The sequence below is a fragment of the Schistocerca serialis genome, chromosome 2 (genome assembly GCF_023864345.2).
Source record: "Schistocerca serialis cubense isolate TAMUIC-IGC-003099 chromosome 2, iqSchSeri2.2, whole genome shotgun sequence".
NCBI lineage: Eukaryota > Metazoa > Arthropoda > Insecta > Orthoptera > Acrididae > Schistocerca > Schistocerca serialis.
The window spans coordinates 612562111-612706289 of NC_064639.1; the positions used below are offsets into that span (position 1 = coordinate 612562111).

The 144179-nt window shown below is 43.4% G+C and overlaps 1 protein-coding gene and 1 non-coding gene across 2 annotated transcripts; one reads left to right on the forward strand and one right to left on the reverse strand.

Annotated features, from left to right (window-relative positions):
- Positions 1-22848: 22848 nt before the first annotated feature.
- Positions 22849-97907, reverse strand: LOC126456277 (uncharacterized). The gene is made up of 4 exons (XM_050092029.1): positions 97850-97907; positions 97597-97762; positions 55971-56599; positions 22849-23723 (listed from the first exon to the last, which is right to left on the reverse strand). The coding sequence occupies exons 1-4, from the start codon at positions 97905-97907 to the stop codon at positions 23104-23106; spliced, it is 1473 nt and encodes a 490-aa protein (XP_049947986.1). The 3' UTR covers positions 22849-23103.
- A 36948-nt stretch (positions 97908-134855) lies between these two features.
- On the forward strand, positions 134856-134930 carry Trnas-cga (transfer RNA serine (anticodon CGA)). Its single transcript has one exon. It is a non-coding gene; the product is annotated as a tRNA-Ser (tRNA).
- The last annotated feature ends 9249 nt before the right edge of the window (positions 134931-144179 follow it).

Consider the following 144179-nt stretch of genomic DNA (forward strand, 5'->3'; position numbering starts at 1 on the left):
GCAGCCGGTGTAGATTTTTGTTGACTCGGGCGACGACTGATCTTTTATAGATTTTTTTTATTGTCTTTCGAATCATATTGTGTACATCTTGGCAACGGATAAAGCTATCATAAAACAACGGGATGACTATTAATTACATATATTTGTCTGCCTTCTTGCAAAATTTGAACCGATTCGCAAAAGTTTGAAACATAGAAGGGGCGCGTAAAAACTCACAAAAACGCTTTTTTACACATAAAATCCGAATGAATCCATATTTTTGAAATTGAGTTTTCAGTTTTATCGTAAAAATGCATTTTTTAGTTATTTGACCCTCATTAAACTGTTCATGTAAGAACGAGTTTTATGTACTACATTTGGTTCGTATTTTAACCATCGTATCTCGACAACGATAAAGATTATTGGATAGACAAAATTTCGTTTTGACTTTATCCATTTGTCTACCTTCGTGCATAGTTTGAACCTAGTCGCACAAGTTCAAAGTACAGAAGCAGCACGCTTCAAAAAACTGCAAGAAAAACGTATTTTTTGCATGTTTTTCACGTAAAATACGAATGATGTACATACAAATCGTGCCAGTAGCTGAGCATTAATTTCAGCCCAATTAAAGTCTTTTGCAAAAGAAGTTAATCGATTCGCACAATTTGCGTGGACGCCAGCCCTGGTTCATCGTTCAGTCCTTGCTTAGTGCAGTATAGCTACAGTAAGACAGATGTTCCAAATATTCGAATGGCTATAGAAATGGCCACTGTTCCGGGCTAAACTGAACAGTTTAACCCCATGTCCCTAGCTCAAATAGACTTTTTTTGTTTATTGAAATGTTTTAAAAGAATAAAAAGCATAATTCATTTGCTCATACTGTCAAATTCGAAGTTACGCAAAAAATGTGTCCTAAAAATGAAAAAAAACATTTTTATTACGCAGCATATCCTCGCAGTTGTACTGTTAAGTCTTCCGTTATTAAGAAGAAACACAAAGGTTCTCAGCACTAGGAAGTGTAATTCAAGTGCTACTAACAAGGAGAGGTCCCCAGCGGTGCGATCGACTTTTTGAAACTATCTATGCAGTGATGTAGGTTAAGATCCCAGGAATCACAAACGCAGCCACTCGCGCTGGTAGGCCCTCGTTTGCGATGAATTGACGAAAAAAATAAAGTTCGGAATTTTGTACGGCGCTCAGTAGTGTTAAAAAGGATTCATATCTTATCAGGTGCAGTAAGTTTTATTTTTATTTTCAAAACTTTATCGAAATGACTTTTATCATCATTTTTATTCAATTAATTGATTTAAATGTAATTTTTTAATTCTATATCTTCGTACATAATTTTAATCGTAATAATAATCTCATAATATCATTTGCTCTTATTTTTCTTCCTATCATTCTTTCTCCACTTGAAATCATTGTTCATTTGTTTTTCATTAATTTTACGTATTAATTTCGATTTAATTTATTTTGTTTTATCACCCTGTTTTTCGATTCACATTACTGCGCTCATTACATCTATTGCTCATTTTGCTTTAAATTCGTTTAGTTATAAACAAACCCATCTTTCATTTAAATTTTCATCTGCGCTACTTTGTACATAGTACAATACGTATTTAGGGGTTATGTTTTACATATTTCTATGACGATTACCTTACAAAAAAATGCATATCTGGTAACTAAAAACACGTTTTTGACACCATTGCACAGTCAATATAAGTAGATTATTTCGCCTATCATGCTTTTTTAACTAATAGACCAGAATTTTCAAATAATTGAATATTATAATAGATAAATATAATGAAATCCATATTCCAAACATTCCGATTGGAAAAAGAATGATATAAAGAAAAACGAAAGAAATGAAAAAGTTTATACAGTGATTAAAATTATGTGACAAAGGAACAGAAATGAAAAATTACATTTAACCCAATTTATTGAATAAAAATAATGATCTAAGTGAATTCGATAAAGAATAAAAATAAAAAAAATTGTGCCCATGACAAGGTTCGAAACCACAACCTTCAGCATGTGAAACTGTTCTCCTATCCATTTTACCACACTATCTGGTTATACATTGAAACTTTTTGAACACTGTTAAGTGCCACACAAAATTCCGAATTCATTTTCCGTCAATTACTTGCAAACGAGGGCCCACCAGGGTGAATGGCTGGAGTGTTTGATACCTGGATTGTTAACCTACATCACCTTATAGATAGTTTTAAAAGAATCGATAGCAATAGTGGGGACCTCTTCTAGTAACCTTCTTTCCCTAAATTTCGAATCTCCGCCATAAATGACACCTGTTCCATCGTAACATGGCATGTCCACAAATAACTCTTGCGACTGATTTTCATTCGGCTATATCTTCTGCGGTGCTCTCCAAGTTAAAGAGCAACAAATGGAACAACATAATGTGAGCACCCTAGCAATGTCCCTCCCCATCACTGCTGAACCACTATTCCCAGTCTTCTGAATATAAACACATTCAGGAAATTTGTCTTTAATGTAAATTAACGGATCTGAAATTATATTTTGCAAAAATGCACTGAAGCGCCAGAGAAACTGGTACTGAAATACAAAGATACGTAAACAGGCAGAATACGGCGCTGCAGTCGGCAACGCCTGAGCGAGACAAGTGTTTCGCGCAGTTGTCAGATCGGTTACTGCTGCTGCAATGAAAGATTATCATGATTTAAGTGCCTTTGAACATGGTATTATAGTCGGCGCACGAGCAATGGGACACAGCGTCCCCGAAATAGCAACGAAGTGCGTATTTTTCCTTACTACCATTTCACGACAGTACCGAGAATATCAGTGCGTATTTTTCCTTACTACCATTTCACGACAGTACCGAGAATATCAGGAATCCGATAAACCATCAAATCTCAGACATCGGTGGGCCGGAAAAAGATCCTGCAAGAATGGGACCAACGATGACTGAAGAGAATCGTTCAACGTGACAGAAGTGGAACCCTTTCGCAAATTGCTGCATATTTCAATGCTGGGCCTTCCACAAGATTCAGCGTGCGAACCGAATCAACGAAAAATCATCGATATGGGTTTTCGGAGCCGAAGGCGCACTCGTTAACCCTTGATGACTCCGCGAAACAACACTTTACGCCTCGCCTGGGTCCGTCAACACCGACACAGGACTGCTGATGACTGGAAACATGTAGCTTGGTTAGACCAGTCTCGTTTCAAGTTGTGATGATGATAATGATGTTTGGTTTGTGGGGCGCTCTACTGCGAGGTCATCGGCGCCCGTACAAAGTCCCATTTTTTTCACAGTCCAGTTGTTTACGAATGATGATGATGAGGAGGATGATGAAATGATGAAGACAACACAAACACCCAGTCCCCGGGCAGAGAAAATCCCCAGCCCGGCCGGTAATCGAACCCGAGACCCCGTGATCCAGATGTAGCAACGTTAGCCACTAGACCAGGGGCTGCGGACTTTTCAAATTGTATCGGCCGGATGGACGTGTATGGATATGGAGACAACCTCATGAATCCATGGATCCTGCATGTCAGCAGGGGACTGTTCAAGCTGGTGGAGGCTCTGTCATGGTGTGGGGCGTGTGCAGTCGGACTGATATGGGACACTGATACGTCTAGATACGACTCTGACATGCGACACGGACATAAACATCCTGTGTGATCAACTGCATGCATTCATGTCCATTGTGTATTCCGACAGGCTTGGCCAATTCCAGCAGGACAATGCGACACCTCACACGTCCAGAATTGCTACAGAGAGGCTCCAGGAACACTCTCCTGAACTTAAACACTTCCGCTGGCCACGTAACTCCCCAGACATGAACATTATTGAGCATTATTGAGAATATCTGGGATGCCTTGCAACGTGCTGTTGAGAAGATATCTCCATCCCCCCGTACTCTTACGAATTTATGGACAACCCTGCAGGATTCATGGTGTCAGTTCCCTCCAGTACTGCTGACATTAGTCGAGTCCAGGCCACGTCGTATTGTGGCACTTCTACGCGCTCGCGGGGGCCCTACACGATATTAGAGGTAGGTGCACCAGTTTCTTTGGCTCTCTAGTGTATAACGAAGCAAAATTTGCTTCTTCGGCCTCTTTATGCGTCGTAATAATTTCGCCGTTGACAATTACCAGGAATAATTTTTCATTACTTTGTTCAGAATCCTGCTGATAGGAGAATCACTCAAAAAAAATGGTTCAAATGGCTCTGAGCACTATGGGACTTAACATCTATGGTCATCAGTCCCCTAGAACGTAGAACTACTTAAACCTAACTAACCTAAGGACAGCACACAACACCCAGTCATCACGAGGCAGAGAAAATCCCTGACCCCGCCGGGAATCGAACCCGGGAGAATCACTAGTGACGACTAAAAGCTAGGATTAGGGAAGTGTGCGGCAGGAATTCGGCCGTGGCACATTTCAGTAAATAGGTTCAACATTTAAGTTTAGTGATTTAGGGAAACTATGGAAAAGCTAAAATGAAAGGCCTGTCGAGAATACGAATGCGCGCTCCTTCCTACAGCGAAAACATCCAGCGACACCGGAGTAATCGGCTACGTAACTGTAGCAAAGTTACACAAAGATGGATTGTAACTGTTGAAAAGCAGTTGTGAGAGTTGAAAACAAATAGTCGCAGGAGGCAGAAAAAAGTCGCTCTACTTCCTGTAGCTTAAAAGTATCGCGAATTTCTTGCACAGCAAACAGTTAGTTGTAAGTGATTGGAAAAAAGTACTGATTACTACCGAGGTATGTATTCTCAGCCCGACTACTTATGCTTTATCTAGAGAGAAAAGCTCTTTGCATATCAGCACTGATTTCGAGGCATCGCTTTGTACCGTATCATTTACGAGTTTGGAGGGACGACATTCCATGGGAACAAATTAATCGATCCAAATTTTTATTCTAAGAGTGGTTTTACACACACCAGGTGCAATACCTCAGGCCAGTGGGAATGGCCAGTTTTATTTTTTATTTTTTTTATTTAATTAAATTTCCTTGCGGCGTCCGTTTGGTGGATTATCGTGAGGGATTTGACGTACTCGTGTATCGGCATCCATTAGTAGTTTGGGTGAAACTTCCCTCACCCGAGCATTGACTGACGCTCAAATAACACTGTTGTGGAGCTTCTGGGTTGGCCACACAGGGACCTTAGAAGACTAGGGCGTAAATGATAATAACGCGAGGTGCTACCGTGAGGCAGTACTAGGCAATGGAGTAGTGTAAGAATAAGGAGGCGGGACCAAACGGAATGCCCGATACTGAAGCGAAATCCAATCTGTTTTTAATTACAGCGTTGATCGACTGAGAGGCCTGCGATAATTTTCGATCGTCTTGCCTTACCTGAAGATGAAAGCTGTAAGACAATTGTCGTCAGAGCTACATCTCTAATTCAGAGAGTTAGTGTATAATAAGTATTACGTTTTCTTTCGCGTGTTGCCACTGTGGAAGGAGATAATGGAGGAAGGAACATTAGGATTTAGTGTCCTGTCGACGAAGAGGTCGTTAGAGACGGGAGCACTAGCTCAGATTGAGGAAGGGTGGGAAAGAGAATCGGCATTTACCCAGCATTTACGTGAGACGATTTACGGAAATTACGAGAAACCAAAATTTGGATGGCTGGTTGGGGATTTCAGTCATCTCTTCCCCAATATGGGTCCAGTGTCTTACCACTGCGCCACCTAGCTCGGTAAGCTCTCCGGAGATCCATCGTTGTATTTTCAGCCTAGACGCACACATCTTTTCGGCGGCAGCAGTGTATGACCAGTGACCGGATCTTGGCGTTTCTATGTATGCAATCAGATGACTGTAAGAATATCAGAGTCGTCAGCGCTGTGACTGTTGAGCAGTGGCTGGTGACACTACCTAAACAAATTCATTAGATTGGGAGTGTAGAAGGCTAATCCACGTGAGCAGATAAATGTTTTCTTTTTCAGTCGTCCCGTGATTTTACGTTGCAATGAAATGGCGCTCGACACATATCGCATGGACCACATGGGAACCGGCAGAAATGTTTCTTCTGTTCCGCGAGAAAACACAACTTGCGTGAAACTCACTTTTCAAGCAGGCCAATGGGCAGATTCCATCACCTCAGATCTCCGAAACGCTTTCATCGACTGATACACTACGAGCGTATGCATTTCTTAACATATACAATTGACTCTACAGAATTGTTAATTAATAAAGCGTGCCACCTCAAAACTTAAAGTAACGTTGAGTAAGAACTGGTGACGAGTTGTCCGCTATGCACTTGTGTCTGGGCTCAGAGGACGCAATGGAAGAGATATGACGATGCTTACTGAGCTATTCCGACAGAGACGGTTTTCGTCTGGAGGCTGTTGCATTAGTCTTTATGTTTTGTATTCTGAGATGTGGAGATCGCACGCAATACAGTTTTTCAATGTTGTAAAGATAATTTCACAGAAACAAGAGTAATTGGGCAACACACCAAATAAATCATAACTACATTATTAGTCTGTAACGAACCACTGGAGACCATGGCTCCGTTACACGAAAATACTGGGAACATATCTTTGAACTTCAAAATTTTGGAGGTGAATTTCGGCTTCTCCCTGCATATTCACAAGATATTGTAATAGTTTTCGACACTGGCTGACAACTATCGTACTCCTCCAAGTGGTTTTATGTATCACTATACGTGATTTGAATTTTCGTTTCGGATTTTTTGTAGTCGTTTAGGTACTCTTATGAGCAAAATATGACTGCTGCCGAATCATTTTCTCTTTTCACCGGCGGAGAACGAAATCAAATAAAAATCATGGATGTACACACTCTTGTTCTACGCAGTCTAGTAGTGCGAACGGAACTTCGAAAGCAGTTGTAACTCACTGAAGCAATAATCGTAAACATATTAACTACTCGGTGAAAATGAATGAAAGCGCGGGAGCATTTTGCCAGAGGTCTCCCAGTCGTTCAGAGAAAGCTGGAGTCACGAGTCACGTTTCGTGATCAGTGTGACTGTAGCGGCAAATTCGCCTGGGCCCGGAATACGGGAAAAAAGGCATTGTGTGCCAACCAGCAAGCAGTTACGCTTCACTGTGGTGGTGTTCGAACGACTTCACATGGGGTAGAGTCATTTAGAAACTGGAAGAGGGATGAAGAGCGACGGCTGTACCCCAGCAGTTTGATATTCCTCACAGCAGTGTTTCACGTGCATAGGGACCGTTCCGATGCACAGCCACTGCTGCCCGAAAGGAGAGGAAGTTGTCGGCCACGGTCAACAACAGCAGCAGGTGACCGCTACATTACGCAACAAGCAAGATGGGACCCACGTCAAACAGTGGGTGAAGTTTCAACCACATTTAACAGGACTTTAAGGTACATAGTATCACGCTCGTCATTGGCACGGCGGTTACATGACTGTGGTCCTTTTGACCAACGACCATTACGTTGTGTTCGGTTCAAACCCACATATCTGCGGCACCGTTTGCGAAGGTGTTCAGATCATAGACACTGGACCAACGAGAAGGGGGGCACATGTTCTTCTCGGATGAGAGCAGATTTATTCTCAGTAGTGATTCTGGACGTACTCTCATATGGCGAGAGGTGGGAACACGTAAAGCATCCAGAAACATTGTCAAATATGATCGTTTTGGTGGTCCAGGTGCTATGCTGTTGAATGACTGTATTGACCACGGTACTCTCACCAGTCAACGTTATTGGGACACTATACTTCTCCATGTGCGCCTATTCAGGGGCGCATTCGGTCTGTCTTCATTTTGACAATGCGCGACCGCTTCGAACAGCGCAGATGGAGCAGCTCTTAGGACGAGAGGATATTCGGGGCGATTGGCCTGGCCTGCCCCCCCCCCCCCCCCTCCACCTTATAAATCCCTTTGAGTACGATTGAGATGTGTTAAGGAGACGCATTGCAACACGTCGAACTGCACCATTGTCTATCCAGTAGTTGGGGGAATGGAACGCCATACCACAAGAATTAATTATTAACCATATGCCCAGCATGCGAGCAGGTTTCAGAGCATGCAATGCCGTCCGCGTTTGTCACACACCCTGTTAAAGCCTATGTCCAGCCTTTTGTAACGTCCAGGGGCTATCATAATTCGTGGTGACTTCCGTGTAATTACTTACTGCCTTTTAATAAAAGTGCCATTACCGCTTGTCTCATTGCGTATGTCTTTCAGTTACCTTTCGCACTGTACTGTAGCAGATCTTTCTATGTAATGGTCCACGTTTGACCGAGCTCTGTCACATCATGCAGAAGTTACGTTTGTCCTTAAGTTTTGCACACCAATGTAGTTTAGATTTAGCAACAAATGGCTCTGGTTGCACTGGTCATTAGCCAGTTTCCACTGCTTGTACTGGCGTTCTTCAAAAAGATGGTGGTATTTGACGTTTGTGTGGTGGGGCACGACGCTAGGTAGGTTGGTAATGACGTTTTTTGTGTTTGAGGGGGGAGGGGCGGATTGCATGTGGGGGAGGGGCAACTATCCTCCCCTAGCCTTCGCCGGCATGTCATTCCTGCTGATAGTGTACAATTATTGTAAAGTAACGGTTTGCGGGGACCTGAACCGCAGTCCCGAGTCTCTCTTTCGGCGACGATTACACAACGAGGCCGTGCAAGTGCGGCGGGCGCGTGTGGCCAGAGGCCGTCTAACTTAATGGGTGGCGGAGGGCCCTGCATCGACCGGCGGCTGACCAGCCGCCGCCGGCCGGGTCGCGGGTTCGGTGGCGTGAGCGGCGCGCCGGGTCGATGCGAGCCGGACCACAGTGACGTCACGCGGGACTGGACTGCGATCAATACGACGGGACCAGCCAAGGCGGCGGCAGGGCGACACAGCAGGACCTCCCACCCCCTTCCCCCTCCCTCTCCTCCCCTCCCAAGAGTCGGCTTCCGCACAAAGAATTTCCTCTTCTGCGCTCTCCACGGCGAGGGAAAAGCACATATTAGATAGGACCTTAGATGTGCCTGTCTTGTGCTTTGTCGAGTTCATCAAAGCGTTCTGCACACTTGACTTCGACTTTCCACTAACTTCCCCTCCAGGTAAGGAGTAATGGTTCACTTCGTACGTGACATCCCTCGAACAATGGGTAATATATGACCCCGCAGCGTCACAATGGAAACATGTGGAATCAGGCGTTCTCAAGAGTTAGGTATTAGATACAATATTCTTCTTATCTGAACTGCTAAGAAATGAAGAGGTCATTCGGAAAACAGGCGAGGAAGGGATACGTGGAAAACTAGAAAAAGGGAAGAGATGATAGGACATGTATTAGGACGTCAAGGAATGGTACTAGTGGGAGCCGTAGAGGGCAAAAACTGTAGGGGAAGACAGAGACTGGAATATACGCAGCGCATAATCGAGGACGTTAGATTTAATCGCCACATTGTGATGAAGAGGTAAGCTCAGGAGAGGAACTTTTGGACCGTCAAAAAAGGTTCAAAGACTGGTCTACAATAGAAGGCTGATATCAGCCTCATCTCAGAGCAAATACTACTTGCATGCTTATGATCATCAACTGCACTTACGTGCAAAACTTACACTATCTGATCAAAAGTAACGCGAAACTGAGCAGTAGATGTCACGACAGGAGGAACGACACCCGTGTGAAGAGGGACTGGGAGTATTGTGTTGCCAGCAAGGAAGCAGAATGTGTTGGTCAGGAGAGCTGTGATTTCGAATGTAACCTAGTCACTGAATATCACCTTCGCAATAAATACATCAGGGACATTTCAGTCCTTATAAAGACGTCCAAGTCCACTGTTGGTGACATGACTGTGAAATGGAAATGCGAAGGAACAACCACACCTGACCACCAGGCAGACCTCATGTACTGGAGGACAGGGTTCATCGAGCATTGCAGAGGATGGTTGCAAAACATCGCATGAAATCAGAGGAAGTGACCACTTGTGAGTTGCAAAGTGTTAACAGCAGTCCAAATAGCACAATGACTGTTCATAGGGACTTAAAAGAGTGGGGAACAGTGGTCGTGCAGCTCCTCATAAGCCACGCTCGAGGAGGTCTAAAGAGCGACGCACCTGGACAGGGGGAATGAGTGATTTGTAGTAATGAATCACGCTATACCCTATGGCAATTCGATGGAAGGATTTTGAATTTGGCGAATGCCTGGAGAAAGGTATTTGCCGTCATGTTTAGTGCGAGCAATAGAGAACGCAGTTGATGGTGTTACGGAATTGGAATTTTCCCGTGGTTAGGGTTTGGTGTCATTCTGCTTAATAAAATGCTACATTTGGAAGTATAAGAACACATTTTACAGTATTTTGTACTGCTTATAGTACAGGAACAACTCGGAGACGATGATTGTACGTATCAGCATGACAGTTCAACCACTAATGAAGCAGCATCTGTGAAGTTATGGTTGGCGGACAATAACATTCATGAACTGGACTGGCCTGCCCAAAGTACCGACCTGAACCCCCCTGGAACACATTTGGGATGAGTTAGAACGTCAGGATCGCTCTAGATCCCCGCTTCCAACATTACCTACTCTGGTTTCGTCTCTTTGGGAAAAATGGGCTGAGATTCCTCTGTAGTCATCCAGATACCCTGTTGAAAGTGTCACTAAGAGAGTTGAAACTGTCATATTGATATCCACTAATAGGTGCCCACATACTTTTCATCAGATTCTGTATTAACTTGAGTACTGCTGTAGAAACTGTCAGCACTGACCCATGTGTGTCACCAAGATCATTGTAGAGTTTACGGTTAAATCTCAATCTATCTAAAATCTAAACTCTTCTGCTTGGTATCTGAAGCTTTACTGGTCCTAAATTTTGAGGATCCCTCCTATAGTTCGTCCTGAATGAGACAAACACAAATGTCTGTGTTTATTTGTGTACATAGCTTAATCATGTACGTTATAAGAAGCAATCTGGCACGGACACCACAAGGCAGTGCACTGTAAATACCTAAAACGTAAAAAACTTTCGGGTTCGTAAATGTTTCGTCACCGATTACTAAATTTCCGTCATTTCGGCCAGCAGCACCAGCACTGCATCTAGCTACACTTGGTCCACAACTTAATGTTCTTGTAAAACCTCCATCTGATGATGAGCCTGCAGTGGTTCGAAAACATGTTCGTGGTTGAATAAATCGTAAAAAAGCGACTGGTTGCTTATTTATCACCAGATAAACACCAATTTAAATCACAGTCACAGTTCGTCATCCACAATAGATATACTGAAGATAAACTTCTCTTTCTAACATGGGACAAAAATCAGTTGGCTGATCACATGGCAGCAGCCTGCAAAAGGACATCACCTCTCCAACTAGCACAAAAATATAAAATTTTCTTTCCTCGAAAATGAACCTGAACAGTCACTTTTACCTCCAGTGGTTGACTATGGAGATGTTATCCTGCAAAGACGTTCCAAGGAAAGCTCTGAGCAGTTGGATCTTATATGGAACGCCCGTGTACAATAAGCCTATGCCGTAATTATTCTGGCTACTAGAGCCACTGCAGAGACTTTTTTTGGGGGAGGAGGGGGGGGGGGTATAATATACTACGACCGTGGGGTTTGCAATGAAACTTTTGGCTCAAAGGGGCAGGGAATACACTACAGGTTAAGGCCACGACAGACATTAGCATATAGTTTCACCTGCTTTGCCAGGTAAACTTCAGATTGCAGAATGGAACCAGGGATATGCCGATAATCATTGAAAGTCCAAGGTCAGCCTGTTCCCGCCCCGTTTTCCTTGTTTAACAACGTTTTGAAAACGATCAGAAAAACCAGATGTATCCTTTAAAAATTAGATTGTTGCTGAATACTGAAGCCATAACACCTTCACCATTGACTGTTGTTTGTGGCTGCTTCGACTGCAGTGGGAGCTGTAACTGCAAACCTTACTGGACGGTCTGCTCCACAGAAGGGCACCTTATGTGCGTCCTGTACTGACAAGCGAGACCACCACATCCCTTACTGACGTTCTGTATGCCTCCCGAGAACGGACATCACTTACGGTACATGCCACCTACGTCCCGTGCCTGGCTTCTCTGCATCCATTTGGGCATTCATTTCGCTTTTGTGAGCTTTATTCTGGAGTTTTATAACGGGCAGTTAAATGAAAATGAAATAGATGCCGAAAAGTAGGTAAAATTTATTATTTAAAAAGTAATAGCCATAAGTTAACACATTTGTACCACTGGAGGGCAAGACGGTCAATGCCTTCATGGAAAAAGACTTGTGGTTGCCTACAGAAGAATGATTTTGCCCAGACGTGGACCTCTTTGTCCGTAGCAAATCTACGGCCGCAAGTATCTTTCTTCAGTGCACAAAGAAATGCGAAATCGCATGAGGAGAGATCGGGACTGTATGGAGGATGGCAAGGGCTTTCCAACCAAAATTTTGCAGCGTAGTCGAAACATCCTTGGCAGCATGCGGCCTGCCCTCATCCTCCTTACAGTCGCGATCTCTCCCCATGCGATTTCCATATTGTTGGCACCAAAAACATTTTAACATGAAGGTATTGACCACGTCGCCTCTCAATGAGATAAATTTATTTAGAGTTTCGGAGATTATTTTTGGAATAATAAACAATTTACATATTTTTTCCATCTGTCTCGTTTCCATTTGACTACACGTTACAAACGAAAGATCCAGACAACGAAAGGTTCTGCTATTTGATCTAACGCCGCCACTCGCTGAAAGTGTTCGGAATTATAACCCAAAAAAAGTTGTTCATACCCCATACACAAATGTAGCAGCAGGAAGACGGCACACTACATTTCGGCCCAAGCGACATGAAGGTTTCCAGCATATCAAGAAGCATTTCCTTTTCTTCACTTTTCTTTACGTTGTATGGTGACTAATACGGGGTTACAAAGACACAACGGTGCTTCACTGACAATGTCTTCTTACTCTAGTAAAAAAGTGTGAGTTAATGTGGAAAACGTGAATTGAGCAGTCTCACAACGGAAGTGAACACAGACATCTCACCGAAATCGATCCACCATATTAAACCTTCGAAGATTCTAACAGTCCCTAACGCCGACGACATTTCATCATAATTATGTACATTGCTACATTCAAGACGTCTTGAAGTGGCTGTGACCATTGGCGAGTGTTGGTCGCTGTTGCGAGCGGCAACATTCGTTTCCTGGCTTTCGGAGGACGGGAGTCGTTCTCGCGCCTGGAGAGAAGTGTCCGGAGTTTGGTTAGTCTGGCGAAGGGGTAGTAGTGCCCTGGCCTGGTTCCAAGGAGAGTGTTTTCCATGGAATACGCTTTGGAAACCGAACTCCTCAAAGTGCCGGCATGCAGCAGCACTTTACAGTAGAGCTGCGAACGTTAGTAGGAAATAGCCAATATCAGCGCCTACTTGCTGCCCTGGAGACTGAACGGCCCTAAGGCCAGCATGACAGAATAACTTCGTACAGCTGGTAGCAACTCGTGAAGTCAGAAGTTGGTCGGCAGGCCTGGTCGGGTGCTGGTGGATTTTCGAGTCCTCTGGGGCGCAGGCGGTATGGTGATCTCTGCTTCGGAACTGCAGTCAGGGATCATTGCTTTTCTCTCGGCGTGGAAAATTTTGGAATGCGTTCTGAAGTGCGTTCCCATGCGTCGGGGTGGGAAGGGTGTCTGTTTTCAAGGTGGCTGTTACTGTTTAGTGAGCGTACACGGACAATTTACGAAGAGGTCGCGTGACAGAGCTTGGAACCCCTAGCTAACTGATGTGTTCACTGAACGAAATGGGCTTGACGAGGATTATTAGACGCGCATAAATTGTGTTTAGCTTCTTTGAGAATTCGAACAGTGGATTTCTGGTGTATGTCCTTATTCCAATTAACCTTCGACTGTGATCTTGTATTGTTTACAGGAGATGGTAGACCTTGTTGGTGGCGGTTGGGGTTGTTTGGGGGAGGAGACCAGACAGCGAGGTCATCGGTCTCATCGGATTAGGGAAGGACGGGGAAGGAAGTCGGCCGTGCCCTTTCAAAGGAACCATCCCGGCATTTGCCTGGAGCGATTTAGGGAAATCACGGAAAGCCTATATCAGGATGGCTGGACGCGGGATTGAACCGTCGTCCTCCCGAATGCGAGTCCAGTGTGCTAGCCACTGCGCCATCTCGCTCGGTGTTGGTGGCGGTGTAGAGCAGTGTTAATACTGACATGTAGGAAGGACGACGGACGACACCTCTAACAGCATCGAAGGTTTTTGTAGGGTATTTGGGGCGGGGAGGGGGGGGGGGGGGGCGTAGTGGCCACTCAGAGAGAAATTCAGTTTTCACCAAACCATGACAGAAGCTTACCATTTAAACGTTTTGAATCTATATTTTATAAGACATCAAACCAAATATATTAATTGAAAAAGTAATATATTGGAGCTACAGCCATTTTTCTGAAGACTTATGTAGTGCTCAATTTTCCACACCTACGCGGGTGGTACCGTGGCCAGTGCCATCGCAACAGGATCCGATGTTTCTTTGTTCCGATTTCTGGGCACGTTTTCTAGATATCTTCACGCCCTAGCAGCTGAAAGAATACCATGCGACTGCAGCACACCGTTTTGAATCTGACTTTTGTATTAGGCTAAATATAACAGAATAGAGACAGTTTTAAATACTATAACGTTATTAATTCAGAATTGTTACAAAGGGATAGAATGGCTTACATATATAAAAGGATGTAGAAGTCAGTCTGATGTTTAATATTCTGCGTGACATATGGAAGTAACTATTACTGGGGTGAACACCTTAGCCACTTTTCCCGACGAGTAGTGTGGCCACTTTTGCAGATCGGTCGCCATGTCGGCATTAGCAATGCACAGGAGAAACTATCATATTGAAATAAATAATAAGGAACTACATTTGTAGGCCGAAAGTCGTTATTTAAACACTGATATTATTCAAATTATTACTCTTCATACAAGTGAGATTGGTTCAAATGGCTCTGAGCACTATGCGACTTAACTTCTGACGTCATCAGTCGCCTAGAACTTAGAACTAATTACACCTAACTAACCTAAGGACATCACACACATCCATGCCCGAGGCAGTATTCGAACCTGCGACCGGAGCGGTCGCTCGGCTCCAGACTGTAGCGCCTAGAACCGAACGGTCACTCAGGCCGGCTACAAATGAGACCACAAGATTAATATACATGACCTATCTTACGTCCGATGTCTCAAAAACAAAATAAAAAAAATTATTAAAAATAAAGGAAAAGCTTCCTCTGTCAATCTCGACTACAACAATGACGATGAATATTAAAACTCGTTTGGCCATTTCTCGGCAAGTCGCAGGCTGTTCAGATTAAAAGATATCCAATGGCCACTTCTCCCGTCGTGACCAAATTACATTTTCCCCTACCGATCTTATTATTAATTGATAACATACATAAATTAGTACAGTGTGTTAATTAATAACAGCAACTGCATTATGAGGCACGATCACAAATGTTTACTAAATGTTTCGAAAGTCATTTTTCTTTCTTAATTGATAACATACAATGTACATTGTGTTAACTAATAACGTAATTGCATTATGAGGCACGATCGCAAATGTTTATTAAAAGTGTTGAAAGTCATTTTTTTCTTAATTGATAACATACATAAATTAGTACGTTACGTTAATTAATAACAGTATTTGCAATATAAGGCACGATCACAAATGTTTACTAAATTTCTTGAATGTTATTTTTCTTTCACTCAGTGCGTTGTATTACAAAGGTCTTAATTTGATTTCATATTACTTGCTGCAAACATGTAGCACATTTGAAGACGACCGCCTGCGTAACGCACATTCACGAATGCAGGTTTCTTCCGTTTGACAGCAGCTGACCCGTGCTATTTGCACACACTTGTGAGTTGTCAGCATTCGAAAACAAACAACAAAATATTCCCCCTCTCATTTCTATTCACCCCGACGTAAGCTCGCGGCCGAATTCACCAACGTCAATTAAAGTCAAGCTCATCTTAAAATATTAGTGTCTCTGTAAGTATTTTTGTTTGATACTGAGGAAGGAAAATACTCTCTTAACGTTTTTGGATTCTGCTATTAGCTGCTAGAAGCATATTATTATACACTGAAGCGCCAAAGAAACTGGTATAGGCATGCGTATTCAAATACAGAGAAAACTTAACGTCGCAGAAGACACCACACACAACACGGAAAATTTCAGGCTACTGATCAATACTGCAAAACTTCCTGTCCAACAACGACATTCACAACGTAGGATTGTGATGACAGACCATGGATCAACGCATGAAGACGTTACGCAAAGATAAAAAGAATAAAGTTGCACCATTGTCTGAGGTCTATAATTGGCGAAATTCTGTAATAAATAATACCGTTACGTAGAATGGCAGGGAAAATATATTTGTGGTAAGTTCTATTGGACCAAACTGCTGAGGTCATCGGTCCCTAGGCTTACATACTACTTAATCTAACTTAACCTAACTTGCACTAAAGACAACACACACAACCATGCCCAAGGGAGGACTCGAACCTCCGACGGGGGAAGCCGCGTGAGCCGTGGCGAGGCGTCTAGACCGCAAGGCTACCCCGCGCGGCTGAAAATAAATGAAAGAGCCACGGTAATGACGAAATATAGCTGAGTATGTGTGTTTGCAGATGATACTGAAACTGAGTCCAGAGGAAGGCATATATGAAAAGCTTTGACACGGTCTTGTGAACGATTCTCATTGTAACGGAAAGAATAAAAGGTATCCAGAATGATATTTTCACTCTGCAGCGGAATGTGCGCTGATATGAAACTTCCTGGCAGATTAAAACTGTGTGCCCGACCGAGTCTCGAACTCGGGACCTTTGCCTTTCGCGGGCAAGTGCTCTACCATCTGAGCTACCGAAGCACGACTCACGCGCCGTCCTCACAGCTTTACTTCTGCCAGTACCTCGTCTCCTACCTTCCAAACTTAACAGAAGGTTCGCAGGAGAGCTTCTGTTAAGTTTGGAAGGTAGGAGACGAGGTACTGGCAGAAGTAAAGCTGTGAGGACCGGGCGTGAGTCGTGCTTCGGTAGCTCAGATGGTAGAGCACTTGCCCGCGAAAGGCAAAGGTCCCGAGTTCGAGTCTCGGTCGGGCACACAGTTTTAATCTGCCAGGAAGTTTCAATAAAAAGTATATTATAATGTCCACATCTAAGTCCAGCAAACACAGTGCACTTTAATGATGTTTCACAAATATTTCAAACGGGTCAGATGTTTCAGTTATACAAGTGCCCTTTCACCTAGTGATAACAATGTCATGCAGTATAACGGAGAAAGGAAACAAGCAGAAAATAAATATTTCGGAAGCCTACAACTACTGGAGAACTCATCATTTACAAGACCAAAAACACTGAAAGCGTATTCTTCCCTTGTGTGACCAGTCGCCACATTTGTGTCGTGACACAAGCAACAAATAAAAATAAGAATAAGAGTACTAGTAATAATAATAATAATAATTATTATTATTATTTAAGAAATGAGTTTCGGTTAGAAAACAAGGGCGTGCGCAGCAGTACAGATGACCTTGACTCAGACCACCCAAAGTGAAATTCTGAGGAAACGTTTGAGACGCCTTCAAAATCAGGACAATTGTGAGATTAGTAGATGGGCTGTCGCCTTACGTTTTAACTGTGATCTCGAGAAAGTCATACACGAATAGCACTAAGACCTGCCTAATAGAAAAGTAAAAATGGAGACACAATGGATAGGAGCTATGATCTGACAACTCTAGCCTAGCTTTCACAGATGATGTTGCAATCTTCCTCGACTGCCTAGGCACAGCCACTAAACAAATCAATGAACACAAAACTCAAGCGGCCGAGACGGGCTTCCGGATATCCTTCGGGAAAACAAATTTTGTAACACCAAGTCGGCGCCTAGAGAGCCAGATGTTGATCACAAAAAAATCAGGCGGGCTGAAACGTTGAAGCAGGAAAGTAGACAAGAATTAAACATCAATGAAAAAGCAGTCTTCAGATGTAGGATGTGGCATAACAGCTGACTAGTGCTATTTGCAACACAAAATTCACGTATTTAAGGCACGCTCAGTCATTATTGTGAAGTCATTCGACCAGAGGCAGCACAATGTGTCACGTTCAGTAGGAACTGTTGGAACTAGAAGAAGACATAGGCCCCATAAGAGAGAGTGGTTAGTTAAGAAGACGCCACAGCAACGAACTGTATTTTCATGTGGAGAAAGTGCAGACACCACGCGAAAAAGGAAGAGTGCTTTCTGCGGAAACAAAACGAATGGGCATGAATAGACTGACCATGCAGATTTGTACACATTTCCTGTGGAAAAAAAACAACAAAGTGGCCTTGGTTCCGTGGGAGCTTCAGGAAGTGCGAAACACAAACGAGAATATCAGGAACGTGATTTTACCATAAAGAAACTTAGATCACGTCAGCATTTCGGAGAAAGTTGAAAACTGTCGTGATATGGTCTGAGGAAATAAGAGACTTACAGAAAATGAACTGGGAGAACTGTGTGCGAGTTAAAGTTAGAAGACTGACAACTCTGAAATAACGGCAGAAACGAAACAAGATGAATAATTTAAGAGCTATTTGAGCTAGAATCCTGCGAAATATTAATTGACTTACTAGAGAGATAGATGGATTGAGAATAAGATATGAGACTGAATTACAAACACCTGCCAACGAACATAATTATAGATACATGTATTAACTCGTAGAAAACGCATTGAATGGCACACACTGGGGTGACAACATTCATGGGATACCTCCTAATATCGTTTCGGACCTCCTTTTCCCCGGTGTAGTGCAGCAACTCGACATGGCATGGACTCAACATGTCGTTAGGAGCCCCCTGCAGAAGTATTGAGCCATGCTGCCTCTACAGCAGTCCATAATTGTGAAACTGTTGCCAGTGCAGGATTTTATGCACGATCTGACCTCTGGATTATGTTCTATAAATGTTCTGTGGGATTAATGTCGAGCGATGTGGGTGGCCAATCATTCGCTGTCATCCATTGTCCAGTACGTTTTTCAGACCAATCGCAAATATCTGTGGTCCAGTGGCGCAGTATCATTCATAAAAATTCCATTGTTGAAAAGCTGCAAATGGTCTCCAAGTAGCCGAACATAAACATTTCCAGTGTATGATGGTTCAGTTGGACCATACGACCTTGTCCATTCCATGTAAACACAGCCAACACTATTATGGTGCCATCACCAACTTGCACAGTGCCTTGTTGACAACTTGGCTCCATGGCTTCGTATGGGCTGCACCACACTCGAGCCCTAATATCAGCTCTTAGCAACTGAAATCGGGAGTCATCTATCTACCCACGGCACGATTTTCCAATTGTCTAGTGTGCAAGCGATATGGTCGCGATCACAAGAGAGGCGCTGCAGGCGATGTGCTGTGAGCAAAGGCGCTCCTGTCGATCGTCTGCTGCCACAGACCATTAACGCCAGATTTCGCCACACTCTTGTAACGGATACGTTCGTCGTACGTTCCACATTGATTTCTGCAGTTATTTCGCGTAGTGTTGCTTGTCTGTTAGCAATGATAACTCTAAGCGAACGCAGATGCTCTCGGTCGTTAAGCGGAGGCCTTTGGCCACTGTTGTCCGTTGTGAGAGGTAATATTTGAAATTTGGTATTCTCGGCACACTCTTGACACTGTGGATCTCGGAATATTGAATTTCCTAACGATTTCCGAAATGGAATGTCCCATGCATCCAGCTCCAACTACCATACCGTGTTCAAAGTGTGTTGATTCCTGTCGTGAGGCCGTAATCACGTCGGAATGCTTTTCACGTAAATCACCTGAGTACAAATGACAGCTCCGTCAATTCACCATCTCTTGTATGTGTGCGTGTTGCTATCCCTCGACTTTTGTGCTCTCAGTGTATGCCGGGAGGCCTAAGAGAATCGTGCGGTTCTAGGCGCTACAGTCTGGAACCGCGTAACCGCTACGGTCGCAGGTTCGAATCCTGCCTCGGGCATCGATGTGCGTGTTTTCCTTAAGTTAGTTAGGTTTAAGTAGTTCTAAGTTCTAGCGAACTTATGACCTCAGCAGTTGAGTCCCATAGTGCTCAGAGCCATTTGAACCTAAGAGAATAATTACAGACCGGCGGACAAGGGTGAAATGGAATGAAATTTTCATTCTACAGCGGAGTGTGCGCTGACATGAAACTTCCTGGCAGATTAAAACTTTGCCTTTCGCGGGCAAGTGCTCTAACAACTGAGCCACCCAAGCACGGCTCACGCCACGTCCTCACAGCTTAAGGGTGAAATGGCTGGATAATATGTGATGACAACCACAAAATGTACATTCGAGGATGCATTAGAAACGTAGACAAGTTGTAACTGGAGGGGGTGATACAGTATTTAAGGCACTGAGCCCGTATCTAGGAGACCCCATATATTCAACTTGAGTGAGGTTTTCTGGGGCTTCGGTAAGTAATACATGGATAATGCCAGGATGATTGCTTGGATTCGACCACTGCCGTAGTCCAGATGTCCTTCGTCCCTTGACGTGATGCTTAACTTTGGGGTTGTCTTCCTTCAACAGATACGTATGGAGAGAGGCTAAGGTCCAAAAAGGTCTGACGTGGCAAACAAGAAATTAAGTCTGCACCATGGACACCCTCTTTTATGTAATTACTAAAGAAGCCCTTATCAACATTCTGATTACTGGAGCTTACCCCTTACCCGAATATGACTACTTGACCTTTAGCTAGAAGAGCGGGTACACGTACCTAGGCAGACATTATTGCTACAGCTTGGAGAAGAATAAAAAACGGGTGTTACATCCGGATAAATACTGTCACCTGTGGTTCCATACCAAAAACAGACAAGAAAAGCGAAGCAAAACACGTATTAATCCAGAACAGAACTGTACCTGGCAAAATGATGAAATGTACTTATCACACTGTGTTTTGCACAAAGCTAAAAAGTCATACCTTAAAAATATCACCTTAAAAAAAGTATATTAGGCCAATGCTGCAACACTTCTACAACATGGCTCACAGACGTGTTGCGGGGAGTGGATATTAGAAAAATCACCAATCTGTCTCTAGCTGTGGAGTTTGGCTACTGGTGATAAGGGCAGTTTTGGACAAGTTATAGAGTTTGGCGGTGAAATGATAAAAGTTGCGAATTTCTTTTGAGACGACTGAAAATCGTAGTGCCGGCCGGTGTGGCCGTGAGGTTAAAGGCGCTTCAGTCTGGAACCGCGTGACCGCTACGGTCGCAGGTTCGAATCCTGCCTCGGGCATGGATGTGTGTGATGTCCTTAGGTTAGTTAGGTTTAATTAGTTCTAAGTTCTAGGCGACTGATGACCTCAGAAGTTAAGTCGCACAGTGCTCAGAGCCATTTGAACCATTGAAAATCGTAGTAGCAAACCGTACTTGCTTGTGTTATGTCTTGAAGACTAGTTCGCTGCACCTCTCCACGCAAGTTTATCCTGTGCAAGCCTCTTCATCTCTGCGTAACTACAGCAGCCTACATTTATTCCGCTCTGCTTCCTACAGTGAAACATACGACTCCGTGTACAATTTTTATTTTTTACCCCTACCTCCCAGACACACACACACACACTTCTCTTTTCTAAACTTACGATATCGTGATGACTCAGGATGTGCTCTATCAGCCAACTACTAAAAAGTCAAATTGTGATACAAATTTTTCTCCTAAATTCGAATCTTCAACATTTTTCTGTAGAACCACATTTTAAAAGCATCTATACTCTTTTGGCGATCTGAAGTTTTACCAGCGTATTTCAAATTTGAGCAGTTCTCGGGTAGCTGACCGGGTAGCGTCGTAATTTCTCCATAATATTTCGGCAGACGTACACGCTGCCATCTTCAGGTGGTTCCTGATCAATGCTGTGCTGTTCCTCTCGGCGCAGCAGTTCTGCTCGAAGGCTGCGATCAGGAGAGCCTTCCAACAGAACTGCAACACCTCGAGACAACATTTCGGTAAAACGGGTACAACCAGAAGCAAATAAGACACGCACTCAGACAGACTGCGCCAAGAGAACAAGAAGAAGAAACAGAAGAACACAGGTCATCTGCGTGCATTTCGTTTGTCGGAAACACAGCAAGAAAAATCGGTAGAATCCTGGGGAAACACAATGCGAAATGTGTATTCCGACCCCCTGCAAAAGCCTTGACTGTACAGGGTTCAGTGAAAGATAACCTAGGCCTTCGAAAACCAGGCGCTTATCAAATTCCCTGTCAGTGCGGAAAATCATACATTGGGGAGACAGTCCGCACTGTAGAAGAGAGGTGCCGCGAACACAAGCGCCATATCGAATTACGCCAGGTCACTAAATCAGCTGTGGCTGACAATTGTATAAAGACTGGCCATACTATGGACTATTAAAAAACAAAAATACTCTGTCAATCCTCCTACTTCTGGGACTGCATTACTAAAGAGGCCATCGAGATCCGACTACAGGACGCTCTACTTAATAAAGACAGCAGCCTTCAAGTTAGTCAGGCTTGGAACCCTGCACTCAGCCTGGAGAGAAAGATGCGGTCCCTGAGATCGAGGACCGCCCCAGACCGCGGCAGCAGGGAGACTGCTCCAGTAGCCGCCGCGCCGGCCGCACCGAAGACACCAGGAGAGGAACGGTGGAGGGGGTAACGGCTAGTATATATAGGGCGCCGAGAGGAACAGCACAGCATTCGTCAGGAACCACCTGAAGATGGCAGCGTGTACGTCTGCCGAAATATTGTGAAGAAATTACGATGCTACCCGGTCGGATACCCGAGAACTGTTCAAATATACTCTTCTTGTCTGAAATGTTTATCGTCCACGTTGATCATTAGAACATTTCAAAAGCTACGCTCTTACTTACCAGTCCTAAATTTATTGTTGACGTTGAAGGCATATGGGTATATTGAAATAACGTAAAAATAAAAACGTATTTTCTATGAAAGTAGTCACTTTATCCATAAATGGCACGCTATAAAAAAGAAATAATTACAAAAGACTGTAAACATTTACAGAAATCATAGCTACACGCTGCTGATGTGTAAAGCAAAGCACTGAAGTCCGTTACTGTAGCGTCATAACACATTGTACAAAGCGTCTAACAAAAATACATTTCTCAGTCATTAAGACAGTAGTGAGGTGAGACCCGTAGCTACGTAGGCCGCCAGACCGCTAGCGGCGGTGCGCACCGGTAGTAGAGTTCGCACAGTCACGACGAGGCGTACTCGTTGTACACGAGCTCGAGTATCTTCATGCGCAGGAGCAGCTTCCGCGAGTAGTTCATGTTCCTCATGTAGGGCAGCAGCGACTTGAAGAAGAGCAGCTCGTCGCTGTCCACGTCCTGGATCTCGCGTTCGGTGAGCGAGAGCGCCTTGGTCTCGGCCGAGGCGTCGGCGCACGCGTCGCTATCGAGGTGGTGTCGGCGGCGCGAAGAGCGCTTGTGCGGTGGCAGCATGAACGAGACGGGCGCGTGCGCGATCGTGTCGCTGAACGAGGTGCTCTCCGACAGGTCGGGGAAGTGCGGCAGCGCGGGGAACTCCGTCTTGATGTGGCGCCGCTTCGCCTCGCTCTTGAGCGTCTCCTCGTCCGCGTCGTACTGCGAGCTGTCCACCGTCGCCTGCTTACTGTCCTCGCAGAACAACTGCTGCTCCAGACTGCGCGGCCGGTACTTGCTGCCGATGGTCCGCTTCGTGAAGCTCATCAGGTGGAAGAAGGGCCAGTTGGACGTCGCCTCCGTCGTCGAGCCCTCGCCACCCGTGTGCGACACCTTAGCGAGCTCGCACCGGTAGTAGTCCTTCAGGCTCTTCCATCTCTTCTTCACCGCCGTGCCTGCAAACAGAACACACAATTAATGGCACATTCCGTGGACGTGTTAAAAACGAAACAAACATAAGGACTCTGTCCAACTCAAGTTGTACACCGAGGGAAATGCAATGACCGAACGCAACCACACATACTCCAGTATTTCGAGGCTTGTGAGATTTGATAATTCAGGTATTTGATAATTCAGATTTAATTGTATGCAAGCTTATTATCAATAAAGATAAACGCCATTTTGCAGATGATGCTGTCATTTTTATCGTCTAGTAAAGTCATCGGAAGATCAAAACAAATTGCAAAACGATTTAGAAAAGATATCTGTATTGTGCGAAAATTGGCAATTGGCCCTAAATAATGAAAAGTGTGAGAGGTCATCCATATGAGTGCTGAAAGAAATCAACTATACTTCGGTTATACAGAAGAATGCTGAAGATTGGATGGGTAGATCACATAACTAATGAAGAGGTATTGAATAGAATTGGAGAGAAGAGAAATTTGTGGCACAACTTGACTAGAAGAAGAGATCGGTTGGTAGGGCATATTCTGAGGCATCAAGGGATCACCGTTTGGTATTGGAGGCCAGCGTGGGGGGGGGGGGGGGGTTAAAAATCGTAGAGGGAGACCAAGAGATGGATACACTAAACAGATTCAGAAGGATGTAGGTTGCAGTAGGTACTGGGAGATGAAGAAGCCTGCACAGGATTGATTAGCATGGAGAGCTACATCAAACCAGTCTCTGGACTGAAGAACACACGATAAATCAGTCAAATATAGAGGCCCTAAAATCATCTAAATACCTAGGAATGATAATTACAAATAACTTAAACTGAAAACAATACACAGAAAATGTTGTGAGAAAGGCGAACCAAAGACTGCGATTTATTAGCTTGGTTCAAACGGCTCTGAGCACTATGGGACTTAACTTCTGAGGTCATCAGTCCCCTAGAACTTAGAACTATTTAAACCTAACTAACCTAAGGACATCACACACATCCATGCCCGAGGCAGGATTCGAACCTGCGACCGTAGCGGTCGCGCGTTTCAAGACTGTAGCGCCTAGAACCGCTCGGCCACCCCGGGTGGCTGCGATTTATTGGCAGGAGCCTTAGAAGATTCAACAGATCTACTAAAGAAACTGCCTACGCTACCATTGTCCGTCGTAGTGTGAAGGTGGTTCGATGAACCCTCTTCCAGTCACTTAAGTGTGATTTGCGGAGTATCCATGTAGATGTAGACCTAGATGAAGAATGATGTGAGTTCGAGTACTGAGTGTGTCTATCGTTACTGATACGCTTCACGCGGAGACCGCAGAGCAGCGTGCCCGGAGGATGTGCACATGCAGCTTACCACCATCTTTCGAATTTTGAGAAAGGTTGAACCATTGGCATGGGGGAACTTGGAGCTTCATACCAACACATTGCACGGACTGTTAGCTATAGTGCAATGACAGCAGAACGAGATGGAATCAGGACAACACTGCACCACAAGAAATCGTAGGATTGTTCTGCTGACTCCAGTGATCAGACCGCTGACAATAGCTGAAACCGGGGCAGAGATAACAGGGAGTACCACGGAAAATATTACAGGGGACTGAGTTAAGATCTCGTTGACCGCTGACACCATGTCAGAGTCAACACAGACTTACACGGTAAATAGCCAGAGTCAACTAGAACACTGTGGCATTGTGTTGTGTTCGGCGATGGGGTCAAATAGACGTCAGTGTGTCCGTGAACGAACTGGTGAAAGTTCACTGGAGGTAGTGATTTCTCGAGATGCATACAACTCCGAGAATCACGGTGTGGGGAGCTATTGTATATGACACTAGGATGGATTTGGCATTTGTTCAAGGGAGACTCAATGTTCGTCAGAATGGAACAAGAATGGTGAACCCTGTTGATCAAACGTAAATTTATAAAAAAAAATTTAAAAACTGTCTGCTATTTTCAATATATTGTCCCAAACATATTCAAAATTAAAAATTCTTTTTAGTACAAAGTAACGACAAGTTTCGCTAGCTTAACTACCATCTTCAGATCTGAGAATAGACAAACCCAAGGAAAAATTGCTGTAAGTAAACAATTAAGTAAAAATGCTTATTTTAAAAATTGATAGGAAATTAACATACCACATGTAATATTATAAATGCACTAGCAATATACAACACCGTTGCATCGTCCATAAAATTCTTATTTTATATCTTATTTTACATTTCATTATCTGCTTACGAACGTTTGCTCCTATTCTGACTATATCAGATATACTCAGTAAACCCTGTTGTCATACCCTTCGGGATCGCGTTACTATTTGGTATATTTCAGCAGGATAATGCAAACTGTGTCGAGACTATGAACGCCTTGAGCTTTGTACAGATCCTTAACTGGCCGGCCCGTACCCTGTACCTGGTGCTCACAGAGCATGTCTCGGATGCGATGGAAAAAGTATTGTTTCATACCAGCTTCTAGCCAGCAATCTTTATGCACAGACGCAGCCTGTGTTTCATACAAGACAAGAAGTTCCTCATGATGATCTTTGAAGGCTGTTGTCTTGCATGCACAACGAATACAAGAGCGTATTCGTGCCCGTGGGGTCACAGCTGGTGCTGATGGTGATGGACATCATTTCTCGATGAAATGAATGTTTAATCATTTAATACCCATCAAGTCATGAACAATTTTACATACTTCGATAAATATCTCACTTGTTGTGTATGTTGTAACACTTTCCATTTCCGTCTGTACTGTATTCATTAAAGATACAATGAGGGAAGTAAAGGATTATTTCTATCTTGGAGTTGTTTGTTTAAGTCAGGATGGTCGGACGGGGATTAGAACGGCCGTCTTCCCGAATGAGACCGGGACCTTACCTCTGTGCCATATCGCTCGATTACAAGAAATTAGTCAGGGGCTTAATGAAATTATTACAGACCCATATCTCTGACCTCAATTTGCAGTAGGATTCCATATTCCTAGATTTCCAGAAGGCTTTTCATACCGTTCCTCACAAGTGACTATTAATCAAATTGCGTGCATATGGAGTATCGTCTCACTTGTGTGACTGGATTCGCGATTTCCTCTCAGAGAGGTCACAGTTCGTAGTGACAGACGGTAAATCATCGAGTAGAACAGAAGTGATAACTGGCGTTCCGAAAGGTAGTGTCACAGGCCCTCTGCTGTTCCTGATTTAAATAAATGATCTAGGTGATAATCTGAGCAGCCCCCTTAGATTGTTTGCAGATGACGCTATAATTTACCATCTAGTAAAATCATCAGACGTTCAATTCCAATTACAAAATGATCTAGAGAGAATTTCTGTATGGTGCGAAAAGTGGCAATTAGCACTAAACAAAGAAAAGTGTGAGGTCATCCACATGGGTACTAAAAGAAATCCGATACATTTTGGGTATACGATAAATCGCACAAATCTAAGGGCTGTCAATTCGACTAAAACCTAGGAATTTCAATTACGAGCAACTTAAACTGTAAAGACCACATATATAATATTGTGGGGAAGGCGGAACAAAGACTGCGCTTTGTTGGCAGAACACTTAGAAGATGCGACAAACCCACTAAAGAGACAGCGTACATTACACTTGTCCGTCCTCTCCTGGAATATTGCTGCGCGGTATGGGATCCTTACCATGTAGGATTGACGGAGGACATCGAAAAAGAGCAAAGAAGGGCAGCTCGTTTCGTGTTATCGCGCAATAGGGGTGAGAGTGTCACTGATATAGCCGGCCGAAGTGGCCGTGCGGTTAAAGGCGCTGCAGTCTGGAACCGCAAGACCGCTACGGTCGCAGGTTCGAATCCTGCCTCGGGCATGGATGTTTGTGATGTCCTTAGGTTAGTTAGGTTTAACTAGTTCTAAGTTCTAGGGGACTAATGACCTCAGCAGTTGAGTCCCATAGTGCTCAGAGCCATTTGAACCATTTGTCACTGATATGATACGCGATTTGGGGTGGCAGTCACTGAAACAAAGGCGGTTTTCTTTGTGGCGAGATCTATTTACGAAATTTCAATCACCAACTTTCTCTTCCGAATGTGTAAATATCTTGTTGACACCCACCTACGTAGGGAGAAATGATCATCATAATAAAATAAGAGAAATCAGACCTCGAACGGAAGGATTTACGTGTTCCTTCTTCCCACGCGCCATTCAAGAGTGGAATGGTAGAAAAGTTGTATGACAATGGTTCGACGAACCCTCTGACAGGCACTTAAGTGTGAATTGCAGGGTAACCATGTCGATGTAGATGAAACTGAACGTACAATGACGGTTTGCGGATAAGGTTGAAATGCTGTATGACTGATTGTAAAACTTGGACAACATGCTCTTGAAGAGGTGGACGAATGTTGCTATGGCGGAAGTATTTCAGAATAAAAACTATCTTGGTTGCGAAATTATTTATCATCGATAACGCGTTTCACCCTTTTGTGGCAGCATCAGACTGCCTATAAAAACAAGAAACCAATCAATTAGAAACGAACAGAAGAAGGCGAAAGCCCATATAGTAAACTGGTCAGGAAAATGAACTAAAACTAATAGAAACTTATGTAAAAGTGGCTGGTTATTTAGCTCATCTGTCATAAGGCCATATAAAATGGAAAATGAAAGCAAAAATAACTTCGCAACCAATACTGTTTTTATTCTGAAAAAGTATAAAGCCTGAGACCAGAAGAAAAATAAAAAAAACTATTTTAGGAGAGCAGCTCTGTATGGATGCAAAAAAATGGGCGATGAGGAAGATGGCTACGAAACCTTTAAAAGTTTTGTTGCAGGAGATTTTTGAAGATCGGATGGTTGATCGAGTAAGGATTGCAGAAGTCCTGTAACGATTCGACGAGGAACATTGTCTAATAAAGAACTTAGTGAAACGAAGAGATAAATTGGGCAGATATGCGACGTGAGTCGTTGCTGAATGTCGAAGGGATAGTGGATGTGGCAGGCCTGGATACGAATACATAAGGCAGAGTATCGATAATCGATGCAACTGGTAGGCCGAAACGAAGAGAGTAGCTGGCAGATAGCAAGAGTGGCTGAGATGCATCAAATCAACCTTAGTGTTGACTACATAAACAATTGCAGTCTCGAAGTAACGGGAATGTCCTTAATTTTTATAAACACTTTTAAGATATCGAAATAATATTAACTTATGGAATCTTTATTTCTGTTTTTGCGGCGTTCAACATATTTTTAAAAGAGGAGTGTAATGAAACAAGGTCCGCTAGTGTTAATACAAAATATCCTACTAAAAAGGCAAAAAAGGAGCTAAATCTTCTAGTGACACTTTCCGTAGCAGAACGTAGGGAGCCAGTTCATATGGTGCACAATTTGTTAGCTCATGTTGAGAAACTAATCGTGTAATGAACTTCGTTAGGCGCAATTTGAAAAGCTACGTGGTTATAAAATCATTACGTTACCTAACTTGAGAAGCTAAATTACGTTAGTTACTAACTGTAAACAGTGAACTTAAGTGAAATACTTGCAATTATTATGTCTCGACCTAGGCTCACACAAACAGTACCATGACTGATTTCAACTTCTTAGCATGTCATCATCAGATGATCCGTTCAAACAGAAAGAAGAAGAATAGCAAAATCCTAGGAAACTGAATTCAGACTAACTTTTATTCACACCTAAACGCACTTGAACGTGTTACACAGTAAGTCGTCAGCTGAACAGGCTAGGAGAGATGCTCGAAGGTGAACATATCAGCGCTCTGATTGTTATAACGGAAGGTTGCAGTTAGCTACGGCTCAGTATGAAGTTTATAACTCTTAAACCGCACTGGGCGCGTTTTGAGCGCACTGACAATTTGTTGTTTGCATTGCACTCTCAGGTTGTGAAATCAGCTGCATTAAGAGTAATGACCTGAAGATGGTTGTTCGACAACTGAAACTGTTTATCCAACTGCTTCTTTATGTTGTCATCAAGGAAAATAAATTATACTGAATTTTTTGACTGGAAGGTTGAACAATACTCTAAAAAATTGAAAGGTGGGAAGTAACCAGTAAAACCCAGTTGTTATTCTGCTGTGCACGTTTACTAAATCAGGTGAGGCTTTGATAATACTCAGCTGACATCTATTCCTATATGCCGAAGTTGGAGCTGGCTGCAGTCAGTACATTCACACATTCACTTTATTACCACAATGTCGACGTCGCCCAATTTTTCTCCGCACTTTCTGATGCACACTTAGGAGACGAACGCCATACTCTTGATGACTACAGTAGAGTGGGCGCAGTGGTCAAACGGTAAATTGTGCGGTACCATCGCATGTAAGGGTCAAATACCACTGCTAAAAGTTCGCAGATGACGCAGCACCTCCGGCTGTCAGTAAAGAAGACTTGGACCAATCAACTGAATGCACAAACAAGGCTAATATGGCGATACTGGACTGCGGCAATCTAACGCGGAAACTGCAGAAGACAGTACTGAAAGTACAGAAAGAATTTTGTCTAGGAAGCAAAATTACATACAATTGGTGAAGGAAACACGATATCAGATGTAGAACGGTTCAGGGACAGAAAGGTATCATCAGCGAAATTGTTCTCTCTAATAAAGTATTAACATGGAACTGGAGATATGTTTCTAAAAATATACATCTGGGACACAGCACTGAGCGGATGTGCAACGCCAATCATGGCAAAACAAGAGTAGAAAGTAAATGTGATGCTAAAGAATTCTGTCAGAAATGACGGGGGGCAGATACAGTATGAACTGAAGCGGTACTAGAAGCACTGAAGGAGATAAATATGTCTACGGAACATATTTATCGAATGAAGAGACGCAAGTGGGAATCTGCTGCGGCATCCGGAAAGTTATATCCGTATCTACATACTTCTATTCAGTTCGCATTTAAAATGTCTTGGTTCATCGAACCACCTTCTATTTCTCTGCCGTCCCACTCTTTAACAGCGCACGGGAAAAATGAATATTTAAATCTTTACGTGCGCCCTCTGATTTTCTTTATTTTATTATGATGATTATATATTACTATGTAGGCAGACATCAACAAAATATTTTCGCATTCGAGGGAGAAATTTGGTGGCTAAAATTTAGTGTAAAGGTCTCGCCACAAACAAAAACGCCTGTTTTGATGACCAACCCAACTCGCGCATCATATCCGTGGCACTTTCTCACCCATCTCGCGATAACAGAAAAAGAGCTGTCTTTCTTTGAGCTTCTTCGACGTCCTGCATCAGCAAGCTATAAAGAGCTGTAGCAGAGAAAAACTGTAGCGACGAAGGAAATGGAAGGTCAGATCAAACCAGTGGAATTATCGAGAAATTTAAATGACCACGCTGGTTAGACGCTGTTCGGCTACCCTGGAGTACCAATGTGAATTTTTATCTTTTGACACGCAAGGTGCTCGTGCTTCCTTACTCTCCGCGTAGACAGCGTCCTTTACGAGTTTTACATTTAAGTCATAGTATTGCATTTTCCGACTTCAGAAGTCGATGTGTTGCTATTGCTTTGCACGAAGCATTTGACTGAAAATTAAAATTACTAAGCGATCCTCTAACGTTTCCGTCAAGCTAATGACTACACGTTCGAAGGAGTTACATTACGAGTGATTATTTATCGTTACATTCAGAATTTAATTTCTCCTCCGAAGTTGAGACTTTCGGTCTCACTTTCCACGAAATACATCCTCGAGAAAAATGGTTTCTTTTCACAACAGTCGGCGCCGGAAGTTTCGTCCCTACTGCGCGACCGGGAACTGCCAGCTGGTGTCTGCTTTTCCAGAAGAAGCAGAGGCGTGCCAAGTTCTGGGGAACCGGTCGCCATCTCAGCGACGAGGTGACCTGCACACACGCGCCGCGCTGCCGACACACACACACACACACACACACACACACACACACACACACACACACACACGCTGACGTCTGAGGCACGATTCCCCTTTCGCAGCTAGACTGGGTATCGTTAACAGATCTCACTGATGAGGAACGTGCTGAATAAGTCTGTGTCATCGATGTTGTTTCGGTTTCTCCGAATGGGTTAACGGAAAAACTTGTGAAAAAAACGTGTGAAGTTTATCCACCAGTAAATTCCAGCCGACCGGAAGGAGTAGCTTGAGAAAACTAGACGATGAGACCTGAGAGTCCAATTACAATTTGAGTAATAGGAGTCCAAAACAAAGACGAACACTCTCATTTCTGGGATATCAAGCATAATGTGTCATTCCTTGAAATTTGCCGATACTGAAATATTCGCTGATGTCTTAACCATGGTAGCTGGTCAGCGCTTCAGATTCAGAGTGCTAGGAAAAGAGATCCGAAATTCAGCATCATCGCTGGCAGTGGATGGGAGCTGCTACTATCACAGATGCGTCGTTGGAAGACTGCTAGCTCCTTGAACTGGTCTCTATAGGACAAAGTGACAAGCCAATGTGATTTTGGAAACGTGACATGTTAAATATTAGCAGTACATCTGGAAGTTAATCAACAGCGCTGATGTTGCTTCGCAGTAATATTGGGAGAAGAAACAATACCATTAGTTTAACTGTTATAAAGGTAGTGTATCTATTTGTTTCTATTAAAAAAAGATCGTGATTTCTTTTCATAATCTACACATCATACTGTGGTTTCCAGTACATTCGTATCGTGATCTACAGAGTTACGAAACCCAAAACAAACTTCGTGAGTACACGTTAACTTCGTGTGCACTAGGACAGTGCTGGCTGTGCTGATAGTAGTATTAGTAGTTTTGCTCCTTTTTTAAAATGAGTTATGAAGAGAGAAAAATCGGAACGCATTCGTACGTAAACGGAGAAGAGCCACAAAGCGGAACGCGCATTGGTATGTAAACGGAAAAAAGCGTACAATTGCAGGTCAGTAACTCAGTTGGGCAAGGAAAGGGTGGCCGTGACCTTATTGCAGGAACTATCTGCACGAGCTTTTTAGGAAAACATAGGATGGTCAGAAGAAATTATGAAGTCCACTCTTTTCGGGCAAATAAATCAGTTTTTCCACTGCGCGACCTGGTACGTATATGAAGCGGATATATCCTAGAAATGAAGCTCACAAAAGTCCATTATAACTTTTCAATAGCTCTCTGAGTGAAAAAAATTAATTCAAAAGAATACCTAGCTTTTACTATGACACAATAACCTGCCCAAATCGGGGCACGTGACTATAGGGGTCCGACATAATGCAGCGCTCGCCTACTTTTACGGACTCTTCCCGTTAAATCAAAGTTAGACAGCTGTTACTCTAATGCCACATCTTGGGATAACAAGAACGAGTTAAGAGCAGAAGACAAGTCGTGTCACGCATTAACAGAGTTCAATGATGATGGCGTCCTCTTGGGTAAAATATTCCGGAGGTAAAATAGTCCCCCATTCGGATCTCCGGGAGGGGACTACTCAAGAGGAAGTTGTTATCAGGAGAAAGAAAACTGGCGTTCTACGGATCGGAGCGTGGAATGTCAGATCCCTTAATCGGGCAGGTAGGTTAGAAAATTTAAAAAGGGAAATGGATAGGTTAAAGTTAGATATAGTGGGAATTAGTGAAGTTCGGTGGCAGGAGGAACAGGACTTCTGGTCAGATGAGTACAGGTTTATAAATACAAAATCAAATAGGGGTAATGCAGGAGTAGGTTTAATAATGAATAAAAAAAATAGGTGTACACAAACAGCATAGTGAACGCATTATTGTGGCCAAGATAGATACGAAGCCCACACCTACTACAGTAGTACAAGTTTATATGCCAACTAGCTCTGCAGATGACGAAGAAATTGATGAAATGTATGATGAGATAAAAGAAATTATTCAGGTAGTGAAGGGAGACGAAAATTTAATAATCATGGGTGACTGGAATTCATCAGTAGGAAAGGGAGAGAAGGAAAAATAGTAGGTGAATATGGATTGGGGCTAAGAAATGAAAGAGGAAGCCGCCTGGTAGAATTTTGCGCAGAGCATAACTTAATCATAGCTAATACTTGGTTTAAGAATCATAAAAGAAGGCTGTATACATGGAAGAACCCTGGAGATACTAAAAGGTATCGGATAGATTATATAATGGTAAGACAGAGATTTAGGAACCAGGTTTTAAATTGTAAGACATTTCCAGGGGCAGATGTGGACTCTGACCACAATCTATTGGTTATGAACTGTAGATTAAAACTGAAGAAACTGCAAAAAGGTGGGAATTTAAGGAGATGGGACTTGGATAAAGTGAAAGAACCAGAGGTTGTACAGAGTTTCAGGGAGAGCATAAGGGAACAATTGACAGGAATGGGGGAAAGAAATACAGTAGAAGAAGAATGGGTAGCTTTGAGGGATGAAATAGTGAAGGCAGCAGAGGATCAAATAGGTAAAAAGACGAGGGCTAGTAGAAACACTTCGGTAACAGAAGAAATATTGAATTTAATTGATGAAAGGAGAAAATATAAAAATCCAGTAAATGAAGCAGGCAAAAAGGAATACAAACGTCTAAAAAATGATATTGACAGGAAGTGCAAAATGGCTAAGCAGGGATGGCTAAAGGACAAATGTAAGGATGAAGAGGCTTATCTCACTAGGGGTAAGATAGATACTGCCTACAGGAAAATTAAAGAGGCCTTTGGAGAAAGGAGAACCACTTGCATGAATATCAAGAGCTTTGATGGAAACCCAGTTCTAAGCAAAGAAGGGAAAGCAGAAAGGTGAAAGGAGTATATAGAGGGCCTATACAAGGGCGGTGTACTTGAGGACAATATTATGAAAATGGAAGAGGATGTAGATGAAGATGAATTGGGAGATATGATATTGCGTGAAGAGTTTGACAGAGCACTGAAAGACCTGAGTCGAAACAAGGCCCCCGGAGTAGACAACATTCCATTAGAACTACTGACAACCTTGGGAGAGCCAGTCCTGACAAAACTCTACCATCTGGTGAGCAAGATGTATGAGACAGGCGAAATACCCTCAGACTTCAAGAAGAATATAAAAATCCCAATCCCAAAGAAAGCAGCTGTTGACAGATGTGAAAATTACCGACCTATCAGTTTAATAAGTCACAGCTGCAAAATACTTATGCGAATTATTTACAGACGAATGGAAAAACTGATAGAAGCCGACCTTGGGGAAGATCAGTTTGGATTCCGTAGAAATATAGGAACACGTGAGGCAATAGTGACCCTACGACTTATCTTAGAAGCTAGATTAAGAAAAGGCAGACCTACGTTTCTAGCATTTGTAGACTTAGAGAAAGCTTTTGACAATGTTGATTGGAATACTCTCTTTCAAATTCTGAAGATGGCAGGGATAAAATACAGAGAGCGAAAGGCTACTTACAATTTGCACAGAAAGCAGATGGCAGTTATAAGAGTCGAGGGGTATGAAAGGGAAGCAGTGGTTGGGAAGGGAGTGAGACAGGGTTGTAGCCTATCCCCGATGTTATTCAATCTGTATATTGAGCAAGCAATAAAGGAAACAAAAGAAAAATTCGGAGTAAGTATTAAAATCCATGGAGAAGAAATAAAAACTTTGAGGTTCGCCGATGACATTGTAATTCTGTCAGAGACAGCAAAGGACTTGGAAGAGCAGTTGAACGGAATGGACAGTGTCTTGAAAGGAGGGTATAAGATGAACATCAACAAAAGCAAAACGAGGATAATGGAATGTAGTCGAATTAAGTCGGGTGATGCTGAGGGAATTAGATTAGGAAATGAGACACTTAAAGTAGTAAAGGAGTTTTGCTATTTGGGGAGCAAAATAACTGATGATGGTCGAAGTAGAGAGGATATAAAATGTAGACTGGCAATGGCAAGGAAAGCGTTTCTGAAGAAGAGAAATTTGTTAACATCGAGTATTGATTTAAGTGTCAGGAAGTTGTTTCTGAAAGTATTTGTATGGAGTGTAGCCATGTATGGAAGTGAAACGTGGACGATAAATAGCTTAGACAAGAAGAGAATAGAAGCTTTCGAAATGTGGTGCTACAGAAGAATGCTGAAGATTAGATGGGTTGATCACATAACTAATGAGGAGGTATTGAATAGAATTGGGGAGAAGAGGAGCTTGTGGCACAACTTGGCTAGAAGAAGGGATCGGTTGGTAGGACATGTTCTGAGACATCGAGGGATCACCAATTTAGTATTGGAGGGCAGCGTGGAGGGTAAAAATCGTAGAGGGAGACCAAGAGATGAATACACTAAACAGATTCAGAAGGATGTAGGTTGCAGCAGGTACTGAAAGATGAAGAAGCTTGCACAGAATAGAGTAGCATGGAGAGCTGCATCAAACCAGTCTCAGGACTGAAGACCACAACAACAACAACATGGTTTGATAAACGCTATTTGTTTAATTTTCTCCACTAGACCATGTTTTATACAATTCCTCTATAGACAGCAACTGTTTAACAGATGTCACATGTGGGACTGGGCGAATACTGTGGTATTAACTGGCGCCTAATGCCTCAGAACATAACCATTTTAAAATCACATTACAGTTTCCCTACACCGTCGCTTGGAAATCTATACATTTCGCTCTTGAAAATTCCCCTACATCTAGAGCTCAAAGGTCAGGGAAACTGATGCGATTACTCCTTATATAACGATGTTTGATTACTCATTGCCACGATCTCAACTTTTCCAAATTCGTCTCAGTTTTCTCCATTTTCCCACATACTTGTCTACACAATATAGTCAGTAATGTGGTACAGGATTCGGTAACTGTTCTATTCTAAAGTACCCAAACAGGAGCAACAATTACTTCAATTTATAACGGGACCAGAAATCGATCTGTGAATTAAATATAACACTTATGAACGGCATTAGCGTTATCAACACAAGTTGTTGCGGTTGTGCTTTCCGTCATGGTAGCTACGTCGCTTTTTGCCCTGTTAATGAGCGCGAAATGCAGTCAGGATCCCACCTCATACCTCCGGACCGAATAATAAAATCCCATCATTATGCCACCGCCCCCGCCCCCGCCCCCTCCCCGTTTTCACTAGTCATCAACACAGAAAAAGCAGCGGCAAACAAAGGAAGGAAGCCATAACCGTATTCCGCTTATCTATCTACCTTTCTTTCTTAAGAGGCTGTAGAATACTGGATATCTGTCTCTATTTAAAGCCGACACAACACTTCCTAGTATGAGGGCAGGTCACCAACCAACCTAGATTCAAATATCAACCGTAAGGAAAAGCACCATCGTCAAATCTCTAAAAAGAATAAATAAAAATATGTTGCACAAATCACTGAAGTTATTATCTTCTTTTACAACAACTTCTGTAAGAGCTATGCTTTAATTAGGTCTATCTATTGCGTTATACGCTTCAGAGGGCCAGAAATTACTGTCTCCGCAGGTGACCCTTCTTGGGAAAGACACTAAAAGGTATAACAGAAAACTTCACGTACGGCCTTTAGCAGAGGATGAAACGGAATTTGCGACACAAAAATTTGCTTCATATAAATAACATGAGCGTATCGCTGCCAGTTTCAAAATTGAGGTCCTGAGTTTAGATGCACTAAAAGTAGTCTGTGAAGTACAGAACGACGAAACACCATCATCGGTAAAGCTACATGGAGGCAACTGTCTATCTAGTTAGTAACAAAACTTAATTTCGATTTCCGTGAAGAAATACGTTTCATTTTGTACGCTGGAAGCTAGTTTGCTTATCAGGCACAACAAACTGTCGCATCTCACTTGTTTGGAGAATATCAGATTAGCACAGTCTGCAGGTGATAAAGATTTATCGCCGCTCCCAGACACAACACGTGACGAAAAGACAGATTACTATCAGTTTAAAAATGTTATGAAGATAGTTAATGAATAATTTGTGGTCACTGCAAGACTCATATCGACGAGAGAGAATGTGTGCTTATCTCGAAATCAATCCCGGCAATAGTCATTGTCCATGGGCGTTGCGGCCGTACAAAAAGCAAGAACAGACCGAAATCTGTCCGGTATGCCTTCGTATTGACATAATTTTTACACAGCTCTTTTCGTCTGTAGCTGATGTGATGTTTCGTGTAGCTGTAGACATGATCAGCAGTTGCAGAGAAAACATGTTCGAATAAAATATAACGAAAGAGATATATATGTGACAATGACAGGACAGCAGTGATTGTACGGGGATGACGCAAATTACAATTAAGTTTGAATAACCAGTACGAAAGATACTTTGTGTCTGGCAAACCCAGCTAATTAAATAGCAATCTGTTATTGCAATGGACAGGTACGCATAGGTACGGGCCACAAGGACTGCGGTCAGTAATAGCGTATGTATTTCATACCTGCAGTAGAGAGACATGATTAACTACAAAATTTCGAAAAGGTATTAAAGTTCAGTGAAAAGCTATAAAAAAAATTTTGCCGATGGCTTTGTAATTCTGTCAGATGTAGCAAAGGACTTAGAAGATGAATCGAAAAGAATAGATGTTTTGGAAAGGGTTACAAGATGAATATCAACGGAAGTGAAACAAGCATAGTCGATTTAAATTAAATTTAGCGATGCGGAAGAAATTATGTTAGGAAAATTAAATACTAAAAGCAGTAGTTTTACTATTCTGATAGCAATATAACTGCAGGTGGTAGAGGTAAAAAACATACAATATGCAGACTGGCAAAAGAAAGAAAAACTTAAGTGAAACATATTAACATCTTAATGTGCATTAAAGAATTAAAAATCTCTCATGAAAGTTCCTGTTTGGTGTATAGCCTTACACACTGAGGTGACGAAAGTCATGGGACAGCACATTCCCATATATAGATGGCGGTAATATCGCGTAAAAGGTATAGAAGGACAGCGCATTCTATTCATATGATGTGAAAAGGTTTAAGAGGTGCTTACAGTCGCACGACGGGAAATAACACTTTTTGAACGCGGAATGGGAGGTGGAGCTAGACGCAGGGGACATTCCATTTAGGAAATCGTAAGGGAATCCAATATTCCAAGATCTACAGAGTCAAGAGTGTGCCGAGAATACCAAACTTCACGCGTTACCTCTCCCCACGGACAACGCAGTGGCCGACGGCCTTCACTTAACGACCGTGAGCAGCGGCGTTTGCGTAGAGTTGTAAGAGCTAACAGACAGGCAACACTGCGTGAAATAACCCTAGATATCAATATGACACGTACGATGAACGTATCCGTCATGACAGCGCGGCGAAATCTGGCGTCAGTGGGCTATGGTAGCAGTCGACCGAAGGGAGTGCATTTGCTAACAGCACGACATCCGCCTGCAGCGTCTCTCCTGGGCTCGTGCCCAAATGAGTTGGATCCTAGACGACCGGAAAACCGTGGCTTGGTCAGATGAATCCCAATTTCAGTTGGTACGAGCTGATGGTAGGGTTCGAGCATGGCGCAGACTCCACGAAGCCATGGACCCAAGTTATCGACAAGGCACTGTGTAAACCGGTGGTGGCTGCGTAATGGTGTTGGCCGTGTTTATATGGAACGGACTGGGTCCTCTGGCCCAACAGCACTGATCACAGACTGTAAATAATTATGTTCGGCTACGTGGGGGCCATTTGCAGCCACTCATGGACTTCAAGTTCCCAAACAAGATGGAATTCCTATGAGTGTTACCGGTCCTCAGTTGTTCACGATTGGTTTGACGAACATTCTGGTCAGTTCGACCGAATGATCTGGCCAGCCAGCGAACATCTCTGGAACGTAGTCGAGAGGTCAGTTCGTGCACAAAATCCTGCCCTGGCAACACTTTCGCAGTTATGGGCGGCTACAGAAACTGCATGTCTCAATATTTCTACAGGGGACTTCCAACGACTTATTGAGTCCATGCCACGTCGAGTTACTGCAGTACGCTAGCAAAGGAAGGTCCAACGCGATATAAAGATGTGTGCCATGACTTTTATCACCACTGTGTATATAAGTGAAGCGTGGATGATTAGCCGTACACGCACGAAGAAAATGGAAGCTTTTGGACAGTAGTGCTGTTGAAGAATGCTGAAGATTTGATCAGTAGATTGGATAATTAAAGTTACAGCACAACTTGACTGAAAGAAGGATAAGATTGATTGGACATATCCCGAGCATCAGCTATTAGCTGATATCGTAAATGAGGAAACTGTGGGGAGAAAAATTTGTGGAGGAAGCTCAAAGCTTTACTATTGTAAGCAAGGTAGTTTTCAGTAGTTATGTAGAGATGAAGAGATTTTCAGGGAATAGACAAGCGTAAAGTGATGCACATCGAAGTAGTCTTCGAATTGAAGATCGAAACAAGGAGGACCATTATTTCGTAACAGCAGATCGACTGAGCGGCAATTAGATTATGACTTAATGTATGCAATGCCTACTTGAAAACGAGTCGACCACGAAACTTCCTCTCCGACCGTTACACATCACTAATTAAGAAATCCTAATATAAACAGTGAGAACAAACATAAATCATAGGGTGCTATTAGTGTGTTGATGAATAAAAAAAATGGCTGCACACTTTGATTACATCACCTTCAGTAGTAGTCGCTAGTCGGAAGACTGGTTTGGTGCAGTTCTCCAAGGTGTCTACCTTGTGAATAATTTTTCATGCCTGCATTACTACTCCATATCCATTTGAACCTGCTAATTGTATTTAACCCTTGGTTTCCTTCTAAATACAACATGGGGGCAGCAAACGAAGACGAAACGCTTATACTCTCGTATTTCACTGCTCTCATTCCTCTTTAGTGAGCATACATATCATGGAAAGAGACTGACTATGCTGCTAGCAGTTAATAATGACTCAGCTAAGTCTGTAAAATGTGCCTTCTTGGCTCACACATAAAACATTTCAAATAGAGTGCTTTGGTACAATTCACCACAGAAAATAGTTGGAACAAATTAACTGTGGTGACTGTCACACACAGTGTATGGAGTGATGATTTTTGAATGCTGGCAAAAAATAATTATAAAACACATTTAGAAAGCTTTTCGCCAATATAGTTAAACTGAGAGAGGAATTTACAGGAGTACTCTAGAGTGTGTCCCTTACAGAGGTAGAGTCTTATGGCCAAATAACGGTCAGCGCTGGAAAAGGCCAGTACCATTGCTGTGTTTGTTGTGTCTCAGCGTTGCCGAGCGTGCGCTACTTGTAGCAGAAGAGTGCTTTTATTAACACCTTGGATGTGAAAGGAGAAGAGTGGACGCAGTAAATCCTAACAGGTGGTTGACTGGATGCAGGAGCATGAATCCAAAAAAGACAGTCTCAATTGTCAAACTCTAAGATGTTAGTGGAATCCAGATTTTCAGGAAAATTTTCATTGATGAGTAATGACAATGTTTTGTCTTAAAATTTATATTTCTTACGGTCCTTTATTGGATTAATTAATTTCGTGTAGCTCAATGGCCAGGCGTTAGTCTTTCGACTACTTGCGTGTCCCTAATCTACTCCAGCTATCCAGTTATCCAACTGTGGAAAGCGGACCAGCAGTTTGATGAGGAATCCAAACCGCATGTCATTCCTGACGATTGCTCACACTCCCAATCACCCACCCACACACACACACATACGCGCGCGCGTACATTAATGCTATACCTCGCCACAACACTCCCGGTCATAAAATTCCGAGTAAAATAACTTTTCTACATTACGTTCTATACAGGTGCAGATGGCAAACTGTGAAAGAAAAACAACTGTAGTGCAAAACACAAAAAACCATAGCACTTGGTAATAAGGTTCTTCAAATACGAAAACATTTTCTTAAAAACTCGAGTTTATATGTGTGCAATTGTTAGGTCTACAACTTTGCTTCCGCCGGTTTTTTTTGGAATTCGGGGCTTCATTATGAAAAACTTACAAAAACTTTCAGGTTCAAAGTGTTGCTCATCGCTGGTCAGCCAGGATGTGTGCCATTGATCGAAAAGGGTGGAAGTCAGAAGGAGCGCATGTGTGGAGAATACGGCGAATGGGGTAGGATTTCCTATATGTGCGTTTCCAAGCACGTTTTGCCGGGTTTTGCGATATGGGGTCGAGCACTGTCATGCTGCAAAATCACCTTTTCATGTCTATCGCTGTATCGTGCCCATTCGTATTTCAGTGCTCGGCTCAAACGCATCAACTGCTTTTGATAACGATCTTCAGTGACTGTTTCCGTTGGTTTCAGCAGCTTCGAAAAACTTTTCCACCGCCATGCCGGTCTACGACGTCAAAATCACCGTTCTTGTGATGCGTTGAAACCATTCTCTGCGCGTTCTTTCACTAATAGTTATCTACAGCTTACCCATCACCTCAGCCGCAGATTTCTTCACGTTAAAGAAGAAAATTCAAACTTCCTTCGTAACGAGAATGGGGCTCGTTCGTTGACATAGTCAATCGAAACTAATTTTATGACGCAATAACAAATCGACTAACAATTTGATGGCGTTATGTTCACAACTGCCTAAGCTTATTGTACGATACTTACGACATACCACCTGCACCACCAATTGCTGCTACTGCCGTATATTGCAAAAGGGTGGAAGCAAAATTGGAGACCTAATAGTAAATAGGACTTGTACCTGTTTTTAATAGAAAGATAATAAAAGCCTATAGATGATGGTGAAACTTCCATGAAACATGCCTGGTAATAGAAAAAACAAAAAATTATGCTTTGCTTAAGGCGGACCCCTTCCAAAAAAACAAATTTATATATAATTTCTTTGTTAGAATTTAAAGTTCATATCATGATATAAATGTGGCTCGAATCGAGACGTGAATTCTTCCATGACGTCTCAAATTATGAATGGAGGGAGAGTGAATAAGAGGAAATTTAAAAAAAGAAATTTAATGATAAATTTCTAATCTGAAGAAAGTTTATTATTTTGGTATATAGATGTAAAATTTACAACGTTCATTAACGATGTTTTTCACTTCATATTTGGTATAATGTTTTTAAATCCATATTCTGCTTTACACACTCATGTGAACTAGGTTCACAAGATTTCCCCAGTTTAGAAAACTTGCTTAAATTGTCAATTTTGGAGTTCGCCAGCCATCTATCAGGTCCACACACGCCATACGTGTGCTGCCCCCTGAGTCGCGCACCATTCCTCAAAATTTGTTCCACAGTTCCGCGGACCAATGACGGCGTTGTTTGCACAATCGTAAGGAACTTCACTCGTTCCTACTTGTCATGAGTTGGTTCTGGACAACAGTACTACCACAGGGTACTATCGTTCGGTCACTGACCTTCGGACCAGAGATGTGACGATCGGTTTGTCCAGCACGATTTACAGTCTGGTAGCTGTTATCAGAATTTTTTTTTTTTTTTTTAGGTTTAGATGAGTGATATCGGTTTTAATGCTTTCCCATGTCTCCACTTGCCACTAACACCGCTAACGGTGGAACTGGACACATCTAAGTAATGTGAGCTCTCTCTGACGGAAATCCTCAAAACTGCATCCATGCAATAGGATACATCAGATATACATTTACAAACTTTGAAATCAAATTCCTCACTATAATTGTAAAATCTAAAAGAAATCTTGATTAACATCGCAAAATCTTCGTTTTCGAGTTATTAATGAAAGTTTACCATAAAAGTGTTTTGGGTAATATCCAACAACTGATGATTGGAGAAAAAGCTATTCTCAAGCTCAGTCGAATACTGCAGTGCTTTACTACTCCTGATCCTTATGAAGGTGGTATGCCCTTGTTTCCTCTGACCTTTGAATTGACGTTGCCTAAACCACGGTGCAAATTTATATTTTTTGCACCAACAGAGTTTGTAACCAACGATAGCGTCAATCTGTTAATGTACTCACTGTACCGATAATGAGTCCGTGTTACTATGGTGACATGTTTACGGTTGACATTTGTGTTCATTCGAGGTTATTCCGTCTTGAAAGTTTCACGTGCGTACCTGTAGTAGTTGCTTCACTCCGCAACAAGAAGCCGTGCGTCAGAGAGAGCTGTGGAGTATGTGAAGACAAGCAAGGAGGTCCTCATCCCGCCACCGTCGCTGGATGGAATCTGTGGACTTTACTAGACGCAGCTTATTGTCTCTCACGACCAGCCACTCGTCCTCCCATCAACGCATGAGTCTTCACAACAGTGAGGTGATGGCACGGAAGGGGATGACACACTGAACAGTTAGGCTGCTACATACACCCTTTCGTTCCCCGTAATGCTCACGTGCCCTGGCACCAAGACGACAGACACCTCTTCCCCAGGTTTTGTAGTGACAAGGAAGGTAGCAGAGATGATGTGCAACTGCTTAGCAGCAAAATATACAGCAACGTCTCGGATAAAATATTGTAGTCAACTTCACGCTAGCGTCCAATGAAATAATGTGTTGTGGTACTGTTGGTGTCGTTCCGTTCATCGGATGGAGACGAGCTCGCGGCATCTTAAAACTACATCTGCACTCCGCCAGCCGCTACAGCCCCTGTTCAGGAGGAGCACACTGTGTGCCTGTACCGCGTTACAGCCTCATTACACTTGCCTTATCCTAATAGGCGACACTCAGTTTCACACGTACTATTCAGTCACTTATACTAAACAGTTACAACTAGACGCAACACTCGTACTCTCGTACTTCGCGAAGAAGCACGGATTTGTGCGAAAATAGAAAATTTCCAAATTAGGCAACTAAACCTACCATTGGGACCTCTCAGCTAAAAGACCGTAAAGCTTTAGTTTAATCGCCCTGACCAGAGAAAGATACCACAAACTACGAGAAATCCCTGACATGACACCCGATTTCATTTGCGTAGGTCGTGTAATGTGCCATCACTCTGCCACAATCACTAATCAGCACGTGTCCGACGGCCAGGTATTCACCAATGCCGGGCTGGCTTGGTTCAAATGGCTCTGAGCACTATGCGACCTAACGTCTGAGGTCATCAGTCGCCTAGAACTCAGAACTAATTAAACCTAACTAACCTAAGGACATCACACATATCCATGCCCGAGGCAAGATTCGAACCTGCGACGGTAGCGGTCACTCGGCTCCAGACTGTAGCGCCTAGAACCGCACGGCCACTAGACGCCGGCAATGCCGGGCTTGTGACCAATGTTCGCAGCTAAAGTACATACTGCGATGTTTAAGGAGAAAATGCGTCAGGTTTAGGTGTACGATCTGCTGTAGCACATAACGAGCGGCAGGGAACTCTCGCACTTTTCTGAATGGAAATCGAGGAGGGGAAGCTTGCACGACTACTCCACATGTCGGTAGAGTTATACCCGCGGCGATCTATGTACAGAACACTCAATTTCTCCTCAATATATTTGCACAGGGACATCAATATTTTTCAATCTTTTAGTGGCTCGTAGTGTAAAAAATTTCTCCATTGTATTAGAATATATATGATTTTCTGCTAGGAGAAAAAACGAAGGCTCAATGGATAGTATCAAGAAAACCTGAATCAAGACAACTGTAACGGGATCTGAATCCCGCTCCTACAGAACACTGGTCCAGAGCCTCACGGACACTGCTTTAGTACAAAAAGTGGTTGTCAAATAATAATAACAAATAATAATAATAATACAGTGTAGCTAATATGAGCGCTACAAGGTGTCAAATTAAAATGTAGTAATGCAGACACTGCCCACGTGTAGTTAACTTTTTAAGACCGAAGTGGCATTACGGTTACGACATTAAGCTAGTATTTAACAGAAGGGGTTCAAATCCCTGTTTGCTCACCCTGATTTAGAATTCCCTTAGTTTCTCTTGATCGCCTAGGGCGAACCCTGACACCTTTCCTACAACAAGACCAATGCCGATTCTCTACCACATGCTTGTGCAGTCCAAGCAGTTTTTCCATACCTGACCTTCCTCTCCTTCTTTACTTTATAATACATTTATTACAAGCTATCTTCTGGATACTCTTATCCTTCAGGTTTACATGTCTTGTGTTTACTTTCGAACACGGGTATCAAATTAAAAGAGTGCACCTACACCAAGCAATGTTACATTCAATATTTTTAGTGAATTTCACTTTCACTTTTATTTCTGGGAAAATATATATTGTCATTGAGGAAACAATCTAACGTCCTATCTTCGAAACAAAATAAATCAGCGAATCAAATTTTGTCTTATAACCTGACATTGTGAGTCTTTACCATACTTATCTGCATAAACAATGTTTTAGACGAGAGTAAAGACGTTTCCACAGGTGAAATCATCTGTCCGCTGCTTTTGATTACGATCGTCATGCTCCACACTTACATGAAAAACATAAGAGATTGAAGCCTCATTCGTGACGAGAGCTTTTGAGATGAAGCATAAACTCAGATAGGACAAGGATGTGGAGGGAAATCGACCATTTTCTTTTCAGACGAAGTATTCCGGCATTCGCCTTAACTGATTTCGGGAGACCACGGAAAGTTGAAATCTGGGTGGCTGGCGGATCAAGATTGTTGGGCCTGTAAGCAGAATGTCACTTTATAGCGTGATTATATTCTTTCCATGTACGTTCATAAAATCTTTCTACCGAATGGCAGGTGTCACTTGATATCAATGACTTTGAGAAAGCGACATCGCTGTTGATTCAAACATGCGCGAAGTGACAACGGTGATAATACAGCACGTTAACATTTCCTGTGAACTGAATAGTATTATCTCCGAATAATTCGCAGAATCTACCGCCAATATGGTAAATACTGATCTAACTCAGAACAATCTATAGTTTAGAAACATCTCAAAGGATGCCTTGTTTCTGGTAAGATATGTAGAATTCACCTCTAGCTCTCGTAGCTTTGCCTTATCCAGTGACGTGCGAGCACTGCGGCCGCTTTAGTCTGCGATCATTCATACAGCCGATCAGCTGGTATTCGCGCGTGTCAGCATGACGTGAATCAGACCACACGCCGCAGCACGCTCAACGCTTCCCTTTCCGGTCTTTACCACGCACTATCTGAAGGTTACCACTGCGGAACGCGCGCTACTTATGAATGAATTACCTGCGGCAGTGGTGTAGCAGCACTGCCGTCGCCTTTCCAAAGGCAACTGCGTCTGGCACTGACAGGCGCGTGGCCAACAGAAGCAAATAAAATTCAGCGTTTAAACCAAGAGTCGCTTCCGGGCAGGAAGGTCTTGTAATTGACACCATCTGCAGCATTAGACAAGTGACTGACAACAGAATGGCACGTAACTTGGAGACATACATGGTTTTTATCGACTTGGGGACGCACTTGGGCGCCGCCCGTGGTGGCCGTGCGGTTCTAGGCGCTTCAGTCTGGAACCGCGCGACCGCTACGGTCGCAGGTTCGAATCCTGCCTCGGGCATGGATGTGTGTGATTTCCTTAGGTTAGGTAGGTTTAAGTAGTTCTAAGTTCTAGGGGACTGATGACCTCAGCAGTTAAGTCCCATAGTGCTCACAGTCATTTGAACCATTTTTTTGACACACTTGGTTTTTATAGACTTGCAGAAGGCCTGTGACAGCATACCACTTTCTAGGACGTGCGAAGCAATGAATACCTAGAACTTACATAAATATTATGTACAAGCCTTCAGAAAGCTCTATTTAGATAGTACTTGCGTTAAAGTTGGAAAGTTACTATCACTGAAACGTAAGGTTAACAAAGGACTGAGACAAGGATGCTGCTTAGCACGTATTCTCTGTAAAGTATTTGTGAGCGAAGCATTGAAAAATAGGAAAAGGGAGTGCAAAAACATGGGAATTAGAGTAGTTCTCCCTAAATTTCGCGTCCGCAGCTCGTGGTCGTGCGGTAGCGTTCTCGCTTCCCGCGCCCGGGTTCGATTCCCGGCGGGGTCAGGGATTTTCTCTGCCTCGTGATGACTGGGTGTTGTGTGATGTCCTTAGGTTAGTTAGGTTTAAGTAGTTTTAAGTTCTAGGGGACTGATGACCATAGATGTTAAGTCCCATAGTGCTCAGAGCCATTTGAACCATTTTTTTGAACCTAAATTTCGCTGACAATCAGGTCATTTTCGCCGAGGAACAAGAGGATGTGTGTCATACGTTAAGAAAGCTTAAAGAATAAAAGCAGTGGAACATGAAAATTAAATATACAAAGATTGAATACTTAGCCGTCGAAGTTAAAGGAAGGGAGCTTGTTACAGATTATGGATCTATAGTGAAGTGTAGTCGATCATATAAGTATTAAGGGACAATCATTTCGGATAAAGGTGGAAGCAACGAGGAAATAAAGCACAGAATGGGAAATGGAAAGGTGGCAATTAACCAATTACACTCTGTTCTCTGGAACAAAACTACGTAAAAAAATTTGAAACGGAGGATATACAAAACTACAGCTGAGAAGATTGCTCTGTATAGTCCTGAGCTGTAGGACGTTTCCAGTGTCAATGACAAGAAATTAAAGGCAAAGGAAATAAGAGTTTTGGAGCCCAAATTGTGAAGTAACAAGGAGAGACCAAATATGAAATGAAGTGCAACGAGAACAGATGGGTGCTACCAAGCATATTGTACGACACAACTGAAAATAAACGGTTTACATGGTCTGGACATGTTATAAGAATGCCAGAGGAAAGAAGACCGTCCAAAATATGGGACTGGAAATCTCCGCGACGCAGAAAATGAGGAAGGCCCTGACCACATTGGAACAATGGTGTATGACGTGCGGTGCAGGGCAGAGTCTTGCAAGAAGAGGACTGGCAAAATCAAAGGAGATGAAAATTGGATACGAGAGACGCTGCATGTTGTAGCTGTAGAAGACTCGTAGAAAGAAGAAGATTCTGTCTACGAAGAACTAGGGGAACCAATACTGCGAGAGGTAGTCAAAGTTTTAATTAACATCGCGTCGGAAATATAAAGTTACGGAATTACTTTCTGTGTTTTATTTCTTTGCAGTTATATAACTTCAGTCCTCCTATGCACTTATATTTCCGCACCACAGAACCGTAACACACCATTACACAAACCAGTGCAAAACGGAACGGAAAATGTAGTACCGTTTTTTTGCATAGGAGCAACGCTGCAACAATCCATGCGGAGTTGTTGGAAGTGTACGACAACAAAGCGCCATCGTATGGCAGAGGCTGTAGGCGAGTAGGCAAAAGAAGATTCCTGACACTTGCACCTGGCCCTGCTATTGTTTTTGCCTGCAGTCGTTTACGCTTCGCAGCTGAAAGCTGGCAACAGCGCTGCCAGCTGTCACAGATTTTCTTTCGCCGACACTATCACAGGTGTTGCATACGCTTCCAAAGTGGTCAAGTCTGAATGCCAAAGAACCAAGTGGCAGACTCTCTCTGTGAAGAACTGGGATTTGCGGGAAAGTGGATACCTTGGTATTGCATGTCACCATCGAAGCGATAGCGGAAAAAGTAAAAATCGGTAATGGATCAGTTTTCAATACGTTGCACGACATTTTGAAAACGATAAAGGTCTCCGCCAGCTGGGTTCCGCGACTGCTTGTACACATTCAAAAAGCCCACTGAAACCAGCTGCAGCGGAAATGTTGCAGCTGCGTCGGACCAATCCAGGTAACTTCTTTAGCTTCCTAATAACCATGGACGAGTAGTGGTTGTCTTACTGTGAGCCACAGACAAAGTCGCAAAGCAAGCACGTGGAAACATGTGGAATCACCACCGCCGAAAAAGACAAAGGCCCAATTAACATCGTGCAAGGTGTGCTGTGTGTTTTTTGGGGTTGCCTTTGTGTGGTGCTAGCAGATTACCGCTGGTAAGCAACTTCATTTTGTTAAATTTTGGAGGAGAAGCAAAAACGGTTTCTTAAAAAGTAATATAAAGCGATTTATAATGTTGCTGTATGTGTAACTGTATAGTAGAACCCAAATTATCGACAGATTAGAGAAATTGCACTTTCAAATCTCTTTTTTATTGTTGTGTTATGGAATTCCGAGGTTTTCACAGGCAGATGGAGTTATGAGGATTTCATTGCTTGCTATCGTTATGCTCGTAAGCGACAAATGATAATAGGAGCATACTATCGAAACCTCCTGATGAGGATGCGGGAGGCTTTGAAGACAAAGCGTCGCGGGAAGGTGTCTAACAAAGTGTTGTTGTTCTGACAACACCTTAGCTCATTCCGCTCAGGATACGGTCACATACGGTGCTTCCATGGGCTATTAAATTTTTTCTCACTTCGACCCCCTCCCAACCCCTTTATACCCAGTGACTTCTTCTTTTCTCCAATGAAGAAACCATTGGGTGGAAGAATGATGACGAAGTAACTTTCAAGGTGGGATTTTTTCCAAACAGCCAAAATACAGGCCTATCCGACCAAGCTCTCTGTCATGTCATCCATCGTGGGGGAACAAGTGTGTCCCACTGAAAACTGAATACAAAGAGAACCACTAACACATCACCAAGTTCCATGGTCGCAGCTTGATTGCTTAGCGGTGATAATTAAAACTTTATGAGCACGCTTCGTAAGGGAAGTTACCATAGGTGTGAACAAAAATAGGTCAAATTTTGGCAGCGGAGGATTAGCAGATCACACATTCCACCAAATGTTGGATGGATAATCATCATACGGAGAATAAATTCTTTAAGCCATCTGTGAAAGCATCAGTACGAGAGAGAGAGAGAGAGAGAGAGAGAGAGAGAGAGAGAAAGGAATTCAAGGTCTGAAGTCCAGTCTGTGATGAAAACATAGGAGATGGAGCAGCAGGAAGGACTGGAAGACTCCTTTTATGTGGAAGGAAATTGGCCTTGTCCTATACAAAGTAACAATCCCTGAATTTGCCTTAAGTGATTTCGAGAAACCATGATAAACCTAAATGGGACCTGAATCATTCTAATCCCAAATGAGAGTCCATAAAATAAATTAAAAGTATTACGTAACTTTCGCTAATGCTCTGAAGATTGCTGCCTAGAAACCGATGAATTACAATAAAAAATATTTCTACAGCAGCAATCGGGATCTTATTACATGATGTCTCTAAACGAGTCCATCGGTTTCCCATCTCGCTATGGAGGAAGGAAAAGCTCAGATTGGTACCAAGTGTCTTCTATCGCAGGAAGTAAGGAGGCTTATTGAACAGACTGTACGACAGGTCATCCGGGAAGTTAGTTTCGTTATGACAATAGGGCGGTGTCGTTAGTACCAGGCAGAAGTCGCTTTTGTTGAAGATTTATGCTAGTTACGTTTAACTATAGGTTTGAATTTGAACAACATGAGAGCAAGCAGCGAACATCCACCATGAAATCTTTTGCATTGATGGAGAACAATCATTGAGGTCATAGGTTTACGATGTGAGCATACAATGAAGGAAGAAGTGACCGAAAAACAAGTGAAATGCCTACACGACGATGAGACAGATCATTTGAGATTTAATGAAGGTTAATGAGTCAAAGATTCAATCACGATCTGGTTATCATCGCAGGAGATAAAATTTCGACGTCCATCACCCGCAGCCACAGGTACCACATTATTTCAAACAACCTGCATCTACAGTGAAGACCACAGTTATTAAATCAACAAAACATGGTGTTTAGTGATCAATATTTACTACATTCATGTCGCAAATAGCGAAGGCGCGTTTAGAGACTTAACAGTCTACATACTGAGCTGCTTTTGCAGAGGACACGCAAAGTAAAAATTAACAAACAGAACGTCTAGTTTTCCAAACTGTCCATTCATATAATGTGTAGGAAATAAAGTGCGTGTGCCATTCTTTTGCTTTCACGGAGATGTCAACGTTGAAACATAACCTGTTTGTTATTTCAAGACTCATGTATAACATGTAAACTTCCTTTTAATTCTAATGTTACCTTAATATCAGGAGATATTATGTTCATATGCCATCAGAATTGGTAACTGTTTTACACGCGATGAAAGTGATTGATTGTTAGAATGTTCTCCAGAAATGCAATGTCTGTTTTACTTATTTGAGAAGCTTGCAATATGCCAGTTTTATGAAGAAACATTGCAGTTATTGGCTTGGCTATGTTCAGATGAAAGTGTAATTGCTAAGTAAAACTGGGCGCCCACTGAATACTTTTTATATTGTTGAAAGGTATATCGAAATACGATCGTAAAAACAAGGAAACATACTTTTCTGTATTTTCAAGAGACCCTCATAATAAAAATAAAAAACGTTAAACTAAATAAATTACACCAATCTTCCTGTTTGTAGCACCACAAATCCTTTATACCTTTTGCTTCTGTGTATGGGAATCTGCATACCTTTGTAAAAAAAAGGAATTAATGATACTAAGATAAAAGGTGTTTCTTTTATTTTAAAATGTGAGTGGATTCCTCAGTCTTTCCTGGCTGAAGCTTCAACCAATTCTCCCTCCAGCTGCAGTGTTCCATCCATAAACAGCCAGGTTTTTCCATCAACTTTGTGCTATGGCAACAACGTCTTTTGGAGAGTAGTGAATGTTATCATATCTCCAGAAAGTTGTCATCCATCCTCGTCCGAACAAAAACCTTCTTCGTTGGATTTGCTACCCACTTCTAGAAGTCAATGCCAGGACTGTACCACCAACTTCTATAACTCATTGCCAGCTGGGCGGTATTGGAGACAGAAAGCTATGTGGTTCTCGGTGGTGAGATGCAATGACTTGTTTTGTCGCAGGTGTGCGGTGATGGAAAGCAGCAGCGTGAACGTCGGTGCACAGCAGAGGCAGTCACTGGTATATGTAGGTTTAGTCCCACTTCGCAAAATTTTTTAACTTCCCCTTCATATCTTCTTATAGATATTTTTACAATTTCATCTAAGACGCCAGTTGCTTCTGCAGAACGAACGTTCAGGCGCCTACATTCTCGCATACCAACAATGCGGCCTATAGTTGTTTGAGATAAGTAAGGCACCGTTCGAAATGAGTTCCTTTAATTTTTTCGTTTCCTATTCTTGATATAACTGTTGACGATACGTGGGAGAAAATCTCTCGGCGCTATTCCCTACGTATTGAGGAAGCGGAGTTTACCGAAAAATCCTAGCAGGCGGAGGAACTATCAAACGACTGCGATTCCAACCAAATGTCGTCCAAAGACACTTTTGATACCGGTCGTCCAGCCAGACAGGCATCTCAGTCCTATCCAACAGATCCTTTTCAGTTTTTTAACGTGGCTTCATAGACGAACAACTTCGTAAACCACATAGGAAATAGATCACCGGCAAAAAAGCACATACGATTGTGGATCTGGATAGCGCCCCAGACACAGGAACTCAAATAGTTTACAAACACGTGATTTACATGCGTTGCTCGCTCAAGGCCTCGTACCGCTTGTTGAATATTCATTTTCGATCCCTGGTTCCTTATCTCAGAATACTCTCCTTTATATGCTGTACTGCTTGTATAAATGTTTGAATGTTCGATGAGATACCACGTATACCCATCAACAAGTTATGTTTCATCTCCAATAGTGGCACTTGTATTTACAGTGGTTTTACCTTACAAAGCACAGCGAATAACTTTGTCTATGCCATAGTATATGAACAGCTGTACTTAGCTTCGCCTCCTCATCCATACAGTCAGAACAAAACACTACGAGTAACGAACTATTCCAATTTAATCTTAAAATACTTTTGGAAAGTACGTAAACTGCGACAATAATTCTGTAAGTCATCTATATTTTCAGTGGCTAAATATTACATTTCAAACGGCAGATAAAGTTTTTAAATATCTGTTTCTCCGCTTCGCTAACCACTTCATGCAATAAGCTAGAGTTTTAAGTTAATTATGCTTCCAAGGCTTGCGTAATGTCTAACATCGTACGAGCCAGCTACAGGCACCTACACAGAAGTGGCTTCCATATAATTTTAAAATGTGCGTAAGAACGAACGTGCAGAAACAGGGCCAGTCAATTTTCTCTTGCTAAAGCCACGAATGTACCGCTCACGCACGCGCTACCCAATGGCTGGAGCAGCATGGACGTTGACATGTAGCAAGCAGCTAGCGCTCGCTACACGACGGCGGCGGCAGTGGCTGCTGAACTGAGCGTCGCGGTATTTTCAAACGAGCATGCAAAGGCAGGTGTCTGCACTCACTGCTGTCCCAAAGCGGAAGTAATTGCCAATTGGCGACTTGCAGAGAAATGTAAATTGTAGACAACACAAAAGGAAATGCGATAAATTCGAATACGTCATCCTAGTCTTCAGCAGATGTTTAATTGCATAGCACAATAATAAACAGACATGCCAGGCTCGTTTTTCATTCTTGCGCTGGTCGTCAATGTTTTAGAGCAGAGGTCCCCAACCTTGCGAGGCCCTGAGGCCACTAGTACCCCTGCCCAATCTCCGACATAATAATTAGCGTTCAGCTAAAACTTATAACGAAAATAGTTTTCTTTGAAAACTTTCATTTTTAAAATGACGAAAGATAGACGATGCTAAGATAATTACATATTTTATTAAATCAGGACCTAATGTGTGAGATGGTACCGTTTATTTCTAATAACTTTTTTTATAGAACGCTCAGGCAGTTCTCAGTGCCTCACGATTATTACCTACTTGGCGCTGCCATTTGTTACACACTGATTGCTGGATTCCTTACTTCTGAACTGGCAGAAATTAGAAGCCAATGCTTTATCTCTCACCCTCAGCAGCAATAACAATAATAATGATAACAATAAAACAGTGTTGGCCCTACGGCGGCACACGGTTGCTGTTGTGTAGTGCCGTCAGTGAATGATGAAGGAATTTCTGGTCTATTGCGGGAACTACGTACAACTTGGAGAAGGCACTTACACGAGTTATTCAACCATATGTGATGTATATGCCTCAGTTTTACTGCCATAGATGAGACGAAGAGAGTAGTGCAGTAACCAAGTTCAAATGTATGTGGGTTGCAGTAGTTGTTCAGAAACAAGGCTTGTACAGGATCGAATAGCATGGAGAGGTGCGTCAAACCAGTCTTCGGACTGAAAACAACAGTAACAGATGCATGGTACAGACTAGAAAAAAGTATATGTGTTGTGTGTGGGCTACGTGAGGAAGATGATGTTCATACAATTGTTTCACATACTGTAACCTCCACCAAATTATATCACGTGTTATTGCTAGTATTTGGAAAAAAAGTATTGGATTAGTGCGTAATTTCGTAGCGTTTTTCCGCTTAAGTTTAACAAACACAATACATACACATAACAGAGACTTTTGTTATCAATAGTATATTCTCCTTCACTAATTAGAACAGTCTGCCAACATCTGTCTAACTTTTCGATTTCGCGACTGTAGACATCACTTGGTTTTGAGGCGAAGAACTCGTCGAGCCATGTTAGCAACGGATTTTCATTCGGTTCGATCGGAAAAGGTGAAAATCCGAGGATACAAAATCAGGTGAATAAAGTGGGTGCGGAATGACTTCCCAACCGAACTCCTGTATAATATTTTTTTGTAAGTCGGTTTGTTTGGGCTCAACCATTCATTTGTTTTCCTTGTTACCACACAGACACGGTTTCTCTTCACCAGTAACGATAGGGGATAGGAATGGTCGGTGTTCTTCACAAGCCAATTGACGACGAGCAAGCAGAGATGCACATATGGCTAGCCGCCGATTATTGTGATTTTAGCTTAGAGCATGCCGGTGGCCTCCCGATTTGAACCTTCGCCACTGCATGCAAATGCCGCACGATCTGACAGTTCTCGAGTGGATCATTGTGGATTAATGCATTTAAATGATCTTCATCAAACCCCGAAGATCTTCCTGAATGTGGAGGTCACTAATGTCAAAACTATCCTAGTTAAAACAATAAAACCATTTTTTCGCCGTGCTCTGTCCAATGGCACTATCCCTGTATGTTTCTGGCTGCCTCCGCTGCTGTCACCCCTCTACTGGACTCAAACAGAAGAAAATGTCGGGAATGTTCCGATTTCTCCACTTGGCACTCCATTTTATAGCCCCCACTCACTATCTCCAAATGAGAAAATGACAATATGTAAACTCAACTAGCAGCAGCTGGATCTAGAAATAAAAAATGACAGTCGATAAATGAAACCATAGCGACCAGCAGAACACCAACATGCAAAACAAAAACGTTAAGAACTTATGTACCAATCTAATAACTACTGGTAATTATTTTAATCATTGTGGTCTTTTATGTACCAATCTAATAACTATTGGTAATTATTTTAATCATTGTGGTCTTAAGAAATAGTAATAACAGTAACGATTTTGAGAAAACAGTTTCGCAGATGAAATATGATTGAGTCCTTTTGTTTTTACCCTCAGGTGGTAACCACCCCCAGATTGGGAACCACTGATCTAGAATGATTTTCGATACTGTGATGAGAGTTTTGGTTATGGAGTTGAGCGAGTGTGTCTTACGTAATCTTGGTGTGGTGCAGGTGGATCTGTGAGGTAACTAGAGACGACACACAAAGGCGGCGTCTACACGATTTGGAAAGTGTGCCGAGAAAGCTCGGTGGTGTGGTGTGCCTCGCAGGATGGGGTCAGTGGAGAGGCGGCCTAGCGTGCGCGTGACGGGGCGAGTGCGTGGCAGCGGGCGGCACTTACAGTCTGCGCAGTTGAGCTCGGCGGCGACCTCCTTCCAGAGCGCGTCGACGATGCGGCGGTCCCTGTTGTGGATGCTGCCCGTGTCCCACAGCGGCGAGCGGCGGTAGACGGCGGCGATGAGCGCCTCGGTGTTCATGGCGGCGGCTGGCGCGACTAGGGCCACGGCTGCGGCTACGGCTACGGCTTGCCTCCCCGAGCGTCGCGCTCGCACTGCTGCTGGCTGCTGCTGCGCCGACGCCCGCCCGGCGAGCTCGCGCCGTGGCATTGAGCTTGCGGCAGCGTTGCCGCTCGGTGCGGCCCGGCCCGGCTGTGGCTTTGGCAGCGCCCAGCCCTCCCCCCCCCCCCCCCTGCCCGCCCCCTCACCCCTCACTCCCGAGGCCTGGCGTGGCGTTTGTTTTATTTCTGGCCCGGTCAACGGAGCGAGCGGCGGCGGCCCGGGGGAAGGCAGCTGCGGCCTGGAGCAGCTAGCAGCCCGCAGCTGCACCGGCTGGCCTGGGCTGGCGCCGCCGCCCGCACTTGCTGCTGGCAGCCGCGCGGGCTGCACGGCACGCTGAACAACCGGCAGACACGACGCCGCGGCGGGACGCAACACATGTTTTACAGCGCTCGCTAATGCATATGTCGAGGAACTACAAAATGCCTAGCGAAGCTTTGAAGGTCAGCCGGCAAATACTGACCAACACCGCTACTTCGGCGTTTTCGTCGAGCCATTTCCTCTTGTGGCGTTTCTGCCCCATCACTGCCCACCTTTATTATAGGAAGATTTTGTTACGGAAGGCTAACGAGTACGAGTATCACAAGGCAGACTCGTCGAACGATGCGCCAGATGGTCACAGAGCGTGACAACGGCCGGGCGAGCAAGAGCCGTCTACTGGAGCGAAGAGGACTGGGTATTCGCTTACCAATCTGGGCGTCAAGAATCGAATTTTTAATATTTATATTTACTGTTTAAAAATCAATATACGGCTCCAACCGTGCTGATGACATTATTTACACTGAGAAATTGTTAATAATAATTTCAATATCAACTCTATTAAGCAGGAAATGCTAATTACAAATTTTAGTTACTGTCAGTGCTTATTGATCGAAAGGATGGACTAATCATAAATGCGTCTTGAGAGAGCAGGTGCCAAATTGCACTAGTCTACTATCTTTTTCCGAGGATATAACCGGTGAATCGGTGTATAAAATCTGATCTAATGTAAAGACAAAGTAGTTACTAAAAATTGCTTCGGATGACGTACTCGTTCGATGTTGTCTTAATCCGAGGCAACCTGCGATCGGTTTTCGACGAACCAACACACGAACAGTGTTTTTGTGACTTTTGCGGTGCTCGAGGACTATTGATTAATGACCGGACGTCTTGTTACAAATATTAACGAGGTTCTGGCTCTAAAAACCATTTTACTAATGTTGCGGTTGATGAAATAAAAGAAAATACTTGGCATCCTAACATTTTATGGTTCTTATTATGCTTAACATTTAAACCTTCCCACTCACTGTGAACTGTTTACTGCAGAGCGTTAGAGCTCGTGACCGACGGTAAAGAAACCAAATGAGCCGTATCAGAAGCGAGTTAAGCAAGTTGCCTACAATTCAGTTTCGAGAAGTAGGGAGCTGACGCACTAGACTTTCATGTGAAAATCACACGTAGCATCACTACGCGTCCCCGAGTACATATTGTGGCAGACGGTATTTCGAACATTCATTCCCCTGTCTGTTACCATAGTGTTACATTCTGTCTGTCTTGTTTGACTATACACGGGCGATTTTCTTGTCAGGGTTTGCAGTCATTAGTCGCTTCCAATTAAATTGCTATTTACTGTGCTGCTTTTTGTCATCCTGGCCAAGAGCTAAACTAGCGAGGCGCACTTGAAGACACATGTCCTCGCATCTCTAGAAACAAAAAGATGGTTTTCGAAAGCCTACCTCACATCCTGCTCCGCTTCACGTACACACAGTTCAGTTCAGTACCAGTCTGGAGAACGTCAGAACATGCGGCTGACCTTTACTAACATTTAGCGCACCCAGATTCATTTGTCGTGGAATTACAAAACTAAACTGCACAACAGATTTAAAGAAACACTTTTTCGAAACTCCATAATTCCTCTACGTTGCGGCTCATGTGTGTGCCTTCCTCTGTGATGGTGCAAAAGCGTGGCGCCCAGCGACGTCCTGTCGTGCTCGGCGATGCTTCAAACAGCGTGGTGTCGACAAATTCTAAAAGGACCACAGCTCAGAAGTTCATGCGAGCTGTAGGGTATGTACATAATGTCACATTGGCACCAAATTTTACCAACATTTTTCCCAATGCTTCTGTGGACGTATGACAATATAAGGTTGTCGTGGCCCCTCTTACCCACATTTCACCTCTTCTTTTGACTTCTCTGCGATGGAGGACCGAACCGCGACACCAAACGTTGAAATCACGCGGCTTTCTTATGAGTGGCCGATGAAAAAAATTGAGACAGACCGCCGCTTATAATCGACACGATAAGGCCTCAAGAGATAGCATAAAAGGCTTCAATGAAACCACCCACTTCCCTGGGTCGTTGACTGCCACACATCACGTGATAGAAAACGACAGTTCGCAGTCCGACGAGCAACAGGAAGACGTTCTTGACCACCTTTGACACTGATGACGCACTTGGGCTTTTCAACTCTTCTTTAAGGACCTCGTGGAGCTGCATCCCCATGGAACACGGCCTCACCCCTTTGGAGTGCAGCGCGACCGCAATTTTTGCTCCCGTGCACAGGCTGGAACCACTAGAGACCAAATCATTCGACGAAATTTGAACGTGATTCAGAGCAGCCTGAAAGTAGGCAAACCCCACCCAAAGTCTGTCGAAGGGGCTACCTAATTCTCAGGCGCTAGTGCAAGTGCGAATTGGTGTCGAAGTTCCTGACAGGTACATTTGTAACGCGCTCAACAAAGTTGCATGGGTGGCACAGAGAGTGTTGCCGAGCGTGGGACCCTTTGTCATTATATTCGCGCAATACTGTGACGACCTTTCCGTCACCTGACACGTCCACGATGACTGACTCGTCCATGGAGTCGTTGAGAAGCATTGTGATAAAATTTGGTGCCAAAGTGATACCGTTAAAACATCTTAAAGCTCACTTGAACTTCTGAGCTATGGCCATTTTTTCGAATGTGTCGACACATCTCTTAGAAACTAGACCCTCTCTTTTAAGTAAACTGCAAGTCGCAGTTGCCTACTAAAAGTGGTAACTTCAGTACGTTTGGTATTTAATGATTACAGTTTTCGAGTTTCATTTTGTAAGAAATTGTACTTCGCCTTCTCTACCCCTCTTCCTACCACAAAATTAACGTCAGTAATCTCTGTTCAGTTCCTTACGGATATCATGTAAATGTTGCTCCACTTTCGAAGTGATTTCATCAACTTTTCCAGTGTTTTATTGAGAATACGATATTGCAGTACATGCGTGTCCGAAGGAATATTGCATCGTGCTTCTGCACTACGCAGACACTCCAATGTTGTATTTATCTGCCGACGCCGGACAAGCGACTTTCAATTAAAATGGCTCCCACACTTGGGAATTTTCATAATGAATGTACGAGTGCAGATTGTAGACACATGATTGACGCCATACAGATGTTTGGGTCTGGCCGTGGAGCGTGCTCGGATGTCCTCGCGATAAGCGGGAAATCTGGGTTCGAATCCCAGTCCTGAACAAATTTTCGTTGTCTTCATTTCATTATACAACCGATGGTTGTACATATTCGCAACTGGGAATACATTTATGTATTTTATTGAGAAGATTGAGGTATATCATTGACATCATAATTTCCAGTTACAAAACCATTCAATCAGTTTTTTGCCTCATGCACTGATACCGCATCATGTTTAGAAACATTACAACTCCCTTTGTCTGGCGTGAAACGCTATTATACTTTTTCGTTCCAAAAGTAAATGAAAGGAAACTCACTACCTGTATGTATCGATTTCCTTCTGCATTTTCACACGTAACCTTGAGAGGTATGTGCTGAGATTCGATCAGGATAGAGCCAGGATGTCGATAGTTCCCAACCGCCAGGTTGGACGAGTAGTACATGTTCGAGTAGTAAGATGTTTGACAGCTAACAGAGCTAGGTGCATGCGGTAAAAGTTTGAAGAGGAGGAAATTAGTGTTTAACGTCCCGTCGACAACGAGGTCATTAGAGACGGAGCACAAGCTCGGATTAGGGAAGGATGGGGAAGGAAATCGGCCGTGCCCTTTCAAAGGAACATCCCGGCATTTGCCTGAAGTGATGTAGGAAAATCACAGAAAACCTAAATCAGGATGGCCGAACGCGGGATTGAACCGTCGTCCTCCCGAATGCGAGTCCAGTGTGCTAACCACTGCGCCACCTCGCTCGGTAAAAGTTTGAGTAGTGGTGAGGAGATGCGCAGAGACAGCAGACGTGTTTCGAGTCGGAGCTAGATGCCTGCAGGAGGCAGCCGGGTCGTGACAGCATCAAAGTAAGAATTGGCGCTACGCACATAATAAGCTATATATTGAGCGAAACTCGGCACATACCTGGGGAAACTAGAAAAAATAATTAATAAAATAGGTTTTCTTTGGTTAAATAATGTCTAAAACCTAGATAGAAATTCCATTGTTGATGCAGTTAGCGTTTTGTAAGACTTTCTCGTAAATCCATGCTATAGAAGTTTTTTTTAGTTTTTCACATGTGCCTTAAAAGTTTGAGCAATAAATATTTTTTAGATAAAATTAGAGTTTCATCTCATACCTTACGTCGTTCTCCGCATCCTGTGCTTGCATTGAACCAAAAGGTACATTAAAGTAAAGATCCCATGAGTAAAGCTAATAATTTATCAGAGTAAAATAATCTATATGCCATTGCACAGTTGGCAAATTATTCAGATCAGGACAGAATTTTTATTAAGTAACAAACAGGGCCAAAATGAGTAAAGTTATCTAGAATGACAATTTTATGCCATTGCACTACGGCTGAGTTGAAAATATGTTTTATTATCGGCTAAACGGAAGGAGTGCACGAGCTAAGTCCACAGACGCAGTCAGATGCAGGTTGGTGACTTTCATTTATTTTTACCACTAAACTTTCATGCAGTCCGATGTGTATTTTGAGTATTAATTTTCCAACAATATTTTCATGCAGTCAGATAAAGTTCAGTTCAGTTAAATACGCAGTCAGATGCACGTTTTATTAAAGACTAAAACGGTCACATGCAGTTCAGTCAAGTTTAAATAGAGAAGTTTTATTAACAACACTTTCAACCTCTTCTGTGCTACATTGTGATCGGTAATGCCGATTAGGAACAATACTTCAAGAATTATGCAACCATAAAGCCATTCGCTGCAGAACACGAATAAATCTCCGCTACAACTTTATGATGCATTCGTTTTTTTTAAATGTCAAAATAATACTACCACATACATGTAAATTAGCTCTTTTACGTCTTCATCCATACTCAGCAAACCACTGTAGGATGAAGGTAGAGGGTACTTCCCATTGTACCAATTGTCAGGTCTTCTTTCCGTTCCATTCGTGTATGGAGTGCAGGAAGGATGATTGTTTAAACACCTCTGTGCGAGCTATAAACAGTCCAATCTTGTCCTCGCGATGCCTACAGAATTGCAGTATTTTTCTAGGTTCAACATTTTTAGCTGTATGTTAAAACTTTGTAAGTAGGCTTTCCCGGGATAGTCGGCCTCTCTTCAAGCGTCTCGCCGTTGCTATAAAAGTCTATGTATATTTTCATTTTAAAAATTAATATAAATGATCAGTTTAAACTAATTTCTAACAGTATTCTGACGAACCAACAAGACTGTGTTGAAAACAAGAGTCTTGGCTGCTGAACTGATTTTATGGCTTTATTCATTCATGACGCGCTTTTCGCTTAATACAAGTCATCTTCAGATTGACTGATCAATCCGAAGATGCTTAGTACTGGGCGAAACGCTCGTCATGAATAAATCAAGCAATAAAATCTATTCTGCAACCGTCAGTCTGAAGATACCTGATGTTAGGCGAAACGAGTGTCATGAGTAAATAACGCAATAAAACTAATTATGCAACCAAGACCGTTGTTTTCCCATATTCTGCATACTGCTTGCTGCACCAGCACGACATGCAGTGGAAACCATTTTAGGGTTTTACCAACAAAATTGTTGAATTTCAACGTATTCTCTGTTCGACACCTTAAAAATATTAAGTTGGAAGTATGTGCGGCCCGCAATATATTCTGCTTTTGACAATGCGACCAGCGAACACTAAAAGGTTGCATTGCTGTTTCTCTCGCACGGAAGGCGGTCGGCGGCGGCGTACAGTGCGCTGCGTTCGGCTGATCTGCTTTGCTGGGGGCAAAAGGCTTCGCTGGGCCTTCGTGCTGGTGTCAGTCGTCGCCCACACAGGAAAACGCGGTTACAGACGATGCTTTTGTGTGGTTTTCAAACTGCACTGAAATGCACGCGAAGCGAAGAGTATTGAAGGATTTTGCTCTTTCAATGTCAAAATCAGTGGCAGTCAACCTGGCCTCTACCTCCCGCTTGTGAACGCTCCAACATTCTTGGTGGGCAGTTGGTGGTAGAAGTTTTAAAAACATTTACATTTGTTTTTCGTAAAATTTTGACAAAGTAGTTGGTAAGTAATTATTATTATAGGCTTTAACTTACAACTCTGTCTTATAAATTTTGTAAATTAAAGTTACTTCCTTACTTTATAAGTCACCATTACTGTGTATAAGTCACCATTACTGTGGAACTAGTGGGCAGTTAGATAGTTTTACTATTAACAGAGATAGAACAGTGGGCGGTAGGTGAAAAAGATTGACTACCCATGATCTAAATCATTAATTCCATCAGCAGTTTAGAGTCAAAAGGCGCCAAGTTCCACTGAAAGATGAGGCGAGTAGTGGGATGCGGTGGAACAAACTAAGCAATTTCAGTAGTTAAAAAATATATCAGAAACAAAGCATACACACTTCATTACCAGACTCAAATTCGGAAGAAGACGTAGCTGTACATCTACATCAAGCCAACTTCTGGATCTGCTACGATATTGCCCATGAGTTAGCTCTTTCGCGGGAAGAGCGATTGTCAGTAAACGTACGACCTATAATTTTTTAGATGATCCCGTCTTGGTCATTTTGCGAGATGTTTGTGGGAGAAAGCACCACGATGCCTGACTCTTCTTGGAACGCGCATTCTCGTCATTTCAAGAGTAAAGCTCTCCCTGATGCGCAAGGCCTCTCTTGTAGCGGCAGATACTGCAAGAGTTTGTTGCGCATCGCAGTAACGCTGTCGCGATTACTGAACGAATCGCGAGGTATCGTGCAGCTCTTCTTTGGATCTTGTCTACCTGATAAGTAACCCGCACTGACGAGCGGTACTGAGCAATAGACGGGACGAATGTTTTGTAAGCCACTTCTTTCTTGGATGGGTTCCATTTCCTTAGAATTTTTCTACTGTATCCTAACCAGGTATCTGTTTTTCTAGCAACTATTTTTACGTGATCGTTGCGCTTAGATAGATAGCTCCTGGATATTCTGCAGTAGTTATTGCTTCCAGTGATTTATCACCAGTAGTACAATAAAACAGTAGTGGACCGGTCAGCCTACTTGTGTACAATGCTTTATTTACACCGAGGGTCAGCTGTCAGTCCCTGCACCAAGCGTCGATCCTATGCAGGTATGCCTGCATTGCGCTACAGTGTTCTGACATCGCAACTACACTGTACACATCAGCAACATCTGGGATCGGCCTAATGCAGCTGCCGAAGTTATCCGCTAGATGATTTACAAATATAGTGAACAATGAGGACCCTTAAACTCGCTTTTAGTACTGATTTTACTTCTATATATGACGATTTACCACTCATTAAGAACAACATGTTGAGTTATGTCTGCCAGGAAATTCTAAATCCAGTGACAAAGCTGGTCTAATATTTCTTAAGCTTGTATTCAGTTCAGAGAGCAACAGTGTTTTCCATATATTTTTTTCCTCGCCAGTCCTGTGGAGAACCTCCTCATCCCTTACATTCTTCTGTAGTACCACACCTGAAGCGCGTCAATCCTCTTTTGTTCTAGTTTTTACAAAGTTCATGTTCCACTACTTACAATGCAGTGCTCCAAAAGTACATTCTCAGAAATTTCTTCCTCAAATTAACCCCTATGTTTGATTCTATAGACATCCCTTGGCCACAAATGCCCTGTTTGCCAGTGCTAGTCTGCTTTTTATGTCGTCCTTGCTCCGTCCATCACGGGTTATTTTGTTGCCTAGGTAGCAGAATTCCTTAATCTCGTCTACTTCGTCATCGCCAATTCTGATGTTAAGTTTCTCGGTATTCTCATTTCTGCTACTTCTCATTACTTTCGTCTTTCTTCGATTTGTTCTTAATCCATATTCAGCACTGTAGTATTGCCTCATGAATACGCTGACGGCTCAACAACAGTTCGTTGCATTTCCGTTTAAAACATTAAATGCGGCCCAGCGAAATTTGTTGCAAATAGAGAAAACGCATTGGTTATGATATACGCTATCAAGAATTTTCATTTATATATCTATGGTTCAAGTAATACCGATTACAAATCTCTCATTTCACTATTCGGTTCCCACTCGAAACTTCCAAATAAGAGAGGCCAGCAGCTGCAGTCGTGGGCATTGACCCTCAGTAACTGCAACTACGAGATTCACTACAAGCCCATCAAGCAGCACTCAAACGCAAATGCACTTTCTTGTTTGTCGTGCAGCCCAGATACAGCGTTTGACTGGCACAATGTTCAGTGTCTTGCCTTAGACGCCAATTAGCGACGCACCCTCGATTAATTCCCAGTTACGGTGCACGAAGTAGCAACAGAAACAGCGAGGTTCGACAGAGCACCTGCCTAAGTGTCCAGATATGGCATGAGATAAATATTATTAGCCACGAACAAATCTGAATGCTCTGAATGGTGGTTCTGCCTCCACCCCCCCCCCCCCCTCCCTCTCCACATACTGAAGCTCCTCCACAATGTAAGTTGCCGAATGTGCAAATTGAAGGCAGTGGACCAGCATCATGCATACAGCTACAGTGTAGACGCCACTTCCAGGCTTGCACCGACGATCAGTCAGGCCCAGTGCAGCGTTTTAAACTTCGTACTGCTCTGCCCGCCGCTGCAAAGAGTAGTCATTTATGTCGCCAGATCATTTCTAGGAGACATGTAGCTGCTAGCTGTCACCACCCGCTCTACCTCCATGTGTCGCATGAATGGCTATCACCATCACTTCAGCTACCACCCCCTCTTCACGCCATCATATTTGCCTTACCTTCAACCCTGGTTTCCAACAACAGTGCCACATGATGGCATCTGCACTTCAGAATTTATGAAAAGTCGATAGTATTGAAAACCGGACCACTACATCATTCCATTCATTCTCCAGTTCTGCAGCTGAGCAGATAGTCACGACCTTCAAAATGCAGATGTTCAAGATAACGAGAAAGATGACTCCGAGGAAATACTCACCAACTTCCTCGCAACATAAAGGTCCATCCCTGTAAATAGATGTAGTCCAGCTGAAATTTTACATATGTGAAAGACACCGCACACACTTCGACCTGCTGTGCCTAACTCTGCGAGCCCGCCCCTCACGCACAAAACTTGATTATCACGTGGGCTCCCCATATGGGCCCACACTTTCAACTGGAACCCCAGCTGGACACAAAGCATCATCGTCAGCAATAGAGGCGGCAAATGTTGCTACTGACCAGGAGCACATAGACACTGAAATCAGCTCCAGTCGCAACGAGGTGTAGCCCCCCTCCCCCCGCCTCTCCCACAAGCACGCTCGGGATAAGCCTGCCCAATAGCCTGTCTGCTATCGCTACAAACTCGACTCGTTTTAGGCGCCAACAGGTAGTCGTCATTGACCAGCGATGGGAGCCGATAGGAACGGAACTACCACCACCCCCTGAGCCTCTACCCGCTTCCACCAACGCCAGAGACCCCCCTCACCAAGCAATTGGTGGAGGTTAAGCATACCTGGTCTGAGGTGCCTATGAAAACTGAAACATTGTCCCCATTTGCCAATTTGGATCATAGGCGTCACCACTCCCCTCCGGGGAGGACCAAGCACGCTCCAAAAATCGTCGGTCGGCCAACAATTCCGCAGGATAGCGTCGATATCCGATCCAGTTTATAATGCGACGGGAGCCTTTCGTGGGGATTTTAGCGCTACTGTTCCTCCTTCCTTCCCGAAGTCGACACAGGCCGGGTCATTTCTGGGCGTAGGTGCAGATTAAAGGCGGACAGACGCAGTGCCCGACACTGATTCTGATTCTCCTCCCGCCTTAGTGTCAATTTGTAGGAAAAGTTAGATACTCAGCCTTCACAGCACATATCGCCCTTACAGAGAACTGTGGCGTTACGTGCATGTCATGTGGGTCCATACAAAGACGCGAGAGTGCCTATAAATACCGCAGGCCTGCACTTGTCCCTGTATTCCGCGCTGCTCCCTGAAGACTTCGGCAAGCGCCCTTGACAGCAGAGTGATTGACCTTGCCTGTGTTTACGTTTTCGGTTTGTGATCGGCCCTTGGACTGTTTTGCTGAACCTTACGACTTCCGTTACCCTACGTTAACTCCGCCGCCATCGACGACGGGAACTACCTGTTTCTTCCACCGCTCTTCGCAGAACGGGTGATCATAATTTATGTTCGATTTACGTAGAGTAGGATTGAAAACACTGCTCCTCAGTCTTACTTGTAAGCATTATCCTCTGTGAAATGCCATCACATTTCATCAAATTACTTTCCAATGGAAATGTGGAATGCACTCAACGACTGTGGTTTTATTAAAGCGAACGTAAATTTCGGCTAATAACTAGCCATTATCCATGCCTAGTACGTCAATACTCTGTTGTTCGAGAGCACCTGTCACAGCTCATTGAAGACTGCTTTCTTTTGGATCTCACACTACAGGATGTATTTTCATTTTCTAAGTAAAACATGCACTTGCTGTCCACATTCCATAGGTGACTGCTGGACATCACGAGACATCCCGTCGAAACATTAGCAGAAGCTATTCAAAGAACCCTCCCTTTTCCGAGCGTTAAAGCAACCGCCAAAGTACTTGTAGGAAGTGATGACTTTAGGCAACCGAGAATTGCGCTCTACACAGCAGTTTACTGGCGAAGCAATCGCAGATCCACATAGCTGAATGCCACGATTAGCGGCTATAACAGAGGATGTACAATTTTAGACTGGAGACACCACGGAGAGAAGGAGCGTGCTTAAACAAGTGAGATAACGTCCAGCGATGGTAAGCAGTCGAGTTCGGCGACTTGTCTCACGCAGAACTCTTCGTGAGACGTTTGCGAATCAAACTGTACTGTCACAGTTGAATGTTATCGGTTGACAGAGGCGGGATGTCCAAACGTACTCGATGGCACCAGTTTAGCTACAATGGACACGATACAGTCTCCAATATTTATGTGAAGCAGCTACGTGGGATACGTCTTGCCCTTTCCGAAAGAACTGTTAACAGCTTCACGCTCCAGCTTAACCCCCCCCCCCCCCCTTCCCACGATAAAGAGCAACTATGTTGAGTATCGCCGCCAAGAGCGGTACAAAGGACACTATTGGGAAGGCGAGAGAAGTGTTGGTTCTGTGTGAGGAGGCACATTCCCAGTTCGCTCCTTGCCAGTTTTTATCAGAAGGATGGTAGTGATCTGTGGTTGCCGGTAGGCGCAGTGAAAGAAGATTCAGAATTAGTTGTTTAGTTTCATAAAAATACAGGTACCGTCTTGACTCGTGCTTAGGACCATCTGTCAATGCCCGCTGAGGAATCACTTCGTAAGCAGCCTTCATCTCGCTCACGGCAGTGACACCGCACACTTCCTTCCATTTGACTGCTGCACAGGCGGTTCACCCTTGCGGCTGTACCGCGACGCCGCGGCAGTGAGTGACGGCGACGCGTGTATTGAACTTACACACGCCGACTTGGGAGGTGCTCTGTCCCCTCCCGCTCATAACCTTTTTTCATCGTCCGTCGTACCGCGATGACGGTTACCGTGTAGCCGTGAAGTTCGACGATATTGGCCTGCCGTCCTGGTATGTCCTATTCAGTCTGCCAAAATGTCAGGAACGCTAGTGTGCTGATCCTGGTGCGACAGAGGCAGACTGTGGTGTTGAACTCTGCGACTGATAGCGAGGTAGCCATCTCTCCCAGTAGCACCAGTTGTTGTCCATAAACGAGCAGGAAATCTACAACAGACTTGTCAGGCGTCACTTCGCTGCAGTCTGGGAACTGAGTGTGAACGTCATATCGATCCGTCAGGCTGACTGCCTTGTGAACTAAACTGCTGATGGTTAATGTTTACCCAATGTCTTTCGTCGTGACCGCATAGGGCTTGCTATTACTAAGGCATCAGCTGTTTCCCTTCTGCTGTGCTTGCTTAACGAGTTTCATATAGCATAGAACTGGTTCGTAAGAGGTCTTGGTACCGTTTGCTGCATTCACCTTAGCCTTTCTTTTGTCACATAACGAAGGTGACGCGACCGTATTTGGCTGCTCCGACTCACTACATTCTGCTGAAGTCTGACGCCTGGCTCGCCAAAAACGCCGATGTATTCTGCCCTGACCCAGTCTCGGAGGTGAAATGTTTTCATTGCGACCGCCTCGTTTCGACAATGCCGTAAAGTAACGAGATAGCTTCGCTCTGGGGCTTTGAAATTTTTACCATTTTATTGCCCTCTACAAGGTTGGCATGCAACAACAGTACGCATGCACGACTAGCAGCAAACCGGGAGACTCGCGGCCCGTTGTAGACAATGACGAAAACGCAAACGAGGTTCAGTACACGGTTGGATTTCCGAAAGGCTTTTGGCGCTGTACCACGTAAGCGGCTTGTAGTGAAATTGCATGCTTACGGAATATCGTCTCAGTGATGTGACTGGATTTGTGATTTCCTGTCAGAGAGGCCACACTTCGTAGTAATTGACGGAAAGTCATCGAGTAAAAAAGAAGTGATTTCTGGCGTTCCCCAAGGTAGTGTTATAGGCCCTTTGCTGCTCCTTATCTATATAAACGATATTGGAGACAATCTGAGCAGCTGTCTTCGGTTGTTTGCAGATAACGCTGTCCTTTATCGACTAATAAAGTCATCAGAAGATCAAAGCAAACTGCAAAAAGATTTAGAAAAGATATCTGAATGGTGCGAAAAGTGGCAGTTGACTCTAAATAACGAAAAGTGTGAGGTCATCCACATGAATGCTAAAAGGAACTCGTTAACCTTCGGTTACACGGTAAATCAGTCTAATCTAAAAGCCGTAAATTCAACTAAATATGTAGGTATTACAATTACGAACAACTTAAATTGGAAGGAACACATAGAAAATGTTGTGGGGAAGGCTAACCAAAGACTACGTTTTATTGGCAGGACACTTAGAAAATGTAACAGAGCTACTAAGGAGACTGCCTACACTACGCTTGTCCGTTCTCTTTTAGAATACTGATGCGCGGTGTGGGATCCTTACCAGATAGGACTGACGGAGTACATCGAAAAAGTTCAAAGAAAGGCAGCACGTTTTGCATTATCGCGAAATATGGGAGAGAGTGTCACAGAAATGATACAGGGTTTGGGCTGGACATCATTAAAAGAAAGATGTTTTTCGTTGCGGCGGAATCTTCTCACGAAATTCCAATCACTAACTTTCTCCTCCGAATGCGAAAATATTTTGTTGACACCGACCTACATAGGGAGGAACGATCGCCACGATAAAATAAAGGAAATCAGAGGTCGTACGGAAAGATATAGGTGTTCAATCTTTTCGCGCGCTATACGGGATTGGAGTAATATACAATTGTGAAGGTTGTTCGATGAACCCTCTGCCAGGCACTTAAATGTGATTTGCAGAGTATCCATGTAGATGTAGATGTAGATACACACTTGCAGTCTGCACTCATTGGGAGTCAAACAGATAAAACAGAACAGATTCTTTTCCAGGCTTCTCAAGGAGAATATATTTGTGTTTGCTGCAGTGAAGTGTGGTAAGTCCAAAATTTGCCAAAGTGAATGCACAGTATCGACATAGAGAGTAAAATAAATGCTATACAGGAATACTGGATATGCAGTTTCCAATCCATCAAGAGACATGGGGCTTAAGTTTCTAAGATCACACACTATGCACGATATAGAGAGTTATGTCGTATTGCCAGTGACTTACCCCACTGTCCACAGCAGTGACGAGCGGCGTTGTAAGAACTATATTCTAAGGAATTTTGTTAGAAATACTCCTGTATCTTCGACGCTCTTCTGTGATTATTTCTACAACAATATACTGAGGTGACAGAAGTCATGTGATAGCGATATGCACATATAAAGATGGTGGAAGTACCACGTACACAAGGCATTAACGGACGGCTCATTGGCGGAGGTGTCACTTGTATTCAGGTAATTCGTGTGAAAAGGTTTCCGACGAGATTATGGCCACACAGTGGGAATTAACAGACTTTGAACACGGAATGGTAGTTGGATCTAGACACACGGGATATTCCATTTCGGATATTCCAAGATCCACAGAGTCAAGAGTGTGCCGAAAACACCAAATTTCAGGCATTACCTCTCACCAAGAACAACGCAGTGCCGACGGCCTTCACTTAACGACCGACAGCAGTGGCTTTTGCGTAGAGTTGTAAGTGGTAACAGCAGCGTGAAATAACAAAAAAATGGTTCAAATGGCTCTGAGCACTATGGGACTTAACTTCTGAGGTCATCAGTCCCCTAGAACGTAGAATTACCTAAAACTAACTAACCTAAGGACATCACACACATCCATGACCGAGGCAGGATTCGAACCTGCGACCGTAGCGGTCGCGCAGTTCCAGACTGTAGCGACTAGAACCGCTGAGCCACCCCGGTCGGCGTGAAATAACAGCAGGAATCAATGCGGGACGTACGATGAACGTATCAGTTAGCACAGTGTGGCGAAATGTGGCGTTATTGGGCTATGGAAGCAGACGACCGACGCGAGTGCGGTTGCTAACAGCACGACATCCCCTGCAGCGCCTCTCTTGGACTCGTGAACATATCAGCTGCTTCCTAGACGACTGGTGGCAAGATCACACGAGTCCTGGTTTCAGCTGGTAAGAGCTGATGGTAGGGTTCGAGCGTGGCGCAAACTTTACTAAGCCACGGACGCAGGTTCTCAACAAGGCACTGTGCAAGCTGTTGTGGCTCCGTAATGGTGTGGATGGTGTTTACATGGAATGGTCCGGGTCCTCTGATCCAACTGAACGAATAATTGACTGGAAATTATTATGTTCTGCAACCTGGAGACCATTTGCAGTCATTCAACAACAGAATTTTTATGGACGGCAATGTGCCATGTCACCGTACCAAAACTGTTCGTGACTGCCGACATTAATTCCATCGAACATTTGTGGAACATAACTGAGATGTCACATTGTGCACAAAATCCTGCACCAGCAACACTTTCGCAATTATGGATTGCTATACAGGCAGGATGTGTCAATATTTCTGGAGGGAATCCAACGACTTGAGTCCATGCCACGTCGAATTGCCGCACTACGCCGGACAAAAGGAGGTCCGACACGATATTAGAAGCTATCCCGTAACTTTTGTCACCTCAGTGTAAACTGGCTCTAAAGAAATCTAGTACTGATTCAAGCGCTGTTTGGTAAAACGCTGGGCTGCAAAGTAAACTGTCATTTGATTAAGACAAACAATTGACGAGCTTTATGAACTTCCAAATATCGCTCCCTAATCGGAAACGCAAGATAATGACCGTCAAAAGATGATGCATCAAGAAAGTCAGCAACATTTGATATGCAGTACTGTCTCCAACGCCTGTTGTACATAATGCGTGGCTCGTTACATACAGTGGCTGTGGTCTTATAATCTCACAATGACTGTGACGACATACAAATTTTCTGCTATCTGTGGCATGAAGACGGGGCGGCAAGAGGAATAAATGAGATAAGAATTCCATTGTTTCAGTACGTCACAAAGAAACTCAGATGTGAAGTATTCGGTATGTGTGCTCGACAAATGAAGAACACTGATGTTACTGCAATGGTCACAGCAGTTTTGCAGAACTCATGGCTAAGGTTCCGTGCCAGCGCATAACTATTAGGAATTTGTTGCTTCACACACTCTCATCTAAAAAAAGTAGCATTTCCATGGTTCTGTGACCTCCATCACTGGCCACAGCTGATCTCAAGAATGTTAAAAATAATCTAATGATTAACTTGGCATCGATTTTTTTTAAAAAAAGTAGCTACAGAAACGCAACTGGCAGGCGACTGTGAAATACTGGTCTACAAAAGAACATCGAATAATGATGAAATTTTAGAAGATTGGGTGGGGGGTGGGGGTGGGGGGGGGGGGGGGGAAGGGGGGCGGCAAGTTGACATTTTCCGCCAAAGAAGCATCTTGGCCCACATTTGATCTTCCGAGAAAAAGGTGGCCCATTTATTCTGTCGGATTTCACCAACTTTACGGAGATGTAATGACATCTGCTAAACTCGTGGAAGTCTGCTACGATACTTATGAAAATTACTAGAAAGTAAGGCAAACATTTATTTTATGGCAAAAAGATCCATTGTTCTTGTGCTTCATTAATTCAAATTTTGCCACCCGATTTACATTCAGATTACTTGCAATCAGCTTGCTACTTCTTGGTAAACGTTGATACAAAATTTCTTCCCTTTTTTAAGTTTTACGTTTACCTGCAACTTGTCCATAAAAAAGAACGAAGGATATAAAATTAAGGATATGTAATCTGTACAACTTGTGAAAATCCATTTCACAGTTTAAAAATTATTAGTTTTAAGTCAGTTAAGTCCAGATTGATTAGTAATCTCTCGTTTTTGTATCAAACAAAAGCCAAAATATTTAAAGGAGGGAAGTGAAATTGTTGACCTTGTTCCTTTAGAGTTCGAAATCCAATTTTCCCAGAACGCCGTTTTTGGGCTTAATACAATTTACTTTCTTTCGCAACAATCCAGCAGTAGGGAGCAGTATCCAACATGGATTGTGCTGTGTAGGGGCTATTCGACCTTTCACTCAGCAACCCCTATCACACCTCTGGTATGCAAGTGGCCTATCCGGGGAGGGGACACACCAGCAGAAGACAAGTCAATAAACCCGCATGCTCACCAAGCCAACAAGCAGCAGTGTGACCGTCACCAGAGGTCACTGAGCCCGCTTGCTTCCAAGGGTCAGGTGGCTGCAAATTGTTATTCCGGCGCCCTGGCGCCACCAGGGTATTTAGGCCGGCACAGAGCCACTTCGCGCAAATTTATCCTCGAAGCCTCTTGGGGAGGCACGGACTGCACTCGCAGTCCATCTGTCAAAACTCTCGCAGGAAATGTTCGGAGTTTCGACGTTGTGCTGTTTGCCAGTCGCTGCCGACCATGGGAGCTGCCAGTGACTACGTCAGGCATCACCAGAATGTGGCCCCTACACAGGAGATCGCAAGGAACTTTGGCCTTAAATTTCATTGTACTGTTCTACTCTCGAAGAGAATCTAAGACTTTAGACTTTGTCCCTCATTGACGCGACCTGCTCATTTACAAACTTATGTGACTTTAATGTTTACCGTGAACTATTGCAAACAGTTCTTGAAATTGACTATTGACATTGTCCCTTATTGAGGCCGTCCACTCACTTGCAAACTTAAGTAGCTTCAGTGTTTACAATGAACTATTGCAAAAAGTTCTTGTACTTGACTATCTCCCAGGGGGAGCCTTAGCAAATGTACTTTAGAATAAATCTGTTCTTTTATTTACCTGGGCGGAATTCTCATTACCCCTCAACTTGCGTAGGATATAACAAGTGGCGACGAGTTATTTTTCTAGGAATTGAGTGTTTCACCCTTGTTCTGTACCCTAAGTGGATATTGTCTGCGTGACGCACACATCGCGAAGAATTTGATAGTGATTTTCCATTCCAAAATGTCTAACATATTGGATGTACTCTGCAGATACCGCTGCTGGTCCAGAACATGCAACAGGCCATGCACGCGATAGTCGAGAAGACGGCTACCATCATCAGGTCCTGATCGACTCAGTGGTGAAAGGATCCTGGATGGTGCCTCCGTCAGTCAAAGTGTTCGACAAAAAGATCGAGCCATGGAAATACATGGCCAGGGTAGATCAACATTTTCCGACCCATAGTATCACAGGTGATGCTCTGGCAGCACATATTCTTTTCTGCATATGCAGACCCAGAAATTTACCCTTTGCTACAGCAGCTCAACGCAGAAGTGGAGATCCATGCCCTCCTGCATAAACGTTTGAAACCTTGTATCCTCGAATATTTTGATTCCCATGTGCATCACAAGTTTTTTGCTGTCATAAGCTCAGTGGACACTCTTATTGGGAGTGGATAGTCCTGAGGCTCCATTTCAATGTGCCAGCTCCCCATGCAAACAATCTTATGCAGCTTACCTAGTCTGGGATATTATCCTTGTCCGCTTGCCAGATGAAGAATTTCGCAATATCCGCCTCACACTCAAGTATCCCACACTGGAGACATGACTCCCTATCATTTGAGCTTTTGAACAACCTGTTAGGTCGTCTGCAAAATTGCAGGCCCCTTCGCAAGTATTTGCTGCCCGCCCAACTCTCAGGTCCCAGCCCAATCACAGTCTTTGCACTGAACTGCTGCGGGCAAACCTCCTGCAGATGCGCGGCGCTCACAACAGTGCTGTTACCACCGCAACAAATTCTCCTCCTGCGACAATCGTCCCTTAGGATGAATGTGGATTTTGCCTGAATGGAGCCCTTGAATTCAGGATTTGATGAGGTGTCCGAGGCCTAAGCCTCAGATATCTTACACGTCCAGACCGTACTCCCCGTCTCTGACAGTCTTTTTTAACTCACACAGTGGAAGTCTATGCCGCCCTGTTTTTTTCTGTTTGGTACAGGTTCTTCCATGTCTATCATCGTTCGGAAAACTTATCGGCTTCCAGGCTCCTCTCTGCTTCAGGAATTCCCTAGACAACTCCGCTGTTACAGCAATGATACTATTGAAGTGAAAGTACAATTTACGGCCTGAATTCAGTTGCAGTCAGCCGTCTTTACGGCTTGCATCTTATTGGTTAAAATGGAGGGAGTCACGAACATGTGAGTTTATGAGAACCAAGCCACCAGGAGACAATTTCGTGCAACAGCTAGCGAGAGATCTGGGAAAACTAGCGAGAGTTCTGAAATTGTGAAACACCGGTTCTGGAAAATTGCTTGCCGCACACTTTTCATCAGTTCTGGTTTCAACAGGGACAGTCGGCCACTACGGTCTTCATCGTGAATACTGATTCGTCCTTCAGCGAATTGGTTGCACGATCGCCTAACCATACTGTCACTCATAATGTCGTGTCCATACATGCGGCACAACTGGAAATTGATCTTTGCTGGAGACTGCTTCTGAGTGTGCAAAAATCGGATAACTGCACGAACCTCGTAGTTGGTGGGAGACAATATCATAACCGTGTCCCTGTCCGGCTACTCATGCCATCTCTGGATGCAAAGTGGAAACCACCAAATAAGCGGCAGCTCTTGTAAACGTGCCTCACTTTCGTATCTTCTCACATCTACTTCGAACTAGGTGCTACCTTATCAAGCACGGAATAAAAAGTTGGTGAACACGTTTTTTCAGTTTCTCGCGAATGATAAGTTTTCTTAAAATTGACTCAGTAATAGTTTGCGTTTGAAGTATCACGCTGAAGTAAAAGATACAATACAAATATCTGTACGTTTAGGATATATATTTATATGTGCGTTGTAGGGCGAGTGTGCTGCTTTCTACGGCGCGATAGGTGATATCGTTACCGCCCTGCAGATAGCGCTGGCAGATAGCTCCCACTCCTGCACGTAACTCTCAACCGCTAGACCGTCCGTGGAGAGCGTGTGCATAGTCGGAACTCGCTCACTTAACTTCTGATATGAAACGTATGCATAATCGCACAAATAGGCTTACACAAAACGCTGTATTTGTCGATTCATCCTACGACAATCATGAAACACACACACGTAAACAAGCCACAAACGCATACTGGAAAGAAAATAAAGGTGAAGAGCTTGCAATGTAAGCTTTAGAAGCGAATGTATGTAGAGACCTGAGAATCACGGTGAAAGCTGTGGAAATGCTGCAGCATATGTATTTCACTTGTTGTTCTGGTTACTGTCACTAGACAACAGTTCTCCACTGCTGACAAAAGGACTTACCCAACTACTACTTACGCACAAGCTTTTGTGAGGCACTTCACAGTCTGCTGAAAGGATATGGTACTCCTGAGTTTGGTCATGGGCTCAAGGGATGACACTCAGTGTTGGCCTCTCCTGGATTGGCATTAATGTACTTAACAAACTAGTCTGTGACCTCTTCTGCTTTCACGATGTCTTTCACAGTATGTGTGTCTGTTCTGTAGTTAACGTTGGGACCTACTGTTTGGAACAACTGCGTGAACGTTTCATCCGTCTGAACTTCTTATCTCCTCAGGTCTGCATCTCATGCATGTATGTCTGTTTCATACTTTCCGTAGGATGAATCAACATAGACTTTCAACTTACATTCTGATTTTGGGGTGGATGGTAACTGACGTTCAGAGACTATATATCCTGTATCATATGTATTAGTGCATTTGATATCTTACCATAGTTTACAGCATCACTGCAGAAGAATTTTCTGGAGTGTTAAAACCGAGATACTGAATGAAGACATTCCGCATATGAGTGTTAAAAATATTTATTGCAATTGTCTTTTCGACAAATTATCATTGACAAGTCACTCTGAAAGTCGTCGCCAAATAAAATACTGTGGAGTTAAAAGTATCGGAATTTTAAAACTGAAATATAAGGGATCTTGAATCCCACTCTTAGAAAGTTGAGTTGTGAGATACTGAAACATATTTCCCAGCAGTGTCAATCCAAATATGTCTGTTGGTATAAGTATACCTTGTGAGCACGAGCCATGTGGCGAGCATTATAATAGCAATTAGCTTGCACATTAAGAAAAAAAGAGCTGCATCCACTATATACACGGTAACGTTAGTTCTTGCAGCCAGCCTAGTGGTTGGATTACAATAGTGATATAATGACGATATAATGAAAATAATAAAACACAAAGAGTGTGTGAGCTTGAGAGGAGAAAGACATTAGTACGTGGTTGTCTATCATATGGTTTGTAAATTATGTTCCAACAACGAACGTATGTGGTCGGTCTATACAGGTTGTTACAAAAAGGTACGGCCAAACTTTCAGGAAACATTCCTCACACACAAAGAAAGAAAATATGTTATGTGGACATGTGTCCGGAAACGCTTAATTTCCATGTTAGAGCTCATTTTAGTTTCGTTCTTCCACTTACGCTCAATGGAGCACGTTATCGTGATTTCATACGGGATACTCTACCTGTGCTGCCAGAACATGTGCCTTTACAAGTACGACACAACATGTGGTTCATGCACGATGGAGCTCCTGCACATTTCAGTCGAAGTGTTCGTACGCTTCTCAACAACAGATTCGGTGACCGATGGATTGGTAGAGGCGGACCAATTCCATGGCCTCCACGCTCTCCTGACCTCAACCCTCTTGACTTTCATTTATGGGGGCATTTGAAAGCTCTTGTCTACGCAACCCCGGTACCAAATGTAGAGACTCTTCGTGATCGTATTGTGGACGGCTGTGATACAATACGCCATTCTCCAGGGCTGCATCAGCGCATCAGGGATCCCATGCGACGGAGGGTGGATGCATGTATCCTCGCTAACGGAGGACATTTTGAACATTTCCTGTAACAAAGTGTTTGAAGTCACGCTGGTACGTTCTGTTGCTGGGTGTTTTCATTCCATGATTAATGTGATTTGAAGAGAAGTAATAAATTAGGCTCTAACATGGAAACTAAGCGTTTCCGGACACATGTCCACATAGCATATTTTCTTTCTTTGTGTGTGAGGAATGTTTCCTGAAAGTTTGGCCGTACCTTTTTGTAACAACCTGTATAAAGAGCATAGTCAAAACCAGTATGAACAGCTTACAAGGGTGTTGCAGGGTATGTTGTGCTGAGAAATAACTGGTAAGGAAAAAAAACGATATGTTGCTCCGTTTTCGAGTTAATTAGCGTTGTAGTTAGCCGATCACGCCGTCGTGCGCGCAAATTCAAGAGACCGACCAGAAACGGTGCCGCCAAATGTGTTCTTCATCTGGTATGCTAAAAGTCGAATAAGAGAGCGATGCAAAAATTGCTGATGGGACAGTAGTGAGGATCGAACCCGAGCCAAAGGCTGAGCAGCCTCGTGCGCTGTCGTCTACGCTTTGAGAATCTGGCGGGCCGCTTCAATCTGTGCGCGCAACGTCCTGATTGTCTAACTTCAGTGCTAATTAACTCGTGAAAGGCGCAACGGAGTGTATTTTGTTCTTAACAATTATTTCTCACCACATCCTACCCTCCAACAGTCTCACAAGCTTTTCAGACTGTCTCTGTCCACCCTGTATAGTAATGCAAAAGAAAGAGACAGAATAAAACCATGAATGCAAACTAGAAGTATGTAATATCAACAGATAAACATCCATGTACATCTGTTCGTAAGTGATACATCATATGGGAAAAACGAAGTGATGTGTTTAATTATAGGAAACAAAACTTTTAAAACACGGTGTCAAGAATCCTATATGTAGCTTTGTGATGTGGCCAATAGTCGAACCGAGACTATTGACTTTTGCGGGAAACTTGTGACTGCTTTACTTCTTCCACATGATGACAGTTTCTAAGGTATTTCATTAAGGCTCAACACACTTTTGTTAGGGAGCCAAAGCGCACACACCATTTTCGCGTTGGATCCAGCACGTTGCAGTAAACTTATCTCTCCTTCCTAAAACTATAAGAATGCAGTGAGAGCTAACACAAATGTGGAAGGCGCGTGACCTGCACCACGAGGAATAGATTCCTGTGGACATTTCCGCCAAACAAATCGGCGGGGAGTCCCCCGCACTCTTCATCACGCATCAACGGCTGCAGGATATCCACTTGCTGCCTCACCATAAAGGGCACGTGAAACAAACGCGTGGCACTGAATCAGACAACTACAAGCAATCGCAACACCTGCAGTTTTTTGTTTGCTTTGGATCGAAGCCACATAATGCAGCGGGGTTTAGCTTTTCAGTTATGTATGTACACAGTATCGCACAGCGGTGCGTCGCTGCGCAGGCTCGCCGGATACTCCGCAGAGTGTGTGCCGTGTTGTGGCGCTCGTTTCAGCTGGCCTTATCGCTCTGGCACGCCGTCCTACTACGTTTACGAGCCTCGTGCTGCGTACGCTGCAGCGAGAACGCAGCGTCGCTTAAGAGCAGTTTCTCTGCCGCACGTCGTCTTATTTAGCGGACCCACACAGTACCACGAAGGAACACGTAGAGGCTGCTCAACCATCTTTAACTGAGCGACTGATAAATCCTGTTAAAAGAAGAAATGAATAGTGTTTTTTTTTAACATCTGGTTTTTCATTGCAGCCGCTTCGATGAATACGCACTTGACGCGGTGCATTTTTAAATTTATTATTATTATTATTATTCCATCGTATAATTGGAAACCGGTCAGACTTCGTAAAGTACCCCTTTACAGAGGAGATGTGATGATTGTTCACACTAACCAAACCAGATTTTGATTTAGGAAATAACTCACTTGACGCTAAATTAGGAGAATGCCAAAGACAAAGAAAATAAAGAATGTGATAGATAATGAATCATTTCAGTTCTCGCTGCAACGTTCTCCTTAACAACAGAGGTCCTGCACTATCGTACACTCCTGGAAATTGAAATAAGAACACCGTGAATTCATTGTCCCAGGAAGGGGAAACTTTATTGACACATTCCTGGGGTCAGATACATCACATGATCACACTGACAGAACCACAGGCACATAGACACAGGCAACAGATCATGCACAATGTCGGCACTAGTACAGTGTATATCCACCTTTCGCGGCAATGCAGGCTGCTATTCTCCCATGGAGACGATCGTAGAGATGCTGGATGTAGTCCTGTGGAACGGCTTGCCATGCCATTGCCACCTGGCGCCTCAGTTGGACCAGCGTTCGTGCTGGACGTGCAGACCGCGTGAGACGACGCTTCATCCAGTCCCAAACATGCTCAATGGGGGACAGATCCGGAGATCTTGCTGGCCAGGGTAGTTGACTTACACCTTCTAGAGCACGTTGGGTGGCACGGGATACATGCGGACGTGCATTGTCCTGTTGGAACAGCAAGTTCCCTTGCCGGTCTAGGAATGGTAGAACGATGGGTTCGATGACGGTTTGGATGTACCGTGCACTATTCAGTGTCTCCTCGACGATCACCAGTGGTGTACGGCCAGTGTAGGAGATCGCTCCCCACACCATGATGCCGGGTGTTGGCCCTGTGTGCCTCGGTCGTATGCAGTCCTGATTGTGGCGCTCACCTGCACGGCGCCAAACACGCATACGACCATCATTGGCACCAAGGCAGAAGCGACTCTCATCGCTGAAGACGACACGTCTCCATTCGTCCCTCCATTCACGCCTGTCGCGACACCACTGGAGGCGGGCTGCACGATGTTGGGGCGTGAGCGGAAGACGGCCTAACGGTGTGCGGGACCGTAGCCCAGCTTCATGGAGACGGTTGCGAATGGTCCTCGCCGATACCCCAGGAGCAACAGTGTCCCTAATTTGCTGGGAAGTGGCGGTGCGGTCCCCTACGGCACTGCGTAGGATCCTACGGTCTTGGCGTGCATCCGTGCGTCGCTGCGGTCCGGTCCCAGGTCGACGGGCACGTGCACCTTCCGCCGACCACTGGCGACAACATCGATGTACTGTGGAGACCTCACGCCCCACGTGTTGAGCAATTCGGCGGTACGTCCACCCGGCCTCCCGCATGCCCACTATACGCCCTCGCTCAAAGTCCGTCAACTGCACATACGGTTCACGTCCACGCTGTCGCGGCATGCTACCAGTGTTAAAGACTGCGATGGAGCTCCGTATGCCACGGCAAACTGGCTGACACTGACGGCGGCGGTGCACAAATGCTGCGCAGCTAGCGCCATTCGACGGCCAACACCACGGTTCCTGGTGTGTCCGCTGTGCCGTGCGTGTGATCATTGCTTGTACAGCCCTCTCGCAGTGTCCGGAGCAAGTATGGTGGGTCTGACACACCGGTGTCAATGTGTTCTTTTTTCCATTTCCAGGAGTGTATTTTGCCGGCCGAAGTGGCCGTGCGGTTAAAGGCGCTGCAGTCCGGAACCGCAAGACCACTACGGTCGCAGGTTCGAATCCTGCCTCGGGCATGGATGTTTGTGATGTCCTTAGGTTAGTTAGGTTTAACTAGTTCTAAGTTCTAGGGGACTAATGACCTCAGCAGCTGAGTCCCATAGTGCTCAGAACCATTTGAACTATCGTATTTTTCCGCCGATAAGTGGCAGCGAGTTTTAGTTAAAATAACCTACCCTGAATGGGAATTACATAACGTGTGTTCGAGTACAGGTTGTGAAGCAGGAACTACGACATATGGAAGTTTGGGCCTGGCCGTGAGTTGTGCACAAACAGCCAAAGCAGTTAAAGACGGCCGCTCGCGTAAAGCGGGAAATCTGGGTCCGAGTACCTGTCCAGCACAAATTTTCGCTGTTGTCATGTCCTTATACAGCTGATGGTTTTTCGTATTCACAAATATGAATACATTTAATGTCGACAAATGATATGTTGGTCGCAAAGTTTTTCTGCAGAAAGATCTCTTTACTGTGTGCTTCCCAATAAAACTGTCATTGTTTTCTTTCATTATGTCCAACAAGCCTTAAGCCGTCGGCACACGGACCGTGCTGTCGAATGTTAGTGTTGAGCGTGCCAAGTTCAACGCAGTGCTGAACGCTCAGGAACGATGCGACTAGTGCATACGGTACGTCGGCCCCAACGTGGAATACGCGATCGCAGCGCACTCCAGCGGCAGTTGTCGGATGTTTCTAGTTCGTAAATCACACTGTTTACTCAACAGGCTGGGTAAAATTCCCACGTTAGCTCTATTAAAACGCACATTTTCCTCCATTGTTCATATCATAGTCACGTTGTTCTATATGTAATATGCAGAAATAAAAACTTCAATATCGATGTACATGTTTTAAGACAAAAAGGAAAGTACAATGTCCAATCAATAAGGACACAGGCTTATAAAAGTTCCATTACAAACAGTGTGACACAAATTTGCAATAGTTCTCCACATAAGATAAACACTATTTTATCTTCCCCACATTTTAGTAAAACCCTAAAGTCATTCTCACTTGATCACTGTTCCTACCCAGTAGCAGAAACTTTACAACATGTAAATCACGAAACTCAAAAGAAAAAGGAACAAAATATCTTTATACAAGTAGCGCAAGCTGTCCTGTAGATTAAGCGAACCGAACAAACTCACTCCTCAAAAAAAGATGTACTTATATTTACATAACATCAAATATTGTAGTATATACTTACATTTAATTAATAATAATGCATCAGAACCTATTATATACGCAAATATTATGAAAAAAAAATTAGACTTGGCGAGATGCGAATCTTGAATCATCAACGCTACTCACTACGCTAAAGTGACTACAGTTCGTTTATGGACCTCTTATAAGATCTTGCCACTTGCTAAAACCGCTAACCGTAGCTATGTTACTAACTGAAATTCAATTATAACAAATTGTACCAAGAACAATGTGTTTTTCGTGGATCCACAGTGTGTCGCTACCTTCAAATGATATACTCTCATAATACACAAGTTATAATAATTCTTTTGCGACGGATATGAAGTTTCTCATTATTCTATTGGAACAAATCGCACAGTTAACAACAGGTTTTCCAGTGATTCTCAATTTGCTGGTGCTCAGAAACGGCATATATACGTATGGGCTTGAAATGAATGCCAATATGGCGTCTCACAACTCTGTGCTGAAGGGAGATGGCGTGCATGTGAGGTAGGTGGCGTTGTGCCATCTGATTGGTCAACGCTCAGACTCACGCTCGAGATAGCTGACATGCCAGATATTTCTCTGCACGTTCGGAAGGACTCCCGAACGTGCTATTCCACGCTATGACGTCAGAAACTCGGCACGCTCAACGCTCAACGTTCGGATGCACGGTCCGTGTGCCGACGGCTTTGTCTATGGCTTTAATTCCCGTTGTCGCCAGGACTATGATATACCGAAGTCTTTTCGATTCTGGTATATTTTGTGTATATTCCCTGCCACAATCAGTACGATGGCTGGCAGAGTGGAAATATGGGTATAGATGGTACATGTGTTTAAACAAAATCCATTGGGTCGGTGAGTATGAAAAGCCGCCATGTTTCATATGAACGCGAATAAAATCCATGAAGACACTACACGACTATCACGACCTTTCTGTTTGCCTTCTGCCTCACTTTCTTAAAATGTGGTTCTAGAGAATTCCAAGCGTCGATCAACATTTTTATAACTTATCGACTGAGTCTTCCATTGCCACTAATTACAACAATTTTAATTAAATATTCCCTAATTCACAACATGCTACCAGTAATTTATTCCTCTAACATGAAGTAGCCTCTAACGACAATGGAAGTTTCCTTTTCACACACACATTGGAATTTAGAGATGTTCCTTTCTTCTCTTTAGTGTTGTTGGACAAAATGTGTTTAAAATACAAAATAACTGTCGCATAATAAACACATCAAGTCTTTCTTGCAACTGTCAATCATCCTGGTCTTTGTAAGTGCAATAGTCACTATTTCTTAATAAAAACAATATGAATACGAAACTGTTTCATTAACGTGACTGCCATAAGCGAATTAAATATTAAATTAGACTGTTCCACTAACATTTAATTACTGCATGTAAGTACTGCTCATACGTGTAGGAGTCTGCTAGGACTGATAATTTGTTATTAATGGATTCCCCCATCTCCTGACATTGCCTCGAGTGTAGTAGCGGCATGGCTACAGAGGCTTGGGCAATCGTCTTCGGACCAAGTTAAAGGTTTCGGAAAGTAAAGAGTTTATACTGAAAAACTTTTTCTTTATAAATGTGTAGATATCATACGCAAGTCAGGAGTGGTGGACTGAAGCCGTGGCAACAACACTTACACAAAGTCAAAAATTTCCCAAATAGCTATTACACATTCGCCTTTACAAAGTTGGAAAAAATCACAAAATCTACTATAAGATGGAAAAACATAAAGAAATTATCACGGAAGTTGAACACGTTGATACTATAGTAATACTAGACAGAATTACAACATTCAAATCAGCAGCACTGCATACTAATTACCTCATCCGTTTTAATGGAAACAGGAGCAATAGCGAACTTCGAATGGTCTCAGGAAATCATAGTGGACGAGTCGCAATGGGCTGCCATTTCCAGATTGTGATAAAGTCAAAAGTAGTGTTAGGATGTCAGATGACAACTGCTCGTCTTCTTGTTGTTCATAGGGTATGTACTGTATATCAATACTTTAAAAGGAAAAACAAACGACTTTAATAAATTTCAGCCATGGACTGCAGAGGTACGACGGGCGACTATGAACGACTGCTTCTGTAATGCAGTGGAGGGAAATGGACTGAGATCTCAGCTAATGTCCACAATCGTTGCATCATCTGGAAGCATGACTTGAGTGGTGAGCGCAGTAGGCTCCACGAAGGCTGAGGAACTTCACCATGCGTTTTCCGCTGATCGCTCGTCACAAGACGAAGCATTTGCCATAGCACATGTATAGTCGACTGCATTACAGTCTCTTCACGATTAAGTACGCATCTGCAAACGTCGCCCCGAAATACTTATCGAACAAAACTAACAAATCGAAATAAAGTCGGCGGACTTTTATTCATAAAATGTAGACTAGATGCTGTTTGTACAGGCATCAAATTTTGGTTGCAAATGTATAGATAGCCGTGGAGAACATTACGTCGCAGCTTGTGTACAGTACGTTAACTGTAAGTTGGGTGCTCAGCTCCCTAGTTCTGAATCGCTAGAAGTCGGTAACAGTCGGAGGCTCCGGCCGATGGTCATCAGTTTCTGGATGCAGCCAACGTTACGTAGCTAATAGTACTTTGTGAGATGTTCTGTTACAGAACTGAATATCTCTCTGTTTTGTGCAGTTTCATATTCTTGTGACAAGTGTACGTATTTGTTGCAGTTACAATCTTCATGAAACAAGTCAACACGTAAGACGACTTCAATTTCGATTACTAGCGATACATACGCGATTTTTACCTCCGTGCGCGAGTTGTTCTTTCGCCGAAGCGTGGAGCACGGGAGCCTGTTGGAGTCAGGCGGCGCTTGTTGTTTTTGTCCTCCTCCTGCAACTGCGCAAACACCGATACTGCAGACCAATAACTCTACATGCAGCCCAATACTTTTCCGTGAGAAAGTCAAATACCTCGGTGTCTGGCTGGACCGGAAATTACTCTGGGAGGACCGCATACAACACATGACCAACTGAGCTAGCGCGAGGCTCAAACAGCTCTACCCTATGCTCAACAGGCGTAGCACACTGAACAGAAGGGTGTCGAGGTCCATGTACATGACACTTATTCGACCCCTGATGACGTACGCAGCTCCTGTCTGGAGATACGCTGCGCCTACACGCCTGCGCCGTCTGCAGCTCATACAAAACAAAGTACTCAAAATCATAAGCAATGCTCCACGATACACACGCATCGCGGACCTTCACCGGGAATACCGACTTGAGACTCTCACGGAGGTAATCCACAAACTCACCACAAGACTATACAGAAACTCCAAACATTCGCAGAACCCGTTTATTCTGAATCTGGGGAACTACGACCACAACCATAGATGGAAACATAAAAGACCAAAAGACACACTTGTAAGGACCTAACATCTATGGCCAAGCACACGCAAACACAACGGTACAGGTGAGCCCCTGTTAAACAGACGCCATTACTGGATATCCAGCTGGAATACACTGCCGAATAACGCACCACGCAGGGAAGCCGTACCGTACACTGCATGCAGACAAGCTCCACACATCCCCCACACAGTGAGATGATTTATGGCCGATCTCCTACTACTATATAACGATCTTGATTGTTCCAGGAATGTAGCGGCTGCAGCAACTGGGATACATCGCCATCGCTTGCCACGGTAATGATGCATGATACCTATACTAACAAATGCAACCTTGCATGAACTATCGCAGCTAGTAAGCCACTACTGCTCTTACTACCCATCCCACTGTCGCAGAGGCTTTTTTCCCACGGCATGAGCCTTGGCACTTTTTTCCCTCTGCTCTTCAAGTCGCTACCCTCACTCGCGTTTCGTCCTCTATCTATCACCTGATGGACCGTGTTAATGCGTAGTATTACCCAGACGCACAGATAACATCACAGCCCAGCATCCTGTGGTCCACTCACTAGATAACTAACATGTTGACAGAGGTGACAGTAGAACTTTTGGTTTGGTCACCACGTTGGTGCGGGCGTGGAGGGGCCCCATCTCTATTTTTTAGCTCGGCTCCAACTCACCACCGGCAATGGAGGGTGAAGCTTTGACAATGCCAGCCACTCGCGCTGGCCAAACGTCAGTAAAATCATTAGTAAGAACCCGAGACAGAAGCCAATAGGCAGTTTGTCAACAAGTGGCCACGAAAGCCTTAACAATTTTGCGCACAAATTTTATTTGACTGGATTTTAAAAAATGAGGTACAGTTAGGTTCTAACACGAAATTAGGTATTTTAGGTACTATCAAATTAAAATTTTCGATACAATATTTGCGTACTTCTTAGCCGGGAAGACCACGAGAGAAATTTAGTCACAAAAAATTCATTTCATTCCATTTTTAAAATTTTTAATAAACTATAAAAGAGTTTGTGAGTAATGTGATCAGACGTTTCCAACGCGTATAAAGTGCCATATGGCACGAAACTTACATTTCCTTCATTGCCATCTTCACTTTTTCCCTGCTTGGGGTGTACAAATGATGAAGACGGAGAAAGTTTTTGTCAAGACGTTGTAGTAATGGAAAAGCGGTTTGTGGCGCGGTGGAACTGGAGCATGTTGTCAGCGTATTTGTGGTCCTTAGAGACACTGCAAAACATGAATAGAAAAGGAAACGATCGAAAGTGTCCTTCTAGACTTATTATAGGTGAAATATTTGTCTTGCCAAAATTTCAAAATTATGTGTTTTTCGTAAAAAATAAAACCGCTACTTTTGAAAAAAGGATATGTAATAGGAAATTTTTATTTTCAAATCCTTGTTCCCCAGAACCACGACTTGTGAAAAACCGTAATTTATCCAGAGAGCAGACAATAGGTTAAAATGTGTTGTACGGTGTTATTAGCAAGTTACACAGAACCATTTATCGTGAAATTTCAAAGATATTTCTTCAGTCACCGTGAAACTAGCACGAGTTACCCAGTCTCATCCTTTGTCCACTAGCTCTTATCCCGGATCGCGGTGCGGTCCCGGCGGCGGTCTCCCTGGATCTAGACCGGCAGCGCTCAGGGAGTGTGCCGGCGCGGGGCGCGGGGCGAGGGCCGGTTGAATGTTTGATGAGGCTGAAACGGGGACGAGCGCCGGCGCTGCAGATCGAAGCCCAGCCGGCCGCCGCCGCCGCCGCTGTGTAATGGAAACCGCGCTATTAAATATGCAGCCGCCGCGAGGGCCAATCGATGGCCGCGCTGATTGAACCGGCCGCGCACGGGCCCACCAGCCCGTCTCATTCCTATCCACTGCGTCCCCTGGGATCTCACAGCTTTAAGTGAATACGGGCACGCTCCACGGGAAAGCGGCCCCACACGACTAGTGCCCGAGAGGACAGACAAATTATTCCCTCAGTCGTGTATGATCATACAGCCGTGTCACATACCGCGATTTAGGGAACTAGCTTGTTTGCAGAAAGACAAGGACGCACACGGACACTATACAGGGTGAAAAGTATTAAAACCAACAAACTCTACGAGGTTGTAGGGGACATCAAAACAAATATTTTTTCCTAATGTCATTTTTTCCTATGAGGAGTATTTAAACCGGTAGAGGAAGATTTCTCTGGCGGCTAATTAATTGAACCAACAAACACTTTTCCATTTTTTTATGACCAAGATATAACACATTAACACAACCCAATGTCAATTACAGCAGATTTTCAAAAATGCTTCCATTGACACGTAAACAAATGTTACACTGTCGGATCATGTTCTGTCTGACACGGGCAAAAACCCCAGGAGTATCCTGAATTGTTCCTGCTGCTGCTACTATCCGGGCAACCAAATGCTCTTCTGATGCAACAGGAGTTGAGTAAACAAGGTTGCGCATCTCTCCCCACACAAAAAAGTCCAGAGGGGACATATCTGGGGATCGAGCAGGCCATGGTACGGGACCACCTCTGCCAATCCACGTTTCTGGGAACCGTCGGTGCAGGAATTGACGCACACGACGACTGAAATGTGCCGGCGCCCCGACATGCTGGAACCACATGCTTTGTCTTGTAGGGAGCGGGACATCTTCCAGCAATTCTGGCAATGATCTGGCGAGAAAATTGTAATAATGCCTGCCATTTAATGGCCTAGGTAGCAGATACAGCCCAATTAAACAGTCCCCAACAACACCGACGCACATATTAACGAAGAACCACACTTGATGAGCGCTAGTAACTGTTCAAAAATGGTTCAAATGGCTCTGAGCACTATGGGACTTAACATCTGAGGTCATAAGTCCCCTAGAACTTAGAACTACTTAAACCTAACTAACCTAAGGACATCATACACATCCATGCCCGAGGCAGGATTCGAACTTGCGACCGTAGCGGTCACGCGGCTCCAAACTGAAGCGCCTAGAACCGCTCTGCCACATCGTCCGGCTGCTAGTAACTGTGGCATGTGGGTTATCCTCACTCCAAATATGCGAATTGTGCATGTTGAAGACTCCATCACGCCCGAACATTGCTTCATCGGTAAACAACACAGAGGATGGAAATGTAGGATACATTTCACACTGTTCCAGGTACCACTGCGAAAACTGTGCTCTGGGTGGATAATCAATTGGTTCCAGATTGTGGACACGCTGTAAGTGAAATGGACATAACAATTGCTCTCGCATGACTGTTCTTACATTCGTCTGATTCGTCCCCGTGTTATGTGCACTTGCACGAGTGCTGATTGAAGGATCCCTCTCCACATCCTGCAAGACAGCTTCCTCAAATTGTAGCGTTCTTACTGTGCGACGGTGTCCCTGTCCAGGTAATCGGCTAAATGACCCGGTCTCACGCAGACGTTGGTACACAGCAGAAAAGGTCGTATGATGCGGGATACGGTAATTAGGATATTGTTGTTGATAAACCGGCTGTGCAGCTCGACCGTTGTGGTGCGCTACGTAGTACGCACCAACCATATCAGTGTACTCACTCCAGGTGTATCGTTCCATTAGTAAACAGAGACAATGCACTACTACACTGGTGGACAGCAGTTGCTTACAACTGAAGAGCGTAATACGGCCTTTAACAGCTGAAGAGCGTAATACGGCCACCATCGGTTTAAATAATACTCATAGGGAAAAAATGACATTAGGGAAAAATATTTGTTTTGATGTCCCCTCCCCCCCCCCCCCCCCCAAGAGTTTGTCGGTTTAAATACTTTTCACCCTGCATTTTGCATAGAAGTCACCGAAGGTCAGGACCATCCTCTGGAGCTATATTATCCGAAAGCTCGGTCTTCCAAATCTGGCTGATGATACAACCACACTCATTACAAACAAAAAATATACAACACATCGTCAGCCTCCAGTGGTTCATCAACAAGCGACCTACAGTTCTTGCAGTTAAAACTACAACACAATGTAGATGGAATTCAACAATTTTCAGATTCGCATGAAGTGTAATACAATCTAACAAGAAAAGAAATTGATGCACGACGAAGGAGTAATTGGTCACAAATTGATATTCAAACAGGTATCGACGGAAAATGCAAAATTGTGAGCTTTAGTGGCCGATGGATGAATGTGTGACGCTGCAGCGCAATTTCACCGCGCAGCTGGCCAGGATAGTGAACAGGGGACATTTCAATATCGGGGCATAAAGTCTTGGGTAAATTTCATTCTGTGTACTCAGCTGGACAATAACTGAGCCTCGAAGATAGGTGCGTGAACAATACACGCAGATGACAGCATTGGAGACAGTTTGTGTAGTTGGGCTCAAAGAAGCCGGTTGGAGTAATCGGCGAATAGCTCGACATCTGAATAGGACAGATGCCACTATTCGACGATGTTGGTAGGAATGGATGATCCCTGACCGAACATAGCGCTTAGGAAGAAACAGTCGGCGTAGAGAGACGACAGAAAGTGAAGGCAGAGCAATCATCAGAGAGGCACTGAGCCCCGGATCCGTCATTATCATCGATCCGTCGGCTTCAGTGCCCACAAGGACATAGGCAGCTCACAGAAAGGGGGCTGATCTCACAGCACCCCTTGCGCCGTCTACCACCCACCTCTGCACTCCAAGAAACCCATTTACAGTGGTGTTGGTCACATTCGGTCTGGAATCTTTTTGACTGTAGTAGAATTGTCTTCGAATTGAGCCCTCATAACCAACGAAGACATGTCTGGAGACACCCCAACAGTGGTAGGATACCAAACCGACTATCGCCCGCCATATAGCCTGAAAAATAGCACCGATAGTATGAAGTGCCATGTCATTTCATAGCAGGACCTCTTTGGTTGTTGTGTACATAGTTCCGCGTAATCAGCGCGTACACAACTTTCCCACTAGAGCGCCCCCCGCTAAGCACAACAGCGCAGGCGCAGCGCTCGTCCGTCTCCGCACTACGAGATGGCACCGTCTTAGAGACGGACCAAATTCTGCTTCCGCCGATCCGCGTATTAATATGTAACGCAGCCAATGAGATTGCTGCTAACGTAGAACCTTTTCTCCTCGCGGATCACACTCGCGCAGTGATACCTGAACGCGCGAGGTATTATAACGAGTGTACAGACCTCCGATTAGTCAGTCTGCATTAGTCTGCATTTGTCTGCATTAGTCTGTACCAGGCTATAGTCAAGTTTCAGTCTGCGCCTAATAAGATTATCATATTTCTGTACATAGCCATGAAGAGAAATGTATAGACACTTTGTCAAGTACCAGAGATATGTGAGAATAAGATTAACGTACCAAGACCAAGGGAACATCAGATTGTCAATTGTAAACAGCATTCAAAATCAAGTTAAGTAATTTCTATGCTTTTTATTATTTTAATAAATGTGTGTGAAAATCAAGTTCTGTTTAAAGTTGGTCACTGTCAATCTGCTACAATAACCGTGCAAGTGGCATTTCTATCGTCTGACCAAACGGCAGAAGATAAACACGCCACGATAAGACCACGAGACATATTGCTGACACTCGCCTACTTCGTTAGAGCGACAAGTCAAATAATCTGATGGTGTGTGTATTGAAGGTCTTACAGTACGCAGACCACAGTTGTCATCCACGGCACCCTCACAGCACAGCGGTACGTCGAAGATATTCTATGCCCCGGTTTGTTGCTTTTCATGGCAAGTCATCCTGGGCTTAAATTTCAGCAAAATAACGCCCGGTCGCACGTGTTTTCTTCGTGCTCACCAAACACAACCTTGAGCAGCAAGATCGGCGGATCTCTCCAAAACTGACAGCGTTTTGAGCACCATGGCCAGGATTCTGCAACCCGCCCAGGATTTTGATGATTTAACGCGCCAATTGGACAGAATTTGGCACGATATCCCTCTGGAGGACATCCAACAACTCTGTCAATCAGTACAAAGTTCAAATAACTGCTTGCATAAGGGCCAGAGATGGACAAACGCATTATTGATTTGCGCAGTCTGTGAAACTGTTTCAATTGAATAAATCACCCAATGTCTCTGAAATTGTAATCATTTGTTTGTCTGTACATGAACAACACCTCTACCAATTTCCGCCCCATTCGGGCAATTCCTTCGCGGTTGTGTACATTCTCCGATTTGCACATTAGCAGTGTTTCAGCGCGACCGTACGTTGTAGAAAGAAATAGCGCCATATACTTGTGTATAATGAATGGCTATGCGGCGCAATTCTCATTTAGAAATCACATTTGAGTGTTGGTCATTTGTGAAAAGATCGCGTGGCAGGATCATGGTCTGTCGAGACTGCGAATTATCATTCCGAAATAATGTTGCTCGTATTAGCTGGAGTCTCACGACTGCTACGCAAATATGAAGTCGATGGATTCAGGAAGCCAATCGCAACGCCTTGCAGCATCTCAGCGGCCCCACGCAACTAGCGCGCGAGAGGCTAGGCAAATTATTCCCTCGGCTGTGAAGGATCATACAGCCATGTCAAATACCGTGAATTAGTTTTTTTGCAACACAAGATGTATACGGACAGTGTGACGACGTTTGGAGAACTAAAGACAGCTAGCAAGGGGACCAAAGGTGCAGCTTCTCTTGCTATGACGACATTGAGCACTTACAATTTGTGATGTGAAGATGTTGCATGGAAAAACGCACGACAGAATAAATTTTGTATCGAGCAGCGGGAAGAATTGATCTGGAGATAGCTAATGCCGAAGCTGGTAACCGTAATAAAGTCCATACGATATCAGTGACTCAAAACTAATTGTAGTAAAAGTGCCACCATGAATGCGTGCTCTCAGTGTCACATTATGTCAGTCTGGAAAACAGCAGAGAGAGGTGCGTCGACAGTGGTGCACTTAACAACTCCGCTGGATCCAGTAGTGGTGGTACCACGTCGTGTTTTCAGACGAAACACGATTCTGCGTACAGCATCACGATGGATGTATCCATGCGCGGAGACTCCGAGGAGAACCAACATTCCCAGATTTCTTCGTCATCGTTTCACGGGCCTATCACCTGGCATGATGTGGTATTCCATTGGGTATACAACAAGGTCACCTATGGTTCGCTAGCCGGTAACTGGACAGCAGCCGTAACATTTCTGACGTTCTGAGGCTCCTTCAAGTTATCTTCCAGCAAGATCTACATCTACATGTATACTCTGCAAATCACATTTAAGTGCCTGGCAGAGGGGATGACGCAAGATATAATGCCCGCGCTATTCTAATAGAACTTGATACTGCGTAATATGTTCGACTGTTGCTCTGGTTAGCTCGTTCTCCATATTTCTCTGCCAATAAAAACATCTCGTCATAGATTGCCGGGAAACTGGCACACCACCACTCGCCAACCACTTTGACTGACGAACTCCGTCTAAAATTTGAAGCAGCATGGAATTATATACCAATACCTCGATGCATAGGCGGGTTAAAGTGATTGTTGCTCTCAGAGATCAAAATTTCATTATCTACTATCCCCTCCACTTTAAATTTTAGACACCAGCAATATAGTTATTGAACAACTGACACTGATTGGTACCTAACTGAAAATCTACTCATCATTAAAGACACAGAATAAAGGAGTACTGGGTCAGTCCAATGCACAGAAAACAAAGAACATCAGGATAAATTTATTGCACGTTCCAAGAACTAATGAAAAGCACGAGAAAATTTGCCAGATATTAACGTATGATCACCCACATATTTCACTGTTCTAATACAGCTACTCAGTAGACGAATAAGAAACGGACGTATTTTTTCATCCGCATGTTCTGAACTCTAGAACTTTTATATCACAAAGGTGATACAGGGGGTGGACAAATATAAGGAAACACCAAAAATATAACACATTAGCGTGGCTAATACGGTGTAGGAAACCTGTTGGCGTACACAACAGTCTGCAGTCCTCCCAGAATGGACAAATGCAGGTGCCGTATGGTTTTTAAGGGAATCTTACGCCATTTTTCCTACAAAAAAGTGGCACATTCAAGTAACAATATACCACAATGACTGAAATGCTATTGGGGTCTGGTGATTGTGTTGGCCAGGGGAGATACGACACTTCATCCTCGTGCTCTCAAAAGCAATCCTGGACGATACGAACTATGTAAACAGGGATCTTATCGTCTTGTAACGCAGCTTGACAACTGGAGAACAAATATTATACTTTGGGATGGACCCCCATCAGCCAAAATGGTCACAAAATCCTTGGTAATAACAATGGAGTCCATGGAATTTCAGGATATGGCTGCCCAAATCGTCACCGAAACCCCGCCATGTTTCACTTTTCGGACGTAAATTCGGCTAGAAGTTGGAAACAGCGTGGCAAAGACTCATCTGACCAAACTACTTTCTTCCATTGTTCCATAGTCCCAAGCTTTATGGCCCCAGCACCAAGGTTTCTGTTACGGCCATTCGCGTCGCTGATGAATGGTTTTGAGATTCGAGCTGGCCTTGCAGTTCCCAGTTTATGGAGCCCCCTTCGTTTTGTTTTGGCGCTGACAGGGTTCACGAGTGCGACATTCAGTTCGGCAGGCACTTTTGCAGCTGTCTTCTTCTATTTTTCGTTGTAGTTCTCTTCAGTAACCGTCTGTCCGTCCGCACTGTGACGTAACGGAAGATTTTTTTCCGCTTTCCCTGTATGTGGTAAAAATTTCAGTAAGGTGTCTCTTGAAATAGCACGTTGGCTACCTTGGCTACGGAGGCACCAGTCATACGAGCTCCAACAATTTGCCCACGTTCGAATCCACTTAGCTCCGACATAATGCAGTAACAATTACAGTGAACACTGTTCTGACCGCGACTGACACTTGCGAATTATTGAGGACACTGAACAGCTGCTGTTCGTGGTCAGATACAACAGCGTAACCTGCAGGCTAGCCTAGCATCTGCGTTTATGTTCAAGCATGCATTTCTCGCGGAGTTTCCATAATTTTGTCTATCCCCTGCACGTTGTCAACAATGTATCTAAAGATAGAACACAACAAAAACTGGATGCTGTGAAGAATGACTCCAGAAAAGCAAAGGGCATCGGATAGATCTGAGGCCAATGGCTACAGGATATCTTCGCGGCATTTTTCTAAAGCTGAAGTAGCTTGCTGACCGCAGTTAGACGCTTTCATTTGTAAAATTTCATCTGAGTAGTTTTCTTAGGACATACAAGCACACCATGCATGATTGACAAATAACGCGATCACTCCAGACAGGGCAATAGCGGGAAGCAAAACCACATCACGATTGTTAGAGGCCTCACCCGTGAGCAATATGAACTGTAGGCAGTTCTGCTGTGCAGAACTACAGAGTTCAAAATCGTTGGACCCCACTGTTGCATACTTTGTTCATAAGAAGAGTGGAATTGGTGATTCGTTTTAAAATTTGGCGAAGAAGTACACAGAAAAGTAATTACTTTTTAGAACTCAACCAATTAAGAGGGCTACTAATAGAAATCATTCGACAAAAATTGCAGCGGCTCCGAATCTACCTCGCTTTCCACAACCAAAAAATTGTCGTAGGGACAACTTGCACCTAGTCAGTTCAATTAGCACACTTATAGCGCTTTCTCTCACAAAGTAGAAACAATATAAGTAAGCGGGGACAAAGATAAGGGTAAGGGTATGATGCGTCAGATGCAATATTAAATACTAAACTGGCAGGAAACTTCACCTTCTCAACAGGTATGTACACTGCAAGCGAAGTAGTGGCAGGAGGCAAGGTGGACGGTTTCTTTATTTAGAAATGCCTAGCTTGTTATTTTTGATGTGCAAAGCTCTACTCTCTAATCTTAATAATACAGATCCAGTTATGGTGGAGTTATGATATATTTTGTAAAGATTTTACAGTGGAGTGCAAGGTCAGATGCTGCTATTATTTCAAGGGCTACAGATTTGCACAGACGTGCATCATGGAAGACAGGGGGAGCTCTATTATTACCACATAACGTATGATTTAAAGAGTGTGAACTAAATTTCAGTTCACAGATATACAAGTGCCTGCTGATGAAGATCCTTCTCAGTTCCCCACAAAAGCTATAATTAATTGGTTACAGTGTTTACAAACGCTGACGTGACTACAGTAGTAGGGCACTGCTGGTTCTGGCGGAAAACACAGACTTAGCATCTGTTAGCACTTTTTTTAGTGTCATACAGATGAGACAATTTCGTATGTCATATTTCGTGATAACAGAATCAGTGCTTCCTTCCATGGAAATTCCAGAAACTATGAAATCCTGCCATGCGCAAAGGTCAAGGAGGGAAGGGGGTGCAGAGGGCCCTCCCACCGCCCTTCCCCTGCACTTCTACAAATTTTCCATGTAGCACTCCCCACTCTGAGCGCCCCTGATCTGCATTTGTTGGAGCCAGACTCGACCGCAGTTCGCATGCAGATAGTTCGCTTACATCAGTATCAGCATCCAGCCATGAGCATCCCCACCTCCTGTGCCCTGTACTGCAGCAATTTGCATGAACCACCTCCCACCCTGCGCTCCCGTGCACCTGCCACCTCCATGGCCATGATGCCACGATACTATAACTAACACGCACGAAGTGCTGCATGTAATGGAATTGTTTAAAACATCTGTCCACGCTAGAAGTATGTAAGTATTGATTACCTACAACTGTCATTATATTTTGTTACTATTACAGTGGGAACAGGTTGTAGGTTTCTTTAAAAAAATATATCCATGCACAGTACTCTCTCACTGCATTTGCTTCTTGGCAATGACAAGAACTGATGAAGATATTGACAGTAAATATTTAAAATGAAAAGTCCGCCATTCATACTTCATTCTGCTAAGCATTCAGTTTAAGCCAGTCACTGACAGTCCGAAAGAACTGTCACACATTACAGATGGAGGCAGAAAAGAAGAAGAAGAAATAGAAGCAAAAGATAAGGGAGTAAATGCTATTACTGAGTTCTTTAATCGTTACAATAATGCTGAATTAGACAGGGTATACAGGGTCAGCAGAACGAAACCACATATGTCAGGTAAGCATCCAATACGTTTACCCATGAATCCAGTACGAGCTGTGGACGAGGAATTTGAAAGAACGCTCGATTTATTAGAGTTAATATTCTTAAAATGTCGGATGTCAAAAAGTATACATTGAAAGATATAAAAGCAAATGGTCAAATATTACGCATGATCAACGCACATAGGACCACAAAAGGGCGAATGAAAGCCTCAAAGAGTGACAAATACAAGAATATAATTAAACCAGTGGTAGCAGCTGCTCAGGTAAAGAGGTTGAAGTTCAGTATAAAATACAGAACAATCTACCTCTAGAATATATTTATTATGATGACCTGAATGAAATCATAGATCGATTGTGACTACTTACAGCACCAGCTGCCGCCAGGAATACAGGTCACACGAACGAAATATTATATCATATCTGAGTTAAAAGAGAGACACATCGTTCATCAATTATGGAGACAGTTGTTCAAAAACTTTGACGCCAGTGGCTCAGCAGGTCTGCTGCAACGAATCAACCATTGTACAGATCACTTAAATTTATCCCTCTAGTGTTTAATACACACACCTGCGCCCTCAGATTTTAACTCAAAAAGTAGCTCCTCACACATATCGATAATTGATGTCTCACTCTTTAGCATACTAATTTTAATAGAAATATGTGATGGATTGTAGTCAGTTTTCAACTTTCTCTCTGTAAACGCCATCATACTACACAGACAGTCCCCCTCATGCCATGAATACTGCACTTTAGTATCAAGACATTGTACGATCTCTATTTCAGTCACAACATCAAAGTCATTGTGTGGTGCTAGGCCAATATTTACACTTTAGACCCGCCGGCAGTTGAGTTGTGTGTATCGGTGAACATCAGTATTTTGCTAGACTCAGGTTCTGGCTGCTGCTGTGGCTGCACTATGACATAGACGAATGACACCTGATGTGGTGTTGCAGGCAACGGCTCCGTGCCCTCATTCAGCATCAGATCATAGTCTGTAATAACAGCAGAAAGTTATAATGAAGAATACAGATTTAATAAAAACAATAATATTCATAATAAAACGGGGAGTGCAATAATACATACCGAGTCATACGTCTCAGCTGATTGCAGCTGCTGCAGCTGCTGGCAGTGGTTCATTCTGGATAGCAAATGATGGAGCGCAATCACATTACTATAAAAAAATGCTCAAAATATTAGCTTGGACGCCACTGGATGCACAGTGCTTCACGCAAAATTTGCAGAGGTGCGGAGCGGAGACACGCACTGCCCTCCCCTCTGCTCCCCTCCTTGACATTGATATGTGGCAGGAACCATGATTCCTGGAATGGTCTTGGAGATTGCGAAGTGCTGATGCTGCTATCAGCACAATTTTCTCAGCTGTCATACGACACCGAAAAAAAAAAAGGTGGTGATAGATGCTGAGTCAACATTTTCTGCCAGAACTGGCAATGCCCTACTACTGTCTGCAAATACCCTTTTTAGGCTTTCAGAGAAATACACATCATATCATGCGGAGATAAAACGGAAATACTTCAAAGGGTAGCAACTCGGTAGTTAATAGATTATCTCACTTCTATCGTATTAAATAAAGGAGCTTTGAAAAGAACCCTAGTTCTCCACAACATGCATAGGCGATAGATAGACTTATTGTTAACAATTCCAGCTTGTTATCCGGCAGCTAAATTGTAAGTACGAAGAAAATCTGTACAGTCATTATCGAAGTAAAGTAGTAGCAGAACATGCATTCGGTGTACGGAGAAGATAAGTCAGCTGCCCTGGGAAGAAGCAAATATGTCTCGTGGTGTATAAGAAAAGATCTGTGCTAGAGGATGAAGAACTGTAAAAATGGGACCTAACCATATTAAGGGAAAATTATCGTAATTTAATCGGACAATCGAAAATGCGTCATAGAAATTTGCATCACGACGAAAAATCAAATATTATGCAATGTTTCGGCAGTTTTCTAAGTCGTCAAAACGTGTTACAAAACGTAGTCGTGCATTCAGAAATTACCGTAAGAAACCTATCTTTCAGCGATAGCTGGAATAAGAGAAAGAAAACGCTCATGAGGCAGTGGTAAAACTTACCTTTAGTGGAATATTGTCACAGTTATATTTACACAGACACAGAGAAACGCCATCAGATATCGAATCCATGTGGCTGTAAAATCTACAAGATTGCTTTTACGTGTTAGTGTCGTCCATTGCTTTCTTGGGGGAAAATGACACTCATCGTCCCTCCACCAGCAGTTACATCTCCATTTACAAAAAAAGAAATGTCTTGACTGACGCACAGCACAAACCGCTATGGATGGAAACTGTAGATTTCGTTTACGAAGCAATTTTTTGAAATTACACTCCTAACGGGGTGAAATGGGAGATGAAAGTTTTTTTGAAAATAGGTCGTTATTAAGCAATTTTCAAGCTACAACTACGAAAACTGATATTTGGTTCTTCACATATAAATAAGGGAATACGCGTTTCAGCAGCTTTGAAAATTTAACACCTATGGGGTAAAATAAAACTAAGCTAAACTCCATCCAAACAGGCCTCAGAAGTTCCAACTGTACTGACTGGCCGCCGTATCATTCTCTGCCTATAGGCGTCGTTGGATGCGTATATTAAAGAACTACTAAAGCATTTTTAAAGCTACATCTTTGAATACTGGCATCAATCTAAATCTATCAAAATCTCTATTTGATTTTTCGGTTAGAAATAAAGAATTACAAGTTAAAAGATACGTGTTTCATTGTGAAATACGGGATGAAAACTTTTATGAAAATATTTAGTTACATTAAAACATTTTTAAAGAAAATCTATGAAAATTGGTATTTGGTTTCTTGGTTAGAAATAAAGAAATATGCGTTAGGAGATGAAAGTTTCTAGAGAAATATCGGCACAAGAACTAAAAAGGCAGGATTAACAAAGACCTACAACTCCTGGTACCTGAATAGCTTTTTGGTCAGAAGTACATGCGGAGAAGACCATATTTTTGTGGCGTTAATTAGCGTGAAAAGTCAGAAGACGTTGTAGTTTGTGAACAGCATAGAAATTCGACTAAAGAAAAATAAAAAAATAAAAACTGTGCAGACCACACAGTCTACGCGAGCGAAGCGGCGGGTAGTAAGCGAGTATACAGAGTGATTCAGCTACCCCTACCACGAGGTTTTAAGCAACCTGCAATGCCTTCAAATACCACTTATAAGATTGTCTTGCTACTACGCCCAAATTATTGGTCCTACATAAAAAATGGACAGGACCTCTATGAAGAAAATTTAATGCAGTAAAATTTTGTGCTGGAATGCGTTTTCGCTAGAGGCTGTAGTTTTCGAATTATTCAAGAAAAAGGTGTAAAAGTGATTTTTAAAAGCGTTTTTCTTGAATGACTCGAAAACTGTGGCCTCCACTGAAACTGTATCCCAGAATAAAATTTAACTAAATACCGTACCGAAAGATCCTGTTCATTTTTTCTGTAAGATTAGTAGTTTGCGAGTAGTGAACGAGGAAATATGAAAATCTCACACGTGGTTTTTGAAGCCGTTGCGGGTTGCATAAAACCAGTCGTTAAGAGCAGCTGAATCACTCTGTATATATCGTTTCCAAGCAAATGGAAACCTCAGTGGAAATCCGATGAAACTTTACACAGATGTGTTGGGCAGTGTTTTAGTACGCCCGTCAATTGCATCGTATTGTGCTACGCAGTTCCGAGAACACATTGAGCGCGTAGGGACGCCTTGGTGTCTACCGCCAAGTATGGGTGCCTGCCGAAAGATTTCTTCTGATTTCACGCAACCTCACATAACGTCATGCATTTCCTTCTTCGTGACAGTTTTTCGGTCGCTCACTGCAGGGGTAATGAAGACGCTCCAGCAGCGTTTTGGATGGAAGATCCACACTAAAGCCGAGATGTGGGTCCCACCGATTTTCATCTTTGCTCATAGGACCTTCGACTATAAAGACAACATTTTGGCGCATACAACGAGCTGCAAATCAGCGTAGAGAATTGCCGGAAAGAACAAGTGACTGCGTTCTGTGACAGGAGTGCTAGAACGTTGGTATAACGCTGCAACAAGTGCCTAAGTCGGAGTGGCGACAATGTAGAGAAGTAGCTGGAAGCTGCAGCTACCTGTTGCAAATAAGACACTTCTGATTTTTGTTATTGTTTCCATTCCACGACGGACTGGAACTTATATATATGAGAGAGAGATGCCATCAGATATCTAATCTTTGTGACTGGAAGTTTTACGAGATTGCTTTTACTTGTTGGGTTCGCCTATTGTTTCTTGTGGGCGGGATGCGGGAAATGACACTCATCCTCTCTCCAGTCCATTCACACACTTCAAATTAGAAAAAAGACAAACACACATCGCTTTGAATTGATGCAATGCTTAAGACAATTTCTCAAACTGCACTTAACTTACTTTCATGAAAGTTTAATGAAATATAAGATAAGACGGTAATGATGGGGGAAGAGACTCCCAAAAGCTGACGATATCGTATTTTCATTGAATGTGACAAAACATCGGATCTTGATACAATACACACACACACACACACATATATATATATATATATATATATATATATATATATATATATATATATATATATGTGTGTGTGTGTGTGTGTGTGTGTGTGTGTGTGTATATGTATTGTATCAAGATCGGATAACGTTTAAGTCCTCATTCTTTTGGGAAAACAGTGCCGAAAGGCGCTACTGGAACCCTGAACGGTTCTCCCAGAAACCCGAATAAGCAGAATCGGGGCATACATGTTACAAAGGACGATTGGTTTTCGACATGGAAAATAATTGGAACCAGGATTATTAGACCCAGTCTACCAGAAGGAAGAATTCTTGAGCCCTTGTTGTATATGTTAGGCAGTCGGGATTCAGGATACACCAGCTAAATAACCGAATTCTTAAGTACTTGTATGGCGTTTGCTTATGTGTATGTGGCCCCAAGGTGGATGTCGCTGCTAATATCGCATCAAAATAAGCTAAAAAAGTGAATATGTAGGTGTTCCTGAGTGGTTTTAACCTCTCACAAGATTATTGTTGTGCTGTTAGGCTTATATGCACAAAATGAGCAGCGACGTTTTAATGATCTTAATTTAGGGTATTAGTCATTCCCAGTCAAATCTGCTGCAATGTTCTACTTAAATAAAGACAGACACTTGGGCTCAATTATAAGTTACCCATCGAAACTAAAAGTTTACGTTGGCATCAGTTTTAAGTTGTTGATTCATGTGGTTGGCGGTAGGTGTCTCTCCCCTGCAAACGGCTTGGTCGCTCGCTAATTCATTACCTAACGTGTGTTGAGTCTAGATGGCACTGAGAAAAAGGCATTTTATGTTCTCTGTCGCAATTGGTGAAGGCCTCCAACGCTAGCCAGATCTCACAGCTTGTTTTCGTGAGTTTCTTGATAGACCCATCTATGTGCCTCCCTTCCAGACAACTAATAATGAATTGCTCTGCCGATAGCAACAGTACTGACTGCAGTAACTACGATACACTCATAAAAGTACAGGAAGAAAGTCAAGCGGGTTCTTGAAGATAAAGTCAAGCTTCGGGATTCATGGCACGAACTGCCCGATCGAGGTGGTCCCTGGGATTCCTGACTGAGTTTAAATCCGGGGGATTTGATAGCCAAGACAGTGCAGTAAACTCCTCCTGGTGCTCGTCTTATCAAGCACGTACACTGCGAGCTGTGTGGAACGTTGCATTGTCGTGCTGTAGGTGTCATCCTGCACAGGAGGAACAAATTGCATATAGGAGTGGAGATGGTCCTCGGCGTTAGGTGCATACTTGTGTTGACCCAGTGTACCTTCCAGAATGACAAAATCACCCACGGAATACCACGAAAACATTCCCCAGACCATAAAGATCCCACCTCCGGAAGGGAAGCTTCCGATGACTCTCGCAGGGTGTTTGCTATCAGAAGTTTCACGCCGTACACGCCAGCGGTCATCTGTCTGATGGAGCATAAACGTGATTCATCTGGGAAGGCCACCTGTCACCACGCAGTAGACGTTCAATTGCGGTATTGGCGTGCAAATTGCAGCCATGGTCGCCGATGAACAGTAGTAAGCGTGGCTGCATGAACCAGGCCACTGCTGCGGAGGCCCGTACGCAACAAAGTTCGCTGAACGGCCGTTGAGGAGACACTGCTGGTAGCCTCTTGGTTCATCTGGGCGGTCAGTTACCCAACAGTTGCACTTCTATTCGCCCGTACACATCTCCGCAGCCTTCGTTCACCTGTATCATCTATGGTCCGTGGTGCGCCACAGTTGCTTCGCCGCCGGTTTTGGATAGCGCCATTTTGATATGCACGGTATACTTTAACCACGGGGGCACGCTAACATAGCCGTTCGGAAACGCTTCCACCCTAGGCTCGAAAGTCAATGATTATGTCCCTTCGAACGACAGATGAATCGCTCCTTTTCCGCATTACGACTACGACTGCACTGTTTTCCACGTTCCCCCGACACGCTCCACACACGCTCCACAGCTAGTGTTGGCACATCCCATCCGTGAGTGGTTACTGCACGCTGACGTCGAACATAGGCGGTGATCGTATTAACTCTCGCAACACCAAGAAGGGAGGCGGGTACTTTACGCTCACCTTTTGAAAATATTGTAATCCTACCGTTTCTTTATACTTTAAAGTTTTGAAAAAAATATTTATTGTTATTAATGATTTCTTCTACCAGATTCCATATACGTTTTTAAGTTTTCAGTTAAACTTAACCCAAAAATTTAAGTCTCAAAAGTAGATTTTACTTTCCCCAGTAACATCGTACTCAGGATTTCCAGATTCAGGGCCATACACATCAATATATCTTAAAAAGTGTATTTAAACTAAAAGCCAACAAAACGAACGATATTTTAATTTTTTTGTGTTGGTCACAAAGTCGGTGGCAACATTAGTGAAAGTGCGCTGATATTGCATTGTGCTAAAAGGTATTTTCAGGTTCTGGACACTGATAACACATCAGCACCTCTTGAAAAAGTATGATGTTAGTAAAATTCAGCAACAGTTAACGAATGTTTTAAAATATTTTTTTTAGAGCGGGCACGCAGTCCTCCCCTCCTCCCTTTGTAATGCGCGTTATGGACAATGCCTTGGTATTTCAAGGGTTAATGTGACTGGACCGTGTTGTTAATGTGTGTAATATTTGACGATAAACACGTAAGCGAGAAAAAGTTTAGGGAATGTTTGAAATTACGTGTAAAGTTTGTTGCAGGTCGCTAAGTGCTCTCATTCTCAAATACTGCATGGACATAGTCTGGATAATTTTCGCGGCTTTACTTACGATCACTCAAGATATACATACAATTTCTAACCGCAATACCTGTCTTATTGTGTTAAATCTTTAATATAAGATTATATCTCTTAATTAGTAGATTATAATAGCATTTTAAATTTTTCAAATCGGACATAATTAAATTAAATGTTAAAAATCAATTTTTGTCACCCCTGGAACCGTTTGATAGGCAACCTGCAACTTGGGTTCCACGGACTGTGCACCGGGTCTGCTGTTTAGCAATATAAACAATTTACATCTCACAGACATACCTTGTTAACGAAATTGTAATATCAGTTTCATGATAGGAGCCGTTAACGACGTTAATTACATACGTTACGATGTGTACTTCCATGTTATACAGTTTGACAATGACAACTGTTCTGATGTGTGACTACAGCGTTGGTTTATAATTTAATCCGTCTACTCTTTAAGTAACTTGATATATTTCTAACTTTTCTACTATAAGAGCTAAAATTAACTTTGGTAGTACAATTATTATTGTTTATTTATTTATTTACTCGTCAAGTTCCGTAGGACCAAATTGAGGAGCATATCTCCAAGGTCATGGAACGTGTCAGTACATGAAATTACAACGTAAAAGTAATAACAGATAAAAATAATATGTTTATGGACACGAAAAATGTCAAGCCATAAGCTTAAGTAAACGCAATCAGCAACACAACAAGAATCAGCTTAATTTTTCAAGGAACTCCTCGACAGAATAGAAGAAGTGGCCCGTGAGGAAGCTTCAATTTCGATTTAAAAGCGCGCGGATTACTGATACGATTTTTTAATTCTAGTGGTAGCCTACTGAAAATGGATGCAACAGTATACTGCACACCTTTCTGCACAAGAGTTAAGGAATTCCGATCCAAATGGAGGTTTGATTTCTGCCGAGTATGAAGTGAGTGAAAGCTACTTATTCTTGGGAATAAGCTAATATTGTTAACAAGAAATGACAGTAAGGAATATATGTATTGAGAGGTCAATGTCAAAATACCCAGACACGTGTAGAACAAAGCGGGAATTATATCAAAATGTTAGAAGTAGTCACAATCAAGCTACAGTAGCCCATTGCAAACAGTACTGTAAGGTGCTTAAAAACGTTATTAGGAAGGCAAAGAGTATGTGGTATGCAAATAGAATAGCTAATTCACAGGATAAAATTGAAACCATATGGTCAGTTGTGAAGCAAGTGTTTATATTCAAGAACGATGAAACCGGTTGTGCTTCAATGAGATATAGGTATCTAGGGAAATCTAAAAAAGTGCAGAACATGAACAGATTCAGAGCAAACTGGCTTTTAGAGGAGCAGGGTTAAAAAAACTCTGCCGGACAGTCCAGATTTCAGCATTCCGTGGCTTCCATTAACCGCTTAAGATAAATGCTGTGTTGGTTGCTTTGATACTGATCCAGTAACAAAAAACTCTTGACATTTGGCAATCCCCTGCTTACCTACAGACGTCACGCTTCCTCAGTAGCGCCCTATTTCTACCCATATATGAGATCCAGGTCGGCAATTTCGAGAATGCTCGTGCTGCGTTCCTGGAAAATAGTTGGTTGTGGTACAATCTTCCTGACGACAACAGCGCACAGTGCTCACGCAGGGCAGAAGCGTCACAAAGCCGACTGTCAGTTGTCAGTGTTGCCAACAGCACTCACAGGGAGTGTCGTGTTTGTCTAGATGCGACCAACATTCCTCGCTACAGCGACATGGCTCCAGAATATCGGCTTTAGCATTGACAAAAGTATTCTCGCACACTTCTAACCTTATTTTTCGAATGCAGTGTAATGTCACCCTCTTATTCGGTGTCTCAGAGGGATGGCCAGTATCGCTGCAGACTCAGAAATTGTCATTTCAAGGAAAGGAGTTCTTAAGTTCCATTTCGAATGACTTCCAAAATGAACGCCTGTGACTGATGATTGTTATTTATTTAGCAAGTTACAAATAACACATGTCCAAGAGTTCACACTAAAATTAAAACAGTGAAAATTTACTGTTATATTGTTAAAAAGTTTGGTAAGGTCCATCATGAGTTTCATCACAAATGCACTTCGTGCTCTCAGGAGAACATACTGCTATGATTTCGTTAGTGTAAATCTGCATTGTCTTACGAGGACAGCGCACACAGTCGCCGGATGTTGCGCCGCATTCTCGCTAACGAAATTGTCGTTGATTTTTACAAATACAGGAGCACTTTCATGAAAACACTGAAGTCGACTCACACACCTTGGCTGCACACCATTAGTATATCGTATCTTCACAACGCAGAAGAGAGGAAGCAACAATGAGAGGGCTGAAAAACTTACGTTAGCCCAATCATCCACAGGTTCTTCAATCTATGAGGTACCACACAACATTTGTAGAAACCGACGTAAGTCCAGGAGCCGAGATGGCGAGGTATGACGTAGATACCACAATTTCAGGAAGTACAATCTTAACATCAAGAAAAAATAGTGCCGGTTATGGAACGCGGCGACAGTTCATCAGCAACGTATCATAGACGCATCAATTAATGTAGTGTGGGTCCCCTGTGAAGAGGTACGTATGGTGCAGACACAACCCACCCGAGGACAGCCCATATCAGACGCAATGCCCCACCGTACAAATGGAGTCTGCCCAACTCTTCCGCCCTTGACCGTGAAGCTCGTGAACATAATTGTTACACTGAACAAAGAATGCTTTCGCCGGAAAAATACTGACTTTATAGACACCACACCTTCGCTAATTTACTGGTTACAGATTGTGATATGTATCAGCGATCGTGGCCTCCATATTGTACCTATATACGTTTTTTTATTTTATAAGCTGTTTTGTGCCACATGAACAAAAAATAAAGGCAGTAATACCCATGATACGACTTACAAATTCATGGCCGCGTGGCTTGACGTGCCATGTCGCGGACTTCGTGGCACCTCCCGGCGGAGGTTCGAGTCCTCCCTCGGGCGTGGGTGTGTGTGTTTGTCCTTAGGATAATTTAGGTTAAGTAGTGTGTTTAAGGACCAATGACCTTCGCAGTTTGTCCCTTCGAAATTCACACACACACACACACAAATTCATCTCATGTATTATCTTTCTTCTGTAGGCGCGTTTCTTTATTCAACTGGATAGATACAGATTTAATACTATTAACACTAGGTATCTTGCTACAGAGTTATGGTAGAATGTGAAGTGGGTCTGTCGTAGTGGAAGTTCATTGCATCGTTCATGACCAGAAGAGCGACCTCTATTGTAAACTAACGGAAAATGCATGACATGTCAATCTACGAGCGTATGCCGAAAAGCAATGCCTGTGAGAATTATTAAAGCTTTGGAAATAAAGCAAACGTTATTAACATTCTACATCTCTATTATCCATGTCTACATTTTTATTTCTCAACAGCCACCCTGGCGCTGAACACATTTTTCCGAACGAGAGACCAGTTTCTAGATATCGTCACTGTAGAATGTTTGACTTTGTTGGCGGAACCACAACCTCATCACTCCCTGCACCGCTTCATCACTACCAAAGCGTAAAGTAAATAGGACTACCAGAAGCGCATCACAACTGACATTTAACCAAGACGAAAACTCATGTTGCATAGCTATACCAACAGTGAGAGGATGTAGTACACGCACTAGTGTAACTCTTCTGCATTAATTTAGAGACGTGCGAAAAGGTCAATGCTGCACGATCTTCTTCGCAGGTTCGGCACGGCTATGAACAGATCTGTCATGGTTAATTTAAAGTGTGATCAGATGCCGTTCCTGTCGCTACCCCGTTATCCCCCAGGGGGAATGTGTCTACTGCAACTGTGAGTACAGCGTACTAAAGTTTTCTAAATGTTTGTGCATCGTAAAACTGAGGTAGGACTTGGGAACCAGACCGGTGTTAACCTTGTCGGTTAAACCGCCTCAAAACCACATCCAGGCTGCCCAATACACCGACCCTCGTCACTAATCCGCAGGGCGGATTCGATCCGAGGCCGGCGCACCTCCCCGTCCCGGAAGCGGCGCTTTAACGAGCATGGCTACCCGGACGGGTGACTACGTTGAACGATGCGGACACGAAAACTGTGTGCCGAACGGAATTCGAACTCGGAACCGTGTGTACGCTATGGAGGTAGCACTTTTATCATGTCTACATCGTCATTTTGATTACGAGTTTTTACTCGTTAGTTTCCGGGCAAGGGTTCCATTTCCTAATCTGATACATTTTTCCTTCTCCAACATCTGTGAAAGTTGATAACAGTATCACGAAAATACCATATACAGTATATTTATTTAACCTTATTTGATTAGGGACATCAGGGCCTCTCTTACATCGGACCAGGGTTTCACAAGGACAGTACTGTTTTACAGCATAGTTACCTAAGAAATATCAATTTTAATATGGCAAAAAGTTTTAAAACTATTTTAGTGTCTACAGTGACCATGTAATTCTGACTACGAACTAATAAAGTTAATACTGGCAGTACTTGTACCACTGCTGCTGCTGCCACTAATAATGATAATAACTAAACTCCGTCCGAACAGGCATCAGAAGGCCCAACGTTACCGACCGACAGCCGCCTCATCCTCAGACGACAGACATCACTGGATGCGGATATGGAGGGGAATGTCGTCAGCACACCGTTGTCAGTTGAGAGTTTTATTGACCGGAGTTGCTACTCCTCAATCAAATAGCTCCTCAGTTGGCCTCACAACTGTTGAGTGCAGCCCGCTTGCCAACAGCGCTCGGCAGACCAGGACGGACACCCATCCAAATGTCAGCCAAACCAGACAGCTCTAACTTCGATTATCTGACGGGAATCTGTGTTACCGTAGCGACACGGTCTTTGGCAAGATAATATCAATCATAATAATGGCAATAATAATGATAATAACAACAATAATAATAGCGACAGATATAAAAATAATTTATAGGTATACAACTTAAATGTTTTCTGATGAAGCGAGTTCCGGGGAAAGAAAATTTAAGGAGATAGTACCAGCTAAGATATTGGGAAATGAGAAAGATATGTTCGGAAAGAAGGATGTACAAGGGTAACTACAGGGACAATGGTAATCATTATTGTTGTTTTAGTAGACATGTTGCTAACTGTCTTCTGAAGCTGGAGATGTTATCCAGAGAGACTATTCCAGATTAGGGTTCCTGCTACTGAGGAGGAGTTCGAGAAAGTGGCTAACTATGAGACAGAAAGGATTTTGTTCCGATGGGAACGGATGTGAGTCATGTTGTTCATTCAAGAGCGTTAAGGTCGATGAGAGATATGGAACAGTGTCCGTTGATAAGGCAGTAGAGAAGACAGACGGCATGCAAATCTCTGCGCTTGTCTGCAGCAGTCAGGATAGCTGTGCATATGACGGTGAAATGTAGTAAGGATTATGACTAGGTGCAAGCTTTATTATTTACGCCACTTCGCGCTTTTATGTCATTGTTACTATTTGTATAATCAAGGAACTTTTCATTTGATCCCAGAGACTGAGTGGAAGCTTCTCATCTCAGATAGATCTTATCTCGTCACTAGAAATCGAGCCTGCAAACTTCGCGTCGATAGATTATGATTAGGCCATTTAGGCGACCATTTACATAGTGTCCCGGGACGGGAAAGAAACTGTTTTTGTCTGTCGCACGCGTTCCTCAAATCATCGACGCCTCAACCCAAACGACATCTGGAACTGTCGCGCTGTTACGTGGTTCGAGGCGCGCAGGTTACGATGCAAGACGGAGGACGGCTTACGTAAGCAGGTTTGTGTCCGTACTGTCATCAGAGTGGTGCATCGGGTCGATCGCTTTGTCGTCGGTTGCGTCACGGAAGGCAGGCTGGCGGTGTGAGCGCAGCCTGAGCCGCTCGCGCCTCCTGCGGACTGCTCCGCCCGCGGGGCTGCGCTGCTCTGCACGGCTGCCTAGCGCCAGGGGCCGGCCAACGCCAGCATCTTCTCATGTTAAACGTAGTTACACCTTCACCCTTTACGCCAAAAGAAAGTCCAGGCACGAGTTGATAGCACTTCTGTGAACCACACATACAAAAAACGACGAAAAAACGAGTGGTTAAAACCGTGACCAGTATTTTAGTTTTGAAAAACCGGTATTTTTCGGTATTTGTTTGGTCTCGGTAATACTAGATTTCTCAATTTTTCACTTATAACTGGGTAAAAAAGCGGCATATCAATTTGCCTTAGCATCAGTGCTAAAATTCTTAGTTTTTAAATAAAAGTTTTTTTTTAAAAAAAAACGAGGAATATTTATGCCTAAAATTCCCAATGCTTCAAATTATTGCGTGGTTACAGAAAATTGGCAAAGTGATTAGTCCCATTTCAGCAAGAATGCATAAAATAAGAAACTAGCAAAAAACACATGACACAAGACTCGATACAGCATTGCCGAGACAACGGCATACCTGCTTCTATATGGCGTGGCGTATTAGAAGCTAAGCGTATAAGCACAGTGAGCACGACTTGCTCCCACGTGGTCTGTACGGTAGTTTCTCGCTGTCGTCCTCAGACATCGGTACCATAATTAGTTTAGAATATTTTTACGAAGTGAGATAACAGTGAAATACAATGCTTTATTACTTTAATCGATTAAAAATAGGAGGAAGCATAACAAAACTGCGACGTAATATAAGGAGGAAACATTGAAAGTGTCCTTTGGAAGAGAAGATAAATTTGATAGATATCACTATATTGCGGTGCTATAAACTTCGAATAATACCTCTACCCTTAACTTTGCAGCGCTTGAAGGTCAAGAATTGATACCATCCAAAAGCAACGCTTCAGCAAAAGTCATTAGCTGGTGACCTTTAGCTCTCCCTGTCTAGTGCCCAACTCCTTCATCTTTGCTGGAGACAATGAGACTGATTTCAGCCACACCCTCAACCCCATATCGATTGAGATCTCTTACTCCTTCAGCTTCATTGATATTTTTCAATCTTTGTTCGATGTCGATGTTTATAACTGAAAGTAATAGCAAATAATAACCGTAAATCGGTTATCTCGCTAACCAATTATTTTGAGTGGCTTCAGCAGTCACATTAAACTGTAGACCAAAAGAACCGGTATAACAGAAAACTAGTTGTTTCAGCTATAACCGTCATCGCTAAATAGAAGGTACTGCGACTGTGTGCCCTGCATGTCTTCTGCCCGCTTACCGGTTAAACACACAGCTGGTTTAGCGCTGCACTTCTGCGCAGCTATGCAGAGCACAGTGTGGCGGCACGGCCACAAACAATAAAAAGTCTTTCTTTAAATACTGTGGTGGGTGCCCCTTATAATTTATTTCTTCATTGGGCAGGTGATACGAATTATATCAATTCTCACATCTAAGAACCTAATGCTCCTTCGTGTTAAATTCCCGAAAAAAAAAAAAAAACCGCGTAGCACCTCACAACTGGCAAAACGAATACAAATTTTGAAAGAATGCTTACCAGAATTTCAGCAATTAAAAATGGTTTAAATTTCGCGAAAATTCGTTTTATTCCCTAGCTCATTTCATCTAAACTATGACCCATAAAATGTCATCGGTGTTTTCCTAAGACTGACATCGCTCTAAGAACCCACCTATCACGATCACAAAGAGCAGTGGATAAACGTCATTTTCAAAATCGCAGCTGATCAAAACGGCTTCGAAATCCCTTCTTAAAAGACAGATTAAACATTTTTGTTTGTCTTAGTGCCGAAAGCGATATTTTGAGACAGCTAAATTATTAAGGTATTATAGCTTCATTAGTATGAAATGTAGGTGCAAACCAATTATCCAATAACATAACTTCAAATCTTTCACTTTGACACTTATTTTTTGCGAAAGTGTTGTAGCTGAATTAAATATAAATGGCATTTGCATGGTTGATATATTTTGATGTCTTGATTTTGCGCAACATGCAAATATGAGTACTTATATAGATAGGATACATTACTTTTTAAAACTGACATACTGATTTTTGCATGTACTTGAATCCCAACTTCTTGTTCTTTTTTAAAGGCGTATAGATAATTACAACGATTTAAGTAAACTATTTCAATAAATGAAAAGCACCAGTTTCCTTTTGTTCTACAATATTACTTTTATTGTTAACCGGTTTTTGGCTTACAAGTTAACCTCATCAATTCAATAACTCATAAATTGCATAATAAAATTTTACACAATTAAATAATAAATCTTAAATACGGTGATACAGGCTTTTAATTCGAAAATTTCTCTAAAATACTTTTTTGCTGTTTAGGATATGAAATAACGAAATTTTAGGTATTGTCCGTGTACAGTATAGTAGGAATAATACATGACCAAATTTGCAGGTTGGTACTGATTAGTTGTAGTATCTTTTTGTATATTTCGTTTGGTACTGTCCAAATCCATCCGGTTCCTCACTTCAGCTTTAATCGCCGCGATAAAGTTCCCCCCCCCCCCCCCCCCCCAACACCCACGAGGGTGACATTCCCTCGCTATCACAAGGATTCTTGGGCAGATATTGACTGGTGTGAAGACCACAGAACTATCAGTTTAATAAGTCATGGTTGCAGACTACAGACATGAGTTATTCGCCGGAATATGGAAAAATAAACTGGTAGAAGCCGATCTCGGGGAAGATCAGTGTGGGTTCCGAAAAAAATATCACGCGAGCAATCTTAGAAGATACATTAAAGAAAGCCAAAGCTACGTTTATGGCATTTGTAGACTTAGAAAGCTTTCGACAATGTTAACAGGAATACGCTCTTTGAAATTCTGAAAGTAGCAGGGATAAAACAGGGAAAACGAAAGATTACTCACAATTTTTGTAGACACTAGACTGCAGTTATGAGTCCAAGGACATGAAAGGGAAGCAGTAGTTGAGAAAGGAGTGAGGCTGGTTTGTAGGAAGCAGTAACTGGGAAAGGAGTGAGACTGGTTTGTAACCTACCTCCGATGTTATTGCGTCTGTACTTTCAGCAAGCAATAAAAGAAACCAGCGAAAAATTTGGAGAAATATATGCTTTTAAGATCTGCAAGTGACACTGTAATCCTGTCAGACAGAGAAATACTTCAAAGAATAGTTGAACGGAATGGATAGTGTCTTGAAAAGAGGTTATAAGATGATCACCGACAAAAGTGAATCGAACGTAATGGAACATAGTCTAATTAAATCAGGCGATGCGGAAGGAATTAGATTAGGAAATGAGATACTGAAGTAGTTGATGAGTCTTACTATTGGGCAGAAAATAACTGATGATGCCCAAAGTAGAGACAGTAGAAACTGCAGGCTGGCTCTAGCAAGGCAAGCACTTCTCAAAAATGGGTAACTCATTAGCATCGAATATAAATTTAAGTGTTAGGGCGTCTTGTACAACACGTAGTGGCGGCGAAAACTGCCCATGTTTCGAAAATTCGAGGAAAGTGCGTTGTTCAAAAATGGCTCTGAGCACTATGGGACTTAACTTCTGAGGTCATCAGTCCATTAGAACTTAGAACTACTTAAACCTAACTAGCCTAAGGGCATCACACACATCCATGCCCGAGGCAGGATTCGAACCTGCGACCGTAGCGGTCGCGCGGTTCCAGACTGTAGCGCGTAGAACCGCTCGGCCACCCTGGCCGGCAAAGTGCGTTGTCAAACGACCATACACAGAAGTCAGCGTATTCACCTCGCCAACAACATATGAGAAAACACTAAAACGTCAAAGCCATGACAAGTTGTTGATTGTGTAGCAGACTAGCTATCAACATAAATATCGAATAGCTTCATGAAAATAAGAAAATAAAATAACCAACTGAAGATAGCACGAAAAGTGCTGAAACATGTCTGGGTAAAACGGAACTGAAAAGGTGTCTTACATAAGGTGGAATTCCTCCTCCTAAGAGATTAGGAGCTTTTCGAAATGTGGTGCTACAGAAGATTGCAGAGGATTAGGCGAGTAGAACACGTGACTAATCAGGAGATACTGAATGGAATTCGGAGAAGATGAGGTTGGCACAGGATATATTTGCAAGGAGAGCTGCATCAAACCAGCCTTCAGCTCAAGACCTCAACAGTAACCACAACAGTCGAAGATATCTTATCAAACCTGAAGTATTGGATTCGTCATTCTAAAGGCTTTTCCGATAATAGTGTATACTCACAAATAACTTTTGATGGGCCGCCTCGGTAGAAGTGCGGTCTGAGCGGTGAATTGCTAGTCGAAGGGACGCGGGTTAGATTCCCAACCGTGTCGGAGATTTTCTCCGCTCAGAGACGGGGTCTTGTGTTGTCCTTACCTTCTTATCGCCGTAACTGACGTTCCACTGGTGGGATGGCTGTATGGGCACGACCCGATGCCAATAACTTTTGTTTTATCGTAATCTGTTTGCAGTGTGTCGTCTTCGCGGTGTCTGACTCGAAATTTACTCTCTCAAAATATTCTTTACAGACCAGTCATTTTACAAGTAGAAAAATAGTTACTAATAGAATTTGTTAGTGACGTCAAATGTTGACTATCACGCCTGAATGGAAGGCAAAAGAAAGAAACAGAAAAAATAATCAGCTGCGATTTTGATGAACTAACTAGGGTACTGAAAATCATGGTCAGCACGCATGCAGGAGTAGCAAAGCTGACGGCCGCACTGCGCGCAGCATTCTATTAGGAGGCCTTCATACAGAAATGAACGTCGAATGCCTCTAGATGAGCTAATATATATTAAATGTCCAACAAAATATCGACAATACTTACTACTTTTTAAATTGTTTAGATATATAATTGGTGCCTTAATTACACGCAGGTTGACAACCGCTGATCTAAGTGAACCTTACAACGTAACGTGACAAAGATGCTATCTGGCCACTCTTTTGAAGGATATAAAACTCAGACGCCTTCAAGGTATCTGTCTTAGCATCGTTCAACGTGCTACAAGCATTGCAAGGCATTGGCAAACACAGCAAATGTTCACTATAAGCCAGTAAAAACCGCACACAATAGCTTACTGCTGTCCTATTAGTTGTAGTTACTAGATCAATACTACTTACGAAGCTCAGTAGTATTTTGTATGTCAGTGCTGCTCCGATTGCGGCAGTGCAAGACAGGGCGTTTTAGTGTTAAGACATCAACGTAAGACCAGACCGCGAATGGATATAGGAACATGCATCCCAATGAAAAATACCTGTTCAGTTTTCAGAACCACTCTCGTCCCACATTCGTCTGGAGAGAAGTTAGTAGTTGGTAAATCCCCAGAGACTCAATGGAAGCAAACTAATGTGCTGGTGATGAGATCCTGGTGTGTGAGGGCATAATGATAAATGGCCGCATGAAGCTTCGTTTCTTCATTGGTGATCGGAGGAATATCGTTAATACCCAGCAACACAGGAACTAGGTACCGAAATGCCTATCTTGTCGGTTCGAAAAGTTTCAAGGCTGGATTAGTAAAAAATAGAGAAATTAAGATAGTGGTTTTAATGCTCCAGATTTTCTACATTCCCCCCCCCCCCCCCCTTGAGTATTTTACGCAAAGAGCATTCATACAACCATGTGAAACTGACATAAACATTCTTGAAATTTCCTGGCAGAACAAAATTGTGTGTCGGATCGAGACTCGAACTCACGATCAGTCCTCAGAGCCTCATTCCGCTAGTCAGTAGAGCACTTGCCCGCGAAAGGCAAAGGTCCCTATTTCGAGTCACGGTCCGGCACACAGTACTACTCTGCCAAGAAGTTTCATGTCAGCGCACACTCCACTGCAGCGCGAAAAGTTCATTCTGGAAACATCCCCCAGGCTGTGGCTAAGCCGTCGCTTCGCAGTATCCTTTCTTCCAGGAGTGCTAGTCTTGCAAGGTTCGCAGGAGAGCTTCTGTGAAGTTTGGAAGGTAGGAGACGAGGTACTGGCGGAAGTAAAGCTGTGAGGAGGGATCGTGAGTCATGCTTTGGTAGTCCAGTCGGTAGAGCACCGTGCCCACGAAAGGCAAAGGTTCCGAGTTCAAGTCTCGCTTTCATATCAGAACACACACTCCGCTGCAGAGTGGAAATTTCATTCAGAAAAGTTCTTCTTTGGGATCAACCCGCGTCACATCAGCTTGAATGTCGGTACGCCGTTAAAGCGTTGAAACTTTATGCGAATTTCTGCCCTTTGTCGTTTTGTAGCAGGTTCATATTGATAACATCAAGTCGCGCCATGCGTAATGGTTTCTTCCAGGCAAGAATTGCCCGCGTTTCTCATTTCAATCAAGTCGCAGCAGGCAGGCGTCCACGCGCCATTGTTTTTGTTCGAGAGTCAAGGTGTGCGGAACAATCTTTGGAGACGCTGTTCCCTTCTTTAAAACATTCTGGAGAATGTCTTGAACACTTGATTTAGAGATGTTGCTCCAATGCAACTTGAGACACAGCAACGGCCACACATTATCGCCGCACGTCCACTACTTAACACTGCCTGCTCGCAGCTAGCTGGTCGAATGCACATCTAGTGTTAAAAGTTGTCGTTCAAGCTGCCACCATACTTACTGCACTAACAGAAATAGAATCCGTCTCAGAACCTTTTGGTCGGACAGCGTATGCGGTTTTTCAGAGGTTCACTTGATCCGGACGCCGTATTCGTGGACGTAAGCGGTGTCCGGAACAGATTGCGCTGGAATGTGAAGTCCCTTAGGTGAAGGTACCCAGCACATGGATTGGCTAGCGAGGGTTTCGGGTCTAATACTACACAGCACGTCTGTCATGCAATGTGGAGACGAGCTGCTAACCGCACCAAAGTATATCTCAGATCTACACATAGTGCATTCTCAGCAACGGAGTCGACTGCCCACAGAGCATAACGTCAAAAAACTATACCACGTCGCTGGCAAGCATGGGCGGCAGTGGGAACCGCAATCCCTACTAATTGTTTGCTTGTCGTCTCCCTGGTTTTATCACTTAAAAAAATGGTCGTGTCTAGTCTCATAACGTTCCTAATTACTTGTTTTGAAAACTTTTGTGCGCTTTATGTCTTTTAATTAAGATCTATGATGTCATTTTGAAACTTTTCATCGTTGATAAGGTTCTGTGAAATGCAATAGTATGATTAGTTATGAAAAAAAGGGACCTCTCTCTGATTTACGATCGATTTCGAGACTTGTAGAGCCATCAGCCGATGTACCTGTTACACAAACGTCATATCAGTGTGCAATATTTTCATCTTAGGACCATATCTTAGTGACATATATTATCCTTCAATAACGTGACTGAAAGCAATATATAGATTACAGAATATGCGCCTGACATGTATCACGGTTAATACGATACAATGACTGATGTAAAACTATGAGTACTTCTCAAAACCCTGGATACTGCCTGCGTAGTCTGAAACAGTTTTTTTCCACTTAATTGTTCTTTAATCCTATACGGATCCAGTTAACGAAATATTCTCTCATTTGTTGAGTTTGCTGTTGGATACAAGTATATGCTGCAGACGTACTGTCATGAAGAACTGAGATATAGAGAGCGAACTTTCAAGAGTAGCCACAGAACAGTGAGATGGTTACGGTGACAACGTCTTTGATCACTTGGTTAAGCCGCAGAGTGTGAAATGTCCGAGGTCAGGTGTAAATATTGACAATTGAAGGTGAATTCTCACACTGTGTGTTTCAGGGGACGCACAAGTTTCTTCGCAGACGACGAATTGCTTACAAATAAATTGAAGCCATCGAATGCTGGATACGTTTCGATTTCGATAGGCGAGTGGCTGCTTTAAATTGACGGTAGACTGCCGCACTTTCAGGACGTGCCGATGCGGACGTGGAGTGCGTGATGTGGTGGTCGTGATCGTGGGCGACGTCAAGTACCACCTGTAAAACCGCCTGTACCTCTGCGGTATCGTTCACAGAAATACTGCACCGTGTTTTATGGCAACAGTAGATAGCAGATACAGCTAAAGGTAACAGGGTATCAGTGTTCCACACGGTCTCGTGCGCAGGCGTTTGCCTGCTTGCCGCCCGCTATTGCACCTTGTGGTGGAACTCACTTCACCGATACCTAACACTGTTGCTGTGAGAGCGAGCACGGGCAGGTCTGTGTTCATGCAACAGGTCGTCTTTTCCGACCAGTCGAGTTTCAGTTTATTGTGTTACGACGGCCGCATACGTGTTCCGTGACTAATTTGGTGAATTATAACGGGAGGCTATGAAAGGTGAGATCGCGTTCCCAGCTGTAAGGCTTGAAAACGAGGAGCCGCTACCCTACTCCCTGCCCCAAGCCTAAAAGTATCGAATTCGTCTCCCACTACAGGCGTGATTCTGTCTTGCCTTCACAATTACAGTGAATAGATTAAGCCAGTAAAGGGGCATCGTAACTCAATTACACTTATGATTCGACTGCAGACACAGGACATTGCAATACGTATATTTCCACAAAGACCCATAAAAATGTTAAGGAAGTCCACAGATCGGATACTGTAAAAAAAGGCATTGAAAAGGATGGTACAAGTGCCTGGACACCAGAAAGTTATTACTGGACCAGTAAACAACACTCGGTCAATCAAGAAAGTAAGTAATCAAACAAAAAACCAAAATAATAAAACACAAAACTGACCGAGATGATGGCACACGGCAGTAGAACTTGGCAAATTACCCCAGCGGCGGCACGCAAGCCTCGGTGGTCGGGACTGAGTCGTAATTAACAGTTCTCACAGTAGTTCGGGATGATGTGATTGACGTAACTGGCGAACAGTAAGCTCATTGACGGTTTTTCCGACAACCGGCAGTCTATTATCGGCCCTCCTGGTGCCTGTAGCACTCGGTTACACTGTCTCAAAATGGCGCCTAAGCTTAGGACCAAGAGGTCCGAAAACTGAACGAACCAGTCACGAAAACGCTTCGTGACAGAAGAGAAAACAGCGTCCAAATGCCGCAGATCTCTTTCTGCGGGGGTTGTTGAACACCTCGGATTTTGAATAAAACTTTCGACAGAGTAGACGGTTTTTCAAAGCCAACCTAACTGTGGTGATCTGCACAATTTTAGCAAGTTGCTTACCTGAGTTAGGTTGTCAGACAATGACTTCTCCTAACGGCCGGAACAGCTTCTGGGGCGCCTCTCTGCTGTATTCAGGCACAAAGGCCCATTCAACAGCACAAAGGGATCCCTTACAACAGGAAATGCCGTCGTGACGAAATTGCCGAGTTTTGGATTAATTTAATTTACGACAAGTAAAAATTATGGGCAGTAGCTCTGTACCAGTGCATCATCCTGTGCACTAGGCATTTCTATTTTGCACTCGAACCACACACAAAATCACTAATCAAATTATAGACTAAGTAATATATTTGCTAGCCTGAAAGGCTTGTTACGTCTAAATACTCTAATTGTGATGCGCCCACCCCGGAGAGCGTGATATCAAAGGCATGGATTCACCAGCACACGGGTATCACATGCGATGAACATTGATGGACTTCTTGCAGCTCATTGAGGATGTCAAGGAAATGGTATGTTTGACGCCTCCAGCGACGCTGCAAATGTTTGTTCTCACTGCAAAAAATTGGTTCGAATGGCTCTAAGCATTAGGGGACTTAACATCTGAGGTCATCAGCCCCCTGACTTAGAAACTACTTAAACCTAATTAACCTAAGGAGATCACACACATCCATGCCCGAGGCAGGATTCGAACCTGCGACCGTAGCAGCAGCGCGGTTCCGGACTGAAGCGCCTAGAACCGCTCGGCCACAGCGGCCGGCGTTCTCACTGCAACTCTCCACAAACGACGTTTACACGATCAAGGCTCCTGTGTTCGAGTGACACGACAACGAACATTTCAAACGAGGCTGAGCCATTAGTGTTCATGCTTTCGACAGGTGTGCAACATATCTCCACCCAGACTCAGAATTAGGTGACTATTTACTCCACAAAGGCAGCTATCTGCAGCCTTTTGCGCCATCCTGAAATACAGACACAATGTCATACTGTGTGTCACCAGAACAGAATCACACCGGAGAAAAGACGCCTAGGTAATATCACACTAACACCGTTTAACACCGCCTCTACCCTTGATAATAGCTTCACTTCGACAAGGAATAGAGTATATCAGTTCCTTCAGGTACTCCTTACCCAACTGAAGCCTCTCATTGGTGACTGAAGTGCGCGTCATATATCTTGGCGGCCGAGTTTAGGTTCGTTCTGCGCATCTGACGTCACAAAACACAGTCAGCCAATGAACAGAGAACGACATTGCCAGATCTCGACAGCAGTGCAGAGCACCGACGAGTGTCTTCAGTTTTAGAAACGTTCAGTCATAAATAAAGTAATAGAACAAAAGCAATCTCTTGATAGCAGACTTTCTTTTACAGAAAGTTTGGAAAAAGCATTCTTTATACCAATTGCTTCATATTCTATTAATTAATTAAACCAAACAAGCAATAAGACTCCTAATTCAGGCGATAGCAAGGAAAGGTGTTTGTTTCAATCTCACGAACTGCTTTTTCGCAATAAAGAACAGCGGTAATTGTTTATTTCCTATTGTACTTCGACGAAGCGTGAGTATTTCATAGTCATACCAACAGTGTTTATAAGTAGTTGCGTGAGGTGTTAGAGTCCTTATGGAGTTACAATGTTCGTGAAGCTGAGGTAGCGGAATGGTGAAGGTGTTGGGCTGCCAAGTGAAAGGTTATGAGTTCAAACCTTGTGTGATGCTTAGTATTTTCTTTATTAAAAAACAATATTGGAGTGCCTTACTTCACGAATTTTATTCGTTTGAATGAAATTTATAGTGCTTTACCTCTTCATTAACTTTTTCGCTGCTGCAGACACGTGCTCCCCGCATTCCGCGCTGTGCGCGATTTTGGCATCACTGCACTTCTCGCGTGTGCAGACACATGGTGTTCCCACTGCTTTAACACACTTATCATTCGATTTCACAAAAACTATTTGGCCAAAAAATTTGATTTTTACACGTCTTCTTGCCTGATACCTTCCCCCCATAAATGAGTTAATTTTGTTTCGATGTGCAGCATTAAATGTAGTAAACCATTGCACGAAATTGTGAAGAGTTTGCAGAGGTAAAAGTCCATAGCGTATACTTTCCGTATCGTCGATTTTAGTTGCCACAATGTTGAGAATGAAATGTGGACAAGATACCTAAATTTCATATATTATTTACTGTATAACAATATCTCATTTAATTTAAGTACCACATAGGTGTCGTATGTAATATTGAGAAATATTCCGTCTTTCGCGACTGTAATAAAAGTTTTATATACACACGGCGCGTTTGGCTTTATTTTAAAGCACTTCCATCGGTGAAAGGTATGGCACATACACAATGGTATTCATGTTCTATTTCTTGTTTTTGTTCCACAGTCGCAGTTTTACCAATGGTATTGAAATACATCCCTCTTCTGCAACTGTAATAAGCGACTTATTTAGACCAAACGCGTTTCTCTCTTTTGAAGCATCATAAGAGGGCTGTATTTTGTGTCCTCCATTGCCAAGTCACCTTTCGTAGTTTTGTGTTGCGGTAGCACAATATTCAACGTTTGTGTTCGCTCATCAGTGTTTTAGCAAATAAATGCTGTTTGTGTGTGCCACACACAAAATTATATTTGACATAGCTCTGAGCACTTCACTGACAGACGGTATATTCAAGTCCTAATGTTTTTGTAAGTCCACAGTTTTGTTTAATGTATTTTGTCTACTTCCTTTTGATTGATTGAAGTGCTTTAAAATAAAGCCAAACGTGCCCAGTGTAAGTAAAACTTTTGTTACAGTCGCGAAAGGTGGAATATTTCTCAATATTACATACGACACTTACGTGGTACTTAAATTAAATGAAATATATAGGTATCTTGTCCACATTTCATTCTCAACATTGTGGCAACTAAAATCGACCATACGGAAAGTATACTCTATGGACTTTTACCTCTGCAAACTCTTCAAAATTTCGTGCAAAGGTTTACTATATTTAATGCTGCATAATAACTGCGTTGAACATCGAAACAAAATTAAGTCATTTATGGGGAGAAGGTATCAGTCAAGAAGATAGGTAAAAATCTAATTTTTGAGCCAAATAGTTTTTGTGGAATCGAATGATAAAGAGTGTCAAAGCAGTCGGAACACAATGTGTCTGCACAGGCGAGCAGTGCAGTGACAAAATAGCCCACAGCGCTGAATGCAGGGAGCACGTCTTTGTAGCAGCGAAAGGGTTAATGCGGCCGTGGTGGCTTTACTTCATGAACTGCGCGCTCCCCCCTACACGTAAGCTTGCGAACTATGCTATACTATGGCGCTGCTTCTATTGGCGCGTGCGTCGTGTGCAACTGGCAACGCAGCAATCTCCAGCGTCTGGGCGGGCATGCGCGAGCCGCCAAGATAAAAGAATTGAACTATAGGTCCCGCAGAGCAAGAGAAATTGTTTGTTGATTGCTACGTTTCATCCACTGTTACAAATAGATCCAGACATTTCGTATAGGATTATGATCGGATGATTTATTAGGTCATTCGAGTTGCCATTGGGTGCACGACTGTTCGTCAAACCAGCAATGAATGCCTACAGCCCGGTGAACACTGCTGTTATTTTCGTATGCGGAATCGTCCACAGAATACCTATCATCAAACTGTAGAAGAAAGGGCAACACTTGGTCACTGAGAATGTGCAAAAATCTTGGTTCGTTTTCATGGTAACCAGAGTGAGTGGCCCAAGCCAAGGTATGGGAAACACCTACAACACACAGCAGAGCCACGTCGATCTGAACTTTACCCTTCACATGCTGCGTCTTAAATGCCGCGTTGGGCAGACAGTACACCCGATGCCGTTACACGACCGCCAGGCGACAGATCTATACCAACTGCATACTCTACAGCGACCAATGTGTTCTTTTAAGGAGCTGAGTAATGTTTTGTTCTTTGAGCTCACTTTTCTGCCACAGTGTTATAAAGACATTTCAGACCGAAAATTTTTATCACATTTCCTGTTACTGGTAAACACACAGACGGGGAAAAAGGCAATCTCAAGAAAGAGTTGCGCGCCGCGAACGAAAGTTGGTAGGCGCGTTTCTACTTCTCAGAGATGACGTCTATTCAAATTTCGCGTCGATCGTATAAGAGTGGCGCTAGTAGCGCCACTAGGAGGCAGCAAATCAGGTTAGTTTTAAATACACGCTGTAACGGTCGTGAGCGATGGCTACCTTTGAGAATGGATGTTAGTCAAGAATGCCATTATCAACACAGCACTGAGTTTGAACGGGGCGAGGTCGTTTAATAGGGCCACGAGAAGCTGTATGTTCGTTCTGTGATACTACAAAAAGATTTGCCAGGAATGTAGCCACATTACATGACTGGTGGTAGTAGTGGTCAAGAGAATGTACTGCCACAAGAAGACCGGGCTTCAGACGGCCACGTGGCACTGCCGAGAGGGGAGACCATCGTGTTCGGCGTATGGCTCTGACGCATCGTTATGCATCTGTAGCAGCAATTTGAGCACCAGTTGGCGCCACTGTGACACAACAAATTGTTACAAATCGGTTACTTCAAGGACAGCTCCAAGCAAGAGGCCCCGTAGCGTTCATTCCACTGACCCCACACCACCGCCGTTTGCGATTTCAGTTGTGTCAAGCGAGAGCTCACTCCAGTGACGGGATGCAGGTCTGTCGTGTTGTCTAGTGAAAGTTGGTTCTGCCTCAGTGCCAGTGATGGCAGTGTGTTGGTAGAAGGAAGCCAGTTGAGAGCCTGCAACCAACCTGCCTCCGTGCTAGATACACTGGACCTACATCTGGAGTTATGGTCTGGAATACGACTGCAGATTTGTACGTCAGTCTGGTAATGCGGCATCTTGTGCTGCCATTCTGGAACAGCATGTCCGGAGATGTTTTCCAACTGGATAACGCTCGCCCGCATACCCTGTTGTAACCCAACATGCTCTACAGTGTCGAAATGCTGCATTGGCATCCTCGATCAACAGGTCTGTCTCAAATCGAACACTTATAGGACATTCACAAACACATTAACAGGCATACAACTCCATCCCACTAGCTGAACCCTTCACCAGTACAACGCAATGGATGCACGTATGCATGCTTGCATTCAATATTCTGGTAGTTTATTAATGTAACAGCATTTCACATTTCCCGTATATTATCCTCTGATGTTTCAGTGTTAATCATTTACAAATTTTACCTAGACAAATGTATTCCCTAATTTCATTACTCTATGTTAATTATTTTCTGATGTTGCAATTTTTCCCGTCAGTATATTATGTGCGTATGGTGTCTGTTCTTTCGCACTGGCACGTCTTTGGCCTGTGCTATCATTGACTGGTGTAGAATTGTCTTCAGTGATAAGTCCCGCTTCGAATTGAGCGCCGATGACCAGCGAAGACGTGTCTGGGGATACCTCGGACAGCGGTGGGATACCAACCTGAATGTCGCCCGTCATAATCCCCGACCCCCGACAACCAGGAGTGATGGTCTGGGGTGCCATTTCCTTTCATAGCAGGACACCTTCGGTTGTCATCCGCTGCACGCTTCTAGCACAGCGGTACGTCGGCGATAGTCTACACCCAGTTTTGTTGCTCTTCATTGCAAGTGATCCTGTGCTAACATTTCAGCAAGATAATGCCCGTCCACATACGGCGAGAGTTTCTACTGTCTGTCTTCGTGCTTGCCAAACCCTAGCTTGGCTAGCAATGTTGCCGTGTCTCTCCCCAATTGAGAACCTTTGGAGCATAATGGTCAAAGCCCTCCAACAAGCTCAGGATTTTGACGTGCCAATTGGACAGAATTTGGCACGATATCCCTCAGATATACACCCAACAACTCTATGAATCAATACCAAGCCGAATAACAGCTTGCGTAAGGGTCAGAGGTGGACGAATGCGTTATTGACACGCTCAGTTTGTGAAGGTCTTTGTCTTGAATAAGTCATTCAGTTTTTCTGAAATTATCATTTGTGTGCCCATTCGGATAATTCTCTCTCTCTCTCTCTCTCTCTCTCTTCGCAGGGTGTATGTGCCTGACCGCATGTCGACCTTTCAGTGCAGATGCACAATACTGTCCAACCGATCTCGGGAATACACTAGAACTGCGAGCGAAGAGAAATTATGAACTGGGGTCATTACTCCGTAGTGTGCGGCATGTGGAGATTTGGTCGGACGGGAAGCGTGCTCGGGTAGCCGAAGCGTTTAAGGCGGCCGCTCACGTAAAGCCGTTGAGTTATGTCCGTGCTACAATGCAGCAAAAGTCGGAAATTTCTTTCGTCAAGTATCGATAAATATTGCTATGATACTACTAACTAATTTGTTACATACTACAATTAATTTTACTAGTCAAGCTTGTCAAAAAAATGGCTCTGAGTACTATGGGACTTAACAGCGGAGGTCATCAGTCCCCTAGAACGTAGAACTAGTTAATCCTAACTAACCTAAGGACATCACACACATCCATGCCCGAGGCAGGATTCGAACCTGCGACCGTAGTGGTCGCGCCAAGCTTGTCATGGAGTGCTCTTACGAAATAAATTTATTATGATCTATGTATTATTATTTATGATTCAAATTTGAATTAATCACGGAATAAAATAAGTTTTTCTCATTTTGTAAAATTTTATTAATCTTGAAAATGGACAAGATGTTCTATCAAAGTACCAGGATTCTCAAAGTGTTCCTACGGAGCAGAAGTTTGGTAACTCAAGGTCTAGAGAGAGGTAAGAGTTCTTTATTTGCTTCTCCAATAAGGGCCACAATAAGTCATCCTACTCGAAACCGACGACTGAGAGTTATTTAATACTCGTGCTCATCAAACAAGCCTTTAACACTTTAAGGAGCATGAGTGGTGGCCTTATCTTGGAAGACGCTATGCCTTGCTGATGATATTGCCTCGATGTTCCCAGTTACCATTTGTCTTAACGCTGTCATAGAAATATATATATATATATATATATATATATATATATATATATATATATATATATAATTCCCGGCAATCAATTGCAATAATGATGCATATAATAAGTTGTTGAAAGTCGTTTGTCGTGGAAAAACTGGCGACTTTGAACATCATTATGTTTTCCGCAGACAAAGTTGTATTTCACAAATGTTATTAATTGTCTTCATAATGTTAACCACGCACAGTTAACGGAAGACATAGAAACGAATACGTATAGCGTAAGTCAAACATTCGAATTAGAATAGAGACCCCACGAACACAAACTTGCTGTGGCAGGTATGAAATGTAAACTCCGTTACTCGCTCGTTACACTTGAAGGACAGATGTTGAATGGGCCGAAACGCGCCGCCCAATAACAGCGTAGTTGCCTGCTAACTTCGAAAGAAGGTAGATGCGGTCCCTAGCGCAACTTATAACATCGTCGAAAATCAGTGCGGACGGGACAGCTTTGGTACACCCTGTTAAACAAACGTAAAAATGGAGGCGGTACAATTGGAGAGCGATCCGCCTTCGCCAATATGCATAACAAATTCATTAATAGTTTATATATATATATATATATATATATATATATATATATATATATATATATTTGAATTGTAAAAAACTAATAATAAAAAAATATTGCATAGCGCGAGATTCGATCCGGCGACCTTCGGATTACAAACCCCAGCGCTTACCGCTGCGCTATGACGCTGTAGGAAATCATTAATCGTAGAGAGTATTTCACCGCAACGGTTTCTTTTAACTGTCGATTTTCTCGACAACGGCTGAGAAGTGCATCTAGGTGCTTTGCCACATTACACCTCTGGCCATGAGCTTTTATTATGCGCAGTATGAATCGAATCTGAATTTCACAATTGGCGGCCTCCCCTTGTTAGTCGTATTAGCACTCCGTCAAACGTGTCGGCAGAGCATTATGATGCCTTACTCACAGCACTCTGCCTATCGTTAGGTGGTCTGCAGTCAGCTGTGTGGTTCGAGTCGTGTTGTAGGTTACGTTAGTGTTTGTCGTGTTTGTGTTCTTTTATTGTCAGTTCTATCAACCGTGGGTACGTATCATGGTGTTTTACCTTTTTCCAAACGCCGATTCACATATGTGTGTACTGTAATTACACTGATTGTATGCTTACATTTCCTCTCTTCCACCACCTGTTAGCAATGGAAGCCTACTGCTCGGCAAGTGAAATGGGGGATATGATATTCTGCTATGGTTTAGCAAATGGACGTAGCCTGTGACCTCTACGCTGAAAAATATCCGCAGCGCAGTGTCCTCCGATAAGTTGTTCGGCAGACCTTTCCAGCGTCTGAGGGGCACACGTACCCTTGCACCTCGGAAGTCTGACAGTAGAAGGCCCCGCGATGTCCGCACGCCTGACATGGAGGAGCGTGGGCTACGTTCGGTGGAAGAAACCCCTGGACCAGTATGCGATGATTAGCAGCAGCAAGAGACGTTATCTCTCTCTCTCTCTCTCTTATCTGGGAAGTAGAGGGATGTACTTCATGAACAATTGATGTACCCTTATCATCTGCAGCGCGTTCTGGCCCTAAGGCCACTGGATCACCATGGCAGACGGCTGTTCTGTCAATGGCTGTTGCAGAAGTGTGCCGCACGTCCACTGTCCACATCCAAGATTTTATTTACCAATGAGGCACGGTTCACAAGAGATGGTGTTGTGTATTTTCATAACCAGCAATTCAGGAAAGAGAGCATCAACACCGATTCTCAATCAACGTGTGGACGGGCGTACCTGGCGGTAGATTAATAAGCCGTACGTGCATTTCTCATTAATGTATTGCCTACCTTGCTGGAGGCTGTGCCATTGCAGCAACGAATATAAATGTGATTCATGCACACTTTTCGCCACAATGTGCACAAACATCTGACGCAGACACTTCAGAACCGCTGGATTGGTCGCGGGGAGGGGGGTGGGGGGATCAGACGTGGCCTGCTCGTTCCCCAGACCTCAATCCCCTAGACTTTTTGTTATCGGGATACATGAAGGAATTGGTCTACGTCACGCCAAACAACGATGTGCGGACACTACAGGGTCCGCGTCTTCAGTGCTTCCCAGCAGGTACAAAAACAACCGGGTACACTTCAGAGAAGGGCAGAGGGATGCATTGTCATGAATGGACGCCACGTTCAACACCTCCTGTAAACACTTGTTTATCGCAGAAAGTATGCATTTCCGGATCAATGTTTACTGGACTTATTTTCTTGTCTCGATGAGTACTACCACCTTTCAAAGGAGTCGACATTTTTCTTTGAACACCTTGTATATGTGTGTATACCTTCTTATATTTCTCTAAATTTACTGTTATGTGAAGTTCTATTAAATTCATATATCACGCAAACTGTCCTTTGTTTCTGATTCAGTGGTGTAGAGTGCTCTTCACTTTAATTTGTAACATTTATTTTTCGACTTCCTTTATCTTTCCGCACGTTGTTTAGAAACGCTTGGCGAATAAGGTCATTGCCTTCAGTGACAAGCTGCGAGGTTCTGCTTCTTTCAAGTTCAAACTTGCCGACTGATAGTTGCGTCACTAAGCTGCAGGTTCTGGCAGAGGAGTGGCTGCCATCGTCTCAGTATGTCCACCTCCAAATGGCGACGTGGTTTGGCTTCTCATAAGGCACATCGCTTGCCTCTCAGCTAGACATGGCTTTTAATGCCTTGGATAACATTTTGTCTGCCACGATATTTAACTTGACTCCTCGCCACAAGCCAAGTAGCTTTACGTTGCAGAATGCTCCTTTCTATCTGATATGTGAGGTCTTTAGTAGCAATTAACTCCCAAACGGCGTGGTCTCAGGTGCCACTTCCTTTGCAGTCATATGTATCAGCATGCTGTCGATTCATGCTTTGTAACTGCTTTATAACCTATATGGACCGTCGCATGTCAGGTAATGATTTATATCGTTGGTTGGCATTAAATAACTAATGTTTAAGAGATATTGTACATTTGGGAGCTCCTGGTGGTATCTGCTCCTTGATTCTTTTCGGTCCCAGATTTTCGGGCCGGTTAATGCATTTATTTATTTCTTTTTTTACTGTAGCTCTGACACCCAATATTTCTCCAACTTCCACCTCGTCACCAATTTTGAGTTAGCAGAATGTGCCTCTTTTCACCATTGCAAGGTCTCGCAAACACGCTGTACACCTGATATCATCAACAGCATCTCAGCAGATGTAGCGGTAGGCGCTATCGAGACAGGTTTGGCTCGACGAATATTTGACTATTACACTCCTATATGCAGTATGGGACAACAAATGTTCCACAGAAACGAAAGTAACATCGGTTGTGACCCTAGACAGCGTAATAGGACCTCCAATGTTCCCAACAGACATAACGAGTTAGCAGACAGAGTCGGTAGCACCATGAGATTGTTCGCTGACGATGCCGTCGTGTACCGGATAGCATTGTAGTTCGACGTTCGCAAGGAACTACGGAAGGCTAGGGCAAACTTCCAAGTAGTTTATGTGCATAAATTTCAGGTAATACCTATAACAACGAGAAAGAGCCCACTAGATTCTTAATACAATATTTCTACTGAAGATCTGTACGTCATATAGTACAGATATTTAGAATTAATCCTAAAAAACTATATATGAATTCGGAGGATTCACTATTCGGGACCGTGAATGGAAGACTTGGATTTTTTCGAATGGTTATGGGAAAATGCAGTGCATCTTGAAAGGAAATCGGTTATAAGACGCTAGTACGACCAGTTCTTGATTGTTCTAGTGTTATATTTCTTCTTTTTTTTCATCAGACATGCCGCTGGTCTCATGCGGCTTCACACGAATTCCAAGTGTCAACTTCATTATTCAGAGTAGCAATTACAACCTATGTCCTCAATTATTTGCTTGATGTATTCCTGTCCGTGTCTTCCTCCACAATTTTTACCCTCTATAGCTCCCTCTAGTGCCATGGATGTTATTCCCTGATGTCTTAAAGTGCGTCCTATCTCTGTATATTTGTTTCCCTGCCGATACTGCGGAGAATTTCTCATTTCTGACCTTATCAGTGCACCTGATTTTCGACACTGTTCTGTAGCACCAAATATCAAACGGTTTGATTCTCTTCTCTTACTGTTTTCTCACAGTCCGTAATCCGCTTCCATACAGCCTAAGAAATTTCTTCCTCAAATTAAGGCCAATGTTTGATACTCGTAGACTTCTCTTGGCTGGGAATGCCCTCCTTGCCTGTGCACGTCTGCTTTTTACGACCTCCTTGCTTTGTCGGTCATACGTTATTTTGCTTCCAAGGTAGCAGAAGTTCTTCACTTCGTTTAACCCAATTTTGAGGTTCAGTTTCTCGCTGTTCTCATTTCCGCCACTTCTCATTACTTTCATTTTTCTTCGGTTTACTGTAAAACCATATTATGTGCTCAGTAGACATTCCATTCAGTACGCCCTGTAATTCTTCCTCGCCCTCACTGAGGATAGCAATGTCGTGAGCGACTCTTATCATGATTATTCTTTCACCCTGAATTTTAATCCACTTCTGAAAACTATATTTTGTTACCGTCATTGCTTCTTCGAAGCGAAGGCTGAAGAGTAAGGAAGCACTTCGCTCTTTGTCTTCCATTCTTACTGTACCTTCTTAGTTCCTCTACATATTGTGCATTACCCGTCTTTCCCTATAGCGTGCAATTTCAAACATCTTCTCCATTTTACAATGTCGAACGCTGTTCCAACGTCGACGTATCCTATGTAGGTGTCTTCATCTTATGTCTTGCTTCCTTTATCACGTACAGCGTCAGAGTTGCCTCTCTGGTGGCTTTACCTATCCCAAACTGATTGTCAACTAACAAATCGTCAATTTTCTTTTCCTTTTGTCTGTATAATATTCTTGTCAGCAAGCTAGACAAATAAGCTGTTAATCTGAATGGGCGATAGTTTCAACACTTATACCACTTTGCTATTTTCTGGATTGGTAGGACGATATTTTTCCGAGGTAATGGTTCCATGTCTAAAGTCTCCTAAATTCTACCCACAAACAAAAATAGTCATTTAGTTGCCATGTCCCTCAATGAGCTTAGAAATTCGGAACGAATGTTTTCTATGTCTTGTGCTTTATCTGATCGCATGTCTTCCAAAGCTCTGTCAAACTCTGACTGTATTACTGGATCCTCCATATCTTTCAAATCGACTTACATGTCTCCTTCTAACGCAGCAGCAGACAGTTTCTCCCACTCGTAGGAACCTTCAGTGTACGAGGGCGTGCTGAAAAGTAATACCTCCGAATTTTCTATGTGACAACTCTTACAGCTTTTTATACAAAATAAACATTCGACACAAAAGTTTTGTGTGTATGGTACCGCGTCATATTGTACAAAACTACTGCTGGATAAAACCAACGTTTTGGCCACGATTGCAGCGGCCTTCTTCTGGGTCTACTGGTGACGGTCTACTGACGCGGTACCATACCCAGAAAACTTTTATGTCGACTGACTCTGGCCGCGGAAGCCTACGCAATTATAAAATAAGCATTATTAACACTCTACATCTTTATTCTTCACGTCTAAATATTTGCAGACCTCTGCCTCTAGAGGGCTCCGAATTGTAGCATGTAACATGACGGTGTGTAACGTAACTATGACGGTGCGTGAGAAACAGCTTGCTGTAATTGAGTTTCTAACAGAAGAGTTCGGCCACACGTGGAGCGCTCTCTCCTTCGGCATGACAATGCCAAGCCACGCAGGAGCTCTCCGACATCTGCAACAATCCGACGCGTAGTGTTCACTGTCATGTATCATTTTCCCTACAGTCCCGACGTGGCTACATCCAATTTTCATCTGTTTCCAAAACTTAAAGAACACTTTCGAAGACTTCACTTTGACACTGATGAAGCGGTGCAAGCACAGGTGAGGTTACCGTTCCGCCAACAAAGTCAAACATTCTACGGGTGACGGTACCAACAAACTGGGCTCTCGCTGGGAGAGATGTGCTCTTCCGCAGATTGAGAATACTGAGGAATAAATATGTAGACATTAAAAATAGAGATGTAGAATGTCAATAAAGTTCGTTTTATTTAAAAAGACTTAAGATATTTCACATAAAAACTTCTAATTATCTGTATCTACAGCCTTAGAGAACGTCAAACGGACGTCATCGCTCCTGCGTGCTTCAGTATCCTACTTATTTCCAAGTCGATTCTTCTTGACAAATCCAGTGGAATGGATCTTTAACAACTAACTCAGATACGCGCTACTAGTATACTAATAGTACGGTACAGCGATTCTGAAAGTGTAACAGGAGTGCTTGGGTGCATTGAAATTTAATTCTTGGTAGACCACGCAGTTCTCGCGGAATTTAGAGAAAGCGCATTGGAAGAAAACTGTACTACCATTATGTTGACACCAATGTGTATCTCGCGTAGGGTTCGTGAAGAATAAAGTAAGAGAGATTAGCGCACGTACAGAGGCAAACAAACAGTCATTGATAATATTGGTACAGTGTGCCCTTCGCCACGCAGTGTAAGGTGGCTTCCAGAGTGTATATGTAGATGTAGAACCGGAGGAGTATTTTTCGCTCGTCGGAGACCACAGGAAACATAAATCAAGGTGACTGGACTGTGATACTGCTCCTTCAGAATTTCAGTCCAGTTTCCTAACCATGTCGCTCGTTATTGCCCCAACCCTCACCCCCATTCCCAGTTTCATTTCACTGAGCATTACATCTCTTGCTGTTACCTGACCAATAGTTACGGTAAGTTTCATGGGAACAGTCGGAGGTCACAGAGCAGATGAATGGATAGTGTCTGCTTGTGTACAAAGGCAAATTGTGTCTTTCCTACTGGAACTCCACGTTGTATAAATTTTCTTGTACCTTTTGTATGGTCTTAATCACATATTTGCGCGTACACTGTATCTAAAAGTGCCTGCGATCTTTCGCAAATGGAATTACAGAAATTCATGGATAGAACTTGAATTCGCTGGTTCACCACCTTCGTAAGGTATTGAGAGGGGCAGACATCAAGGCTAACTGAGGGAATGTGCGCGGAACATCCGCTGTTTTCACTTACAGTGACGGAAGGGAAGACGTCATTTATAATGCCGGTCGATGCAGATTACTCCGGAGCCCACAAAGGAAGTAAGCTCGGGCGCCGTGAAAGGAACGTCGCCCATCTCTTCGCCATCGTCCATCAGTGATGAATGCTTCCAGAAGGCAAGTCAGGGACTTCCGGGGCTATTCTGCCACCCTCGGCTGCTGCCGAAATTCTTCACGAACTCGAGGGACTTCAGCTCTAATGGTATCTTTGTGTCGATACGGCGACATGGCAAACTTTTATTGGCCTGGCAGCATTTTTACATAAAAAATGCGCTTTTCAATTGCGCAGTTCACTGTTGTTTTCCCAGTGAGTAAGTTCCATTCGTGATGTGCGAGTGTGGAAGAGCTGCAAAATTCCCACCTGAGAATCCTACAGTGTCTACATTGCCTTCCAAAAATTTTACAGATGCACATTTCTTCAGTTTTATGAATAGCTGGCAGTCCCGTGAGCAGATCAAAAATTCCATAAATTCGCTCTTGAGATCTCAAATTTCTGCTGTTGAAGTACCTTCGTGGATACTGCACTGTTCTGGTTTTCTTTTGTAATCCAGATCTCTTCTCAAGTAAATTGCATCCAGTTAGACCAAGTAACTTGCGTAGTTTTCGAACTCCTTTACGTGGTTCATTTTCAAGACAAGTATAACGCTGTTCTAATTCAGCTGATCGTTTGTTGCCTGTTGAAGATAAAGGAACAGACTCTAATGAGCCTTCAAGGTTAAACGAATTTGCGTTAGCGGTAGACTATCAAAATAAAATAATTTTATTCATTTGTACACAACACGACTCCTCTAAAGTAACGTAGAAACAAAATTGTTCCACCAATTACGCTGATTCGTAAGTTACGTCGTTATGCAATAGATACAAACATAAGAAACAAAAATTTCCATTGATATCAGAGGTATCTCTGTGCCTGGCAGCCAAGCTGAGCACTTCTGCCTTTACCCGTATACATACAACCTCCGGTAAGGAAAGAAATTAGTAAATTACTTGCAAGTCATTTAGTATCTATTGAACCAACAGTGCAATGGTGGAGGATGAAAATTAAATTCAGGAGGCTATTAGTATAGATAATCGTTAGGGGCGTAGCTATTATTATGGTTTTGCTCTTTACAAATGGTTCAAATGGCTCTAAGCACTATAGGACTTAACATCTGAGGTCATCAGTCCCCAAGACTTAGAGCTGCTTAAACCTAACTAACCTAAGGACATCACACACATCCATGCCCGAGGCAGGATTCGAACCTGCGACCGTAGCAGCAGCGCGGTTCCAGACTGAAGCGCCTAGAACCGCTCGGCCACAACGGCCGGCTGCTCTTTACAGAAAGGCCCTGTACTACTTCTGCATACTACGAATTTGCACTGTCTGATCGAAAGTACCCAGAGACGCCTGCGTAACGCGGAACTGGCTACCGCCTGTGACGAGAGGCGGATTCGCCAATATAGAAGGAGGTGGGTGGTATTATGTAGCCAATGGAGAAGCAGTAACATCCAAATATGAGATTTTCACTCTGCAGCGGAGTGTGCGCTGATAACTTCCTGGCAGATTAAAACTGTGTGCCGGACCGAGACTCGAACTCGGGACCTTTGCCTTTCGCGTGATTCGTGCTTGGGTAGCTCAGTTGGTAGAGCACTTTCCCACGAAAGGCAAAGGTCCCGAGTTCGAGTCTCGGTCCGGCACACAGTTTTAATCTGCCAGGAAGTTTCATATCAGCGCACACTCCGCTGCAGAGTGAAAATCTCATTCTGGAAACATCCCCCAGGCTGTGGCTAAGCCATGTCTCCGCAATATCCTTTCTTTCAGGAGTGCTGGTTCTGCAAGGTTCGCAGGAGAGCTTCAGTAAAGTTTGGAAGGTAGGAGACGACGTACTGGCAGAAGTAAAGCCGTGAGGACGGGGCATGAGTCGTGCTTGGGTAGCTCAGTTGGTAGAGCACTTGCCCTCGAAAGGCAAAGGTCCCGAGTTCGAGTCTCGGTCCGGCACACAGTTTTAATATGCCAGGAAGTTTCAACAGCCAAATAGTTCGACCAGGAGAGCTCAGTGACTTCGAGCGTGGACTGTTTATCACCTGAGTAACAAATCAGCGAGGGACTTTTCAACCCTTCTAGAGGAGCACAAGTCCCCTGCTGGTTGTGGGATTGTGATGTGAAAACGAGAAGAAACAACCACAGCTAAACGAAGACCAGACGTACCTCTTGCACTGACGGACAGGAACAATCAAGCACTGGGGAAGGTGACTGTAAAACATCGCATGAAATCAGCAGAAGGAACCAGTCGTGAGCCCAAAAGAGGTACCAGCAGTCCAGCTCGCATACTGACTGTGCGTAGAGTGTACAATGGGCGAGTCGCTCCGTGTAAACAACACATTTCTGTAGTCAATGCGAGGCTTGAAGTGGCGCAAAGAGTGATGCCGCTGGACAGTGAATGACTGGGAAAGAGTGATTTGGAGTGATCAGTCACTCTATACCCGGTGGCAATACGATGGAAGGGTTTAGGTTTGGAGAATTCCTTGAGAACGTTACCTGCCATCATGTCCAATGCCAACAGTGAGGTACAGAGGAGGTGGCATTAGAGCGTGGCGTTGTTTGTCGTGGCCGGGGAGTGGTCCTCTTATCTTAATAAAATTCCATATGCAAAAGGAAATGAACAAAATTTACAGCATTGTGTACTGGGTACAGTAATTGAACAGCTGGCAGATATTATTGTTTGTATCAGTATGACACTGTCATAAAGTAGCATTTGTGAGGAGTGTTTAGTACACAGTAACATTCCCGAAATGGACAGCCCTGCCCAGAGTATCGACCTGAACACAGTGAAACACCTGTGAGATGAGTTAGAATGTCGACTTCGCTCCGGAACCCATCGTCAACATCACTGCCATCTGTAGTTGCGACTCTTGAGGAAGACTGGACTGCCATTCCTCCACATGCATTAAGACACCCCATTGAATGTGTCCCAAATAGAACTGAAGCCGTCATACAGACGAAGCGTGGACACATACCATGTTAATGTCCACTAATAGTTGTCTGTATACTTTTGGTCATATAGCGTACCTATCTATTTATTGAAAGGTCCAGTGTAAATGGTGGCATGCTTCCGTAATTTGGGGAAAAGCTTAATACAAAGTATGCAACATCTTGAGTAGCAGACATTCCAAGCCAGGCGCTTTATAACTTGCTGAAGCCCACGAAGTACGTTCTTTGAACCTGTTTGCAGAGCGGGATCTATTAGAGTTTTTAAGCGCCATACATATCGCACGCCAACGATACTGTCAAGCGTAGTGGCGCAGTGGTAAGGCTCTGGAGAAGGGGCGCCAGTTGAAATCACCTTCCGTTTACATTTCCCGTAGCTTTTCTAATTTTTCGTAACACAGATGCACCGATTGTTCTTTAAATAAGGACATGGCCAGTTGATCATTCCACAAACTAGTGCGCAGTGTGGAACAACGACGTTACGCGCCAAACGATTTTCAACAATAATTGGAAAAATAAAGAAAATCAGAAAATAAGTATTAGAAATTAAAGAACCCCTTATACCACTGAAAGTAAAGATAAGAATCTGTTAGCATGTAATATGGAGTTATAGTAGACTTAAAATAACAATGACGTATGAGAACTATTGATAGTTTTCTTAGATGATGTTCGGCATTGTTCGTTTCAAATTGTTCAAATGGCTCTGAGCACTATGGGACTTAACTTCTGAGGTCATCAGTCCCCTAGAACTTAGAACTACTCAAACCTAACTAACCTAAGGACATCACACACATCCATGCCCGAGGCAGGACTCGAACCTGCGACTGTAGCGGTCGCGCGGTTCCAGACTGTAGCCCCTAGAACCGCTCGGCCACCCCGGCCGGCGGCATTGTTCGGAAGGCTTATTGAAAAGAAAGGCCTCCGAATTTTTATGTGAGAACTCTTAAAGCGTTTTGAAAAAAAAAAAAAAACTTGATTAACATCCTACATCTTTATTCTTCATGTCTACATATGTATTTTTCGACATAAGCACCCTGGCGACGCACACATTGCTCCGAACATGAGACCAGTTTCTTGATACGATTTCTGTAGAATCTTTGATTTTGTTGACGGAGCCAAAACCTCGCTTCTGCTTGATCCACCTCGTCACTATCAAAGTGAAGTCCTCGAAGTTTTCAAAACAGAGGCCAAGTCGTGACTGTACGGGGGATAATCGATGACAATAAACCCAAGCCGTCGGATTGCTGCCGATGTCGCAGTGCTTGTGGTGGTCCACCAGTGTCACGACCAAGGAGAGGGCGCTTCATGTCTGGACGAACTCTTCGAAATTTTCTGAGGGTCTCGCAGCACATTGACATAGTGACGTCACAAACCACGATGTCATACACGCCACAATTTGGAGCCCTCTAGGGTCAGAGGATTGCAACTTGCGTCAGCGAAGCGGGGAAGTCGACCGAGGACAGAGTAAAATGGATGACGTAATTCCCCAACAAATACTGAGAACAGAATAAAAAAAATCTGAAACATTACTTTTAGCACGCCCTTGTATTACACAATAAGTAGTTGAGTATTTTATAGCTTCCAAAAAAAAAAATAATTCATCTGTATGCCGAGGAAATTACACTATTGGCCATTAAAATTGCTATACCAAGAAGAAATACAGATGATAAACGGGTATTCATTGGACAAATATATTATACTAGAACTGACATGTGATTACATTTTCACGCAAATTGGGTGCATAGATACTGAGAAATCAGTACCCAGAACAATCACCTCTGGCGATAATACGGTCTTGATTCGCCTGGGCATTGAGTCAAACAGAGCTCGGATGGCGTGTACATGTACAGCTGCCCATGCAGCTTCAACACGATACCACAGTTCATCAACAGTAGTGACTGGCGTATTGCGACGAGCCAGTTGCTCGGCCACCATTGACCAGACGTTTTCAATTGGTGAGAGATTTGGAGAATGTGCTGCCCAGGGCAGCAGTCGAATATTATCTGTATCCAGAAAGGCCCGTACAGGACCTGCAACATGCGGTCGTGCGTTATCCTGCTGAAATGTAGGGTTTCGCAAGGATCGAATGAAGGGTAGAGCCACGGGTTGTAACACATCTGAAATGCAACGTCCACTGTTCAAAGTGGCGTCAATGCGAACAAGAGGTGACCGAGACGTGTAACCAATGGCACTCCATACAATCACGCCGTGTGATGCGCCAGTATGGAGATGACGAATACACGATTCTAATGTCCGTTCACCGCGATGTCGCCAAACACGGATGCGACCATCATGATGCTGTAAACAGAACCCCAATTCATCCGAAAAAATGACGTTTTGCCATTCGTGCACCCAGGTTCGTCGTTGAGTACACCATCGCAGGCGTTCCTGTCTGTGATGCAGCGTCAAGGGTAAGCGCAGCCACGGTCTCCGAGCTGATAGCCCATGCTGCTGCAAACGTCGTCGAACTGTTCGTGCAGATGGTTGTTGTCTTGCAAACGTCCACATCTGTTGACTCAGGGATCGAGACGTGGCTGCACGATCCGTTACAGCCGTGCGGATAAGATGCCTCTCATCTCGACTGCTAGTGATACGAGGCCGTTGTGATCCAGCACGGCGTTCCGTATTACCCTCCTGAACCTACTGATTCCATATTCTGCTAACAGCCATTGGATGTCGACCAATGCGAGCAACAATGTCGCGATACGATAAACCGTAATCGCGATAGGCTACAATCCGACCTTTATTAAAGTCGGAAACGTGATGGTACGCATTTCTTCTGCTGACACGAGGCATTACAAGGTTTCACCAGGCAACGCCGGTCAACTGCTGTTTGTGTATGAGAAATCGGTTGGAAACTTTCCTCTTGTCAGCACGTTGTAGGTGTCGCCACCGGCGCCAACCTTGTGTGAATGGTCTGAAAAGCTAATCATTTGCATATCACAGCATCTTCTTCCTATCGGTTAAATTTCGCGTCTGTAGCACGTCATCTTCGTGGTGTAGCAATTTTAATGGCCACTAGTGTACTAAACACAATAGCATGTAATTATATTTCAGTGGACATAGAACGTACGTTTAGCTATCGAAAGTATAACACAGATCACACTGTGCTGACCAGCGGTGAGTCTTGCTTCTGTTTGTGACGGTCAGATCGATGCCAATGTGTCTGCAGACGACCCTGCGGAGGGTCACAGGAAACTGCGATACTCGAGATACTGTACATACGTCTCCAACTTCTGGAACCCTGATGTAAGCAGCTGTTGAATATGACAATACGACTGATCTGATAATTGTTGAAGAGAGGGTGATTTTGCTCTCCTCTATAGGACAAGAATGCTAAACCCTGTTGTTGTATTCTTCATGCTCGGGTATTAAATGGCATATTCCGACAGGATAACGCCAGACCCCATACGGCAGTTCACACCGCAGACACTTTGAGGAGTGTCAGTATCTTTGTCTAGCCTAACGGTCCCCTGATTTCTCTCCCACAGAGCATGGCAGCGATGTGATGAGAAGACTTGTACTTTCAGACAGCTTATAGCCAGCGATCTGCATGAACTGACAGAGCTCGTGTTTCTAGCATGGCATGAAATTCTTGCACGCCACAATTAATATAAGACTCATTAGTGCCCCTGGGGCCACACGTCATACCATTCCAGGTCTGTAGTGAAGTTGTGTTTGGGCGCAGTCAGTGATCAGTGGAAAGGCCCATATCTGCTCCCTCTCCGCTTAGCTGCAGCATTGAACATTGTGTTTCTGACAGACGTATGCCTCTCACTGTTGAAAGCTACCCTAGCAGGTGTTCGTGCACGAATATGGTTCCATCATTAGGGAACACCGGCTCATTTTGATCATCTTTCTAACAGACAATTATTCTACCGGGCGAAGGGGACCTACAGCTTAAAGTGCGAACTGAGCCACGTATCATTCGTGGTGAATCTTCATATCATTGAGAAGTATTGGTTAGATTAAAGGAAGACTGAATATTCCATGACCCGACTGCAATTCGATCCCGGGATTTTACAGTTTCCAGGTACGCGATTTAGCACTCCACCGCCACGTCGACATAAGGGGGATGAACAAAAATATCGAAACATCACAAATACAACACATTATCACGCTTAATATGGTGTAGGAAACCCGCTGGCATTCAAACCACCGAGCGAGTTGGCGCAGTGGTTAGACACTGGACTCGCATTCGGGAGGACGACGGTTCAATCCCGCGTCCGGCCATCCTGATTTAGGTTTTCCGTGATTTACCTAAATCACTCCAGGCAAATGGTGGGGTGGTTCCTTTGAAAGGGCACGGCCGACTTCCTTCCCCATCCTTCCCTAATCCGTTGAGACCGATGACCTCGTTGTCTGGTCTCCTTTCCCAAACAACCCCAACCCCATTCAAACCAGCTTCCAGTCGTCTCGGAATGGAGAAATAAATGTCCTGTATCCTTTTGAAGGGAATTTTCTACCATTCTTCTTCTTCTTCTTTTGCTTGTGCCTTTGTCCCACAGGTTCGGCAGCGTTACAATCGGATTTGGCATGGTTAATTTGAACTTTCTACCATTCTTCCTGCAAACTGGTGGTAACTTCAGTTGACGATGATAGAAGTGGATAGCGATCACGCGACCTTCTTTCCGAAGTGGACCACAAAGGCTCGGTAATGCTGAGACCTTCTGACTTTGGTGCCCAGGAGAGATATAAAAATTTGCCCTTGTGCTCACAAAACCAGACCTGAACGGTGCGATCTGTGCGAAGTGAGCCCCTGGCGTCTTGGAACACAGCATCATTGCTCATTAACAGACTTCGTCCCATGTGAAGGACCTGATTAGACAAAAGGGTCACATAATCCTGGGGTCCATGGAATACCACGACATGGCTGCCCAAATCACCACCGAACCCCCGCCATGTTTCACTCCTGGGACGTAAACTCGTCCAGAAGCTGGAATAAGTGTGGAACAATACTTATCCGATCAAATGACTTTCTTCCGTTGCTCCTTCGTCCAGGTTGTATGGCTTCGGCAGCACGTTATCCTGTTACGGGGATTTGCGTCACTGATGATTGATTCTGGAATTCCAGCTCGCTCTACTTTTCCCTGTTTATGAAGTTCCCTTCGTATTGTTTGGCTGCTGACAGGGTTCGCGAGTGCGACACCAAGTTCTGTAGTGACTGTATCAGCTATCGTACTCGTTATTTTTCGTCACAATCCCATTCAGTTACCGTCTGTCCGTTCGCGTTGTCGCTTGGCGGATGATGTTTTGCCTCTTTCCCTGCCGTAAAAATCTTCACTACTGTGTCTCTTGAAACACCAGACACTTTGCCCACCTTAGTTATATAAACACCCAAAGCACCAACAATTATCTGACGTTCGTATTCACTTAGCTCCGACATCGCGCACTAACGACCACGCAGAACACTGTCCAGACCACAATAGACACAACGTACTGAGGACATTTCATAGGCCCGTGGTCAAACAAAACAGCGCAACCTGCAGGCTTGTCTCGCATGTGCATTTATGTTCAAGCATGCAACTGTCGCGGTGTTTCCATTTTTTCTTTTTTTCCAGTCGCTGTAGATACAGTGTGAAAAGCGCGCAGTTAATATAGGAAATTCGTTAATCTATTTCTTTCGCTTTTTAATTTTTTAGAACTTGTTCTCATTCCTCATTTCATATAATCACTTCCATAGGCTGTCACCTACCCCGGGCCGTGGATTTCTTTAAAAATACTTTTCAGTCCATTATGTGATTATCCTTCGATTGTTACGCCTACATCTTCCTTTTGTTGAGGTGAAAATTGTACGTTATTTTTCCGGAAGTATGTTCCAGGGTTACAATTTAACACTTATATGAATGCCGTATAGAACTACCGTGATTTTTTTTTTTTTGCTTCGTTCTTTTTTTAAATTCAAAGTAAGTAAATATCTAAATTACTTACATAAAAAAAGTAAAAAATATGCTTAAGAGTGGAGACCGATTACAAATCTTAGCCAAGGGCTATAAAAACATCCTTAAAATAAATAAAATAATAAATTAATTCTATACGAAAATGTTACATTTGCGAGTACATTCATACACCATCGACGGTGGGCAGCGTCAACTGGCCTACGAAAACAGATTTAATTTTTAAATTTTATTTTAAAATGTGTCCTGAATAATATTGTTCAGACAATTTTGATCTAAATGTCATCAATCTCACATGATTTTTGTATAAATAATCAGGAAAAATGTAGCTATAATTCGTTTTTAACATTAAAAAATGGCTCAGAAGGGATGTATTTCCAACTTTGTGGGTCACTGTTTCATTCGCTAGTAGTTTTTTCAACGAGTTGCCAGAATTTCTGCCCGAACTCGTTGTGCTGTTGTTCATGTAATCAGTAGCAGCGTGATTAGCTTCTGATTTTCCTAGCTGTCGGCAGTTCTCCATTAAATGCGAGGAAGCGCCGTATCTACACAGAAGATCACCTTCGGACACTGAGCAAAAGGAAAGGACCCTTGTCCACAACGGCAGCGTATCCGTTTCCACTTCTCGAACGGTTGTACAGGGGACCCACAGGTTTTGTGTGTCCGACTGAGACAGCTGAACAGTCGCAGGTAGGAGTTGGTACACAACGTTTCAGACTCGATCGAAATCACGCTAAGTTGTTCCAGCAGTCGTTTGGGCTTCAGTGTTGATGTCTGGCTATCCGTTTTTATTTCCTAAGACTTATGTGCAGTAGCTTTTAAATGTGTCGCTTCCAGCTTGGTTTGAACAGGACGGTTTCTTACTGTTGGTCCCAATGATCCAGGAGAGAACATGGTGCTTAATGTGAACGACGAGGTCTTCCACATACTAGCATTACCGCGCTTGATATCTACGCCAAAGTCTCTAAAATAAAAAAACAACAGAAAAACAAAAACAAATAAACTCTAAAACAAATCAAGGCTGGCAATCTGACTTCGGCAAATTTACACTTTAGATAATTATAAAAAATTTCATCATCAAATTTCAGGCACCATTTTTTTCGGAGCTTTCTCATACCGCAGAGAATTCTGGATATGAATTTTAGCTCTCTTCTCTACATCGCTAAGGAATTTCTAATTTGATTAACTACTGAAAAAGAAATTCTGTACGTTTAAGTACAAAATAATGTATTACGGTAACGATATATATGGAATGAATACGTTACGAAAAAATGAAAAAAGCAGCGTCGCTAAAACACACACACTCAAATATATATTTGCAACCAACTCATAAAATTTTCCAATAACGTGAAATTGTTCTAAGTTTCATCTCTTGGGAATTTTTATGTTTTAAAAGTATCATCAATATTTGAGGAGAACACGAGACAGATCAAGTAATTTTAAACTTCCTACAGTTAATGAGATTTTGATACATCGCTATGTAAGTAATTACATTATTTTTTTCGAGCAGCAGGGCACCTTGAGCTACGTTCAGCATTTTGTAAAATAGCGAAAGTGCACAAAAATCATTTTTAGATAGAAAATGTATGCTAACTGTACAGCACGTGAATACATATTCATATGCAAGACATTTTCGCAAGCAGTTAAGTCAAGAGTAAAACGGCCCCAGAAAGGAAGAGATACGGTATTTAAAGAAACGTCACATTGTTACAGAAACAACTGAATCAAGCTGAACTTCGTAAAACTATTTCTTTTACTGACTATTTAGCGAATAATTTAAATAGTTCTGTCCAGATTATAGACATTTAGATCATAGCTTTTTGGCGTAATTGGTACCATAATTACTCAAATAATCTCGTATTCTACGTAATACAACTCTATATACTTCAAATCGAAAATGAGAATTGTTGGGAAATTGTAGTGTTTCGTACCGACTTGAGATTGGAATGCTCATGAAAAACCTTTGGTTATACACTCTGAAAAACTAAATTTCCTAAAGCTATACGAACCCTCTTTCATTGCTTAAGAAGCCTTATTCATGTTAAATAAGCACGTAGGTCGTTGTGATGAAATTTCAGCGAGATGTCGGATGTCAGATAGGCTCGTCTAGCTCGTTTTGCAGAGAAATTACGCGTAATCATCCAACATTGGTAACGGAATTGTCTTTCCTCACGCACTTTCTGGATAGATCACCTAAAATATACTGTGGGATATAAAAATAAAAAAAAACATTTACCGAAGACAGTGGACACAAGTTTTATTTTCTGAACGTTCTTTTTATATTTCTTTTTCAGAACGTCATTTCGGAAGTTGTCACCTGCTTCAGTTGCGACAAAACTTTGGTGAAGCTGAGATAGTTTTTT

Coding starts and splice junctions, on each gene's coding strand:
- LOC126456277 (XM_050092029.1), bottom strand. CDS start 97,907: ATGAACCACTGCCAGCAGCTGCAGCAGCTGCAATCAGCTGAGACGTAT. Junction 97,763..97,849: donor TGAGACGTATGACTCGGTAT/GTATTATTGCAC, acceptor CTGTTATTACAG/ACTATGATCTGATGCTGAAT. Junction 23,724..55,970: donor CGAGCTCAACTGCGCAGACT/GTAAGTGCCGCC, acceptor TTCTGTTTGCAG/GCACGGCGGTGAAGAAGAGA.